We start from the raw sequence: 121,896 nt of genomic DNA on the forward strand, positions 1-121,896 counted from the left end.
ATATTTTTATGGAAGTGCAATATAATGTGGTGATTGTGTTTTGGGGGTTAGGTCAGCTATTTCCCTCACTCTAAAGGAGGAAATCATGAGGAAATGAAATCTTTCCAGTGGTTACGACCTTGTTGCTGCACACAGGGTCAAACCACAAACATGCAATAGTTTATGGGTTTTATAATTTACAAGAATCATACAGGAAATTCTGAGGCTGTTGTCCAGTGTATAAAGCCACACTTCAGGTTTTAAAATCGCAAGTCAGCAGTCAGGAATACTGCCTTCACCACCCTGCAAGGTCTCAGAGTTCAATTCATGTTGTCGTACTTCATCATTTCCTCTGTATTTTATGCCCTTTGCTCCTCGAAAATGTGTCCATGTTTAATTATCCGTCACGTCGAAAGTGCCACTTATTAGATGCACTAAACACCCTAAAAATTGTACATATGGAAACTACGTCATCCCTTGAACATCACCGTCTATGATCAGATCTATAAATACATTTGATTTCAGAAGCTTGGACAGAATGTTTGTTAAAGAAAATGTATTATTTGATTTGGTTCGTTGGTTACACCACTGTAATGTCAAATGTTACACTTTTGAGACATACAGATTCATCCTCTAAGTGTGCTCAAAATAAATCAGTTATTAGCTAATAATTCTCTCATTTACAAAGTCGACGGTTTCAGTGCTAACCAAGATGTCCCTTATCTTATCAGAGGCTAGTATAAGGTGTGTTTAAGTGTGCATAACGCAATGCGTAATACACACCCACACAAACCGTGGTCATTCACGGTCAAGTCAAGGTCTTTAGACCAGCACAGATTCATGATTCTCTTTTTACTTCAGTAAAATGTACCTCAAATTAATTTTTGAAAGGGATACTGTACACAGGCCTTGGGAAAGAATGTAAACTTCACATAAAGTAGCATTGTAAACCACATAACAGATTTTTGTAGAAAATATTTTCTGAAGGGCATACTTTCTTCAAGTTTGTGTGACAGTTTCACTGCAAAAAATGTTTTTCTTACTTAGTATGTTTGTCTTGTTTCCAGTCCAAATATATATATAAAAAAAAATAAAACTTAAATCAAGAAGCATTTACTAGAGAAGTAAAATGACATAAGAAATCTTGTTTTCTGATCATTTTTATTTTAATTGAGTTTTTGCTTAAACCAAGCAAAATTATCTACCAATAAGTTAAGAAAAAAAAATCTTTATTCAAATGGAAAACAAGATTATTTTTCTTACCCCATTGGCAAAAAATAAAAAAACCTTTAAAAAAAGATAAGAAAACAAGAGAGGATTTCTTATGTCATTTTACTTCTCTAGTAAATGCTTCTTGATATAAGAATTTTTAGATATTTGGACTGGAAACAAGACAGAAATCCTACGTAAGAAAAGCATTTTTTGCAGTGTTGGTGTTACATTTCATATACACTACCGTTCAAAAGTTTGGGGTCAGTAAGATTTTTAATGTTTTTAAAAGAAGTATCTTCTGCTCACCAAGGCTGCATTTATTTGATTAAAAATACAAACAAAAACAGTAATATTGTGTAAATCAGCTGTTTTCTATGTGAATATACAGTAAAGTGTAATTTATTCCTGTGATCAAAGCTGAATTTTCAGCATCATTACTCCAGTCTTCAGTGTCACATGATCCTTCAGAAATCATTCTAATATGATTTGATACTCAAGAAAAATGTATGATTATTATCAATGTTGAAAACAGAACAGCATTTATCTGAAATCTAAAGCTTTTGTAACATTAACCCCTTAACGCCTACTGTCGCGAATTTGCAACAAACCCCTTCCATTCAGACTGCAGGCGAGATAGCGTGTGTTTTCCCCCAATGCCTGTTTGTGCACATTCGATACATACCTAGGAACATTTTGCACGCACTAGTTTATCGTAGGAGCGGTCGGAGTGGGAACTACATCCGGTTCACCGAAGCTAATATTTTGTTTTGCAAAATCCGCATATCAAGTGCGCAAATGTGGAGAAATTTCCCAAAATGAGTTAAGTTGTGCTAAGATAAAAATATGTACCAGCTTATTGATTGCTTCTATAGCTATGTTATTCATATAGACTTCATGTGACGAATATTTTTTACGTACTTTGTAGATTTCTGTTTGTAGCAAATTTGCGACATTGGGCCATAACGGCTGGATTGGGCTAATGGCTACATATTATAATAATGCTGTATTTAGATGGTTTCAGCCAAAAAAAATTATTTTATTTTTTTCACAAAAAATAGCATGTTAGGATATAACACTATAAGAATATATAATGTATGCACTGGAGAAACAAGGAAAGAGTTAAACAGAGTGTAACATGGAATGTATAAAAACTACTGTCAATGTTAGGGAGTAGGAGAGTGTTTTGTTTCTTGCTGTTGTCAAGATTCATTAATTTGTCAAAGTTTATAAGTATAAAGTTTATAAGTTCTAACAACTTTGTGCCATGAATAAAATCTACATTCCTGAGATGGGAAAATGTGTTTTATTAATTTTTCCATTTTGTAAAAAAATACCCTAAATGCCCACTGTCGCAAATTTGCAACATACCAAAATTACCCTAAATGCCTGTTGTCGCAAATTTGCAACATACCAAAATTTCTATTTATTTGTTGTGCAAAAGTGAAATTGATAATCTCAACATTATTTACCATCTACCTAAAGTCAAAAACACACAGAATTTTTTTTTTATATACAGCTTTATAAATTCAGGCGTTAAGGGGTTAAACACTACCCTTCAAAAGTTTGGGGTCAGTAAGAATTTTAATTTTATTTTTGGGGGAAAGAAATAAAATAAATCAATACTTTTATTCATCAAGGATGAGTTAAACTGATCAAAAGTTACAGTAAAGACATTTATAATGTTAGGAAATATTCTATTTTAAATAAATGCTGTTCTTTTGAACTTTCTATTCATCAAAGAATTTTGAAAAACATTTGTACACAACTGTTTTCACCATTGATAATAATAATAATGAATGTTTCTTGAGCATCAAATCATATTAGAATGATTTCTGAAGGATCATGTGACACTGAAGACTGGAGTAATGATGCTGAAAATTCAGCTTTGATCACAGGAATAAATTACACTTTCAAATATATTAAAATAGAAAACAGTCATTTTAAATTGTCATATTTCACAATATTACTTTTTTTTTATTGTTTTTTATCAAATAAATGCAGCCTTGGTGAGCAGAAGATACTTCTTTTAAAAACATTAGAAATCTTACTGACGCCAAACTTTTGAACGGTAGTGTATATTTGAGTCAATTGAACACAATTGAAACTTAATTATTGAAAATACAGACAAAGCTCTGCTACAGACTTTTCCTTCAATTATGTTTAATTCAGAATTACAGTCATAGAAGGGACAAGTTGTTTTTGTTTGTACATCATAGGTCCATTTGTTCCAGTTCAATAGAATTGTAACATTTTCACGTATTAAAAAGATAATCTGAATATCAAATTTCAGATCATTTAATGTTCAAATCCACTTCAAAATGATGACCTGTACACTATATATATATATACACACACACACGTATGTAATAAAGGGATTGTTCACCCAAAAATGGAAATTCTGTCACCTGTATGAATTTCTTTCTTCTGCTGAACACAAAGGAAGATATTTTGAAGAATGCCAAACTGTTGACAGGCCCCATTGACTTCCTTAATATGGAGGGGGGAAAAAAGTCAATGGGGTCCATGAACTGTTTGGTTACCGACATTCTTCAAAATATATATATTTTTTTATGTTCAGCAGAACAAAGAAATGCATACAGGTTTGGAACAACTTGACAGAATTTTCATTTTTGGGTGAACTATCCTCTATCAGGTTTAAGTTTCTTTCTGGCCACTTCTGAAACAGTTTTAGTCATGACATGACATCAACAGTGTATAAAATGATAAAAATGTCCTTTATAAATCACTTTACATTCGTTTTTACTAGTTTTCTTTTCTTTTTTCCATCTACCCCATTAACAGCTGTTTCGCCTTTTTGGGCAGCCCTCTTTTTTGTCTTCTCCGTCACCGTTTCCATGGTATCCCAAACCTCATCCTCCTCTGCTTTCACCTCCTCTACATCTCCAGAAACATCAGGACTTGATGACTGAAAGAGAAGAGCACATACAGAGTCATACGATTAACAAAAGCTGTGTCTGAAACCGCTCACTCGTTCACTCATTCACTAATCCCTACATAGTGAATGGCAGTTGAGTGCACTACATCAGCAAGGAGTGAACAAAAAATGAGTGAGCGAATTCAGACGCTGACATAATTATCAGGCGCCAGAGAGCTCGGACAATTTCGTCATAAACATTACCTACCCATCTTTAATATTTCCTTTTTTGGCTGTATGAATTGTATGTATGTATTTTTCACGTTTATTGCGTTATTTGATAAAATAAAAAAAGATAATAAAAACACTTGCTTGTCATATTTATTTACTTTTTACATTTATATGTGAAAATAAAAGAGAACAAAACACTACACAACACATTTGTTTATTCAAATATAGATATAACGGTATATATATAAATAAATAACCAGGCGTCTGGTCTTATAAATGATTGTTTTCTATATCGCGTGCGCCGTTGCCATGGTGACATTGTTGTTTATTTTTCATTCGCGCTCTATCGCCTTATCGTGTTGGATTGTGGGAAATAGTGTCTCAGCAAGTGTACATCGGATGTACACTCGAATTCAGAGAGGATTGTGGGTAAAAGTAGTGAACGAATATAGGGAATGATGTCGTTCACTCAGAATTCGGACACCACTACAAAATGGCCGACACCCTAAATAGTGCACTATATAGTGGATAGGGAGCGATTTCAGACACAGCTAAAGTCATTAGGATGCAGTATAAAGTCATCAGTGAGAAAGCAACTTCCATTGTTGCTACTGTTGATAGGCAGTTACATAAAGTGAATTATCAAAATGATGCACCGCTTACCTCCAGTTCTCTGCTAGAAAGTAGCACACAATTGAGTCGTGACTTCAGATATACCTGCAAAGAGAAAATATGTTCATAAAATTACCATTTACACAAACATAACACTGAGTGGGAGGCACTTATGATTATATGGTGTATGCAACCAGATGGAAATAAAGAGTGGGGCTATGCAGAAATCAAAGGATATGGAAACAACAGCAGAGAAAAAAAGAACAGATGAAGTGCAGAGAAAATGGATAAAGAAACCTGGTTTCTTGTGTATTCATACCTTGTGTTGTAAGGAACGGTCCTCCAGGCTGTGTACTCTCAGAAAACGATCTAAACCACAAGAGGCCACCAATGGGAGGGAAGGATGGCACTGCAACCCCCGCACTGCCCCCGCCAGACCCTTAAGACACCCACGCACAAGCCCTGCAGGCAGATAGAGAAGAAAATAGGGTCAGACAACACAACACTCTCAGGAGTTCAATAATATAACAGTGCATATACAGAGAACGGCCGGCCAAATACATCTTTTATACTTGGAACACACACAGATCCAGGACAAGAAACAAAGCAATGGACTTTCAGTTCAAAACAACTGCTTTTGTGCTTTTGATCCAAGCCTGCCTAAGAGAAAAAATAAACAGAGCATCCACCTACTGCTTACCTTTTCTGAGGTCAAGAATGCCGATCTCCCCGTGAGTGTTGCCCACGACCACTGTGTCCTGGCTGGCAGGAAGAGAGAGCGCTGTGAGCGGGTACTCTCCAAACTGAGCCTCCATCACCGGCCTCCTCTGAGACGTCGAGGGGTCGTACACACGCACCTGTCGGAGGAGTAGCAGAAAGAACAGGGCAAGATATTTTGAGTCATGTTTGATCACAGATATTTACCTTAAGACACAAAGGAAGACATGCATAAAGCAAAGGGTACAGGACAGGAAGAAAAACATGGTTGGCCCACAATACTTATGGAAAATTGTCAAATACATTCTGAAAAAGCTGTTACAAGATAAACATTTTTGGTAACACCTATAATGCATGTTGAAGTGGCGACCAATCAGTTACAAGCTGAAGGTTGAGGCTGTGACACCAAACAAATGGTCAGCTATCTGCGGCTATAGTCAGCTCAGTTTTTGCGGAGTGATCCGCACCGTCGGCACAAGTCGGACACCATTGGTGGCTTTAAGGCTGATTGAGCATGTTGAATTGGCATCAGTCGCCATCAGTGATCAATGAGAGAACTCTGATTGGCTGTTCAGCTTTATAGCGCACGAGACTGAAAACAAATGCGATTTTTTTCTTTGGCATAGACACACGCGACAAGCCGTAAACACAGTGAGCTTTCATTGCTGCTAGTTCTTTGATGTCGTTTTGGTGTCACGGCCTCTACACTTTACACAAGCAAAACAAAGTAACAAATTCATTGGTCAGTTTTTGATGAAACAGCCTGAATTCATTTAATTAATTTATATACACTACCATTCAAAAATTTGGGGTCAATAAGATTTTGTAATTAATACTTTTAGTAAGCAAGGATGAAGTCACATCAAAAGTGACTGTAAAAACAATGTTTCAAATGATAAGATTTCAGATAAATACTGTTCATTTGAACTTTCCATTCATCAAATAATCCAGCAAAAATGTATCATTTATGTGTATATATATATACAGCGCTTTCCTTAGGGTGGTGCAACCGCACCGGGCCCTGCAACAAACGCGAACGGACCGAGGGGGACCACCCGGAAGACGATCGTGAACGGCCCAAACAAAAATGAACACATGACCTTTCTAAGTAAATAATTTTACAGTGTAAGAAACAACGGTAGAAAAGCATGAATGGATAAAGCCAGAGAAAAAGGGCTTAACAAACCTGATGGTGTCCAGTGCATGTGACTATTTTATCTGAATCTGGAATAAAGCCGATGTCTTTCACCCACACGGGCACTCGCATATCCAACCAGTCATGGGCTACCTGATGGAAAAACAAACAAAAAAAAGAACAGTTTGTAACAGTACTCACAAACTACTGGGTGCTGAAAAGTTCATAGTTATTTTTTCTCTTCTGCCTTACATTTTTGGCTGTGAAAATTGGCTTATCTGGTCTCTCCAGATCCCAGACTTTCAGCGGGTTCTCTTTACCCCCTGTAGCCACACGATGGCGCTGTGACGGGTTCTGTTGCATTCTACAAATTCCATTTCCAACATTTACCTCAACCTAAGAACAAAGATGGATGAGGTTGGTTGAGGATCCGATTTACTAAGTCCACATCTTAAGAGTCAACAAAATTATCATAGAGATGAAATGATCATCATACATTATTCAAACCTAATCTACAATTCAAACAACAGAAGCAGGGCCCACGTGTTCCAAAAGTTTAATCTGGATAAGAATGGTCCGATTTGGAAAGCCTAGGTTTTGCTATCCATGGTGAGGTAATTCATTTTACTTTTGTGCTGGTTTTTCAGAGCAACACTGGATTGAAGTTAGAATAGTCAGTCAATGTGACCCACAACAAATAAATAAAAATTAACAAATTTACATGCAATAAGGACTTTTGACTGGTTAATCTCTGAAGATTGCGACATCATAATTAACAAATGCCTCTAAAAATTTTATATATTGTTTTTGTTTGATAGTGACAAAAGTTTGGGGTAATAATATGGGGACATTTTTTAGCTTAAAGCCTTAATAGCCAACCTAATGTCTGCTTTACCACTGTAACAGTTATAACAAATCAAAAGCAAAACATGTAAACTACATGATACAAATGGTGCATTATTGTACCAATTTTTAAGTTATTACATTTAGTTTCTGAATGAGCCGGCATAGAACCTGGAAGCGAGGCACTGTTTACTACGTGATCAGCATGGCAGACTGACATGGAGGAGAAGAGATTGTTAAATAAAGTCGTTAATTTTGGGGGGTTTTGCACACAAAAAGTATTCTCGTCGCTTCATAACATTAAGGTTAAACCACTGTAGTCAAATGGACTATTTTAACGATGTACAACACAAGGGTGAGTAGGTAATGACAGAATTTTTGGGTGAACTAACCATTTAATGTATAAGGGAATATTCATATTTGTAGATGCTGATGATTGGTGTCCATTTCATTTGATTTTTTCCACAATTTTTAACATTTAATTTTGAGTAAATACTCATGCAGTCCAAATGACCTAGTCCAGCTCCACCTCTGTGTATCTATTGGTTGGATGAATAGAGTTATGGGTAGGGTTAGGGAGTGGTCAGACCTTCTAGCTCCACCCATTATGCCCAGAGAGGGGGAGCTGGACTTCACGCTCCACCCATGGCTCTGCAGTGAGCAGCCACTCAAAGAATTTGATTTTTTTTATAGCTTTAATTGGAATATAGAAGACACTGCAGGACATTGAAATCACACTGACTTACTGTGTCTGTACAGCCTTCCTTCCACACCTTCAACAGTCCTGACTCCACACACGTGATCAAAGAACTGGAAAAGGGGGAAGAAAGTACATCATTTCTACAGTACAATGCAAACCAACAAAACATCCAGTAATTCATCAGCCACTGCAGAGACAATCATAACATGATATTGGCAACAACCTGTCAGTGACAGACAGTCCTGTGAATCTGCCCTGTGAAGGATCTCCACACTCTCTGGTCGCAGTAAAGATCCCCTTATCCGTGCTGAAAGTTTTCACAGTGCCGTTCACACTGCCCACTAACACCTGCAAAAACACACACACACACACACATAGACAACGTCTGTCAGACACTAAATCATGATGATGAGTTACTCCGGTTTTCTCTCTTTCTCACCTCTGATTCGTGTGAGTCTCCCCATGCCATCACGCAAACCTCCTGATCCCGACTCAAGCAGCTCATCTCACAGAAGTTAAACGCCTGCTTTTTGCTGAGACTCACCCCTTGAGATGAAATATGGATACGACGTCATTAGTTAAGTGGTCCTCAAGAAAATTAAATGGCAGGTCTGTGGTGTCAACTCACGTGTCCCATACATGGCTAACTAGATAGTCAGAAAAGTGGACAATGTGTCGACAAAGAGACGAGAAACCGCCAACAACACCTTACCTTTTAATATTCCAGTTTCGGATCCAAGCCATATTGAGCATATTTGGCTTTTAGCAGCCATTTAAAAGGAAATGGGTGATTTTGGATTTACTGATAAAAATACAGACGTCCACGCTACTGTCGCACACAACTCCGTCCGGGTGTAACGCGCAAGCCAAGTACTTTTAGTTCCGCTCCTCCTCACTGAAAGTAGAGACGAAGACGATACAAATCTGTGCGAGTTTCATCATGTTGTCAAGCGATTATATTTAATACCGTTGGATAAAAGCATTATAAACTATATCTCTATGGATTTTCCCTCATATAATTTTCAATTTTTTCACTAACACACACAAAAGAAGATATTAGGTAGAATGTTAGGGACTGACAGTATCAGTCACTTTGCATCTTTTCGTGCAATGCAAAGAGAATGTAATAATTCAACCGAACATCTCCGCCGATTTGCACGGCACAACATGAGAGTGAGTAAACCTTGAACCTTCACCTTGGGTGAAGTCTTCATTTAATGTAGTGGTTCTCAACCTTTTTGACTCCAAGGTATTTCTGATACTTCTGCTATAATTACATAGCTGCTCATTTTCACACCTTTTATTTACAAAAACTAAGTGGCTATATATTAAAAGAATGTATAATAGGTACTTTACTTCGATAGTCCACTTTAGACATTCTACTAACTATGGAACTACGTGTCATCTACTAGTCATTATAATATTGGTAGGCTTAATATCTGCTTAATGTCTGATAAATATCTGCTAACACTTTATTCACACCTCAACAGACATTCTACTGACTATTAGTAACTTTGCAAGTACATGTCAAATTATTCTAGCCTAACAGTCTACTAATAGCCAACTCTAATTAGAGTTAGTTGATATGTAGGCTAGTTGCAAATCGAGTTAGTTGACAAGTTAGTTGCAAAGTTAGTTAGTAGAATGTAGTTAATAGAATGCCTATAGTGGAATGTCGAAATAAAGTGTAAGTAAAGAATGAAATCAAATAATATAGACAAAATAATTTAAATAATTACATTCGATAATCCCAATAACTGAATGTTCTTCAAGGTTTACACTTTTTATTATGAATTCATTTACATGACTTTTATAGTTTGTGCTTGCAGGGTTTTTATATGCTAATTTCCATTAGTTTTTTAGGTCTAGAAATCACACTTTATAAAATTCCCTCTTACATTATATCTATTTTGTCTAAAATCATGAGAACCCTGATTCTTAAATAAAAATGGAAGCTGTTAAAGGAAGGAATTAATCTAAATTGAGTTGCGGTAGCCTTGAAATGGATTAAAATGGCATTTCCTCAGGATAGAGGAGAGAGTGAAAGGAGAGAGTGCAGAATAATCCACCAGATGGTACTATTGGACTCCATTAGAAGAGCAAACACATGGCATACTGGAAATATCTGTCAAATGTGACATATGAGCTTCAGGATATTTCCAAACACCCCTAAATTTTTCTCTTAATCCTTGAGTCAAACCCTACAAAATTCATGCCATTCTTGTCTATAAAATTTTCAATATTCAGTTTCCGAAAAAACAACTTTTTCAAACTCCTAGGCTGTTTATCCAATATTCACCAAACTTTGTATAAAGCTGCTATGGGCTATGCTGGCAAAAAGTTGTCAAAAGAATTGTGATACATACTGTAGAAGTGTTGCGAAGATATTAGCAATAGAACATTCTGAGGACACAAGCCAAGTTGCATCAAATTCTACCCATAGGGGGCACAACAACAACAACAAAAACGCTTCAAATTGCATATTATTCCGATAAATAAACAAACATGGCCGCCAGCCATCAATACAACTTCAGCAGCTTATAATGTCAAATTTGAATGGCCAATCTTTACGAAATATAGCAGACACTTAGAAGGTGTTTCAATTAAGCTGTGTATTAAATTTGGTGGGAATCAGCCTCAAGGTGATGATATAACACATTGTTGCCTATAACTCTAAAGTCATCATATAGTTAAGATAAAAATTTTTTTATTCCTTCAGTATTAGTTGATCATATGCATATCCACTTTTTGAAAAACCTACTTTTTCGGACTTATTCTATCCCATTTTTTTCAATTCGCACAGAATTGGGTATCCACCGTCTCGAAACACTCCTGACAAAAAGCTGTCAAAAGAATTTTGATTTGTTTTATTGTTGGGGATATAGGCTGACATTTTTGTGGGTGTAGCCCATAATGACTAATTGGCCTATATCTTGTGAACGCAATGCCCACAGTTCACTAAACTTGACATAAAAAAGAGACACTTAGAGCCATTGTATCATCATATCGTCTATAACGTTGATACTTGGACCCCAATAATTGCCACTTGCGGCTATATTTGTCAGTGTTCCTGGAAAACAGAGAACGCCGTATATATTGCTGTGGTAATGTAAGCAATAAAAGCAAATCAGAAGCCTTAATACTGGAATGATTCAGTCTCATCTCCCTGGGGAGTATATGTAAATGAGGTGGCAGGGAACCGTTCAAAGGGGTACATTACTATGAACCTTTTTTTATATGTATGTTTTCTACAATTATATAAATGCTGGAAATAATATTAATATTATTATTTCATGGAACATAAAGTGGAATTTTTTTAATGGTTTTAAAATGTCCAAGCCTGGAAAAGTTATGCAAGTTAATAAAATAAACCTTAAAAATCAAAGCAATTTTTAAAGTAATGAATACATTTTTTAAGTTACATTCTACTCAAGCTGTTACATTTGTCTTACTGGAGATATTTGTACAAAAGTAGTTTTTTATCATTTAATATAATAATAATACTACTAATAATGGGCCTAATCTATTTATTCCCATTACTGTATGTGATGTATAACAAAAAACACACCATAACTCTATAAAATAATTTTAAAAACCATAATGTTTGCCATGAATGACTGGAAATAGAAAAAAATCATGGAATTTGTGCAAACCCTGTGAAAAGGGAAAAAAGATTGTGAGTGAAATAAAATAACTCTCTTCTACTCTTGATCTCTGAAAATATGACTGCATATTTGACAAAAAAGAACCAAACCTTTCTTCATCTCTCTTGCAGTGACAGAGACTCACTTTCATGAAGAAAGTACTAGTAACATCGTGTGAAAGAGAGACGGTAAGAGAATAAAAGAGGGAGGGAGAGAGAGAGTGAGAGACAAACAAGGGAAGCCAAAAAAGCTCCGGAGCTCCCTCTGCCCCCTCATATCTCTCCAGGGATTGAGAGAGTAGGGCAGAAAATACAAGGACGGAGGAAGAGAAGACTGTTGAATGTAGTTGAGCAGCGCATTCAGAGGTAATAACATCACATTTTTATTATAATCAAATAGATGGGGGCGAGAGAGAAGGGCTGTTCCATTGCTTCTGCTTTTGAGATTAAATACCAGCGGGGAATGCTTGAATTCATAAAAAAACGGAGAGAGGCAGAGACGGAATGAGAGCGAGAGAAAGCGAAAGGGAAATGGGTAAGGCAGATGGATGGGGGGGGGGAAGAAAACGCTTAATTAAGTGTCAGACTTCAGAAAGCTGTGCGGGATCAAAAGCATAAGATAAAACAGAAAAATACGGCCAGCACATTCATACATGTTTCGCTTCTTTCTGCTGTTTCATACCTGGTCGCAGCAGCCAATGAAAGACTGTGATGGGACCGACAATGACATACAGAGCAAAGCAGACCAGAGATTTCTGACATGGTGTCGACCCAGATTGATGGGAGGAAAATGAGGGGAGAGAGGACAGATGTAGACAGACTTGCGCCGCTGCTTCAGAAAACACAGGTAAATGCTCATGTTCTTACATCCTGGCATGCAACTTAGTTAACCATTCTTCACCGTCATGTTGAATGCTTTGTTTATTCATGTTTACACTGTTTAGAAGGACTGAACACCATTATGGCTTTGTTATGGATTCATGCACAAAAATTGGCAATGAATCAAAGGATTCATTGCATCAGCCAAATCCAGTAGTAAATATTTTAAAGAAATGCAGTGGTATCTTGGAAATGCATATGTCTACAAAGCCTTGTTTAGATTACTTAGGATAATAAGTTCAATATATAACTGTAAAAACATGTTTTTGTTGCAAATCCACATTAAGCGAGCCACTCAAATTATCTAACAAAGATTTATTTGTAAAAACTCATTTTAAAGTCATATGTTGCACTAATTTTGTCTATAAAAGTATGTCATTTTTGGCTTTGCTTTTGTCATTAATTTGTTTATATATTCATATTAAATCCACAATAAATCCACCTTTCATTCTAAGAGAGGATATGAATCATTGTAAAACCTGTCGATTAGATGCTTATATGTGTCCTGTTTGATTGAAATGACAACACGATAGCAGTTAAAATACGTCTAATTGTAATTACTGCTCAGCAGTTCATCAAGCTGGGGTGAACACATTCATCCATTCTTTACTTTGTAACTCGAATCAATGTCTCTTTTTCAGATCGTATACCGAGGACATTCATCTTCCGATGTGCCCACAAGTTATTTTTTAAGGTGTTCTGCTGTAAATATGGTGTGTGGACCCCGTGTACAGCACTAATCTTAGAGACGGGGGAGGGGAGCGATTCTCCACATACATACAAACACCCCTCTGCCAATCAGAGAAAAAGACAGAGAGGGAAAAGGAGAGCAAGTGGAGGAGCAGAGGATACAGCAGAGAGAGTGAAAAGAGGAAACAGCTCTAGCAGTTATCTTAGGTGAACAGAGAGGAAGAATTACACACAAACACACACGGTCCAAGCCACAAGTTACAAGGCGCTTCAGCCAGCGGAGGCGGATAACCAGCCAGACACCTCATATCTGCGGCTCCAGACCAAGAAGATTCCTCTCTAATTCTCATCCTAAGCTGGACCGCAAGCTTATAGACGAGGGATAGAGAGAGACAGAAGAAGAGGAAAGTGCTTTGCAACTTCCTTGACGAGGGCGAGAGTAAGGGCAACGTGGTGAAGAGAGAGTCAAGAGTGAGAGAGAGAGCAGGGGAAGATTCCCCCTCGCCCTCTCTCGACCCGGATCACCGTCAGGCTGGCTGGAACAGACATGGCCTTCACCTTTGCGGCCTTTTGCTACATGTTAACACTCGTGTTATGCGCTGCCCTCATCTTCTTCGTCATCTGGCAGGTACGTTTCGAGCCGTCTGTAGTTTTACATCTTACTGTGTAAATGTGTACGAATTCCTTTTACCTGTTACACTGTGACACTTCCATTCCAATTGGCATCGGAATCCATGTCAGCATGTCTCTGACTGCGTGAGTGTGAATATGTGTGTCTCCGTGCCAGTTTTTTGAGTGCAGAGACAGGTTTGTGTCTGTCCAAGCTGTCTCCCCTGCCCTTAACAAGAGGCCTTATCCATGAGGTGAATACAAATCGCGGCAGTTATTATTAGAGCAGACATTATGAGTCATGGATGATTAATGATTTACAGAACAAGTAGACGGATACAAAAGAAAAAAAAACGGAGGAAGGTGGGAGTCTACCTGTGCGTATATGGACTCAAACATACATTCAAGAATGTAAACGTAAATCTCACAAAACCTTAAGAAAAAACTAAAGAAATAAACAAGAAATTATATTTTGCCTAAAGAAATTGCAATGTACTTTTAGGACTATTAAGACATTTTATTTGAGTTATCCCCCTAATTCTCCACACTGTAGTAAAAATAGTGAAATAAAAAGAAAATTTCGTTCTCATAACTGCAATGCAAAAAAATATATAAATAAATATCTGCATACGCACACACACACATGATAGATGTGCAAATACCCTACAGGGTAATTACAAAATAATTATATATTATTAACATTATTATGGGAATTACAAAATAATAGCAACGTCTGGATGCCTTTCGGCAATTAATATTTTAGGGGAAAATGTCATGATATGTTACAATAATATTGATATATTGTATAAAATAATGTATATTTAAAAAATATATATATAAAAATTCATTCTCCAATGTATGAAGTAGGGTTGTGGATTCAAAAATAATGTTAATATTATCAACATTTTCATTTTCAAAATAGGTGACCATTTTAACCAAAATGTAATTTCTTACTCTTTTGATATTGGGGTGTAATGTGACTTAGACGTGTTTTGGTGAGATTTACCGCTGCCACATATAAACACACAGAAGAGGAAGAGGTCAACAGCCCATTTGAACTCCGGCTGTTCTGTTCCAGCCCACTGTCTGCAGAATCACAAATGAAATTTGCACAGTCGCCACCAGAGACCTCAACATCATTTGTATTCTTCATATTAGATGCAGCTTTCTCACCAAAGGCAACAGCAGACAAACACAATGGCCCTGAACTGTTAAAATCTGTCTGAAACACTAAAACACCAGAGATCTGCTGGAGCAGAGGTTTCAACACCTAAAACACAAGCCCTGAATGCCAAACGAGAAGTCAAGGATATTTTCAGATTGGCATTAAACTGCAGACCTTACGTGTAATACGTTCAAAGGTCCATTAAGAAGCAGACTTGAAATGACTGAGAATTGACTAATGACAGGAGTGGGAGAGATTCTAAACATGAGTCATTTGGTGTGAGTGTGTGTGTAAATGTATGTGAGAGAAGGAGACAGAGAGTGGGGGAGGCTGAGAGTCTGTGTATGAGTGCATGACGGCGAGAAACCATGTTATTGAGAATGCTTATCAAACCGTAATTTCGTTCTGACACCCTATCCTCCTTTCCTCTCCTTCTCCCCCCATCTTTGTATGGCTCTCAGCCAATAAGAATGTGAACTCACTTCTATAGTAACCATGACGCCCGCTTAGGGGCTCATTCGGTCACCATGGCAACTGCATCTGTTTACGGAGAACGAAGTGAGGGGATGGCAGGAGATATGGATCTATAAGGGGGAAAAGAAGGAGGGGAGAGCATGGCTTGAAGATGTAGGAATGGCTTGAGAAATGTGGAAAGTTAAAGATAAAAAGGGACTCCTATATCCTCCCTAACCTCCAAAATGTCCAGTGGTTTTGTGGAAAATGCTCATGTAACACAAATTCTGTTTGTCTCTCCTCAAGATTATTGCGTTTGATGAGCTGCGCACAGACTTCAAAAACCCCATCGATCAGAGCAACCCCACAAGAGCGGTAAGGCTTTTCTTAGATCACGATTCCTTTCACACAGCATCAACCACTCAGCATCCCAACTGTGAACTGTGGGTTTCAGAGAAACTCTCTGGCATACATGCATATATGTGAACACACACAGCAACATGCATCCATGCTGCACAGTTACAAAACAGTTGGAGCGTGCTGCTAGAAATATTATTGCGTTCTTCTGTATTTCCTCAGAGGGAAAGAATATTGAACATCGAGAGAATCTGCAACCTCCTCCGAAGGGTGAGTGAAACTGTGGCGGAAGTGTAAACTAAAGTGTAGATTTTGAGATTTTATAAAGAATACATTTACCGTGTTATTAAATTATAAAGTGCTATTAAAGATTAACTATAAGTGAGCAGATAACAGCATGAACAATTAAATATCCAATACTGGTTGGTAATGATAAATGATACAATCGCCAATATTGACCAATAATTAATATAGTAGCCTACTGATGCAATTTCATAAATTTTTTCTTCTTTAAAAAAAAAAAATACATGCATAATATTATTCAGCAAGTATGCATTAAATTGATCAAAAAGTGACAGTAAAGAGATTGATAATGTTACAAAAGATTTCAATTTCAAATAAATACTGTGCTTTTGAACTTTCTATTCATCAGAGAATCCTGAAAAGTACATCACAGTTTCCACAAAAATGTTAAGCTACTGTTTTCAATATTGATAATAATAAATGTTTCTATTCGATATCAGCATATTAGAATGATTTCTGAAGGATCATGTGACACTGAAGACTGGAGGAATGATGCTGAAAATTCAGCTTTGTCATCACAGGAATAAATTACATTTTAAAATATATCAAAAATAGAATATTTAAATTCAATGTATTTTTGGTCAAACAAATGCAATCTTGGTGAGCATAAGCATATATTTCAAAAAATATACAAAAATCTTACCAACACCACACTTTTGAACAGTATTGTTTCATGCATCCATACTTTAATATTTAGAAATGCCATGAAAATGCAGTTTTAAATCCCTTCTCATAAACCCCCACCTAGAGTATCTTCAGAGCCTAGAGTATATTCTACCTCTTTTCTTTTTTCTTCTCCAATGGTACTTGGAGGCACACTCATTTGTTTCTTTATGTCACTTTTTTTTGCATGCACATAAAGAATCAGAACTGAATGTGTGCACAATGAGACAGTTATTATGAACATTTATGCTTACAGTTATTACGAGTACTTGAAACTATCCTCTGTCTTCCAGCTGGTGGTACCAGAGTATTCCATCCACGGGCTGTTCTGTCTGATGTTCATGTGTGCAGGGGAATGGGTAACTCTGGGCCTTAACATCCCCTTGCTTCTCTATCACCTCTGGAGGTACAAACTGTTCCTCACTTAACTGAAATTCCAAAATGGTTCCCCTGTAGTAATTCCCTCTCTCATTTTCTCCCTCAGGTTTTTTCACCGTCCTGCAGATGGGTCTGAGGTTATGTATGATCCAGTGAGTGTGATGAATGCGGACATTCTGAATTATTGCCAAAAAGAGTCCTGGTGCAAACTAGGCTTCTACCTTCTCTCCTTTTTCTACTATCTGTACAGGTAAACCCTCCTCATTTATTCACCTTTTACCCATTTAAATATGATTTTATGTTTGGATTTTATTAACGGCATTGCTATTATTAGGGCTCATACGTAGGGTTATGTATCTCAATTTGTACTTCACATGACATCATTTGAAATTAATGATCCCTCAAAATCGTGAGTTTTTGTGAAAAGGTATGTTTTCTAAGAGTCTAAGTTTTTCTAAGACTTATAATATTCGCTTGATAATAAAAAGGGTAAAAAAAAAAACACTTAAGAAGAAAACCAAGCAGTGTCTACAGAACAGAACATCATAGAATTGGGGGATTTTGGATTGTATCACTATGGAACCACCCAGAACACCCTAATAATAACCACCTAGAATACCCTACCAAATAACAATCACTCAAAACACCTTAGAAATTGCACAATAACACCCTAGTGACCCAAGGAAAAAGAAGTGCGTTTACACAACAATGGTGTGCTAAAAACGGAAAAGTGTTTTCTTTGTACAGATGACAACGTCATCAAACCGATCCCCGTTCACACGGACCTGTGAAAGCGACTAATAACATACACAAATTACATAATCTATAATTTGTATGTCCGATTTTCATTCTAAGGATGTTAATCTTGATAATACTGTATTATTACTGTATCTTCTGGGTAAATTTCATCTTCACAAAGCCAGAACCATTCACTGTAATCCCAATTTTAAAATCATCTCCTCTGATATAAAGTCCCTTTTTAATTCCTTTAAGAAAATGTCAAAACCTTTGAACACAAAGGCTTCGAAAACACAATCATCCTTGAGTGTGTTGGAATTTTTCATAATGATAAAATGTTATATTGTGTTTATTTGTGTAATTCTTATGACACTGTTAATATCTGTATCCTTTCATTTGCACACAAAAAAGAAGCTCATGTGCATGATCCGTTTTCACAGATTTGTGTTTTTGTAGTTTACGTGGAGATTATAAGGGTGTCGTTTTCAAAAACTTGCACTTTGGAACTCGTTTTCAAAACGTAGCATTTGTCAGGCCAACAAAACGCTGTTGTCGTGTAAATGAACGGCCAAAAGACATATAAAGTCTTCCGTTTTGTCGGCGCCAATGGCCTCGTGGTCAGTGCGCCGACATGTTGTGCCTTTGCGCTCGGGCGGCCCGAGTTCGAGTCCCGGCTCGTGGACCTTTCCCGATCCCATCCCTCGTTTCCTGTCATCTCTCTACTGTCCTGTCACAATAAAAGGAAAATCACCAAAAAAACAATATACAAAAAAAAAAAAGTCTCCAGTTTTTAGTAGAAAATGGTGTTGTGTAAACAGCCCGATACACAGGCTAAATGAAGACACAGACACCCAAACAAGACAGAACATAACCATTACATATAGAATCATGGCTATTATAATATAAATACAATAATTTACAAACCTATACATCTACTGTTGAAAAGTTTGGGGTCAGTAAGATTTTTCACCAAGCATGCATTCAATTAAAGTCTTATAAATATCTTGGTGTCCATTAAACTGGAAGAAGAACAGTGAGGTTGTGCTCAAGAAGGCAAAATCAAGATTGATTATTCTTTTTAAGATAGCTAAGTTCTTTTGGTATTAGTGGGAAGCTTCTTTATGACTTCTATCTGGGAATCCTGGCCAGTGTCTTGTTTTATGCAGTGCATTGTTCGGGAGGTAGTATAACTGTGGATGACAAAAATAGGATTATTAAAATGATTAGGAAGGCTGGTTCGGTTGTTGGTTTCACTCCAGATTCACTTGAGGTCATGTTGGAAAAGAGAACAAGGGCAAAATTAAGAATGATTTTGACTTATGAAGGTCATCCACTATAGTATTTTTAGTGTACTTAAAAGTTCATTATTGAGAAATTAGTGATGCCTCAGTGTTCTACTGTGAGATTTAGAAGTTATTTTATCCCTGTTTTTTTTAATGAAGCTGTGTAATTATTGTATAGATTGACTGTGCTGTAATGTTTAATTGTTTGTGTTGGTTGTGATGTGTATATAATGGTGGCAAATGAGTTTCCCCTCAAGGGGATTAATAAAGATTTCGAATCGAATCTAATCGGCAATATTAAGACATTTAATGTTACAAAACATTTCTACTTCAAATAAATACATTCAGAATTTTCTTAATCAAAGAATCATAAAAAATGTATCAGTTTCCACAGCTGTTTTCAACATTGATAATAATAAGTCATGTTTCTTCAGCACCAAATCAGCATATTAGAATGATTTCTGAAGGATCATGTGACACTGAAGACTCGAGTAATGATGCTGAAAATTCCGCTTTGTCGTCATTAGAATAAACTAAATTAAATATATATTTCATAATATTATTGTTTTTAATGTATTTTGATCAAATAAATGCAGACTTGGTGAGCTTTGGTTTAAAAACATAAAAAAATCTTACTAACCCCAAACTTTTGAACAGGAATGTAAATACATATACATATCTGATTAAATAATTTGAGGAATAAACCATTTTTAAATCATTCTCTACATACTGTATTCTTTGTAATGGATATAAATATTAGAGATATCACTAGCAAATGTTTGCCACAGAATGTCTTTCTTAATTCAAAGTGCTTAATTAAAGTTTTTTTTTATTAAATCTCTCTTAAATTTTCTCTGTGTCTCTTTTGTAGTATGGTGTATGCTTTGGTCAGCTTCTAAGTGATCAAATGAAGGAAAGAGGACTATGAAAGGAAGGAGAGAAACGACAAAGCAAAGGCCGACTGTGTCGTGCTCACCTCTCCCTCATCCACAGACCTTGTTCAGCTCCTCCTCAGATCTCCTGGGTGGGGATGGACGATGGACAGATGTAGAAAAAGCTCAAGACAAGGAGGCATTTAAAGCCGTCAATGTAAAGCTGCCTCAATCACTGCAATTAAAAAGAAGAGAAAAAAAACGAGTGCAATAGAGAGAGAGATATGTGGTGAACAAAAGACTCAGGCAGTGTAGATGTTTTGTAACACCATTTAATTTCTCAAGGGCTGCTGAAAATTTCCACTGCTCATAGCAACAACTTATCGGTTCTTAATGTCTACAAAGAGACACATAATGTGCTACCAAGACCATTACAGAATGTGTTACCTTGACTTTTAAATCAATAGACCGTGGACTTTATGTTGCGACGTCTTTTTCTTCAGATAACAACCGCATTTTTTTTGTGGAAAAACTTGTTATGTCAAAGTATTTCATAACTGCTAAGTATTTGCTATTTCAGTATTTGTGGTAGATACCTATAAATGTACCCTGTATGTAGAGGTACAATATAATAAATTATGAATATATGGCTCAGTTGTTGCAGGGTAGTTCTATTAGTGTCCTTAAACCGCACAAGAAGTATTTTTTACGCAAAATCAGATGGTGAAGTTTACACAAACATTTCAAAGCAAATCAACCAATGAGATAAATATCACAAGCCGGAGAAACTGTTTGAGCAACATCACATCTGAGGACTGACACCCGATGTTTTGGGATCATTCATCATCATGGGCTGCGGTGAGGACGAGCGGCCGAGGAGAACGGCAGACTCTTAATTGAGACGGGCATGCGGGACGGGCCGTACCGGAGGGAAGAGAGATCTGACCCCAACCTCTGCCGGAGTTCAAATACTCGATAGACTGTGACAAATCATAAAAGCACTTTTGGAATGCCAACAGATGAACTGTAGCAAACAACAGAGGAAGACTCATTTGCGTCGAGTGGGCTGATGTGCACGAGACAGACGAACACAGCAGGCCGTGATGTAGATGATGGAGACACTGGTGTCGGTAACGTTCGCTCGTGATGCTTTTGACAACAGACTGATAGTGTTGTCATGACCACGATGATGATGAATACAAACTTTTCAGGCAATCTTCTGTGTTGTTAGACTACACACAACATTTAACGCCACTTTGTTCTGTGTATTATAGGGCCTCTCGATTCGCCTCACCTGGAGTTCCAGTGTTGTGCTGTGTCCATCAGTCTGCTAAACAAGTAGAATAATGATTATTTAACTAAGCTGTGTGTAGTTCTGGCTTTGTAGATGAATAGACTGGCCGAGCGTATCACTCCTGAGCCACTGCACTAGATAGAATGGCTTCATTATTACACCTACACACTCACACACCTCAAATTTCAGTACAATAAGCGAGTACTTTTTAGCAACATTGCCTATCTGGTTCAAACTCCTGGGTCCTCTTTCCATCTTGGCTTTGACTTGATGTACCATGTACCCTCAAAAATGTGAAAATATACCCTAGACAATCGCTATTAGAACAGGAATGTGGGCCGAGAGACAACTGACTAGGGTCTTCATTATAGACTTCATCACTGAATGTTTTTTTGTGATTAATATAGTTCACATGCAGTATCTACATTTAAGAATACCTGCATGATAATGTCTTTTATACATGATTCATTAATGTACGCTACAGCACCTTTGGTAACTTTACGGTCTGTATTCAGTTGAATACAACCGAATATCTTATATACTACAAAAGCAATTCCAGATGTTCTAATAAAACAATGTTTCCGACAGAAAAAAAAAAAAAAGTGTTGTTGATTTGCATCTTGGGGTGGGAAGTAAATATACGCTACCGTTCAAAAGTTTAGGGTCAGGAAAACATTTTTTTTTTTTTTTTTATTAAACTTTCTATTCATCAACGCTGATAATAACTAGAGATCTTTCTTGAGCATCAAATCACCATATTAATGATTTCTGAAGGATCATGTGACACTGAAGACTAATAAATTATTATTATTTGCTATCATAGGAATAAATTATATTCTAAAATAGATATTTTAAATTGTAATAATATTTCACAATATTGCAGCCTTGGTGAGCATTAGAGACTTTCAAAAACATAAAAATAAAATCTTAACAATTCCAAACCTTTGAACAGTAGTGTGTATCTGATCAATATTTTCACTGGAACTGAATCAGCCCTAAAGTTGGTTTACAAATCACAAAAAAATTACTTTAGCATTACGTTAAGCCACAACGATATTTAATAATAATATATTTTATATCCAGTAAAATAAAATTTCACATTATTAATGTTTTTACTGTATTTTGATCAAATGAATGCAGTCTTGGTGAGCATAATAGACATCTTTCAAAAACATAAAAAATCTAACCAACACCAAACTTTTGAACAGTAGTGTAACTTGGTCGATTGTCTGTAAATTCACACGTTGAAATCGTTTAAAATGGGGAGGGAAATGAGAAATGAGAGTTTTTATTTAAATTAAAAATAAGATGGTCTGCAAAAGGAGGAAATTGAATTCAACAAAAAGAAGAAAGAAAGAAAGAATAAAAACAATAAATTGTTGATAAGTAAAGAACTGTGATAAGAGAAAAAAGATCAAGGTAAACGATAAAGGCCAAGAGATAACGTTTTTTTGCAACTCTCAAGCAAATGGAAATGTGAAAGAGTGATAATGAAAGGGAGAGAAGCAGAGAAAGTGCGAGTGCATTGGAGTCAATAAGAGGCTAACACAGTTTGGTTGCCATGGAGACACAAAAGGAATGAAATGCATTTTATGTTAGGTTCTCTTTCTCTCTCTCTCTCTCTCTCTCTCTCTCTCTGGCTCTCTCTCTCGCATGCTGAAAATCAAAACCAAAAAGTCTGTCCAAAATAGGTTTTCTGTGCATGGCCACACAGCTGAAACATTTGCCAAAGCTTTGAAAAGCAATTTGATATGAAAATGGAGCAGGGAAATGGAACAGAGTATAGATAAATAAATAACATAATAATGTCAGGGAAAAAAAAAAACCCAAATTGCTGTTTTTTTTTAACATGCAGTTTTATCACAGAGCACCAGAGTGCTGTTTATCTGCAGCGCATGCAGAATACACGCATGTAATCACATACACTCCATTGCCAAAGTCTGTCTCTCTGTCCGCTATTTCTCTCCATCTCTCTTCAACTCTTGAGAGATGTTGCTATGGAAACTGGTTACAATTGATAAGTTTGAAACATGAGTGAGCCACAGACAAGCTGCTGGTACATACAGACACACACGCACACACACACACACACACACACACACACACATAGACAGACTGAGACAGCTACACTTGTATGGAAATGGTTCTCCTTTTGAAGAGCTGCTTTTTAAATCACCAAGATTTTCCATCCAAAGGAAATGAAATGTAGTAGAATCAGCAATTTAACCCTTTCTTTATACAGCTTAAGATGCCTTTTGTCAATGATGAATCAACAGCAAACGATATAATTCGGTCTGATGTCTAGAAAACCTCTCGGTGCTGTTGAATGCATGAGAACATCTCCCTAAAATTGGAAGAGTCATTTCAACAATATGATGAAAAGACTGACAGAACATTAAGAAGGACAGAGGGAGACATGAATTATGCATCGGTGCAAATCTCAGTACAGTGAACCTTATCAGAATTAAGATGAAGTTTAAAGTTAGGGGAGAAGAACATTAAATTAGAACAGTGGAGTGAGAACTAAATTAGAATGATAGATGAGTTGAGAGAACAAAGGTTGGCCTTTGGACATCAGACAAAACGTCACCTGAGATTTTACCAGCACAAATAAGACTGGGTGAACTGGTAGAAAACCTTCTATCTAATAAATGCAAAGGTTTAATTAATGGGATTAATAACATTAATGAGTACATAAAAACATATATGTTCATAACCCAGATTTTTCTAATTGAATTATTATGTGAAAAAGGGGAAGTGCAGAATGATATGAGAGACATGAAACGTTTATGTTATTAATGTAACCCCTCGTTCCCTGAAGGAGGGAATGGAGATGTTACGTCTGTGGCTGACATATTGGGATCTCGCCTGAGAGTCCAATCACCTTCAAGTGGTAACAGAACAAGCCAGTGGACATTGGCGAGTGAGATTTGCATCGCGAACCACTCATGGGTATATAAGGAAGTTTTCACTGAAGAGTGCCAGTGCCAGGTCGCTCAGCAGTGGACATAGGGATTGTGGTGACAGGACGTAACGTCTCCATTCCCTCCTTTAGGGAACGGGGATTACATTAGTAACCTAGACATTCCCTATCAGTCAGTCATGTTCGACGTTACGCTCTGCCAAGGGAAAGACACAGGCTCACCGAAAGGGAAGCCGTACTGTGAAAGAATACACATATGATCAAAGGCTCAAAGGAAGCTCTCTGTAAAGACCAGAGAGAGGTCTTTAAGTGGTGATGAGGCGAAGTCGAGGAGGAACCTGATGACCAGGTCATGCTTTCCCACAGACTTACCTTCTACTGCATCGGGATGTCCGGCATACACTTTTAGGATGGAGGGAGACAGCCTTCGCTCCAGCCCTTCTTGCAGGAAGGAAAGGACGACTCTAATCAGGCATTTACAGGGGTCTTCTCTGTGTGAAGGACACCAATCAACGAACAGACTCCACTTCAATGCGTAAGCATGCCTTGTTGAGGGGGCTCTAGCTGAAGTGATCATGTCAACTACCAGTGGGGGTAGGCCACTTAAGTCTTCCGTGTCCCGTCCAGAGACCACACATGGAGGTTCCAGAGGTCTGGATGCGGGTGCCATCTGGTGCCCCGTCCCTGAAAAAGCAGGTCCTTCCTTAGGGGAATCCGCCATGGAGGGGCTGTCGTGAGTAGCATCAGTTCTGGGAAACAGGTACGGGTGGGCCAGTAAGGCGCAAACGACAAGATCAGCTCCTTGTCCTCCCTGACCTTGCAAAGTGTCTGTGTGAGCAGATTCACTGAGGGAAACGCATATTCGTGCAGGCCCCGGGACCAGCTGTGTGCCAGTGCATCTGTGCAGAGGGTCCCCTCGGTCAGGGAGTAAAACAACTGGCTGTGAGATGTGTCAGGAGAGGCAAACAGGTCTACCTATGCGGCTCCAAAGTGCCTCCAAATCAGATGTATCGCTTGAGGATGGAGTCTCCACTCTCCTGGGAATGTGAGGTGTCATGAGAGTGCATCGGCTGCACAATTCAGCTCGCCTGGAATGTGGCTGGCACGAAGCGACCTTAGTCACTCCAGAGGAGATGGCGGGCGAGTTGCAGCATGTGACGGGAGCATAGACCACCATGATGGTTGATGTATGCAGCGAGCGACATGTTGTCCGTCTGGACTGGCAAGGAATACTGCTAGCAACTCGAGGCAATTGATATGCCACTGCAGTTGAGATCCTGTCCAGGAGCCTGAGGCAGCATGCCAGTTGCACATGGCACCCCAGGCAGTGGTGGAGGTATCTGCTGAGACAACAACATGCCTGGACACTTGTTCTAATCTAGGGGAACTACTGCCCGGAAGTTTGTAAAGGGCCCGATTCAAACCATGCAGATCCAAGATCGGACGTAACCCATTGCATTTCTTGGGTACAATGAAGTTGGGGCTGTAAAACCCTGACCTCATGACAGCTGGAGGGACTGGCTCTATTGCATCCTTCACCAGTAGAACTGCGATCTCTGCACGCAGGACAGGAACATCCTTGTCCGCCACTGAGGTGAACCGAATTAACCTGGGGAGACACGGGGCGAACTGAATCGCATAGCCGAGTCTGATCGTCCGAATGAGCCAGTGTGACGGACTGGAAAGCGCTAGCAAGGCTCCTAGACACTGAGCAAGCGGGACCATTGGGACCACAGGTGTAACCGCAGGGAGGTAGAGGACAGGGACCCGACCCGGAAGGCATAGCGTCCTGGAGTGGGGTCTGAGTGTACGATGCAACACTTACCTGGCTCCACAGTTCCCGTGAGGGAATGGCAGGAGACACATGAGAAGGCGTAACGTCCTGGAAGCGCAGACTCCTGTCTACTGGCGATAGAAGAGGGGGCTGAGAGTGGCATAGTGTCGCTCACTGTCAACCGTGCCCATTTGGGACCCAGAGATTGTGGAATCTGCTCTTTTGTTGAAATTGTGCGGAACAAAAAACAAACTCAACAAAGGATTCTCCACCCTACCCTCCTCTGGGAGAAGAGCAGCTCCCTCCATCTCTGGGTTGCCCGTTTTAGGAACGCCGCTTTGCCTGGCGCTTGGAGGATCTGGCAGGGACTGAAACGGGCTGGATCGCCTCCCTGTGACCAGCTCCATGTTGCGGCCTGGGTGAACACTGCTGCTAGCCCAGCTGGAGAGCCCCCACTGTGACCCTCAGATCACCCTGTGAATAAATCAAAGCAGCCCTCTGCTGGGCAGAGGAACTATAGGTGGATAGCAGAGGGGACCCCACCTCTTTCAAGTCACGTCGAACATGAAAGGCTGATAAGGACCTAGCACTTTCCTTGGCAATTATACAAAATTATTTTGACGGGAGATCTGTGATTGACCAACCACAATTAAGTATTCCAGAACTCAGTTTAAAGGAGCATTCATGCCATCATAATTACCGTAATGATTCAGAACTGTAAAAATCATTCATGTACTTGTAGAACTTGTAATTACAACGAGAGCTACGACTTGTACCACATCGCTGTACCACCTGACCACTGCAGATTTAAGGTGTGTTTGATTTGAAGCGGCGCTGTGCAGACCGATCTTTGTATGACATTAAAATACCGCCCGATTCAAAAGCATACAGAGGTTAATTTACGGTAATTACGACATGGCGTGAACGCACTATGCAGCGTAACCCCCATTAAACCATTACAAAATTACTTTTTTACCTGCAACACTTTTAATTTATTGTCTGAATATTTATGTGTTGATGTACTCAGGATATAAATACCACTCAATGTTCCTCTAATGTTTGCTCAAGACAGAAAGGTCAGTTTTGCACAGAGCAGAAGCTTGAGCACATATTTACTTGTTTTGATATGTTTTACTATTGTGAAAAAAGATGAACTTCTTTGTATTTGGGAAGGACTTTTAGGTATCCATTTCCAAACACGCACTCACACATACCACGTTTCCTCTTTCCACAGATGATTTATGTACAACAACACATACGCAAACTGTAAGTGTGAAATAGTGTTTGAAATTCCGCCGAGAACTGTAAGTGGGCTTTGCTTCCCAACGCCATCCCAGCCATGATTAGCATTCATACTGGATGTGCTGCTGTGAAATACCACACAGGACCTCACCACACAGGTGTTGAACTGTGTTAAACGCTGTTGAGAACATTATGAAAGCATCGTGCATGTGTTCTGTATACATAAACCAATACTGCATAGACAAGGGCAAACTATTACAGCTTAAAAATGCAAAGCACACCTATAATCATCGAAGGTAAACCACACACAGTCTACATACACAGACACGCACATGAATATTTCCTTCAATGATCAGTGGTGCACCTTCGGGAAGAAACGGGAGTCATGGCAACAAGAGCAGGCATCTGCAAGCGTTACTGTAGCAATCAGAGAGGAAAGGCAGCCAGGGGGTTGGCGTGAGAGGTGTCATTATAGACTGAGTGATTTGGAGGGGGTGTGGGGGGCGCGAGAAGCAGGAAACGATTAAATATTCAAGCAATAACGCAGCCAGTATAGAAATTACCTCGCTTTCTGCTTCAGAACATCAGAAGTTTAAACCTCTAGCACGGATGGAATTCAGAACAGGAAAGGTGAAGGAATTGCTGTGGTTACAACATGTAGGCTGTCTGAAAGTTCTAAATGCTGGAAGTTTTAGAACAAAAAAAATGCTTTGTATAGAAAATACACACACGCTGGACAGCCAAAAAGTCACTGTTTGGATTTAAACGGGCAAATGCTTGAGAGTCTATGATTGGATCATTATTGTAGTGATAATTATGTTTCTAGCATGTTATATGTTTGGCAACAGTTCTTCTTCAGATTTTTATTTCTTAAACAACCATTTAGGAAGACACATCATTGCCATATTCCAGGATGACAATGTAGAGATTCATCAGGTTCAAATTGAAAATGAAGAATCATTTTCACACATGAATTGGCTCCTCTGAGTCTATACCTTAAATTCATTGAAAGTCTTTGGGTTGTGCTAGAGTACACTTTACAGAGTGCTTGACTCTTGCATTCTCAATACAAGATCTTGAAATTGATGCACCTCTTGATGGTAACAACATTTATTTCCATCAAGAGGTGCAGCAATTTTTGGTAAAGATTTTGTATTGACAATGCAAGAGTCAAGCACTCTGTAAAGTCTAAACATAAGCATGCACATTTAACTTAACAGCAAAAATAGTTTCTGATAGGATTCCTTTAGACTGCTCTGACTATATCGGATGTAATCCATTTCCAGTAAAATGCAGGCTGTTATTACTGTAGAACCGTAATATATGAATATGACATCTTCTTTAAATGGTGCAAGTAACATCTTGTTTTTTTCTGCTTTCATTGTTAAGCCATTGATGGATAATAGCAAGTTATCTTAGTTGTGTTGTAGCTGCATCTATGGTGTTTGTGCAGAAACTATGGTTGCCACAGCAATGTTTCGTAAGGGATGAACAAAGCTCAACATGTGCTCAAGCAGGGAAAATGTCGCTTAAAGGGACACTAATGTATACCTTCCTTTCTAGCTATCTATTTTGCACCTTGACTCTGATGGACACACATTATCAGCACTTATGTGCTTTCTCTACACCCACACAGCCTGCAGTGGCTGTGCCACACACACACACACACACACACACACACACACACACACACACACACACACTTAGACCAGATAGTATGTTAGAGCCATCTGGTGGAAAGTATAATTAACAACTGGTCTGTTTTCTGCGTTTTTTTTTTTTTTTTTACTTATTCAGCCAGTGCTGCTTTGAATTATGCAGAATGCATTAATTTGACCCTTGAAAGATGACTAATATTTTAAAAAGCAATATTTTAAACTGAAGTAATGTTCTGTTATATAGTCAATGATGAATACCTGACTCATTACCTCATCATAACACATTCCACAAATAGTGTAGTGTTTGTGTCCTATAGTGAAAACCATTAGATAACTATTATCTAACAAACAATTCACCTAGCATGAAAAGTAGATAGCTAAATGTCTGAATCCACTGTCCATAAAATGTTGATTTTGGCCTGTCCTGCGTCAGAGGTCTTGACCTTCTTGACCATATCCAACAGTTAATGTCATTTTCACATAATCTATTAAACTGATATTCAATTGATTGTTAATTCAGATTTTAGTTTTTTTATTATTAGCTGCTTTATTACCAAAACTCTTATGCTGTGTCCCACATTTTGTGTGCAATCCTGTTAGATAATATTCCATTACAATTTTTTTTAACAACTCCTAGAAATATGAAACCCAAGAAATAACATTATCTGGAATCTTTCCACATGAAAGTTAATAATATAATTCAAGGTTTCTACACAAACTGTATTTTAAATTGTATTAAAAAAAAAAAAGTTATAATTACTATATTATATTTAAGTATTATATTATATTATATTATTTTATATTATATGTTTGTTGTCGATTTGATTGTTATGTTAATTTAGTGTTTATTTATTATTACAGTGATGTGAGAGTTAAAAGACTTAAAAGCACGTGTGCCTGTTCATTTACACAATAATTATTGACCAATCTGCCAGTAACAGGTTAAAAAAGTTGTATAATGATGTAGGCTACTCCCACAATGCACCGCATCGTGTCAACTGACAGTGTTGTATACTGACACTGAACTGGCTTTTCCCACGATCTGGGGAAGCTTGATAATTTATATCAAGCGTATAATTAAAGAGTTTTGTCGTGCTCGCGGAGAGCTCGTGCACACCATGAGTGCCATGAGGACTATGTTGGTCTCGTTCGGGCTGGTCGGGGTTGTCGGTGTCGGTTACGGAATGTGGGCCATAATTTCACCAGGAGAGGAGAGGAAAAGGGAAATGTTGAAGGTACTGAAACATTGCAGTTTTTTAAATGAGAAACACAAACCTATAGAAAAATGCGGGGGTGATGCGACTAGGCAGGTGCCTCATGTAGCCTAATTGTTTGTCAACAAGAATGTGGTCGTACAGGGTTTTACACGAACTCTTAACGAATTAATTTAAGCAGGTTCATGTTTTATTACACTCTGATAATGATATTTACTCTCTGGTCCCTTTTTACGCCTCCGGGTTAATGACACAACAATGAGTAAGCTGCAATTAGTTGTTGTTATTCCATTGCATTGGATAACATAATAGTCATGGTCATGGATGAATAACACCTTGTTCATGAGAATGATTAAAAAATATATGGGGTCTTTAAATTGCATCTGATAGTTCAGATTCCTGATAAGATTTGTAACCTTGATCCATCTCTCCCTCTATTTTCCCAGAATCTGCCCGAGGCCAACCCCGTCCGAATGGAGGAGAGCAGGAAGAGAAATGCCCTCATGCTCCAGGTGCTGAAAGAGGCTGCAGAGACAAATGAAAACATTGCACGTGGAATTGGGAGCCAGAAATGATGGAATGAGTTTTCACATATCAGACTTTAACATGCTACCGGGATTCTGTACATATGCATGGGAGGAAAAGTATGAAGGCTGTGACTTATTGAAATAAATTCTCTGCAAATGCTACATGTCATAGGCTATATGATGTTGATTATTATTGGATGGACATGGCCATGAATGGCACTGGCAGATTCTCCTTCCTGGAGAAATAATATTGAAATAGTTGCTGTTTTGGACCATATTAAGTTGGCATGACCTGCTGTTTGCTGGTTTTATGGCTGGTCCAAACGCCTGGATTATCCAACAGGGTTAGTGTTTTACAAGTAAAATTGTTTTTATATATTTATTTAAATTGTAAATAAAACAAAGTGGGGGTTTTTTTTGTGTGTGTTAAGTATATTTGTACAAATATTTGGCCGTACCCTTTATATTGTACATCTCAATCGTGAACAAGCGTTTTATTACGCTCTGTAGTCGAATGGTAATTGTGTCTGCGCAATGCCTGCACAGCAATGACTTGCACGAGTGCATAACACAGCGCTAACACTAAATGCTTCCGGTTTCAAGGTCATTGTAACACAATATTTTTCACAATGCGTCCAAATTCTTTATAAGAGTTGGTGCTGGTGGATAGTTCTCTGTATCAAGATTAATAATGTTACCAAATTTGGAAAGTAGACCGTGCCCTTGTTTATAAACAGCAAAGACCAGTACAAAAGGAGCTTGGACACTTTCTCCTGAATATGTCAAATTCATCGCCACTACCGGAGAAGTCGAGTCCGAGTCCGGTCACAAAACCGCTCTCTGAGAACTGCTGGAGCTGTCGAATCCTCTCGGGCGGTGGGCTGCTGGCTGCAGGCGGATATGTGTACATGCAAGCGCAGAAATTCAAACATTTACGTGGACCCACATCTATGGGCACAGTGGCTCAGATCATATTTGCAGCAGGTGAGATCATTAGTGCACTCTCTGTTATGAGTTATGAAATCAGATCTGACTTTGAGACATTCTCTCTCCAGGTTTGGCTTCTTGGGGCGTCGTGGTGATCGTTGATCCAGTGGGAAAGAAAACAAGAAAACAATAGCATTGCACTCCTATATTGACATGGACTTTTAGAATGAATCACCAAAGCCACGGTGCATGATGCTGCTAAGTTCAAATTATGTTTCGATGTATATTCAAACCGTGCAAATGAAATGAATCAATCATATTGCATTAAATGTTTTTTTATTTGCAACTTACAAACCATCTTTCTTTTACTATACTGTGCTTGTACAAAACATCATTATAGCATATAAAGTGCACAAATTAGATTTATGAATCAGCTGGCTTTTACATTACAATTTACCTATCCAAAAATCTATTATTGATAAGGCAAGTAAACTGGCCCAGGAATGCAGTGAACTCTGAAAATTATGAGTTGGCATTTGGTCCTTTCTTTTTGCCAAATGTTGGGACAACATTGACAAAGCGCCGGTTGTACTGAATTCTTCTCTTTGCCCTGCCGGTCTTTTTCTTTTTCTTTTCCTGTTTGTCCACCTGAAAGGATCAATATCAGTGCAATAAGTCAATAAACAAGTAAATGCTCACAATTAGGATTCTCACAATATTATGCAATATGAATATTGTTGAAAATTGCTGCATCCCAAATTGCATTCTATTCATCCTGATAAATTCTCAAAATTAGAATAAGTGTGTCCAAAATAATAGTATGATGAAATTAAGCGTGCAGGGTAAGGTTTTAAGTGAACGAAATGATTGGAGAAATCCTTCATCAAATCTGCAACAACATTGTGAACTTTTAAAAAGGTATGCTGGGCCATGAACTTTTAAATACAGCATTATGCAAAAAGGGAAGGAGTTTCTCCACATGAAAGACCCTCGACTTGCATATCAACATGCTACTTCTTTTCTCTCCAGTACAGTAGGAAGACTTGTTGAGTAGAGCAAATTAAATGAACTGAAATGTGTGTAAAGATGTTAAAGGGATAGTTCACCCAAAAACGAAAATTCTGTCATCATTTACTCCCCCTCAAGTTGTTGACAGATCCCTTTGACTTCCACAGTAGGAAAAATAAATACTATGGAAGTCAATGGGGTCCATCAGCTGTTTGGTTACTGACAATGACTTTTTTTGTGTGTTCAGCAGAAGAAAGAAATTCATACAGGTTTGGGATAACTTAAGGGTGAGTAAATGATGACAGAATTGTCATTTTTGGGTGAACTATCCCTTTAACTATGACAATATGACTGACAGGACAGTTTACGGTGACAGGATTCACATGATTCGCGGTCCATGGAAGACATCATTGTGACATGGTAGTATGTCCTAAAAGTTGCCTACTCATCTGCTACACACAACATTTTGTGCTTTTTCTTCACAGAAAGAGTACATTCTTATAGGGAATAGTATAAGTAGGGATGCAAATACATGTAGACTTACCTTGGGAGTTTGTCCTCTGACCTTTCCTGCTCTAGCCAGGGAACCGTGGACTTTGCCTTTGGGTGGGGAGATGTTATATTTATGAAAACATGCAAACCAAGATAACGCATCATAAAGAGGCAAATACCAATTACTCATCATAAAGGAATATTTATAATTTCTTTGATCTATTTTCAGCACAAATGAAGTTTAAAATAATACGATTCATCAGACCTTCCATCTACAACATTACCATGGTACATGGTAACAGGTAGAGGGTAATAAAGACATAGGGAGTCGATCCTTACCTCCTAACAGCCTCGAAGAGACCTCAAGAGTGTTGAACTCCTCAATACCAGACTGACAAACCAGTGTCTCATCCTGAAGGGGAATCCCGCAGTGTGAAATGATCTGATCATCACAGGTCAGACCCTCCAAAGCTTCAATCTGAGCCTGAGAAAACAAGTACAGTTCGTGAAATGCAATTTCCGATTCTTATTCAAGTTTGTCTAAATAAACTATGTATAAAATGAGTAATATAAGACAAAGTACCTTGATATGGGCAACAGTCTCTGACCCATTCAGATGAACAGAGTGTAAAGTCTGGGCACGAACAAACAACTGCATGGTGTCAAGTCTTAATACAACAGAGAATTAAAATGTCATTAGCTTGACAGAATTGTTAAAACGGCACAATATAATTAATTAAATATTGACAGTAAAGAAGAGTAGGCTACTGACTACGAGCGCCAAACACAACATCAACAAGTCCGAAGTGTTAACGCGATTCTAGAAAATGCTATGCGCATGCGCATTTTATTAAAGCGACTTAAAAGTCCCATGGACAGCATTTTATTATAATGTTGCGTTTTAATTTCTTGGTACAAAGAAGTTAAAATAACATGTTATAAATATAGATTTTAGTCAAGTTCTTAAAAAATAAATATTCTGCATTTTTTTCTGTTGTAAATAAAGCTTTTCATTCAGACTCATGACGTAAGATGTTGCTGTCCTTCCTCTCTCTCAGAAAATAGAAATGTCCGCCTCCGTCAGAAGCATGTCTTTGACAGTCTGTCGAGTTGCTTACAGAGCCTTTATTCCAGCCACGCGTTCATTGTGTTCTGGATCTTGCTTAAGAGTTAGTATTACAATCAGTTTTACCTTATAATTTATCCTTGTAGTTTAATAATCGGGTGCACTGAATGTCACAATATATGTAAATTTGCATCGGGATGATTTGTTCTTGAAATGTTGCGAGTGGTTTTATGCAATAACAAGCAATCATTTTGGCTTGGGCATAGCTGAGTGCTTTAACAAGACGGTTTTGTTTGATTTTAGACACAAAACAGCCCTGCTGAAGGATCAGTGGGCATCATTGAATCCACAGAAGAGTTCAGGTTTGTGGAGAGACTTATTCCTTCTTCACGCATCCCAACTCCTCCTAGACATGATGGTCCTGCACCGTCAGGATGGATCCCACCACCAGGTAGACGCACTTTTATTGTTACCCTAGATGGGAAAATATATATGATAGGCTATATTAGCTATAACAAGGGGTAGAGGTTTTGCATCATATTGCATTTTTAATGAGTTGTAGGAAAAGTATTTTGTGATATTTCCATTGATGGAGTTTTATTTGTTTTTTATTATGTACACAGATACTCCACCTTCACTGCCCTACATGATCCGTCGCTCCAGAATGCACAATGTTCCTGTTTACTCTGACATCAAGCATGGGAGTCAGCACAGCACTCTGCTCAGAAAGGTTGAGGGAGACATATGGGTGAGTGTAATGAACAGATGTGTTTAGAAGAACTATGTGTAATAATATTATGGTCCATGATTATTTTTATTAACTTTACATCAATCATTTTCAGGCCCTGAATAAGGATGTTAAGGAATTCCTGCTGGGGCTTACGGGCAAAGAGCCTCCAACACAGGTCAATGAAGTAACCGGGACTATTAGAATTAAAGGGCAGTTTGATAAAGAGCTGAAGGACTGGCTTCTGAAGAAGGGATTTTAAATGCTGATGTGGTGAACAGTTACTGGAGTCTCAAAAGCCACCGCTAATGAACTGAACTGCAATACAGAAAAGGCTGAGTGATAACTTGTTAACATTTTTTCATGTTATCCCTGATGTTTAGGATTAAAACAAATAAATGCAAGGTATTCTCACAAAATCCGATTTGTAATACTTGTGTCTGGAATATCTTTCTAATAAAACATACATATTATTGAATGTACAATAACAATTCAATTTATTTTGGTCCTCATAGACAATTTTTCATGATAATTTATAAAATATACATGAAAAAGGTGTAGGCTTAAGCCTGTGCTTATTATGGCTACCCTTTTAACATAGTTATATCTAGTAAGTGTCACTTTTCTCACTGGAGTTGATTTATATAAAATAAACAAAAACAGTTACATAAGACATTTCCCAAAATGTGCATACTTAACTAAAAGTGTACATCTTTCAAACATTAATAAAATAATTTATATTCCACATACACAAATTATTCATTTCGAGTTATTTAATTGTTTACCATCTTATTTAAAAAATAAATAAAAATGGATTCACATTCCTAATTCCTGTCACAATTATTACATGGGTTAACCCCTTTGACAGATATATATATATATATATTTATTTTTTACATTAGTTCTTGCCATTATTTTTTTAAACACGTAGATTCCCCTTAGTTTATACTGACTTTCATTTCAAACCTCTGAATACAATTAGAAAGTAAATTATTATACACTTTGTACATCCTCTGTGCAGTGAAAAAATCAACCAAATCAACACATTTTAAAGCATATAATTTACTAAATAATATCTTGGTTCACATAGTAAACCTGATTTACAATCCTTATTGCTCTCTTCTGTAACATATTTCGGATTTATGTTGGTTATACATACTTTCGTTTAAATATTAAACATACAAGTATGAATACAGCAATAAAACAATACAAAAGAGAAAAAACGATCTGGCTGTCTGTCAATCTGCGCAAATATTGCGCAGCCTTGTCGTTTAGAGCAAAAGGAGGAATGCGTCATCATGTTGCGACGATCAACGTAGTTCTAACGTGACGCGTCAGTATGAAAGCATTATTGTAAACACGCGCTGACGAAAATATCCAATACTTTTAAAGTTTAATTGTGTGTGTGTGAGAAAACAAAGTGCGTATACACAGATTTTGGTCAGGTAAGATAAATACCAAAAAAACTTTATTAGTAGTGCTGTTGATGTGTAATTGAATTTAAAGATGATTTTACGTTTTAATTGCAGATCATAACTATCATACAAATGCATTCTGACTCAGGAAATTAGCTTCTCATGGATCCCGTTGTTAGACGTAAAATCCCTGCGTGTGTTCGTTCATTACTCACTGACATCGCACCAAAGGAGGAAGAACACTTAAGCGACTGGCCAGAAACAGACTCTGACTCAATTACCACCAAAGATGGGATCGCACTTCCCAAAAGAGGGACTTCTGAACCTCTCCTGACACCTGCTAATGGCACAAAGGACGGAACTACTGATGGAAATGCATCATTAGTCAAGCCATGTGGGCTTTGCTTATCCAAACCGTCCTGTTACACATGCCCAAGGTGTAACGTCCTGTATTGCGGACTGGCTTGTTACAGGAGTCAGAATCACTCCTCGTGCTCAGAGGAGTTTTACAGAGAGTCTGTGCTTCAGGAGCTCAGATCACAAGGTGCCACGGATGAAGAGGGGAAAAGGAAAATGCATGAAATTCTGTCACGGCTCAGACAGAGTGCAGAGAGTGAGGGAGGGATGGAGAATTTATTAAGGAACTTGGGAGAAGATGAAAATAGTGTGACTGAACAAGACGCACATGCTTTGGAGCTGCTTTCTAGGTTAGCAGAGATTCAATCTGGCGGGGATGAAAAACCTCACGAGGTGCAAGAAATACTGGCGAAACTCGGAGATATTGAACACGGGTGTGATGAAGAGGAAGCTGATTTAGCTGAAAAGTTAACCGGGCTGGATATCGACTTTCTTTCAGAGGAAGAACTTTGGTCGTTGTTGTCAGCCCAGGAAAAGGAGAAATTTGAGAGTCTGGTGAAAGAAGGTGGCATCGGTGGGCTGGTTGTCCTGTGGAGCCCCTGGTGGGAACGGCATGAGAAGGACACTAAAGCACTTATAGAAGAACTTCAGTCTGAGAATCAGGAAGAAATGCACGATGTGAATGAGGAAAAAGACGAAAAAATCAAGGAAGTCAGTCGCAGTAAAGTACAATCAGACAAAACACTAAGACGCTCAATCCCTCCAATAAGTGCCAAAATTCCCCCTCTTCACACGCTATCGTCAAAGCCATCTCCTCTAGTGCGGTTCAACCTCATCAATGCTCTTTACGGTTACACCTTCTCCCTGTGCCTCTACAATGGAGACTTCTCAGAGATTCTGCTAGAGTTTTGTCAGGCTGTGCTTGCCATCTCAGAGGGTCTGGGTGGCGGACGGGTCTTCAACTCTGTCCCAGAGGCGCTTGACGCCGGGATAAGGGCAGTATCTGCAGGGGGATACTTTGATTCCGAGGACCCTTTAGCTTCCCTTCGAGCTGTGGAAGCGGTGGCTCATATTCTGACTGGAGAGAGCAGAGAGGACACTGAGGGATATGCGCTGTCCGCTCTGTCCCAGCTGCGCGCAGCTTTGAGCGAGGCAAAGGCTTCTGTTCCGAAGGAAGACGAGCGGACGAGGCGGATGTTTTTTCAAGCTGGAAAGAAGTGTCAGTTTTTTCAGTCTTGGGTGAAAGAGAATCCCGGAGCTTTGAGGAGTCTGGCAGGATGCGTGTGGACGGACTATGAGGGAAGGGAAGAGGAGAGGACGACATTAGAGGGAGAGAAGAAACGCTTGGAAGAGGGACGGGAAAAAAGTAGAGGTCAAGGTGCGTTGATAGAAGAAATTGAGTGAGATTGTGGCGATTACTATATATTAGTAATAATAAGGCAATTGTTTTTTAAAAGCATTTGTGTGTAATGTAATTTAAAGAATTAAAAAATTGTGGTTGAGTATCCCTAAATGTCATTTATGCAAGTCCACACTTGATTCAAAAAGCACTGATGATATTAAAATTCTTTTTAATAATATAATACAACATATTTTTCATACTTAAAAAAAAAACATTTGAATGAATGGATAGACATGTTATGATGCAAAAAAAACAAAACAATGTATGAAATATATTTTATCTTGGCTCAATGGATATCTGGTTCTCTGCACCGATGATGACATCCACTTTTGCACCTAAATAGTTGCACGCAACAATCTTTTGGTCGTTCAGAACACATCAGTCCGCATTAATAAATGAACGGGATTATTCTGTAGGGCACTCGTCTGCAGTAGGTGTCCCAGGCCAGTCCGTACTTGGCTCTGCATTGCTTCTCATCTCTGGCCTCTCGGTGGATGAGCAGAATGGTGAAATATATGACATAGAAGTAAGGCAGGATATGTGACATTCCTAGGGAATAAACAATTCATTATATTGGAAGGATGATTTGTCTTTCATTTCTTACATTTGTCTTACAATTTGTATTTAAAGTGATAGTTCACCAAAAGAAAGAAAAAATAAAATTATCATTATTTACTCATCACATTCCAAACCCGTAAGACCCAAATTAAGATATTTTGGTAAATATTGTGTTGTGCTCTGTGTGTATGTGTGATGATCATTGTTGTATGTAAATAAAAGCCTAAATAAATCTATTCATCATGTAGCGATATTATTTCTCGCAAGATATTTCTTTTATGACCTGTTTGATTCTAAGTTTTGGTTACCTGGACTTTCAATCGAGGGACAAAAACCTCTCAGGTATCATTAGAAAGTCTTATTGGTTTAGAATGACATGATGGTGAGTAAATGATGACAATTTGTAACTGAAATGAAGGACATCAGTTATTAATAATTTGCCCATCACTTACCGCAAGGCAGGGACCAGGCCAGAGCCATGAGAAGGTCCCCCAGGTAGTTCGGATGCCTGACAAACCCCCACCACCCTGACACCAGTAGCCGCTTTCCTGTTGCTGTGGCAATAGTTTCCAGGTCTACAAGTGAAAAGGGTGGATGAGAAAATGTATTTATATTCATCTGGAGGCCCTAATTGTCTCTCCAGTAAGAAATTCATCCTGTTTCATGTGTTAGATACTGATAATATACAATGTGTTCACTGGATACAAACTCAAAAGTATGTAGTAATGTGATTACTGACGTTCTACACTTTTATGTGTGGGGTCTCTTCTGAACTGGTTTTTCTGAGAGTTGGACTTCCGGAAAATGAAATAACCCATTCCTGCGAACGATTGAAAAGAGGAAAGTTAGAAACTGTTAAACGCTCAGATTGCTGCAAAACAGGCTGTAGATTACCATTTAGAAGAATAATCCCTGCTGCTCCAAGAGTACTGAGTGACTGTGGGTGCACAACCAGAAACATGGCCTGAAGGCCATATGTGAAGGGAACCCAGGCCAGATCGCCAAACGCCAACATGAACCCAAATCCATCATGCACAATGTCCATAGTAGTAAGCACAGCTTCCTGCAGATACAAGGACAAGTATAATGTTATGTATGTGGGACTTTGTCTACATATTCCAAACTGTTCCTTCCACCATTATAAATGCATTTCAGAAGTTTTCAGACTAGACTAGTTTTGTCATACTTCATTCCACAGTGCATCTGTTACATAGAGGAGCTGGAAGCCGTTGACAAGCAGCATGGCAAGAGATGGAGAGTCCCTCAACTCCACTTCTTTCATTAGCATCCCCAGGTTTATTACCACCTGAAAAACAATGGCACAAAATAAAAAGAGAAATAGGTAAAGGTGTTCATTTTAAAGTTGCATAACCTGAACCTGCATGTATACTTTCATTCAGCAAGGATGCATTCAATTGATCAAAAGTGACGGTAAAGGCAATTGTTATAAAATATTTAGATTTCAAATAAATGCTGTTCTTTTGAATTTTCTATTCATCAAAGAATCCTGATCAAAAATGTAATACAGTTTCCACAAAAATATTAAACAAGCAACACAATTGTGTTCAGCATTGATAATAATAAGAAATGTTTCTTGGGCACCAAATCAGCATATTAGAATGATTTCTGAAAGATCATGTGACACTGAAGAGGTGCTGAAAATTCAGCTTTGCCATCAGAGACAAAAATGACATCTTAAAATATATTAAATTAGTAAACAGTTATCTTAAATTGTAATAATATTTCACAATTTTACTGTATTTTTGTTACTATGTGCTGCATTTTTGGTCAAATAAATCTAGCCTAGTTGAGAATAGACTCAACTATTTTTTAACTAATTTTCAAAAAGATTAAAACTCGTACCCAGCCTATTAATCCAGGTCTTAGTTCACAGAAATATTTCAAGTCAAAGTTTCCAATGCGAGGGTTGAGCTCTCGACCCATGAAGAAGTCATACAGAGGATTTCCTGCAAATGACAAAGAAACTGAATTGACAAACAGTAGCAGCATCTGGAATATCTGATGAAAGGACTCAAAGAGGTCAAGTGACTGCATGCATAGTGAAACATTACTTATAGATAATATAAAAAATAAGTATCAGAACTGATTATCTCACCTGTGTTACCTCCAAGTGATAAAGCATGTTGAGGTGCCCAGAAAGAGCGGATATACAGGTACATGGACAGCAGGTAGGACAGCCCAATGGCACATACAGCCAGAGGCAAAATGAGCTCAAACAGATACCCGAGTGGCATTCCCAGCAATACACATACTATCAACAGGGCAGCAGTAATGCTCAAGGCATGGAAACCTAAGAAAAAAAGAAAAAAATACTACAGGTCACATTCATATCCACACATATACATATACACTACATTTCAAAAGTTTGGGGTTAGCCAGTTTTTTGGTTTCCATAAAATTTAAAGTTCAAAGTTTCACATTGATGATAATAAGAAATGTTTCTTCTTCACCAAATCAGCACTAATATAATGAAGCATATTATATTAAAATAACATTTCTTATTTTGAAGCAGTCCAGATATAGGGGGAAATCGGAGATTACTGGCAAATGGAATTTGAACTTTACTTTGTGTATCATAGGTGGTAAAAAGAGAAAAGAAAACCAAGGACAAAGGGTTAAAGGCTATCCTGTTCAATTCATGTCAAAGACATGACAAGTTTAAAGACAATTACAAATGTAAAGCAGCCATTATTAGCATTATTTCTATAACATTTCAGACGGACAGCCAGCCTATATTACCATTTATGGGATATTTCAGTCTGGATCCGTCTCTGAGGACCAATCCTTCAGAAACCTGTAAACAAATAAATTAGTGTAAAATCTGACATTCTTTCCTCAGAAAATAATCCAATGACTTTAAAAGAAATTAATGATACAGTAAATCACCTTCCCAATGGGCAGCAGGTAGAGAAAACTCTGCAGGGTGATCCAACCTACAACCAGAACCGCAGCCAAAGGGTCCCATAAATGTGCTGCGGGGGTCAAAGGAGGGGGCCACTGCAGGACACTGGCTTCTGGAGACCGACACACACTCAGGAGGTACAGAACAGTCAGAGGCAGGAACACAGGGATGCAGGTGGCACCTGGACAGGTGAGGAGAACAAATTCTCTCAAATATTGCACAGAAGCCATATGTAATCACACAGTAGATCCATTATTATTATACATACACAAACATGTGGAGATAACAAATAACGGCTCACCAAGAGTACCGCCAAATTCCCTTTCAGCTGAATGTAATGCTTTGCGCTTGGTCGGCTTCATTTTTGCCTGTTTGGGACAAAAATGAGAGAAGAGGAGAGCTCTTAGCATGGCTGACAACACATTCAGTATAACGTTACATGAATAGTGAGTTATTTAAATTACATTGCGTTTAATATAAGTTTTGTAAAAAGACGCATTCGTAATATCATGATTATTCTCAGACTTAAGCGAATCAACCAAACAAAACATTAATATATACATAAAATAAAGTGTATTTTTCTCTTACCTCGGTTTTCCACGAACTAACTGTTATATTGAATGGTAGCCGCTCATCATCACAGTTAATGACTGAGAAGGTGACGCCTGCGTAGTTCCGCCCAGAACACGCTGTTTGCATGTACTGTCTCTGACCAATCAGTGCGTACCGCTGCTATCAGAAGAGTGGGGAGAGACAACCAGCGGACCAATCCGAATCAGAGTAATGCGGAAAAACCCGCCCCTACTGCTTTCCTGACCAATGGGGAGAACGTTTGATCTGGCTTCATATTACAGTGCATTAAATAACAGCAGTTTCTCATCCCAAAACACGGTTAGACCAGACGCAAAGTTATTTTTGTGCATTACGTTTATTAAATACATACTATCCAGTTATGCAGATTGAACAGCCTTCAAAGTTAATGGATACAGCAATCAACAATAAAATAAAAATTTCAAACATACTGATTTGTTTTAAAAACAAATCATCTTACCCTTAATATATAGTGAGTTTAGTTAAATAAACGGCTTAATTTACTTTTACAGTTGAGTTGTGTTCATTTTGTGACACTTAAAAAAGATCTTCATAATTGACCTTATAGCACCCAATGTTCACACATCCAAAGCTTCAATCAAATGACACCCCAAAAAAGTGCAATCTCAATCCAGCTGTTATTGGGTTCAATTGGAGGTCACAGACTTTATATTCAGTGTTCAAGCGACCAGATACAAGAAAACTTAAAATATAAGTATTAATATTGTCCACCCATTGAGTTCAGTTTCACCTATGTGCAAACTAGACTGCAGATTTAAGGAAAAGCACCCACTCTACCCCCTCTCACAGATGACCTCAATGACACTTTGCTCCATTGGAGACGGGTCTAAGCAACGGTGGGCGGCACTACCCACAATCTCATCCAACAGGAAGTGCACCAAGTTCTCATCAGACACAAACCGCCACAGGTACATCTGTAAGTAGTGGCAGTCCACCTGGATTTGCTGCAGTCCGTATCTGCCAAACGTACGGAGACGGACACATTCAAGGAATGTCTTCAGACTTATCTTAATGATGCCAGTTAGCACTGAGACCTAGGAAAGAAAACTGATTATACAGACTGAAAACACTCAAAAACGAATATCTGCACTGGTCAGTTAGATAAATTACAGTAACAATAGTTGGCTTTTGTTTTCTACCTTGTTGAACTCCACTGGGCTAAATATATCGATCCTCTCAGAAAATAGTTTGTGAATGTTACTGAGCAAGTTTGTGTCCATTGGAGCACTGGAACAAAAAACAAAACAAAACATAAACAATATCCTTTATCAATGTGTGACTAAATATTCCATTATACCTTTACAGAACACAGGCATGTGATCATCTAAAGACAAAAAAGAAGGGGAAGACCTGACCCACCCCATACAATAATAATAATAATAATAATATTCAAAATATTATTCAAACTGTACAAATTAAACAATCATTCCAATAATACTGCAATAATATAATGCAATAATAATCTAAGTATTATTGCAATAATACCGTAAAATAAGAACCATGCATTTAATAATAATAAATAATAAGTAAATGTACAATATTAATAATATTCATGGCTGCCTTAATTTCTTTTTAAAACGTTAAAACATATTTTACTGGAAAAATGCAGGGAGGCCCTAAAGCTTCTATTTGTTTGACAACAGATTTATAAAAGCTTTTTATTACAAATTTGGGAAGATGGTTGACGCAGGTTGCATTTTCAAATGCGCGTCATAACTTAGTAAAATTAGTGCAGTGATTGTGCACCTGGGTGTGTAGCTTGGTGCGTAGCGGATCTGCTGTCTTGAGCTGCTGTACACAGAGAATGTGCGTTTGCTGGAATCACTGCTGTGCGCTTTCCTTACTCCTTCTTCATAAAGCAGTCCCACCTAGACATATGCAAGAAAGAGAAACATTACAATTGGCTTATGCAAATGACTGTAAATGACATTTGGAACAAATGTTCGATGCATCACCTGCACATCAATAGAGGTAGTATCTTCCACCACCCTCTTCATTACAGCTCGAACATTTCTAGGTTCAATGGTGTTCACCCAGTCTCTTGTTTCCACGCTCTTCCTCAGCATTTGACTGATGATTAACCCCTGAACCTGTATCAAAACAAAACCAGCTCAACAAATGTTGTCCAGCAACAATCCTCAGAACAGCTAAATATTTTCTATGAATTACCTTCACATAGTGGTTCAGTAATTTCTGAGCTGCTTCTCTGGCCTCTGCACAAAGTGCTGTAACAGGAGTGACTGGAGTGTGGTGCTGTTTAGAGAGGAAAGTCAGCATGAGTAGTGTATTTAGAGTTTGTTTTTATCAGAATATAATGGATATGGAATACCTGTACAAGAAACTGTTCATCTGTGAGTGTGAGAATGTAGGATATGGTGGAGGTCTCGTAGTCCAGACAGAGACGAGAGAGCAACAGAAGGAGGGCAGGAGGGGTGGATCCTCCTCTGTCACCTGCACTCTCACAGTACTGCCGAGACGACTGGCAGATAAACTTAATAAAGCTCACCACCAGACCCTCACGCACACCCTGACTGCAAAACTCACCCTGTGAGAAACATACGAGACAGGTATTAGACAAACGACATGGGAACAGTAATACTTTTAAGAAGGGTTACTACTTACTACTCACCTTCGTGTCATTCTAAACCCGTAAGCATTTCGTTCATCTTCGAAACACAAATTAAGATATTTTATCTCCATACCTCCATAGACAGCTACGCAACTACCACATTGATGCTTCAAAAAGTTCATAAAGAGATCGTAAAACGAATCCATATAAATAGAGCGGTTTAGTCATAATTTTCTGAAGAGACACGATCAATTTGTGTGACGAACAGATTGAATTTTATTCACATTTAAACATTAGCAACATAAACAGAAGCTCAATAGTACCTGCTTGACGCGCGAGAACAAACCTCATTGGTTCTTGCTGAAGCTCAAAAGTGCAGCGTAACAGACAAGAATGAACCTCATTGATTCTCGCACATCAAGCGAACATGCTTAATCTTACGTTTACCACAACTGATGTGTAAGTTGATGAATGTTTATATGAGAATAAAAGCCTAAATTAAAACTGTTCATCTGTTCAAATCTGTCTCATCAGAAAATTTGGACTAAACCACTCAATTCATATGGATTAGTTTTACGATCTCTTTATGTACTTTTTGAAGCGTCAAAGTGATAGTTGTGTAGCTGTCAACAGAGGAACGTAAATCTCTCCGATTTTATTAAAAATAATCCTAATTTGTCTTCCGAAGATGGATGAAAGTCTTACAGGTTTGGAACGACATGAGGGGGGAGTAAATTATGAATGGGTGAACTAACCTTTTAACCCTCTGGTGGTCTTCAGCTATTTTAGACCGTAAAATGTATGTTCTGAGTTTGGATTGGAATAGTATAAAACTTAATGACTTTTGTGGCACTTGTTATATGAACATGAAAAATTGTAGGCAGGATTAGAAAAGCCTAAATGATCTTTAAAAAAATAGTCACACTTGAACATCATTGTGCTCTTTGACAATGTCTATATAGTTCTATACAGTCATTTAGTGGTAGTAATACCATTGTATTTTCTCCTACCAGATAGCACAAATCTACCCTCCATTTATTGAATGTTAAATACCTTATTGTACGCTTAATGTCTTCAGTCTGATTTGACCGCAGAGGATCACAAGTGTGACAAGTGTGTGAAAGGTCCGATACTAAAATGTAAGTATTTTATATACACAGTTTTAAGTTACATATATACACTTCATTCTTTACCTTGAAATAAGGCTTGTTGGAGAATGTGATGTCCTTTGCTGTGAAGAGATGCACTGATGCTAATACAGACTTTAACTGATTCAGAATAAAGTTTGATAAGGACATCAGCAGTTCTGGCAGACTGGGCGGGGCATCCTTGCTTGTAGTCCCTCCTACGAGAGCCCCACCTCCCGATGCACTGGCCCCACCCACTGATAGACGAGGGGCAGCCAATGCCTGTCTTACATCAGTAAGGCTGTCATGGTAGAAGGTCTGTAAGGCAGACAGGTACTGTTTGATTCTCTCTCTTGCTGCTCGCACCACTATCTCAGTTCCTTGGCTGGGCACTGCTGACCCCGGAAGTAGTTTGGATATGGCCTGTAATCTGCGATGAAAGCGATCCAGAGCTCTCACTAACAGAGAGTTATCTCCCACCCCCTTCTCTTCCTGTATCCTCCGCTCCACTAGAGAGAAATACCTAGCAGCTAGATTGTCGACAAACACATGTAGCTTGCCATTAGCCATCTCTGGGATGTTCTTCGAAGCTAATTCACCTTCTTGGGGACGGTTGATGAACAATTCTTGATAGGAGGCAATAACCAAACAGAGACTGCTGACAAACTCATTACACCCTCGATCTATGAACTCTAGAATGTCTGTTCCGGCCGTAGGGGAGAGGAATGGATTGAACACAGAGGAACTAGGAGATACGGGATTTGATCCAGGACTTGTTTTTTGGGCCGAGCCTCCACCAGTATCAGTAACCGCAGAGTCTTTAAGCCCCGCAGAGTCTTTAAGCTCCGCCTCCAGTCCCTGGAGATCCGCCTCCAACCGAGACTGGGCGTGGCTGAGGAATTTGTCACAGAGCTCCTCCGCGGGCTCGTCCAACTGCAGAAGCAGCTCAACACATTCAGAGAGATCTTTAGCACTCGAACCTCCATCCCTGCAAGCAAATATTACCTTTACATTAATAAAGAACATGACATTAGATTTGAGGGGAGGCATGTACTGTAAAAAAAAAAAAAAAAAAACTTATAAAAGTATTAGTTATATACTATTAATTTTTAGAATTAGCTTTTCATTTTATATTTTCAGTTTTTTAATAATTATAACAATTTGTTACATTTATATAGCGCTTTTCTGGGTACTTAAAGCGCTCTACATATGGTTTTGTTTTTTATTTTTATTTATATATATATATATATATTTTTTTTTTTATATATATATATATATATATTTCTATTTAAAAACAAATTACTGTATTTTTAAGCTTTATTTCTAATTTTCATTATACTAATATTATCATTATGAAAATTATGAATATGCTGGTAACACTTTACAGTAAGGTCTCATTTGCTAACATTAGTTAACGTGTTAACGAATTAACAAACGTTAACTTACAATGAGACATATATCTGTTACAGTATTTATTAGTATAATAATTAATATTAATGTGTGATATTAATGTATATAAATACTTATTAATTCATTTTTAAGTTAAATTTATTCATCGAATATTTATATTTTATTTCAGATTTATTTCAAATACTGAAAATGATTTATAATAGTTTTATTTACCAATAACAACACTGCTTCCCCCATTTCATCTTGGTCATTGTATAATGTATGGTAGAAGCATCTCAACTTTGATTTGGGACCACATTTTTTATGCTTCTTTATACTAAATATAGAATCTACATTTTTTTCAAAACTAAGACAAATATGCAATGACATCCGAGAGAGCACAGACCTGAATTTCTGCCGCAGCTGTTGAGCGAGCTGCTCCATAATGACATGGCAGTCGTCTTGGATGCCCCTGAAAGAGGGCATATGACTATACTGCTGCAGGACACACCGTGCCCTCCGGTGGGCACTCACTGCCTGGGCATAGGCCTGCAGCTCCAGACACTTATTAAGCCTTGCTGGCAGCTCAAACAGAAACTGCAGCTTACGGAGGAGAGTGTGAACACCTATACAGAAAGGTGAAAGATTCTTGAATTGAGCAGAATTCTTTTAGAGCCTTTAGATCAATTGTATATGAGAGTATCTAAGGTGGTTTGAAGACATAATGGTTGTTATACTAGCAATACAAGGCTGTAAAGTGAACCAGTCATGGATCGTACATTTATTATTCATACCTGATAGTTTAGTGATCTGTGCATGCTGGCCCTGCAGCGTCCCACTAATGCAGGCACTAAACTCTGTGATAGCAGCCATGTTGGCTGACAAGCAGTCCATTTCATCTTCCATCTTCTTGAAGTCATTCTTCATTTTTCTGATTGTGTCTGTGGAGAGACAAAAACACTTTTAACATCATCAGAGAATGGTTATGAATGATAAAATGCTGTGATTAATGTCCAAACAAAATAATCAACGGAACTAGAAGACCAGCCATGCTGGAGAAATGTCTTTTTTCCCTATTGAGACGTACATCCAAGTAAAATGGCTTCTCGAGCAAGAAAAGATGTAGGGCAGGACTTGATTTTGTCAATCAGGAACTGATTGGATTGTTAGATACACCTTACAGACTTTATACAGGTGAACAGATGCATTCGGAAAACCCTTATAAAGAAAACGCTTAATGTGCAAATTAGCACACTGCGTTTATATTATGGGCTCATCTGCTTGCCTGTAGGTGTATATTGAATTTGATCTTTTAATATTGCCGTTTTAGTACATATGGGTACGTTAAGCATTATTAATGTCGGCATGAAACGCAAGTTTTGATAGTCTTTTCTTCCCTATTGGGACATATATCCAAGTGAAACGGCTTCTCGAACAAGAAAATATATGGGGCGGGACCGGGACTTTTTGTGACAGGAGATTGTATATGAATTGTATATGAGACAGCACATGAATTACAAAATAATAATAATGATTTGCAATGATAAATAATTTATAAGGCACACTGCAATATTCCATAAAAAAAACAAGAAATGTACATTTTGAATTCATGGTGACTTTAACAGTAAATCTGAACAACATTCCATTCCGATATTTATCATTTCATCCATTTGCTAACCTGTGGCTGAGATGAACTTATTGTAGTTTTCATAAACCAGGGTTTGCATGTCACTGTCCAGAGATCTAATCTGCTTCACCATACAGCTTTCATGATCCATCAGCTCAGCCAGAGAACACTCCTGCCTCAACTGAGACAAACAACACATTTCAAAGCCAAACCACAGTACATTTGAACCTTCTATTATAAAATACAGAGCATGTATTGGAGAATAATGTATATGTGGCATATAAACTATAAAGTGACAGCATACTTCCACGCCACATTGCTGATATGTACACATCTCTACATAACAAACAATAAGCACTCACTATTTATCATTATTCATCTCAATACCTTATTTAAATAAATCTCTGGGTCGAAATGCGGTCCGTTGATATCACACGGACCCAGAGACTCGGCTTGTTCTCCGGCTTTTCCTTCCTCATTCAGGCCGTAGTAGAGCTTCAGCATATTGTGAACCCGTCGACGCTGGGCCGGGTCCGAATCCGGTGGGGTTGTAGCTGAACTCATTTCCACCACAGCTCAAGTATAGCCTAATGTCAGGAGTAGGACTTTAATTCATGAATGAATGACAGATGTCAACAAAACATCTGTTGCAAGTGCTCTGGTTGCTACCTGCCAACTCGGTTTGTGTATACGGAGATACTGCTCTGGTCCAAAATGGCACCACTGTAGACTATTTCAAAATAGAGGTCCCGGACGCGAATTTTTATATAATAAAATAAAAATACTATTTGGCCCAATTTAATTTGGACCAAATAATAGTGTTCTTAATATTAATTCAATTAAATTTTAATACAAAATGCCTTTTAAAAATGTTTTAATGTTAATTAAATAGTAATACAAAATACCTTTTTAACAGATACATTTCTTTTTCTCCTGAAGATATAATTCTGTTAATCACATCAAATACCTCATTGCAGGGATATTTCGTTTAAATAAAAAAAAAACAATATAAAATCCATTATACATAAAGTTATTTACTGATCAGTATGCCAGAAGTTAGTACAAAGCGGGAATAAAAAGGGTTTAATGTTGCATATAAATGGTTTCAGTTAATTTTACAGTCACAAATCTTGGTAGAGAATTTTGTGTATAAAAACTTCACAAACAACAAAAGGTAGTGGAGATACAATTTCAAGGGACAGATGACAGCAAAACTACAACAACAGATAAAATGTATGTAAAAAAAAAAAAAAAAAGGCACTTTAAATTAGTATTGACAGACTAGATGTGACTATCTACAGTACAGTTATTATGTGCATGACAGATGTTCAGATTGAAATACAAATATTGGATTAGTTTTAGAATGGAAAATATAATAAGGTACAGAAGATCTGGGATTAAGCATTTTAGGATTAACATCTTGACGTCAATGTAAGCATTTAGCATAAATACAGAAATGCAAGATTTTCTGATTTCAGTGTGTACTGATCATTTTACACCATTCAGCTGGCCGTTTTCTTTTCACAATTCAGCTTGTGATGCAAAACAAATTTTTTTTTAAAAATTTTACTCACTTTTAAATGTCCGAGTCCCATGTGTAAGCAGGTAAAAACAATGATTACAGACACATGCACACCACAAAATCTATTTAAGACAACAGATGTCATGCATGGATAAATACAGAATTGTGTTTGGTAACTGAAGACCTGTTAATGCAAGGCTTGACATTAAGCTTTTACAGGTAACCTCAACGTTTAAGTCGCTTGTAAAACAGCAGTGCATATTAATACCAAAACAGGATGCATAATGAACATAAATTGGTAAAATCTTGAATTGTTTGATGATGATGCCACAGGGAGAATAACTGGACACTGAGGACCAGCTGTTACGATCAGATAAACTATGACACCTGACAATTAGCATGACACTTTAGTTACCAGATCAAACAACTTCCTGTGACATTTTTAGCAATTCTCCTGAACAAACATTAATGTCAGGCCCTGCATTGCCAATAATTTAGTAAAAAAAATCAGGTACATTTCATTTAGTTAGATACATTCAAGCTCTGAAAGCCTGGACATACAGTACAATGCTTAGGGTTTCATACACTGTTTGAAAAGCATTACTAAATAGAAACACATCACTGATTGATCATCAAGCACCTACACAACTGGTGATTTGATGTATTAATTAAAGTTCTCTCTGCTTGAAAAATGCAGACCTGGATTGTTTTCAGCAGAGCATTACATTGCACCCCATCAGAAAGGCATGATTCTTCAGAGCAACAAGGTAGATAACAACACTAAACATGTTGTTTCATGATTTAACTTTGGTCACCAGTGAAAAAAAATAAAAAAAATAATTCAGTTTGACCTTGTTGCTCAGTAGAAGTCGGCATATGCAAACAAGCCCAATAATAAACAGACAGCCAAACCAACAAACACATTCAGTAGACAAGTAACACAGAAGTGACTATGCCATCTTTGCAATGCTTTGCCACAGACTGCAGCCCTGGTTTAGTGTATAAGAGAGGTCGTCCTATACTAGAGGCATTGACTGTTCGCTTTGGTGCGGAAGGTCTAGTTTTAGCTGTATTAGTGGCGTGGATCAAAGTGCTGAACTGCTGTAGTCTTGATTTACAGCCACTGGGATGTAGTTTGGTTTGATGTTTGCATAGTAGAATCTACATTCAGAACAGTGACCTAAACAGAGCTTTCAGATCGTCTCAAAGCCTTAAATTTGCACCATAATGTCCATAAATTAGTTTGACAGAAAAGCATAAGTGAAGCAAATTTCACAATCGTTTTTTAACAGCCAACGAAGTTAACTTAAACCTGTGACATAATGTTCAAATCCTCTATAAATAGTGGTTTAGCTCTTCGGTCTGTGATCTTGGTCCGATCTGTCCATTCAGGTGGTTTTGCACTGCGTCTCTAAGGAACTCAATGGACAGATGTAGTTTTGGTCACCGGGGAGAAGAGGGCAGTGTTGAAGCCGGGGCTCACCCTTGCTCTAAACTTTCAGTCACCTGAACAGCCGAGTAAGTGGGAGGCTGCGCCTGTCGCGTGAAGAAAGAAGCAGCTCTTTTGGGCTTTAGACGTTTAATCTCCTTGCCTGAAACAAGAGATGTAAATTAAATGGAGCTTATTTATTGCAGAATGGGCATTAACAAATAAACACTGAGTCCATCTATGCATGGACACAATTTTAGTCCCTCACCGTCATCAACATAGCTGATGGTGTTGAGTGAATGGACTCGACTACAGACCACGCTGCTCTGTCTGCGCAGTTTCCCCTGTCGACGCTCTCGAGTTTTCTCATTGGTTTCCTGACCTGTAGGTTCTTGGGAAGGCGTGACCTCACCGTCAGTACCCGCGGCTGCTGACTCACCAACAGAGCGTAACTCCACACAAAACTCAATGAGTCCACTCATAAGTTCGGCCTAGAAAACAAAAAGTATATTGGTAAATAATGCACCGGTATATCATGGAGACATTTTATAAAATGTATAATAATAATAAGAATTAATTTTACATAAAAAAAAAAACAATTTTATTGCATTTTAATATTTTATTGCTATAATCCAAAACATTTTAAATATATGCTTGCTTACACTGTCAAATATGTAAGGGTTAATGCCCAACGAGATGTCCATTGTCAGGTATTAATGGACGACGGCGAGGCCTCCGACCGAAGTCCATTAATACCTGACAATGGACACCTCGAAGGGCATTAACCCGCTTATACCATGGTCACTTGCCAAACAACACATTTTTAAAACATTAGTTTATATTTTAATTAGTTTTACAATTGAAATCTAAAGTTTTTACAAACAATAACTTGGTTTCCCTGGTTACGCCTGACGGTTTATTTAGCAACCGGAGATATTTATAGTCTGCTCAGCTCGTAGAACCTCTCAGCCAGAAAGTTAATTTAGGCTTAGGCTTAAGTTAGGCTTGTCTAGCCATGGGCGTTTTTTTAACCTATAATTAAAACACACAGGTAGTCACATGTATAACGGCTAACTAGATGTTTGTTTTCATACAATAAATTGTAAACGGATACTTTGACTGCCTGTTGCTATGGTTACAGCTGATGTAGCCAGCACATTTATTTATTAATTTCGAACGGTAAACAGTCAGTTTCACCAGAACTCCTTTATTAGGTGTCCTCTATCACTTTTTAATGGACACCCTGCAGCCAATCAGAATCGAGTATTCACCCAGACCATGGTATAAAACATTATTAGTTATTCATTTATTGTGTGCTCACCTGTTTTGAATAAATTTTTAATAACTTATTGACATGCACGCCAGCCTCCTCTCCATCAAACTCCAGCCAGAGTATATGCGAGTCTCCCTCTGTCTCTGGATAGCTGTGATCCCAGGACAGCTCGCTGAACTTGAGACCCAGGAGGACATGCTTCTCTTTCACATCCATGACATACACTCCTTCCAGACTGATGCCCACACTCACAGCCTTACGGCCACCTCTGTGAAGGAGGCCCTGGGCTGGCTTGTCTATCTCACCCATGAAGAAAGCACATCTGCCAATGCAAAAATAAACAAATGTAAGCGTCCGTCACTTCATGACCGAACAACTTTACGCTTGCGTCATTCGTACCCGTAGTAAGGCAGTGTGTGGCAGCTCTTGAGGTACTGGTGCAGCAAAGCAACAGGCTCCTGGCTGGGTCCGGTGGCAGCAGAGGAGCAGACCGTGCGATACTCCTTTATGAGATTATGCTCCATCTCTGCATTCCGCCCTCCTCTCCCCCTCAGTGTGGACAGAAAACCTCCTCCTCCTAATGCAGCGTGGGCTGGAAGGAATGAGGACAGCTTCTTCTCTCTGGAATAACATTAAGGGGAGAAACTGAAATTAATTACAGCAATTCAGGATCAATTTTCAACACAAAATTATAGCTGAACACCTTTACATTATCCTCATTTAATCACTGATATGATTTAATCACCTGATTGCTGCTGTTAGAGCCTGGTCATCCAGCCCAAGCCCCAGCTCGACAGCACAGGACAACGCTCCCAACGTCAGCCAGTGTTCAGGGTCACAGGGGTATCGACCCTCCAAGATATTCGTCTTTGCCTCGTCATAAAGCAACCTTAACACTCCTCCATCTTCAATCTGACATTACAAAATAAAAATGTTACACAACATGAAATTGAAATCATCTTATAGCAGTGGTTCTCATCCAAGGGGGCCTCAAGATGACTAATCAAAAAATTAATGTTTTTATTGAAGACCATACAGTTCACAAATCATGGTTAATTTAATATATCAATACTCCCATTTCTGTAAATAAATACAATTTTGAAAACAAGCAGCTGCAAGATTTTGCGTGTCTATGATTGATATGCAGCATAAATCTCTTTAGGTCCCTTCGTGTTATGATCGCTCTGAAGAATAAGCAGTCCATGTCATGACCTCCACTGCCAAAGCCAAATGACTCCAGACACAAATGCTGTCCAAGGAATCAAGTCCAAAGTCTTAGATAAGATGTACTGTCTGACATGAGAGACATTTGATGTTCGCCTTGGATTTTACGCAAGATCTCTCTGGGGTCATATATTGCACAATCTGATAAGCAACAATCGTAATAGACAGAGAAAAACACAAAGTGTGCACTGGGCTTAAAGGGATAGATCACCATAAAAAAACACCATATACTCAACCTTATGTCATTCCAAACCTGTATGACACACTAACTTCTGTAAAACAGAAAAGAAGATATCTGATGGATTTCTCAGTATCCATATAGTTAATATGGGTTAATGGGGTGCAATACTGTTTTGGACCCCACTGACTTTCAGTGTGTGGATAAAACAGTTGATGTATTCTTTTTTTCAGTTTCTGCATAAAAAAATAAATAAAGTCATACAAATTTGGAACGACATAATCTTAATTTTTGGGTGAACTATCTCTTTAAAGACACAAACATCTAAAAACATGTTCATTACCTGAAGTTCTTTTGACCTGGGACAAAAAACATTTCTTTTGTACATTAGAATTGGCTCATCTGAAAAACACAGAGATGTTTTTTGTTAGTCACTTAAACTTTCAGGTGAAGTGAAGTAGTACGCAAAAGCCAAAACACACAAAAAACACACACCTTGAGAAATGTCTTCTGCAGGGGCCTCAGTAAAGCGGTACAGCAGGTCCTGCCACTGACGACACAACTTGTAGGGAAGATGTTTCGGCTTCAACTGCAGGTCTGTTCAAACATATCACAGCAGAATGAGGCAAAAGGCGGGAATCAACAAGAAGGACCTCAGAAAAAAATTATGATGATCAAACACTGACTAGGGCATATTTCCTTTGTTAATCATCAAACACAAATGTTTTTATTGTATTGTTTTTCATTATTATAACACAAATAATGTTATTCTTAGAATATAGGTCTAAATAATGGCTGGAATACTGATATTTTTGCCCCGATTTGCAGTCAGGACAACTAAATGCCAATTGGTAAAAGTCAGAGACAGCCTGCAGATTTTGGACAGTCAGTGTTAACAGATTTCACAGAAAAAACTGTAGTGTATGATGGGCACAGACTCAATTTTTTTTAGCTTCTGACTATGATGCCTTTCATTTGGCGGATATCGAAACATGTCTGATATTTTGAGCCAATTTTAGAACACATAAGATTGTGTTGTTACTTGAAAGTTAAAGGTGCAGTAAGCGGTTTCTGAGAAACGCTGTTGATATTTTAAATCACCAAAACATGCCCCTCAACAAATGGATCACACCACCATCTTGATGGCTCCGCTCCCAAATTCACAAACACACTATGCAGCACAGGCTCCTCCCCCCTCGTGAGTGCGTACACCCCTTACTGCTGATTGGCTGCAAGTGTGTTTTGGTGCTCTGTCCAATCCATGTTCAACAGTGTTTCTCAGAAATCACTTACTACACCTTTAAGCCTCGTCCACACCAAGAATGATAACTATAAAGATTAGCCTACTATAACAATAACTATGTTAGCGTCCACACAAATGAACAATACTGTTCTGTTTATTATGTTACGCTGCAGTTTTGCATGCTCGAGCTCTTTAAAGCCGGGTTGATTCCGGATTGATTCTGATTGATTTTATCATTCATCAGCAGGAAAAAAAATTCTGAAAGTGATTCAACTGATATTGTTCCTCTTTGTCATTATCGTTATAGTTATGGTGTGGTCACTATTCTCAAAGAATTAGAACAATAATTAAAAATGTATAGTTGTCCTCCTTGGTGTGAACAGGCCTTTAGTGTATGATGCCCAGTTTTTTCCTCTGTAGCCATTACAAAGTTAGCAAGTGTATGATGCCTAATATTTAAAAATCTGTTAAGATTTTAAAAGTTGTGTGGTTTATTCCAGCCTTTAATAGATAATAAGTAAAATTATGCCTTTGTTTAAAGAGACATCAAATCATTCATAAATGCCAGTTGGTGGCATTAACACCCAGAGGACTTCCTGAAGTCCCCTCCCTTCACTTGCAAATCAGCCATAGAGGCTGTAAATGGCATCATTGTGTCTTGCCTTTCTTCATAGCCAAAATACGAATAGGTCATACGTTCTTCTATCAGACTGACATTTGGCCCGGGCACAAAAGAGCATTAATTACCAAGCAAAGGAGAGCAGAACCAGAAAGCAAACACATCTACGGCAGAGTTGGGAATGTTGAGAGCCTCCCGGACATTGCGGCCGAGCTCCTGTGCATTCATGCAGCCAAGACCCTCCAAAGTCAAGTGCACTGCACTGTCGCTCACCAAGTACACCAACAAATCCTGAGCTGCAGAAACACAAGAGTGACACTGGTCATTTCAGGTCAACAATGATCAGCTTGGGATCTCCGGTCAGATCCAGAGAGGAACCAAAAAAAAACCAAAACATTAAGGAACAGAGAACAAACCTCTGGTGACGGAGGAAGCCACACTTCCTCGCTGGGACTGAGAGTCCTCTGATGGCTCAGGGAGGAAGTCGCCATCATCTCTCTCCATCTAATCCAAAAACAAACACAAGTACTGAATAGGAAACACAAGACGTTGTTATATAAGATACTTCTGCTTCATGTTATTGGCATATTCTTAACAAACTAAGGAAAAACGAAGTCATCATTTCAGATAGTAGTTTTCATAGCAAAATGATCAGTCATATCTAAGCATTAACAAGTTGAAGTTAATTATTAAAGGCTAACCCAACAACTTTTAAATTCCTGAAGTATTCTTTGCATATTTTACAGTTAGTTTTTGCTAAGTTGTAGCATAAATAGCATTTATAATCGATTAAAATACAATAATATTATAAAAAAGTAGAGAAATGAAAGAAAATAAAAGGAAACACAGCTGACGTCCCTATTCTGACCAGCTAACGTTAGCTAGCTAACATTACTCCAGTAACTGCCTGGCAACCAAACTTCAGACAGCAACATACCGAGACACTGTCCTTCGTTTCAGAAGCTTCTTTCTCGATCAAAACAGACAGAAATCATCGATATTTGAATGGATTAAGTTACATAAAAGAGCTGAAAGTGTGACGGCAGCAGAAGCGCATCTGGATAATGTTCTCAAAACAGCGCCCACCAGTGAAATCAACAAAAACCTGGAACAATCTTCATGAATGAAGAAGCGTCGTACTATTAATCGCCCACAGAGGGCGCACCACCACAGTGAACACTAGTAAATGTATCCTAACAAATATATAATTTTATAAAACTATAAACTTTATAAACTTTTATAATTATTATTTTTTTCATTTAATAAATACAAAAATGTATATATATTTATATCTTGCGCATAAAACTACTGGATATAGATTTTTAAAACCCTATGCTAAATTATGGCGCAGAATAAATTACTGGTAATACATTCATATAGCTATGTCAAATAAAATATTTAGTTAGAGCGGGACTTAGCCTATTGCACCATATTCTACCATTCATAAGTAATGACTGCATCGTCTGAAGTCTTTGACTTGGCTTCATGGGAGAATCTCATCTCCTCTCTAGGTTTTAATCATTTCTGTGCGGCGCCAAAGTGGTCCACGTGATTTCATCATTGACATGAGTTAGTGCCATCCGCTGCTGCTTTGAATTGCCTAAACTAGATAATAAATATATTTTTGAGGATAGTTTTAATAGCCACAGCATTAATTTTATATTCCATTCAACTGCGAATTAGTTTTTGCTTTTGTAGGCTACTGTGGTATTTTGGGCAAAGTATACATTCGAATCTACTTTTTGTTGTTGTTATTATATGAAGAGTTCAGATGCAAAAGCCTCTAAGTGCCATCTGAAATTTTCTTCTAGAATGATCATTTTTATCAAGCTCGTATATTTAAGTTCAGTAATTTCACTTAAATGGCAATGAAAATTACCTATGAATTGTCATTTAAAGGTATAGTGGAGGATCTTTCCGAATTTTAGATAAGACTGGATATAGATCCTCTCCACTTTTTGAATAAGTTTGATTGATTCACCAGAATGATTGACAATTAGGAGGACCAATAGTATAGGTGATCCACCCGGAAGTAAAAAATCCTCCGCTATACCTTTAAGTGAAATTACTGAACTTAAATATACAAGCTTGATAAAAATGATCATTCTAGAAGAAATTTTCAGATGGCACTTAGAGGCTTTTGCATCTGAAATCTTCATATATATAGGATATATATAGGAATATTGTAAGGAGTAAATTCAGTCTCTAATCTTGGACTGTGATCTGGGGCTTTATTACAGAAACTTCCTATATAAATTCTTGATTTAAGATTGGGAAAAGTTCTATTTCCTAAATGAAATGACCACAGATTCTAAACGGATATGTATAGGATTATATTAGTATATAAAGCATGCGGGATAGATCACCCCAAAAAAATTAAATAATAATAGTGTGGGGAAAACATGAATATTATCACCCAGAAGAACAAATGAAATTTCAAAACATGAATAGATTAGTTAAAGTCAGTATTTTTTTATTTAAGAGTGCAATACAGTCCAATGCATAATTAATTAGCACTTAAGACTGGCGCAAAAATAATCAACAACAAAAAAAACATTCCTCTAGAAAATTATGGTATTTCACGTCAATGTTTGAATGAATTCTTTGACCTCCCCAATTTACTTTTTTGTCAAAAAATTACCCTCCGAAATGACATTCTTTCTTTAAACTGGCATTTTGCATTATTTTTGCATCATTTTCTCACTGTGGCAACTTAGGGCAATGCTTTTTAATATGATTCAGTAGACCACTTGACTGGCAGAAGGCCCTCCCACATGAAGGGCAGATGTATGGCTTCTCTCCTGTATGAACTCTCTCATGTTTTTTCATAGATCCTGACTGCGTGAAACTCTTTCCACAGTGTGAGCACTTGTGCGGTTTCTCTCCAGTGTGAATTTTTTGGTGGTCTTTCAAGTGACTGGCTAAATTAAAGGCACTCCCACATTCAAAGCACACATAAGCTCTCACATTGGCATGCAATTTCTGGTGCTCTTTAAAATGGTCCATGTGTGAATAACTCCGTCCACAAACGGAGCACAAGTAAGGCTTATCATTTGTATGGATTGTCATGTGTCTTTTCAAGTGTGCTGCAAACATAAATGTTTTGCCGCACTGATCACATTCGAACGCTCTTACTCCAGAGTGGGAGAGCTGGTGATCTCTGAGATTCCTTGGATCTGAGAAACTCTTGCCACACAGATGACATTCGAAAGGCTTCTCTCCAGTGTGAATCCTCATGTGAATCTTAAGGTTTCCTTTTTGTGTGAAGCTCTTTCCACACAGAGGGCAGGGGATTTTTTGTTTGGATCCTGCTTTGTTTTCAGTCTGTGAGAAACTGGAAGATTTTTGTCCTGTTATCAAATTATTCTCCTCCACTTTGCTCAGTTCTTCTTGGGTTTCAACCAGGTCTAAAATGAGCACATCATTTATCAATTGTCAAAAAAATGCATTAAAATGTGAAATAAACGCTTTTATGAGATCTATGCCATTCTCATGTTAATAACTCACTTTTTAGTGGATTTATTACACCACTCTGCTTATATTAAGATCTATGACCACCAGATCAGATGAACTGACCTTGATTTCTTAATGTCAAGAAAATCAAGAATACCAACCTTGTTCTTCAGTATCTTTATTTTTCCCTTTGCGTGGTCCGGAATCACTCGTGCACACACTTTCCATTCTTGCACGTATACAGTTGCCTCTGCTGATTTGTTATGAGGTAGAATGGTGGTAGGCCTACTGATCAATGTAGCCTATTTATTACTGAATTGTTGTGGGAGTGTCTTGAATCTCTGAATTGCGACCGCAAGGTGTGAATGGACGATGTTTGTGAGTTTTTGTGTAAATCGCTCTTTAGACCATTGTTATTTCACAATCGATTCAACGCGACCATTTAAGTTGCTTCAGAGAACGGATGTTTGCAGGTCAATAGGAATGATCCTGAATGCGTTTTGGGGGCGGGGAGTATTTCGATTCAAAACAGCAGTTTCAGTTTACTTTTAAATGTAAAATGTCAATTAATTTTAAATGTTTAAAAAGTAGGCCTACTTATTCCGAATACCGTTTTGACTAAATAATAATTACAAAAATTACAAGTTTCATTTACTCACCCTCATTTTGTTCACAACCTGTATAACTTCTTCTGTAGAACACAAAATCTGATATTTAGATTTTCCCCCGTACAATGAAACTCAATGAGTGTCGTTTTTGGGACTTGAGATGAAAACAGTTTTTATTATTATTATTGTTTTGCGTTCGATGAAAGAATGTCATAGCCCACCACCAGTTTGGAGAGACATGAAAGTTACATCAATTATGACTTTCATTTTTAAGTAAGATCCCTTTAAGATCCTTTTATATAAGAGAATTAAAATAGTCACAGGCACACACAAATAAAAGGAGAAACTAATTAATACACACAAAACAACATAGTTTAGTTTATTATCACAGAACCACAGTAAAACTCCACATGGGAATGCTAGAGAGTCACTGCTTTACCATGCTGATGTACAATGACCAACAACCACTTGATCTCCTTCAAAGCATGAACAAGAAAAGGCACCACTTCAGAGTTGCGAATCCCAGTTCATAGGTTATGAATATTCACACTATTGGATCAATTAATTGGATCAACTATTAACACAGTGATCTGGACATGTTTCACCTTCATTTGAATCAGAGTGTGTCTGTGCTTTAATCTTATTTTCAAACACAACGAAAATGTGGGAAGAGCCATGAATGCTTCTTTGTTAAACAACAGTAATGATTTCTGACTTTATTGAGCACCATGTAGGAGAAAGTCTGTCATTAATATCCAAATTGGTCATCTCTACACAATACTCATCAGTGTCCAGTCATGCTCATCACTCTCCCTGAGAAAATATGCTTTAGCAGCATCCGCCGCCTGACTGTTTCACTGGGGTGCTTTCGATTTTAAGATCAGGTTTCTCTGAACCCCCTGAAGTCCCTGGTCTCATGCGCTTCTTTATTTCCTCTGCCATGGTCATGAAGGCCTGCTCCACGTTTGTGGCATTTTTGGCACTCGTCTCAAGGAAAGGGATGCCAAGAGAGTCAGCGAACTCCTGTGGAGAAAAGGTTTTTTAAGAAAAGTTAATATACAAAGGTCTGGTTCCACAGAACGGGTTTAGATTAAGCCAGGATTAGGCCTTAGTTCAATTAGAACATTTAAGTAACTTTTATTAACATGCATTAGAAAAAAAAACACATTACTGGTGTGCATCCTGAGACAAAACAACGGCACTGACATATTTTAAGTTTCAGTTGAATTAGCTCAAACATGCATTTTAGTCTGGGACTAGGCTTAAGCCTTTTCTGTGAAACCGGGGAATGTGATTGGCGTAGAAATGACACATTTCACATTTAACTAGTCTAAAGAGAAAGTTCATTATACTGCCCTATCAACCAACCTTAGCTGTAGTGTAGTCGACAACTTTTTTTGTAGTGAGGTCACACTTATTTCCTACAAGTAGTTTGTTGACATTTTCACTCGCATAGCGATCGATTTCCTTCAGCCACTGTTTCACGTTGTTGTAGGATTCCTGAAAAGGCACCAGCATAAACTTTTTTAGTGTCATTTAGATTTCAGTTTAGCTCTAAATCTTTAAGCAAGCAATAAAAATGGGTCTCATTTTCTCATTTTTAGAAAGGGGTCTCACAAACCTGATCCGTAACATCATACACAACAATGATCCCGTGAGCTCCTCTGTAGTAGCTGGATGTAATCGTGCGGAATCTCTCCTGCCCAGCGGTGTCCCACTGTAAACATGGACGGGACTCAGTTTATCTGTGGTTTCACATTAAATGACACTCTTAATTTGAATTTTAAAGTCTACAAACTCACTATCTGCAATTTAATAGTTTTTCCATCCAACTCAATAGTTCGGATCTTGAAATCCACTCCAATCGTGCTGATGAAACTCTCTGTGTAGGTGTCGTCCTGGAAGAGAATTGTCAAGAACACAAGATCAGATATTGTTCATATCCAAAAATATCCCAAAATGCTGTTAAGAAAACACTTACTGCAAAACGCAAGAGAATGCAGGATTTTCCAACTCCAGAATCTCCAATCAGAAGAAGCTTGAATAAGTAGTCACTGGAGAAATATGCAAAGATAAATACAGTTTATATACATATGAGTATATATATATATATATATATATATCAAACAGGACTATATAAACTATATATATAGTCCTGTTTGATGAATACCTATCGCACTTTTATTTACAGAGCAACTATGTTGCAGTCTGACAATTGTTATGTCACTCGTATCACAATTCATACAATTTATTATTTAATTATTATAGAAATTGGTCAACGATTGCAAAGAAAATTTGATTGACCCGTCAACGAAAGGTTTAAAATATTATTAGGTCATCATAAATGTTCATATATGATAGGGTAAGACGACTTACTATTCAGGGTTCATGATGTGACAGCAAAGGGATTGTTATTGTTTGTCCAGCTGGTAGAAGCGCTCTGGGTCGCTTACTGTTCACCGGCTGACCGCAGACTCTGAGCCAGTATTTAGCCTGGAATAGTAGCAACAAAATGATTATCTTTGAGTTTTGATAAGCCTTTGTGCGCCGTTTCCAGATTTCCTTGCCAAATTATCCCAGCCTGACTTTCCGCCACCTCTCTTCTTTCAGGTTTTTCCAAGCCGCGCAGGTGCGGCAGTGACGGATGAGGATGCGCCGCTTTTCTTATCCGCTTTCGCCGCCTAGTGGTAGGATCTATTCATATGTAATGTTGTGTATATGTAGCCGGAATTCACATTACAGAAACGTAAAGTTTACTTGTTCTTGTGGTTATAAAATATGTTCACGCCGAATCAAACGTCTGTCTGCGTGTTGTTTTTGCCCCATACAACAAACCGCCACGATGCTTAGATGTTGTAACTTAGGTGGTTCCCAAGGCGTTTCAGTGCGGTTGCTTAGAGGTTTCTGTGTAACGTTAGCTTTCTTTCACTTCAAGTCAAAAGAGCTCCAGTCTCAGGATGATTTGTGATCCTAACTAAAGAGACTCAAGCTGCTAAGGTAAAACGTTTGAGTTTGTTGTAAAAAACAACAAAAAAACACTCCATGTTTTATCCAGAAAAGAAGTACTTCACTTTATACAACACTAATTCAAACAGCATCAAACTTTATTGAATAAAACACTAATAAATCTTAAAATAGGAATGAATAACACATTTATCAAAAAGAGTACAGTCAGACAAAATACTTTTTGTATATATATAAACAATCCATAAATATTTTTTTATTTTGTGTTATCTTTCAAGGTTTAAAACTGGAAAATACAGGCTTCGGTATATATAAAAAGCCCCTTTTCAAAAAGTATTAAATATCTAAAGGCACTGCAATGCATTACAATTGTATGAATACATTCATTTGGAGACACATTGTCTGATAAACGATCAGAGAATACAATTTGCAGCTAGCCTAATACAAGACAACAGCCCAACAGAGACATTTTGGCATACCAGGAAACAACACGCTTAAATAAATAATGTAAAAACAGCAAACTTTGGCACAAATCTCTTTGCCTGTTCGATACATCTTAAAGACAAAGTCAAATCATCCTAATCATCTGGAGCAAAGTAAAAAAAAATTGCCAAGAAAAATGACATTTCCAATAAAACTTAACAAAGGAGAAAAACAATCCTACTCCCTGCTGTAGCTTGTAGCTTGAGCAATGTTTTGTTCACTTGAAAAATGTAAAAAATCCTGACGAAGGTCACATGACAGAAGTCTCAAATAATTTTTATTTTGCAATCTACAGCAGTATGTAGGATTTTTCTCTTTACTCCCTTTTATGTCTTGCGTTCAGTTCATTTGTCTGTAACCATTCAGTAATGAGAAGGGTGTTTGTTTATTGTCCAAGAAAACAATAAAGACCTTTTCAGATTTAAAGTAATATTGCTTATAATATCAAGCTCTTTACCAGTGCAACCTGGAAGAACCTTCAAATCACTGTGTAAACTTTCAGGGTATAACCAGTACATGCTATACATCCCACATATGTCACTGAAATCTTGAAGATGATGTGAGGAAGGGCTTAAAGTTGAAGCCAAATGTCTTTGAAAGTTAAAACAAGGCACACTAATGTCCTGGTGTAGTCAAAATCATCTAGATTGTCTCTTGTGCAGTGAGCCTCAGTTTTCATATGAAGTCTTTACTGAAGAACACACTTTTCCTTGTTGCTGAATTTTCTACGTCTTGCCTCCAGACCTTTTTGCAGTCTTTCATCCTCCTCCAAAGCTCTGCACATACAAAATACATACAGAGCATGTGTATTTGAAAAATCACATAACCCATTTATAATTTTCAGTCACTGCGTCCGAAATCGGATACTTCCTTACTATACAGTATGCGAAAAACAGTACGCCAGCAGAGTAGTATTCGAAAAACAGTAGGCAAAAAGTCCCCGGATGACCTACTACTTCGGTAAGATTCTGAAGTGTGCATTCGATGGACACTTTACTATCCCATGAGGCCATGGGAGAGGATTTATAAATAGCAGTGAAGAGACGTAACTGACGCTGGAAGGTCACATGATAATGACAACATGGCGGATGTAGTACGTCCGGATTACATTTATAATACACAGTCATACTATATAGAACATACTTTTTTAACGGTCGCAAAGTAAGTTCAAATTCAAATGTAGTACCTACTCAGAGAGTACGCAATTTCAAACTTGACTCACCCTCTCTCTTTTGCATCCATGTCTCTGACCAGCTCATCCCGCTTGTTGACAAGCGACACCAGCTCCTGCAGCAGTAGCTGTTCTCTGTGCTGCTGGGCCTGAGTCTTCTGCCAGTCTGAGTGATGGAATATGAATGTGAGTGATGAAATACTGACTACTGAAGCTATGGGCCAAGCAGGGGATTATTTGTGTGTGTGTTAACGGACACCCCCCTTTATATATACACTGCTCAAAAAAATTAAGGGAACACTTAAACAACACAATGTAACTCCAAGTCAATCACACTTCTGTGAAATTAAACTGTCCACTTAGGAAGCAACACTGATTGACAATCAATTTCACATGCTGTTGTGCGAATGGAATAGACGACCGGTGGAAATTATAGGCAATTAGCAAGACACCCCCAATAAAGGAGTGGTTCTGCAGGTGGTGACCACAGACCACTTCTCAGTTCCTATGCTTTCTGGCTGATGTTTTGGTCACTTTTGAATGCTGGCGGTGCTTTCACTCTAGTGGTAGCATGAGATGGAGTCTACAACCCACACAAGTGGCTCAGGTAGTGCAGCTCATCCAGAATGGCACATCAATGCGAGCTGTGGCAAGAAGGTTTGCTATGTCTGTCAGGATAGTGTCCAGAGCATGGAGGCGCTACCAGGAGACAGGCCAGTACATCAGGAGACGTGGAGGAAGCCGTAGGAGGGCAACAACCCAGCAGCAGGACCGCTACCTCCGCCTTTGTGCAAGGAGGAGCAGGAGGAACACTGCCAGAGCCCTGCAAAATGACCTCCAGTAGGCCACAAATGTGCATGTGTCTGCTCAAACGGTCAGAAACAGACTCCATGAGGGTGGTATGAGGGCCCGACGTCCACAGGTGGGGGTTGTGCTTACAGCCCAACACCGTGCAGGACGTTTGGCATTTGCCAGAGAACACCAAGATTGGCAAATTCGCCACTGGCGCCCTGTGCTCTTCACAGATGAAAGCAGGTTCACACTGAGCACATGTGACAGACGTGACAGAGTCTGGAGACGCCATGGACAACGTTCTGCTGCCTGCTTTCATCTGTGAAGAGCACAGGGCGCCAGTGGCGAATTTGCCAATCTTGGTGTTCTCTGGCAAATGCCAAACGTCCTGCACGGTATTGGGCTGTAAGCACAACCCCCACCTGTGGACGTTGGGCCCTCATACCACCCTCATGGAGTCTGTTTCTGACCGTTTGAGCAGACACATGCACATTTGTGGCCTACTGGAGGTCATTTTGCAGGGCTCTGGCAGTGTTCCTCCTGCTCCTCCTTGCAAAAAGGCGGAGGTAGCGGTCCTGCTGCTGGGTTGTTGCCCTCCTACGGCTTCCTCCACGTCTCCTGATGTACTGGCCTGTCTCCTGGTAGCGCCTCCATGCTCTGGACACTATCCTGACAGACACAGCAAACCTTCTTGCCACAGCTCGCATTGATGTGCCATTCTGGATGAGCTGCACTACCTGAGCCATTTGTGTGGGTTGTAGACTCCGTCTCATGCTACCACTAGAGTGAAAGCACCGCCAGCATTCAAAAGTGACCAAAACATCAGCCAGAAAGCATAGGAACTGAGAAGTGGTCTGTGGTCACCACCTGCAGAACCACTCCTTTATTGGGGGTGTCTTGCTAATTGCCTATAATTTCCACCGGTCGTCTATTCCATTCGCACAACAGCATGTGAAATTGATTGTCAATCAGTGTTGCTTCCTAAGTGGACAGTTTAATTTCACAGAAGTGTGATTGACTTGGAGTTACATTGTGTTGTTTAAGTGTTCCCTTAATTTTTTTGAGCAGTGTATATATATATATATATGTATGTGTGTGTGTGTGTGTGTGTGTGTATGTATGTATATGTACATATACAGACACGCACATACATATATAAAAATTGAATAATACACATATATTATGTAAACACACTTTTATGTTAGATGTGATTAATCGATTTGACAGCACAAATTTAAATGGACTGATTTCATTTTTGTAATGCCAGCCATTTATTGATTATCAGTCAGGATTGTTATTATTAAATTAATCTTATATATTAGATTTATCAACATCAGGCAAAATATTAATGTATTGTTAAGCTGTGACTGACCAGCGTTTCCATTAAATAACTCATATCAGTTACATGTCTTACCTTCAATAGCCATCATGGCTCTGAGCTCTCGGTTTAGCAGCTCAAACCTTCTTTCTAAATCCTGCTCTTCTTGCCTGCAAGGATAACATCATTAATGTTTATCGGTGTGGACTGAGTGACTGTGTCTTATATATCACTTGTGAATGCGAGTAATATTATCAGGACATACAGCAGCTCCAGATGGTCTTGTCTCCTGATCAAAGCATTCTTCTTGTTGACCAGAGTGAACCACTCCTGAATCAGCTTCTCTTCTTCATCTTTATCACTTCCTGTTAAACAGATAATAATGAAGTATCATGCTGCATTCCAAGAGTTAACTTAAAATCAGCTTAACTCTTTCTTTCTATGTGAGTTTTTTTCTTACCTGTCTCCATGAGCTTTCTGAGCCTTTTCTCCACGACATCAGCTCTTCTGTCTATGTGCTTCTGTTCGGTTTCCAGGGCCTGGAGTTCACTCAACACATACTGATTGGTGTCCTGTAGACACTGGCCAGGAAGTACCACAGGGAGAACCACAGGGAGACATACATAAAACCAGACAAGAGAGTATCACAGACAGAGAGAGAGAGAAAAAGAAAGCGAAAATGGTTGGAAATGGGGAAGAAGAGAGATGATGCACAAAGATAATGGAGAGGAAAGGACAGGCTTGATTTTCCTGGAAACAAGGAAATTAAAGGTGCGGTATGTAAGAATGACAACTAGTGGTCAAAATAGGTACTGCAGTCCAATTAAAAATGTCGGAGATCGTTGTTTCTCCCGCCACCTGCTCCTCAGACTGGACGGCGCTCACACGGGTTGCCAGTTTGAGGACACGCAACAGGAACAAGCGCAATGGACAATGAAAATTGCCAAATTGTCACTGTGCAGTATCACAGACCAAAACAATAACAAACATTCCAGCCTGGAAACGCACATTTCAAAGTAAAATGACTGGCTGTAGAAGTGTTTTTCAGAGAAACGAGTGAACTTAGCATATTTCCTCAATATATGCAAATATATTATGGTATTTTTATGCTTTAGTAGAGTGAAAAAGTTACATACAGCACCTTTAAATATGGGATGGTAAAAGCTTGTGAATCAGGGGCCGGATTCACTAAAAGGAAATTTCTTAAGATACATTCTAACACTGTGTCTACACCAGACGTGAGTGGGTCTTAAGAAAAAAACAAACAAACTGAGCCTTCCTAAAAAATCTTTTTGGGAATGCAAAATATTCTTACCTTTATTTTTAAGTTAGAAAATAAGAGGAAACCGCAATTAAGAGGACTTTTATTTTTAAGAATGTTTTGTGAATCCAGCCCCAGAATTTGAATTCTATGATGGTTATTGTAAATTTAGATAGTAGGGCTGCACAATATTGATGAAAAATGTGATGCGCGATAACTTGTTAAACAATGCGATATGCTTTATGATAATCCTATATTTAAATTATATATATATATATATATATATATATATATATAACCAAAATACATGTTTCACGATTCTCTAAATCTTCTGCAGCAACTGCAGGTGACTCTTCTCAGTTTGCTATGAGATCATTGTTGACATGCGAGATGATCACGAGTAACAGTCTATTCTCTGCCATCTGCATCAACCTAAAACTTTTACACTTTTTTGTAATTTTTTTAAGTAATAAAATCATTTAGTTATCTCAAGTCATTGCGATATGCATATCACGATTTGTACATTTTAATATTTCATTCATTTAATTAATATATTGTGCAACCCTATTAAAAAAAGACATTGTCTATGTATTTGACATGCAAATTGGCAAATTTTATATTTTAAAATCACAAGCTTTGAGGTTATCCAAGAATTTCATTTTTTTTTAAAGATGTAATTTTCTCAAAGACAGAGGGCATACTGACCATTGTCTCATTATCTGCTGATTTAACATCATGGTTTTCTTCGTGAGGTTCTGCAAACACATATCAAATGGCAAAAAGAGGTAAATTAGAGTGTGTAATATCAAATCTTTCCAAATTCAATAATTTTTTAGGAAGATGTTTAGGTAGGTTACCTATTTCAGCACTTTTTCTTGCAGCTGTTGAGCCATTTGTTCCTTGAACTGTTGGTTCATGTTTTTCTGACTGTCAGAGGTTAGTAGAAAAGATACTATTAGATTAAATATTGAAACATAAATGCGAGGAAAGGGAACATTTAATGTCCTTTACCTCCTTTGGTGGCTCCTTTGAATCAGGCTCATCCATGGATTCACTCTTCAGCCGTGACCGCTGTTTCTTCACCAGATCCGCATCTCGTATGTGCCCGAATCCTGATCTGGAAGCAGCTGCGTTCGGTCGTGGCGGGGCCACAGGTGTCTGCGCACCTTCTTGTGTATCCTTACTGCCCTTCTCATCCTTTCCCGCACGTTTAGTCCGAGGTGGAGGAACAAGACCTCCGTTGGGCTTCGCCACAGAGTCACTTCCCTCCTCTCCCAGTGAGTCCTTGCTGTTATTGTCTCCTGACACAGATCCAGCCTGGAGCCTCTCCGCACAGAATTTGGCAGCTGCTTGTACATCCGCCTGCTGGTTTGGCCCGGCTACTGCGTAGCTGGACTGACTGTTGTTCTGCTCAATCTGTAACACGCTCAACTCCTGCCCGGTGAAGTGAGCACGGATTTGGCACAAGTACGTCATGACGATCAAACGATCTGGCACAGAGAGAAGGACCATGTCTGAGGGCTCCAGCAGACGAGAGATTCCCTGTGATGCAAAACCATCAAAAGCCTGAAAAAGAAGAAAAATAGGTAGCAAGAATGGGTTTGTTTTGTGTTTATAGTTAAAAATTGTCCATATGGAACATCTGCTTGAAACAAACTTACATTTTTGTTGTTTTGCTTTATGTTGTGAGGCTCTAATGCATCAAAGTCACTGGAAAACAACAACTAGGTCAGTACATAATAACAAATTCATTCAATCAGATATGTTTTACAGTGTTTAATGAATGTTTTAATTGTACAGTTAACAGTTAAATGGCGACAAAGAATATATAAATTAAAATAAAGCCTTTGAAAGAATTTTTGAACCCTAGCAGTTAGTTTTGTTTTAACATCTGTATTTGGGAGAGTCATTCAAGTAATTATTTTATAATTCATTTTAATTAATTCTGTAATTGTTGTCATATATGAACAATAAGCTATGAGTTTCCAATATTAATATTCTACATTACTTTGTATAAATAAAATTTATAAAAATTAACAATAAAATAAATTATTTTAAATTCTGCAAGTTAATTTAGGCATCACAACATTATATTGCACAATATAAACAATGGATATTCATTTTGAATTTGCCAAAAATGTAAAAATTAAAGTGTTATGATGGCAAAGATAAATAAAAAAATAGAGAAAATTAACATGCAGAATTAGGTATTAAATTTAAAGCTATCAACCGATATGCTACAAATACATCGCTATATTTTTTTTTACAAAATGGCTGTTAATTGAACCAAGTAATCTATAAAATAGGTTTTTAGGCTTTTGAATAAATTGAATCATACTAAGAAAGAATAAGTTTGTTTTGAGCTGGGTACGAAAGACATGAAACTCACATTATCTCAGGGTGGAAGTGATGTAAGATGGCACAGAACGCCAAGCCATTACGCCAAGAGGTGCTGAAGTTTGTGATTTTTACTCCCTTATAGTTCTTAGTGATCTCTTGACACCACTTCAGCAAGGACTGACTGGAGGTCACCAGACCAGGACTGGGCAGTGGACTGGCAAACTGTAAAAAAAGAAAAAGACCTGATTAGAAAAAACTAAAAACAGTCTACATTTAACATGCACTTTAAACAGCAAATGCCACTCACATCCCATGCAGGCACTGCTGAACCCTCTTTATTTGATTCATCTATTGTATTTCCTATTGTGAGGTCCATAGGTGGTGGAATAATTTTCTTTTTACTGCGTATTGGGGGCACAATCACATGACATGCGTCTACAGTGGTCTGGCCATTAACCTGCACACTGCCTGGGCTCCCAGATGGTGTCTCGTTCCCTTTAGCCTCTGGGGTTACATTAGAGGAATCCTTTTCTTGAGGATGACCAGACCTGTCAAAAGGACAGTAAATATGTAAGACATTCTGACATGACTTCTTTGCCCCGTGCTACAATAAATACACAATTCCTCATCATTGTTCTATCTTCACCTAGTTAAAGTAAAAATGAAATTGTTCTGCTATGCAAAATGGGTCTTCCTCTGCAATGCTTAGAAAATTTTGGGTGTTGTTTTAAAGGTTGATGAAAAGACATGCAAATATTAATAAACAGTGTTCAACAATATATTATGGTACTCAAACAACATAATATGGTAAAATAAGGCTGAATTTTAGTGTTTACACGCCACTCAAACTTACAATTCATCAGGCACTGATGGTGGTCTATCCTGCTCTATTTGAGCCTCTTCACTTCTATCAATACTTAAATCTGGTTGTTCCTTGTTCTTAGTTTCAGCTTCTGTTTCTGTGTTCTCTGTCTGGTTTGTGGGCTTAACAGCTGGCGTATCTTGGCACTCCCTTTCAGCTGCCATACATTCCAGCTGGACATTTTGTTCTTGCTTGTTTAACCGGACATTATCATCTAAAACAGCATTTCTAGCATTGGCTTCTCTATCATCTAACTTCAAATTCTCCAGTGGCACAGAGGAAGTCTGAGACTGACTGATGCCAATTTTCTCATCTATCTCATCATGAGAAATCACTGATGGTTGAGGTCCAATAGTATTTGTGATCTCAGTCTGATCTAAATTTGTCTGTATCACTTCCATGGGCAGTTTCATGCTAGACTTGAGTTGCAGGGGAGGAGTTGGAGGAAGTTCGAAATCAGACTTGCAGGGGATCAAGCGTTTCTTAGTGCGTGGAGCAGGAGCTGGAGGCTGTGTCGTCTCCTCTTCTACCATTTGACAAATCTTTGCTAACAGAACATTCTCCTCTGAGAGGTCGTCATCCTTTAGACAGGAACTTTCTGTACCTTTTGTTGGCTCACTGTGTCTTTCAAGTTTAGGAGAGGGGAATGGCCACGGGACCACAGAGCTTCTCGGAGAAATGTCCTGCCCGGAAATAACATTCTCATCAATGTTTATATCTGTTGGCTTCACTGTGGCTGCTACAGTAATGCGTTCTGATGCCTTAGTGATGACTGGGCTGCTCTCTTTTTCCATCTCAACTTTTGAAGTGTCGCCCTCTAGTGGTGATAAGTTATTCTCACTCATCTCTTTTGCAACATCATCGCACATCTGAGCAGTCTTTACAGTTGTTGCCTCTGTAGTTACATGTAAAGGAGTGGTTCCTTTTTCATCGTAATGTGGAACCACATGTTTGTTATCCGCTGCACCGCTACTGTTTTGATTGATGGCATCAGGGCCGACTTCCTGTAAAGGCACTGGGGGTGGTGACTGCATACACTCATCTTGACAAGGAGGGATAACTTTGTTAACCGGTTGGGAAATAGTTTCCGTTAGTGTAGTGTCTTTTAATATAGACACAGATTCTGATGGAAAGGCAGTCTGAGGTGCTTCAAGTGTCTGTATGGCAGTGAAATCTCTTGGTTGTGGTATTGGCTGTTTTGAGGATTCCTCTGGTCTGTGAGAAATGGGACACCAGAACAAAATATCAAAATGTTGCACCTTACCAATTTGGTTATTATAGCGTCCAAATGTTTTTCAGTAAAAATGCAATTAAGTGAAAATGGCACAATCAGTTCCAGCAAGGGGCTACAAACAGCAGCGTTAGCCCACAGTCGCTGTGTAACGTTTTCTGCTAACAATGTTTTGCAAGCTTGCAGCAGCAGTTGCAAAATAGACAAACAAGCTGTGAAATTTCTGTTTATTCCTTTCTGATAAACCACAGAGAGCCCAAAATCAAAGCCTGCACTTTAAAAAAAAGGAACCAACACAATATGTTTCATGCTCATAATGCACTACCACTCAAATTTTTGTGTCGGAAAGATTTTTTTTAAAGAAACTTCTTAAGGCTGCCTTTATTTGATCAAAAATACAGTAAATTTTTTTAAAATTTGAAATAGTATTACAGTTTAAAAACTGAATTTATTCCTGTGCTGGTAAAGCTGAATTTTCAGCAGTGATTACTCCAGTCTTCAGTGTCACATGGTCCTTCAGAAATCAATCTAATATGCTAATTTTGTGCTCAGGAAACATTTTTTATTATTATCAATGTTAAAAACAATTGTGCTACTTAATATTTTTGTGAAAAATAGTGATATATTTTTTTTCCAGGATTTTTCAGGATAAATAGAAAGTTCAAAAGAACAGCATTTATTTGAAACAGAAACATTTTGTAACTATAAATGTCTTTTGATTGTGTCCTTGCTGAATAAAGTATTAATAAAAAAATCTTTGACCCAAAGTTTTTAATGGTAGTGCATCCCAACCCATCTCTTAGACATAAGATACATTAAATGCACTGCTTTATGTCACACACAGACACCACCAGCCCATGTCACAGACAAATACGAATAACGATTAGAACGCTTGACTGTCAGCCAGACGGAACATTGCCAAAATCGTGCCGATCATATAAGGAGGGTCATAAAAATGAGAGGCAGTGCATGCAGAGGTCATGCACTTACCCTCCATCCATATATAGCTCAGCAGACCACACTGTCCCTAAGTCTTCCTGACCCAGTTCAAATTCCAGCTCCTCTGCCATAGGCCTTAAATCTGCTGTCTTTATCTTTATCTTTCCAGGAGTCATCTTGCCAAGCAGAAGTTCTCCATGTCCATTTCTTTTTGGGCTTTCGTGTTTTTTTATTTCCTCATAGTCTACCACCAGACTACCACCAGCACTGATGTTTTGCACCCCTTTCTTTGCAGGTATGTCTTCTTTTGTGGTTTCCAGAGGCAAGCATGTCTCCTTGTTTATCTTTTCATTTGATATTACACTCTCAGACTTTAATTCCATCTTCATGCTTTTGTCATTTCTTTTTGATGTACGCTGGGTTTTCTGTTTAGAAGGACTTCCTTCATCCTGGGCTTTGAAATTAATGGATCCGCTTTGAGTTTCTCTGGCAGCCAGTTTCAAGCACTCCACCAAGCTCATGGCCACCGGCTCGGCAGTCTGAATATCTATCTGTAACTCGCTAGACGGTAACAAATCCTTGATTAGGTGTTCCTGGGGCTCATCATCAGTTGGATGCTCCATTTTGGTGTCACAGAAGGCCTCGGGAGGGAGAATTTCAACCACAGATCCATCTTGATTGTCCAAGATCGTGTCATCTTGAACATCAGTTTCTTCAGCACTTGGCTGCTGTAGTATAGATGTCATGGTCTCATAACTAAAGGACGAGGACATTTAAATGACACAATTACATTACACCATGACAAAACAAATGGTTTCCATTCACAAAAAGGCTGTTTTTGATTTAGACGCGAAAATCACCAGCCAGTATTTAATCAATCAAACAAGCAAGCTATGCTTCTCATCACTACAGGACACCCTAACTGTGGATGCCAAAGCTTCCTTGCAAATGCACAATCACACCTAATAACAACCTTTCAGTGTTTCGGGGAAATGAAATTATAGCCATGCAGATGCCGAGGCCAAAGAAGCTCTGTGCAAGTCTCAGAATTGTCCCACACTTACCCTTTGTACAGAACACCGAAAATCCCCCTTATGAAGCCTACAGATACCTCTTCCTGATCAGAAACAGAGTCAAGTTCCTGTTTGCATGTGTCCATTGTCCTATCTGTTCCTACATCAATCTCACGGCCAAGTTCAGTCCCTGAACAGACACCTACAGTCCTGAGATCTTCTTTAGGTCCAGCTTGAGTTGTCCAAATTCTCTCACTGCCAGTTTGCAGCAGCATCTTATCATCTGAATCTTCCACTTCAGGGGTCTTCTCTTTGTTTTTTTCTCTCTGGCTCTCTCTGATAGCATTTTTATTCAGATTGTGGTGGAAAGGGGACAAATCGAAGGAATCCTTTTGCTCCTCTGGCTTGGTTTCTGATGTTTCCTGTCCACGTTGGCTGCCATGGACCAAAAAGTGTAAGTGACAAGAATATTCTTTGAATTTTAATATTTTCTCGCTAACATCTCAACTCCCAGCAAGTAAAACTAATGCTTACTCTTTAAGAGATCCATTAGAAACACAGGCAGAATAAATAAATAGTCAATGTTGTTAATATAATGTTAATATATTAACTGTCACTTTTGATTAATTTAATGCATCTTTGCAGAATAAAAGCATTAACTGTTTTAAAACAAAAAAATCTTACTGACTCCAAACTACAGTATGGACGAATCTATGCAAGCCCAGTTTGCAGTCCGCACAAAACTCCATGCAGTGAGGTTAACAAACCTCACGCACTTACCCCCTATCCAGGACCTCTTTTTCTGGTATCGACTTGGCCATGCTAACAACCTCATCACTTTTTTCTTTTGTCTTCTCCTCTACTGTGGCCCACAACACACTCTCTGTTTCAAACGTGACCTCTTTCTTTAAACCATTTTCGTCAGACTCGGTATCCAGAGACACGTTGGGCGTCAGAGGGCAAAGTTCCTCCAGATGCAGTGATGTCCTGGTTTCCTTTGCAGCAACAGCAGGGGAGATCACAGGAAGTGAAGGCTTCATACGGACCTGTATACTGACTTTGAAAGGTTCTTTACTCTTCTCCTTAATTGTCTCAGCTGGTTGTGGTTTTAGGACATTGGAGGGCTGCTGGGACACTGGTTCAGTTAAAACGAGATTCTCAGCACCCTCAATTTGGTTTACAGCTTTTTCTTCACTGTGAGGTAAGGAATAGGGTTTATGACACATTTTACTTACCTTGTTTTGATCAAACATGCATTAATGAAACTTTATCCACATTCATTTGCCTGCTATAACACTCAGTAGTACCAATATCAATATCAGCACATTTATATCCAATTCATCAAATATGGCTTTCCGAAACTCACTCTTATTGACGCATGAGAGTGCACAAAAGCCCCCAAATACCATTTTAACACACTTAATCGTATGAGACATGTGACAAAGCTCAAGCATGCAAGCACTCGGCCATGGATGAACATTAGAGACCATGTTGGGCACTGTCAAAATGTCTCTTACCCTCCATCTAAAGATTTTTTTGAGGACACTTCAGCTTTATTTTCTTCTTTTGGCATCTTGTGAGGCGTTTTGTGCTTATTTATTTCCTCATCTCTTGTTTCCTCCTCCTGATCTTTTACATTCTCTTCCAGAGAACTCCAGATTGGCACTTCTGCTTGGGTGAACGGAAGTGAATGGACCTCCATGCTCTTCTGCGTTAACACTGTGCTGTCTGACTCCTTTACAATCGGCTCACTGACTGCTGGAGTTTCTTCTGAGATGCATTTAAGGACTTTGGGCTCCAGGGATTGGGGATGAATAGGAGGAAGCTCTTTGGGCAGAGCTGTTATCTGAGGGGCAGCTGCTTTGAGGCTAATGCTAGGCCTGTCATCTGGAGTGAAGGCCATTTCATTTTGACTGAGAGAATAACAGGGAACAGAAGAATGAGACAGGAAGAAAATAGTTACAGATAGAGAAAAATAAGAAAATTAGCATTTAGTAAAGAGTTTAGTAAGTTCAAATACACATTTCTGGAGAATTGATGATGCAATTCTACAGAAGTGTCATTTTGTGGTTGGCGAAGAAGATATAACAAACCTATCTGTTCATACTGAGGTCAGTTAGTATATTTAAAATGTGTTATCTATAAAAACAGAATTTTATGTGCCTAACTATTCAAATGAACGTCATTAAAGGACAGATAAGGGTTTATAGAAACAGGAAGTAGCACAAAAGAGGAAAGTTTAAATTTGCAGCAGTTTGGGAGTGTAATAGTACCATGCGAGCAACACACTCACCTTTCCACAATAGTTAAAATCTTGTCCAGCTGATCCTTCTGGGACTTTAGCTCTCTCAAACTACTGTCGACCTTAGATGCAAGGACTTCTTCCACCCACACTTGACTTTTTTCCCTGGGAAGATCCGTAGGTTCTTGCTGTGGAGGTGATGAGCTGGATAAAACATTGCGGATATTTTGTTCTGTAGGGGTAACCACAGTTGAAGCAAATTTCTTGATTATCTTGTCCTCGTCTGACTTGTTGAGGTCGGCACAAAGCAGAGCGCCCTTCGCTTTCTGCTCATTCGGTTCCTCTTTTGGAGGAACTTCCCCTGCTGATTCAATTATTGTGTTTTCTGGTTGCTGTAGTAAGTCATCATCGGTTATTGAAAAGGTTTGAACCAGACTGGACTGCATTGGCTGTTCAGTGTCAATTTTGAGTGGTTCTTTCTCAGGGCGACTGCTAATAGTAACATCTTTAATGGGTTGAGAGGTAATGATCACTTTATCAAAATCGGCCACTTTAAAATCAGGCTCTTCCTCAGCCAAAGGTGGTTTCTCTGCAATAAAAACTTGTTGATTTTTCTTTGTAAGAGTGGAAACCACTGATGAGTGAGGTATTGTTGCTGGAGCAGAGAATGGGTGTGGAGGAGGGACAGTCCCAATGTCCAATTGCTCAGATCTGGGAGCTTCCACAGGCGGTACTCCAGATGTGTCTAAAGATGACTTGCCAACAGGCCCAAGACTGGGGGACAAAGATACTTGGTGTCAAAGGTGGCAAATATGGGGTGAGAAGCCACAAAGCATGGCAGTGTTTGGTAAGATTAGATGCAGCTTTTCCTTAGACAGCACTTTGTGTGGCAGCAATGTTAGTGGCGAAAGAGAGATGCAGGATTGGAGTGGTGAGGGAAAGCAATGGAGAGTTCAAACATTTACACAGCTGGTGTAGGCAAATGTCATGGTCTGTTTATGATAGGCTCATCACAAGGTCATGCATTTCCCCATTGGTATTAAGGAACAGTTTTTCTCATTTAAAGAGTTAAATGCATATTCATGCAGAAACGCTTTATAAACAGAGCAAAATACTAAATTCTAATTACACCTCTGCCAATCAGACTGTGTCTGCAAAGTTGATATGTTATTAGTGAATTATAAAAATGTTTTTTAATTGCCCACCTTTTTACAGCTGTGGCAGGTCTGAGCTCTTTTCTTTCAGTGCTGCTGGTTTCAGGTTGACGGAGGGAGGAAGGAGATTGTTGATTCGCTATACTAATGCTGCAGACTGTCCGATGTTGCTCTTGTTTGGGCTCGGAGGTCTTCAGATCTTCAGCGAGTAAATCTGTGGAACATAACAGCAAATTGAATCAGAATAATTATTAAAATAAATAAAAGCTAATCAATCTTAATCTATTTGGGTTTCAATCATTTTTAGGCCTTTTACATCATTAATGACAAGAGTGAAGAATACTTATTCACCTTGTAAAAATGGATTTGTTTGATCCTCCTCTGTAAGTGTGTTAAGCTCCCTGGATATTTCTGGAAAACAATTGACATACAATAAAAGCAAAATTTTTAAATAATTGTAATAATGTATTGTGAGTTTTATTAAGTTTTAATTTTTGAATTCATTTGAGATAGGTCTCACTGCAGAACCGCAGAACCATACGTCATAGCAGAGTGAGGACGACAGCGCCAGCCTAACAGTCTGATGCCGGAACCGCATACCATACATATCCACCTTACCTACCCATAAACCTACCCATCTCCACCCCCTGATCCCTAAACCCACCCCTAAACCTACCCATCTCCACCCCTTAGATGCTTTTACCCCGCCCACTTCCGGCATCAGACTGTTAGGCTGGCGCTGTCATCCTCACACTGCTATGACGTATGGTTCTGCGGTTCTGCAGTTGGTTAATATTGATTCATTTTCAAAGACAACTGCTGATTTGAGATGACATGAGTGGAAACGTCATTGCAGAGTTTTATGCAAATAAGCAATCTCTAAAGTGGGATTTTGGACCAATGAGAGTTCCCTGTAGGCGGAACTATCTAGCATGACATGGCAAACATAAATAATCTAGTCGCGTGTGGTGGTTGTAGCTAGTTACAACAAAAACCTTATATTAATGATAGATGTAATTTAGGGGCCGTTTACATGACACGACAACTAAAAACAAAACTTTTTATACATTTTTGCCGTTCATTTACATGACAATAGCGTTTTGGGGGCCTGAAATGCAAACTTTTGAAAACTGGTTTCAAAGTGCAAGTTTTTGAAAATGATACTGTTATGGTCTCTGTGTAAACTACAAAGGCGCAAATTTGTGGAAACGGTGACGTCATGTGCATGCGCATTATGTGTTCAAAAATAACAACACTGTGGTCTGTAAGCGAACTTTTCAAAAGCGCAAAGGAAAAACTTTTCCGTTTTTAGTTCATCATTGTTGTGTAAATGTACCCTTAAATCGCAAAATAAATCTTCTAGTACATTATAACCATTAGACCTATCACCAGTTACACTAGTTCCTATTACGGTCTCTTTTAAAGCAAATGATAGGCAGTTTAGTACCTGACCGTGCAGAAGAAGATTGAGGTGAACAGCAGGGGGCATTTGTGAGAGCTTCACTGGTTGACAGTGCAAGAGCAGAGATAGAGGAGGAGACAGTTGCTGGGGTAAAAGAGACAGGTAGAGGTTTGCTAATGGGGTAAGAAAGGGAGACAGAGGGAGGTGGAGGTGGCTTGGGGAGTTGACTAGAAGGGCAAGATGTTTCACAAAGAGCTTCAAGATCTGGTTTGCTCAGCAAAGGAATAGCAGGTTCATTTAGAGGGACACTGAAGAAAGGAGATGTAGAAACCGCCATCGTCCGCTCATTTAGCTCTGCAAAAGCTGTGAGAAAAAGATGGAAAATATATACAAAAAGAAGTAAAACAGGCGAAGGAAGATTTTAGATAGATCAACCTAAATAACAGGCATTCCTTGATCAAGTGTTAGAGGCTCAGTTTGAATCAATATATATTTATCTGAAGCAAATATTGATCTAAACATCAGAGTAGGGGCTTTCAAACTTTTTAAGAGACAATCACATATGATGAAGATGGAACCTTTCCTAAAGTATAAAGGCAGCTATATATTTGTATGTATAAAAAAGCATTTATACTGTTTAAGAAAAATAATATATGATACAGTGCGTGCTTAATTATTAAGTCGTTATTCTGATCATATTTTCACAACACTTCCGCTTGTGATTCTTATTAAGTCGGGGTCATATTTTAGGATTGTTTACCTTAGCAATGTCTCTGAGAACCTGACACTTTACACTACTGGAGACTCCAAGTAGGTTCTGGAAAATGGTGGCACTGGAGACTAAAGGGTTCCTGATGGTTTCACACCTAATTCTTCACCTTAAGTCTTAAAGTATTTTGCAGTTAACCTGCTTTTTTGTGACCCTGCTGACCCAATGAGCATTTCGCTGTCTAATGGTCATGCCTTGCTTTTGCAATTTCTAGTATTGGTTCCTTCTCTTGGGCATTTCATAATTTTGACACTTCAGTGTGAGTAAAATTTTGGGTAAAACTTCCAGCCCTTGTTAACAATAAGTCACTTATAGATTATATACTAAATTAATACTAGTTACTAATATTGATGTGGTTTGGAATTGGAAAAATGCGCTTGGAAAAAATATGAACAGAATATCGACTTGCATAACAATTATGCACACAGTTTGAAGACAAACTTAAATGATTTTTAATTTTTTCAATAAAGTAAATTTAAATATCTTTAAAAATGTGTTTAGTTTTGTTTGTTTTTTTACAATTGCAATTTTTACCATTTCTGACCAATCTTTAGAAAGCAGAATTAAATATATTCCTTGTAGTAATATTAAATTTAAAAGGAAATTTAAATGAAGTGATTGTGAACAAATGTTCAACATATTTAATTAATACCTTAAGTGCACTTGTTAACTGTACTTTAGTATTGCTGCCTCTACTGTTTACATGCAGTCTGGAAGATTTCTCAATACCTGGCACACTGCCAGCAGATGGATGGTTAAGCGTTTCAGAAAGAGAGAGGGAAGAAGTTTTGGGTTCGAGGAGAGGGACGGGAGTGGGGGATACAGGGCGAGCACCAGGGACAATCTTGGGCTTAAAAACATTGGTGCGAGGTGCTCCAAAAGAATCTGAGACAGAAGTGCAATGACACAAAGAGAACGCAGACCACGTGAAAGAAGAAAATTAGTCAGAGATGCAGAAAAAGTGAGAACAAGAGACAGTGGCTAAGAGGAAATGAATCTTACTTCTCCAAAAGCTTAAAGTTTCCTTCAGAGTCAGGCTAAGATTTACTATTCCTATTAGAATTACAGTAAATGTACTCTGACTTGCATTTAGTCTGTGAATGTTTAGAATTCATGAGTCTTTACCTTTCGGGAGCACAGTGGGAAGATAGGGAGAGTGAGAAAGGAAGGGATCGGAAGGGGAAGAAAGAGAAGCCCGAGGGAGTTTGAGCAGAGGATAGTCAGAGGTCACCGGACCCTCCGGAGGGGCCTCGGAGCCTGACAGTCTTCTTGGAAAAGGCACAGGAGCTATAATTATAGAGGGAAAAATAGATAGATAAACAATATGTAGTCCAGGCTTTGTCGAGAAATACACAGATGCATAAGCGCTATTAGAATTGTTTCTCTGGGTGATGACTGTAAAAGAGCATTTGCATGGGTCCATTTGCAACACATGGATGTGGATGTCAATGAATTCACGCATGCACACTGCAGCTAAATACGGCTCTCACACTTCTTTTTTCTTTTTAATTTTAATCACTATTCAAAATTTGCAATGCGTATGTGGCCATAGTGAATTTCAGTTCTCAGAAACTGCACCACATACCCAAATTTCGCAGCCCTACACATTTTTTTACACATTTTTTCTAAAACTTTTGGCCAAATCCTCCATGTAAAGTCAAAGATGACAATGACAATGAAATGATACCACATGACCCTAGTGTTTGTCAAAAACAGTCCGCAAATCAGCCAGGAATTGGAAGAGTGGAAGAAAACTACCAAAATGTTCAAAATGTAGATGGCAATAAAATTACCGACTACCAGTAAATGCTGAAATGACTTCACTTCCTCAAGTGAAACAATTACCATTTGTGCAGTGCTTTAGACACATTTTTATGAAGAAATATAAGACTAGCAACACGAAAAGGTCAATAAATATTCACTTCCGTTGAAAAGTTTGGGGTTGGTAAGTTTTTTTGTAATAAGTCTCTTATGCTCACCAAGGCTGCATTTATTTAATCACAATACAGTAAAAACTTAAATATTATTACAATTAAAAATAACTGTTTTCTATTTTAATATATTTTAAAATGATTTTTTTTTTTCCTGTAATGGCAAAAAAAATTCAGCATCATTACTCCAGTCTTCATTGTCACATGATCCTTCAGAAGTCATTCTAATATGCTGATTTGTTGCTTAAGAAACATTTCTTATTATTATCAATGTTGAAAACAGTTGTGCTGCTTAATATTTTTGAGGAAATCATGATCATTTTTTCTCAGGATTCTTTGACAAAAGAACAGCATTTGAAATAGATATTTTTGTCTTTGCTGTCACATTTGAACAATCTAATTTGGTATTGTACCTGAGATGGCGATTTTATCAGAAGAGAAGACCTTCAATTCCAATTGAAGTACACGTTGTTACCATAGAAGCTATATAACCATACATACAAATAACTGTAATCAAGCAGGAACGTCAACTAGCAACTAACAGTATAGCAGGCCACTCGCTGACCTACAGTGGTTTAATTTAAGTCGAGCTATGGTACCTGAGCCAGGGGATGGCTGGAAGACTTTGGGCAATGCTGGGGGGAGCAAACCAGTAGTATTTTGCTCTGTGGGGGAGTCAGGTGGGGCCTGTAGCTGGGCAATGGGTGGTGGACGTGGTGGTCTGGAGCGGGCGGGTGAGGGCATGGTGCGAGGGGTTGGACTGGGTGGGGTGGGTAAAGGTGGACGTGCTGGCAGGTCAGGGTTACGGATAGTGCCAGACGCTGGGCGTGAGAGGACACCATCAGCAGGCCTCTCCTTACCACTGACTGAGGTTAGCATGAAAAATGGAGGGAGAAAGACAGCAATAGAGTGAAAGAGAAAGTAAAAGAGCAGTATTGAGGAAAAGCAATGAGGCAAAAGAGAAATATAGAGGTGAGAGAGAGAGAAAGGTCATGAATGTATCATTAAGGATGGTGGTGCATCGTCATAAAAGACATTTAAAGGGTTAATTCACCCTAAAGATAATATTATTTTCTCACCCTCATGTTATTCCAAACTTGTACGCTGTTATTTTTCTGTTATTTATTTTTATTTTAACACTAAAGGAGAATTTAATGCTATTTTCCAACAACAGTTCACAGTAGCCGTGTCTGTCCCAAAAAAGTAATTTTGTAAAAAGTAAATTCCCAGGCCCTGCTTGATTTTAAGATGGTCATTATTTCCCATATATTACATATGACAGATTTCAGTTATTTTTTAATTACTAGTTAAGTAAATTTTCCGTCACGTGATCTCAGGGCAAATCTATTTCATCGGCATACAAAAATAAATGTATACTACAGTTCAAACTTTGGGGTTGGTAAAAATTTGAACGTTGAAGAAGTTGAAATATTATTACAACATTATAATATTAAAACAACCTTGCTTAATACAATTATTTTTGTTTATTTTTTTTATATTAACTGACTCCAAACCTTTGAACAGTAGTGTACATTAATTTTGTAGCCAAGATTTTGCTTTGAGACTGCCTGATGTATATTTTTTTCAGTATTTGACAAATGCAAGTTGTCTTTCCAGTTACATTTATGTCATTTGACATAATTGACATAATAAAAACAATAATTATGCACCATTCTAAAATAATCTAAACTAATCAAATCAGACACAATTTCATATTTCACAATGCATCTCAATAATGATATGAAGAATCATAAACTTTTGTTAAGAAAGAGAGTTGCATGAATATGTTTCAAAATTCCTTTTGTGTTCCAGTAAAAAGACATGAGGGTCCTGACAACAACATGAGGATGAGTAAATGATGATTTTTTTCATTGAGAGGTAAACTACACCCTTTAAATTAGATTTAAATATTTTCATGAAATGAATGATGAAATGCAAGTCAAAGCAATGGAGGACAAAGAATGAATGTGATAATCATGTGCAACAAAACCACATCAGTGAAGAATCATATTCCTGAAACATTCTAGGAATATTTCAATGGAAATAATTATTTGAATGTGGTTTTATATGAACTTCATTTTTATAAAGAAAGAAAATTATATCAGTATGATCAGACACGTGATTTGACTGAAAAGAGTGTATAGAGAGAATATGCAAAGAGCATGTAAATATTAGTACCTATTGCTGAAGGGCTCTTTATAGATGCAGGTCTCTTTTCTTGGGAGCGTGTTGGTCGAAGAGGAAGGTGGGGTGCTGACAGAGAGAGAAAGACAGAAGGAGAAGTTCTAGCATGTGAGGAAGTAAGGGTTACTATGGTAAGAGAAAATATGCATGCACCAGTAGTGATTCATGCAAGATGGCAGATGAATAAGGATATAAGATAAAGAATACAAGACATGAGTATGCAAGTGTTTAATAAATACATTGGGGCCACAAGTGAAAATGCATCTATTGTGTATCTGTTCAACTTAATGCTTTAACTTTTCATTACAAATCATATTATCAGCAAAACAATGTATATTTCTTCTGCATTTTACATCATAATGTTACTTTGTTTCACATTTTCCAGAATCCAAAAAGTTATTTCCAAGTTTAAAATGTACTTTGAATCCTAGATTTTCAATGTGGTTTCAGACGTTTGGTCCCCATTGTATATGTTCATTGTTTTTTATAATACCTGTAGCTGCAGTACTGAGATTAAGCCCACTACTGGATCTCTTATCCTCCTCTTCATCACTCTCATTAAAGTCGTCCAGGTTCCCAATGTCTGTTGGTTTTACACTCATCAGACTGGCGAGACTCTGCATGTCCTCGTCCCTACAGAGGAAACCCATAACTGGTCAAGAACTGTAAAGTTATTTGATCTAATGGAGATTAGGCATGGAATTCTTTTGCATTACATCCTAATACAGCATCTCTACAAGGCTGTATTGTTTTGGAAATTCTGCTCTGCATGCTTCTTGACATGTACATGTCAGGAAAGAAACTAACGCCAGTGTTCAACAGCAAACCATTTCTCTTGTTGGATTCAAACACACTCCAAATATTTTGAACCGAAATGAATGCCTTTTGTTTTTGCAACAATTTTCATGCATTCGGTTTTGGTGCAATCACATAAAAAGATTTGCTGTGGTCACATTCCCACATGATTGAATCTAAATAATTAAACACCATATGCAAGTGTTATAACTTCCTGAGCAAGAACTCCATGTGGATGAGGTCAACAGGGAGAACTCACGTAGCTTTCCCCTCCTTGAGGAACACACAGGATAAGGAGAGCTTCAGCGTGGCCTCCACCACCTTCACCGACAGAGGCTTCATTTTGAGCATCAGGTCCGTCTGTGAGTGTGTTGCACTGGCAAACTTCTTCACGTTCAAGTCCACAGAAGCCAGAACTTTCCGACTGCCCTTAGCTGTCTCCTATAGAACATCAGAAAAGGTAACTTTGAGAATAATTAAAGCATATTTTTCACATTTTGTTATTTTTGCATTTTGAATTACCTATATATATATATATATACACACACACACACTAACACACATTTACACATCACTGGCCACTTTATTAGGTACACCTGTTCAACTGCTCGTTAACGCAAATATCTAATCAGCCAGTTACATGTCAGCAACTCAATGCATTTAGGCATGTAGACATGGTCAAAATGAGCTTCAGAAACATGAAATTTAAAGAAATTAAATGTGATTTAAGTGATTTTGAATGTAGCATGGATATTAGTGCCAGACGGGCTGGTCTGAGTATTTCAGAAAAAGCTGATCTACTAGGATACAACCATCTCTAGGGTTTACAGAGAATGGTTCGAAAAAGAGAAAATGCTTTGTTGATGCCAGAGGTCAGAGGAGAATGGCCACACTGCTTCGAGCTGATAGAAATATAACCGTAACTCAAATAACCACTGGTTTCAACTGAGGTCTGCAGAAAAGCATCTCTGAACACATAACATGTCAAACCTTGAAGCAGATGGGCTACCGCAACAGCAGCAGAAGACCACCCTGGGTGCCACTTCTGTCAGCTAAAAACAGGAAACTGAGGCTACAATATGCACAGGCTCACCAAATTTGGACAATAGAAGATTGGGAGATTTCTGTTGAGACATTCAGATGGTAGGGTCAGGATTTGTTGTAAACAACATGAAAGCACGGATCCATCCTGCCGTGTATCAATGGTTCAGGCTGGTGGTTGTTTATTGGTGTGAGGGATATTTTCTTGGCACATTTTGGGCCCCTTAGTACCAATTGAGCATTGTTTAGATGCCAGAGTCTACCTGAGTATTGTTACTGACCATGTCCATCCCTTTATGACCACAGTGTACCCATCTTCTGATGGCTACTTCCAGCTGGATATTGTGCCATGTCACAAACCTCAAATCATCTCAAACTGGTTTCTTGAACATGACAATGAGTTCACTATACTCAAATAGCCTTCATAGTCACCAGATCTCTGTCCAATAGAGCACATTTGAGATGTAGTAGAATTGGGGATTCGTATCATGAATGTGCAGCCGACAAATCTGTGTGATGCTTTCATGTCAATAAGGACCAAAATCTCTGAGGAATGTTTCCAGACCCTTGTTGAATCTATGAATCAAACTTCATCTTTATTAAAAAAAACTCACATTCTCAATGAAAAATGTCCATTCTTTGTCTTCAAACTCATCTGCATGTGGGTCCTGTGAAACAAAAGCATATTCAAAAAGTCAACAAATTTACTGATGCAAATTATAGTATAGTTCAGCAGTTGTCAGTATCTTTAACAAGTTGTGTATGAGTTCATGCAATATATTTATTTATTTATATATATCGTATAGCTAATAATAAGATGCGATAGGTGTCATACCCTGTAGAGTGTGACGGTAATATCCACGTTCTCGGGTACGGGCCACACCACCATTCCCCTGTAGGGATTTTTGATGCCTGGCTGCCATGCATGAAGCTGATGAGAAAATAACAACACTGTCAGTCATAATAATCCACATTGTACAGCAGTTGTAATCATTGTAAATAAAGCATTGTTAAACATAATAATTTAAGTGTCAGTACACTGTTCTGACTGAAAGCTTGGGAAGAAAATCAACTTGAAATGGTGGATTCCTGGACATGCATAGTCATAAACTAAATTACCTTCGCTTTCATGAATAATTTTGTATCTAGACTTATATTTTATAATATTTTGTATATTATTTATTATGTGTTTCAATAAAAACATTGATTAATATTAAATAATATTACTTAAAATATCTTATTTATATAGGCAAGGCAAGTTTATTTATATAGCACATTTCATACACAATAGTAATTAAAGATTAAGATTCTTAAAATTCCTGATCAACTGCCTGATCACTAAGTTTTGGTGTGCCCCTGGAAGAAACGGAAGAAATCGAGAGTAAGGTTTGTGATTTTATAGACAATTAAAGATTGTTTATCTTTGTACCTTGGAGCAAATGCGTCTGTTCCTCCTTGTCCACACCACTCTCAGTTTGTCTGGTTGCCTATAAAACAAAAATAAAAGAGTGCTGAGTGGGAGTTTACAAGTTGAATAATGAGTCTTTTACTATTGATAAGGACTTTTACAATAAGACTTTTCAGTGCTTGCTTAAAGTAGCAGGAAGTACATATAAAGCCTATACGAAATGATCTTGAAAAAGCCACTGTGGCGTTGCTTGTTTGTGTATGTGTCTACAAAAAGCTACAGGCAGTGAAACAGATCTTGCGATCTGGTCTCCCAGTGTTACCCAGAGGCAGAAAGGAATCAATAAATGCTGCCAAATGTTTCAAACCCAAAACAAAACAAGAGCACATGATGCAAGGCCTTGCATACAAGACGAATCCAAACTGGGTGAACCTTTTACTCACAAACAAGCACCAAGAACAAATAATTGAGTGAGGCTGATGCATGAAACGTTGTCTTACTAAATAACCAAATGTCAATTTGGTGTCATTTGGGACATGTGGTATCTATTACATTCACTCCCCTACATTGCTACCAATACGGCCAGATGAAAATGTAAACAAGTCAAAGAAAAAAAGCTTTTAAAAAGTTCCTGTGCTGTTTAAGTCTGTTTATTGAGGTCACACAGCACCCTGTAGTCCCATATAAGCCTTATATCTGATATCCAGAACATTATGATCATATATTGCCAGAAAAAATGCAAATCAGTAAGTGTGGAGCTTTAAACACAAATTAATGGAAATCATATTTATCAAGTGTACAGTGTACATGTACACATCTGCTCTGGCACGTTTCCTAAATAAACTTGGCCTTTTGTAGTGAATTGTTCAGATGTGAGCCCATTGTACACCTCTGAGCTGTTCATTGCCATGCTCGCTGCATTAAGAATTGGAGGAAACTCGGCAAGGTCACATGACCGAGCTGACTTTGGCTCACAGCACAAGGGGTGTTGGTCTCTGATCTCACTGTGTTTACAAACAGCTGTTCGCATGTAATAATGGCGACTTATATTTTTGGGTATAAGGGTTGTCATTAAGCATACTGAAGGGGAAAAAAAGATTTGTTGTATACGCCACTGTTCAAAAGTTTTAGATTTTTTTGTCTCTTGTGCTCACCATGGCTGCATTTATTTGATCAAAAATACAGCAAAAACAGTCATATTGTGAAATATTATATTATATAAATAATATATTTTAAAATGCAAATCATTCTTGTGATGTCAAAGTGTCAGTGTCACATAGAAATCATTCTAATATGCTGATTTGTTGCTCATGGAAAATAGTTTTGTGGAAACAGCTTGTTAAAAAACAGCATTTATTTGAAATATATCTTTTTTGTAACTTTATAAATGTCTTTACTGTCACTTTTGATCAATTTAATGCATCATTGAAGAATAAACTACTATTGACCCCAAACTTTTGAACGGTATAGTATTTGCTCTTATGATGTTCCAACACAAAATGAGGATTTGCCCTGTTCATCACACAAAGCTATTACACGGCTTCAAAACATGTTTCCATCCAAAGTTGCAAATTTAACTTATGCGCAAAATTGGAATATGGGTTTAAACCATTTGTGAATAAAGCAGCGTTTCCATCCCATGTGTTCAAGAGAACAAAATTGTCACTTCCTGGGAAAATGGCGCAAAATATATGTAATAAAAATGGAAGTTGCTGCATTACTTGACTTGCATAAATGACGAAACGCAATAAATGCTGTCATGTTATCTTGCATTTGGATGCCTGATGTAATGCAATCATGTGAGACAGTTCTGGTAAGTCATTATACAAAATTTTGGTTGAGGTATTTCAGAAAGATCAAACAGATGCTGTGCAATGAAATTGGTCCACTGGTTAGTCCAGTTATCCAATCACATCCTCTGTTGAGGCAAAGTCATATGAGTTTTTTGTTGCGCATCGAGGGATTTATTCGGTAAATGTGTTTTAATCGCAGTTTATGTGCATGTCTTCTTATCGGATAATTTTTTTTTATCTGACTCAATTGAGCGCATACGTTTTTTATGCGCATTTTTTTAATTTCTGCGCATATTGCCGTTTCCATACATTGTTTTTTTTTAATGCGATATTCCTAAATGCGCATAAAAATAAGTGGATGGAAACATAGCTATTGTAGCGTATGAGTCACATGGACCAGATATTTTTATGGTGCTTTAATGAAGTCCCTATTCATTCTATTTGCATGGAAAACCATGACCAGAATATGAATAGAAATTGCTACTTTTGCATTCCACAGAAGAAGGTCAAACAGGTTTGAAATGGCATGAGTTTCAACGAAGGGAAAATTAATAACATCCCTTTAAAATTCCCGAGAATATGATTCTTAATGAACGTGGTCCAGATGTAAATGTCACAGTACAGCTGGATCATCTATTGTTGTTCACATTGATGTTTGCAAAGGTAATGTGTGTCAGTAGCAGCACGAACCGCTACACAAAAAGAAGCGAGACCCAACTCTTACTCAGGTTACAGCTAGTAATAGCAACAGGGCAGAACGGTCTAAAAGGATAAATTAGGAGGAGAAGAGGGGGAACGTGGGTAGAGTGCGGATGGACGTAAAAATAGACTGCCAGCCTGGTTGGAAAAATGAGTTCTCTTTCTTTCATTTTCTTCCTATAATTCAGTCCTTCTTTTTTCATCACTTTGACATGTAAAGTAACTGTCAGATAAACACACACGTGCTCACATACACACACCCCGTTCAAGTTATATTACCCCATCAGAAGCAACCGCTGTGTCATTTTCAGCTGTCTGATATCTCCAGCTCACACCCTCCTCAGCTGTGGCGTAACATCTACAGACTTTGGCCCACTGTCAGTATATGAAAATCACCCACAAGATCAGACGTGCTCACAGAAATACACATTCTGTAGTTTCTTTTCACCTTTAGAAAAGGTGCTCTACAAAAGAGATTTTAAGAAAGCTGTACTGCGATACACGTTTAGGTCAGCAAAAGAAAGCTCTGGAATTTCTTTCCTCTGTGTTGCAAGAGGATCTAGGACATTGCACATCAGCTGTAAGCTCATTAGGTGATAACAACAATTACGACTGCTCAAGTTTACTATTAACCCAACCTATTTTTTCCAATAACAAAGTTGAAAGTTTGAATATGAGGCCATATTAAATAAGAAAGAATAACTCATTTCTAGAATATAGAATTGGTGAAACTGAGATCATTTAGATCACCAATAAGATGATTCGGGCATTCTATGACAGAGTCGTCATAGTGCTAATCTCAGATAGTGCTTAACTTTAATAGGCAGAAATTACAGAGTGATTCAGCTCTCCTAAAGGCAGATGACAAACCAATGAATAAGGAGGGTTGCTTCATTTGCCAGGCCAAGACTTGTTCATAGAATATTGTCAATAGTTAATATCAGCAAAATAATTAAAACAAATTCTCCAGTCCAACAGAAGCATCAAACATCTTAGCGTATTATGTGTATTGTGCATATAGTCTTGTATATTGTCTTGTACTGTCATTATTACATGACTGCAATGTTGGTGGATGATGCACTCAATATTTCAACTCACTGTTGCACTTGTGTATGGTGTAGTGATGATAAAGTCATTTGATTTGATTGCTTTGATTTAAAGACATCTTTTTGTCTTTGCTATGTACTTGTGATTGAAAAACAGTAACGTTATCATTTTCAAATCCAATCAGACTGAATTCTTTCTGATAATGCTGTCTTTAATCATAGATGAGAACAGATACCTATGCTGTGAGGACCGAAACACTCCCTGTCTGTGTCGACAGCTGTCTCCTGATCAAGACACATGATAGACAGCAGAAATAGAATTGTTTAATTCTCTCACCTCAACACTGTTTATATGAAAAACTTTTTTCAAGAAAAAAAAGAAAAGCAAAATATTGCACAAAACTTAATATTTGAGTTTTGTGTTGGAAAACAGCAATAAAGTAGTTCCCTATTTAAGGGTGAAGTCAAGAGGAATTCAGTGCTCTTTTAAGCTCTCATAATATTATAACCGAAAAATGAAAAGGACAACACCTAAAAAGAAAGGAAAAGCAACACCACTCAATTTGAAACAATGAAACAATTATAACTCCCGCTTATGTGAGTGAGGTAAATTAAAATTAAAAGAAGCAGCAGCAGTTTATTCTGCTTAGATTATCTTGATGGATGTTCATATGATGTTCAGTGTTGACAGCCCGAGTGATGGAGGCGGAAGTAGAGGTGTGTGTGGCTGTCAACGTTCTCCAATGCATTTCAAATACAGTCTTAATATCAAGAGCTGTATTAATTGTTCTATTCACAATCATTTAGATTAGCCTACCGACGTTAAATTAAAATAAGATACAGTGTGTGCGCATTGTACTGTTTCAGTCAGAAGAACCGCCCTTCAGCACTGCGTATTTAGGAAGCACACGCGCTATAACGGAAAAGAAATCATAACTTACCATTTCTTTGTACATTCCAGAACAAGTTCTTGATACGAAGCCACGAACTGAAATTTAGTAGCCTTTTTGCCAACTCTTTGTAATCTTTTCCACACTGAAGTCATTCTTCTGTAGAAAATGCAGTGTCCGCGAATGAAGTCAGGAACATGGAAATTATGTTTTTACCGTCCCGTCACTGAACAAAAAGTAAAAAGCCTGCTGAAATATACGGCTGTCAAATGGCTCGTAAAGTGAAATGTTCCTGCTGAGGAGCACGAGCTGCACCTCATGCGGCTCAGTACCACCGAACTGTCGCCATCGAGTAAAGACCATTTACGGAAACTACTGCATCACGTTACACACCAGAGCGAGAGATTGTCAGTGTATTGCAATTAGTTGCCTTGGAGCAAAAACATTTGTGCGTATAGAATCTTGAGGAATCTTGAGGAACCTTATCGTTTTTGAGTCGTGGAAACTCACGCGATACGAAATTATTCTAAAAAAAGCAGCTGTCTGACCATGAACTGATGAAAGTGGATGAAGAAGTGCAGGAGTTGGTGGGAAGGGTTATGCAAACACGCATATGATGCAGCCTCTATGCAAAAATCTCCCTCATTGTATTCCGTACAGTAGGAAAGGTAATGATGGATCAGGGGTTACATCCAGTCAGCTAGGGGTCAGAAGAGGACGCACTTTATGAATAAGTTTGAATAATTATAAAATCTTAGTTGCAAAATTACAGATAAAGTCCAAAGTGATGTTTTTATGAAAAACAGCTAAAAAAAAACAAACATCTAATTGAATTTATAGTTGCTAAAACTGTACTGCAAATAGGGTGGCGCTACAAAATGAACGCTGTTTGTGGGGTTTGAGAAAGGAATTTTTTAAAAAGAAAATAGAATTGTGGACTTGCAGTATGGCTAATAAAAATAAATAAAATTGGTCTGTGATTTTAGGGCAAAATAATTCAAAGGTAGACATACATGCATTTTTATGATTGTTCATTTATGTTGTCTCCAAACATTTGGGTAGCTTTTACTACATTTTACCAAGTTATGTTGCAATTTGACAATACTTTAGATAGATAGATAGATAGATAGATAGATAGATAGATAGATAGATAGATAGATAGATAGATAGATAGATAGATAGACAGACAGACTGACTGACTGACTGACTGACTGACCGACTGACATTTATTCATTCATATGGGAGTATTTGGCAGCCCATAGAACCATTTGGTAAAATAGGTCTGTGTTCATCGTTCATTGTATTGTCACTTAATTTGGGTCAAATCATCTTCAGATCATATAAATGTACCATATGGGCTGCCATAGACTCCGCTATGGGCTGCTATAGACTCCGTGAGGCTGTCCAGTCCTTGATCACGATGGGTATTTTTAGTGGACATTGACAAGGGGATTTTTCAAGTTACACAGGATCTATTTTAGAAGCCTGGGAGCGAGGGATAAATGGACAGAAGCAGCTGGAGGGATGGAAGGAGTGGTGCCGCTTGCTTGGGTTATGAGGGGGAGCACAAACGTTTGGCTCAGTTGATGACCTAGAATCCAAATCGGTGACCCCCTTAGTCATATTCCTGTGTGACACTAACCTCTTCCTGTCTGGTGTTTCCACTCACTGGCTGCTAACCCCATTATATTTCTGTATTTAAAACAAAAATGAATTTGACATTCCAATTTCAAAATTGTAATGTCAAGGCTATTCAAGGCTATGTGCATTTCAGTAAAGCTCATTAACAATAACTGATCAGCACAGGTGATTACTGACGCGTGAAACTAACTACCAGTGGTTTGTTTTTGAGAGTTGTTGAATATAGTTTGCAGTCTAATTTCAGGAACGCAAATATGAGCCAGCTCATGTAAAACTTAGCAAACAGACTTAAGTCTACTGGGAAACAGTGATTTGTGGCCATGACTATGAGTTTCCAAAATGGGCCCCTCCCTTCACTGGACATCACAAGCTGAGTTTGTATCTGGGTAAGACATGAGCTCACTCATAATACATGCTTACTCACTAGGTGGATCAAGAAATGCCTCATCCTTATAATGACGTGCCGGTGCCACACCACCTTATGGTATAAAAAAAAACAAGGGCCTCATTTATTTGCGAAGAACATGAAGATGACATACTGTTCTCCTTCGACCACATATGCTACTTTTGAAATGTTTGGGGTCAGTACGATTTTTTTTTTTTTTTTTTAAAGAAAGAAAGAAATTATTACTTTAATTCAGCAAGGATGCATTAAATTGATCAAAAGTGACAGGAAAGACATTTATAATGTTAAAGGGTTAGTTCACCCAAAAATGAAAATTCTGTCAGTAATTACTCACCCTCATGTTGTTCCAACCATGTAAGTCTTTCGTTCATCTTCGGAACACAAATTAAGATATTTTTGATGAAATCTGACAGAATTTTGACTCTTCCATAGGCTTCCAGTGTGACCGAAACTCACCGGCCCAGAATAGTTATTAAAACATCGTTAAAATAGTCCAAGTAACTACAGTGGCACTACATTAAGTTTATCATGCGACGAGAATACTTTTTGTGCGCAAAAACAAACAAAAATAACGACTTTATTCCACTTTTCATTTCCTTCTCTCTGGGCCTCGTAGTGTTTTTGCGCTGCGCGTCTGTGTTGCACGTCATCACGCAACACACACATGACCGGCGTCGGCCAATAGTGAGCCTACGTGGTGACGTGTAACACAGACGCGCTGCGCAAAAACACTACGCAAACCAACTAGACATCCAGAGAGAAGGAAATGAATAGTGGAATAATAAAGTCGTTATTTTTGTTTGTTTTTGCGCACAAAAAGTATTCTCGTCGCTTGATATACTTAAGATTGAGCCACTGGAGTCACTTGGACTATATTAACGATCTCTTTAATAACTTTTCTGGGCCAGCAAGTTTCGGTCACACTGGAAGCCTATGGAGGAGTGAAACATGGCTCAGATTTCATCAAAAATATCTTAATTTGTGTTCCGAAGATGAACGAAGGTCTTACGCGGTTGGAACAACATGAGGGTGAGTAATTACTGACAGAATTTTAATTTTTGGGTGAACTAACCCTTTAAGATTTCTATTTCAAATAAATGCTGTTTCTATTTCAAATAAACTTTCTATTAATCAAAGAATCCTAAAGAAAATGTTTTACAGTTTCCACAAAAATATTAAGCAGCACAACTGTTTCTTGAGCATTAAATCAGCATATTAGAATGATTTCTAAAAGATCATATGACAATGAAGACTGTAATTATAGTAATTAATACACATAATACACTAGTAATTATGCTGAAAATTCAACTTTGCCATCACAAGAATAAATTACATTTTAAATTATATTAAAATAGAAAACAGTTATTTAAAATTTTAACAATATCTCACAATATTACTGTTTTTGCTAGTTTTGATTAAAAAGTAGCCTTGATGAGCATACGAAATGTCTTTAAAAAAAAACATTTTAAAAAATCTTACCAACCCCAAACTTTTGAATGGCAAAATGCAAATAAATCCACGTTAGAATGATGGGAATGGTTTTTAAAAACGCTTTCGATATGTCGAAAGTATGTGTAATCATTTCTGCCATAATATTTATGCCTTTAAGATTAATCAAAGGGCAGAAAGTGCATATTTTTCATATTAATGTGATTGAAAAGATAGCAATGTGACCTTTGGTTTGAGCTACTTTTAACAGACATTCCTTGTTGAGATATTGTATCCAACAATATCTTACATCTGTATTTTATTTATAGAGCTTCCTAGAGAAATGCCACATCCTTCACCACTTAATCACTCCATCATGCCAAATATGGGGAGTTTGAGATTGTCTCCTGAAGAAGTATGCAATGTGGAAAGCACAGTGTGTTTCAGCAAGATTTTGGCACATGAGTGGGGCTTGTGGGACAATGACAAATTCTCAGTGCTGTAAGACTGCCCAGAGCTTTGTTCTTGTCTACCTGCACAGACTCAAACATACGACCACTTAGCCTGGAGCACCAGACGGAAACCTTTAATAACTGTTTGCTATTCTTTGGAGGACAGACTCTGACAGCAGCTGTAGTGAGCATGGAGAACCATGACCTCCCCAGATAGCAGAGTTTAGACACTGTGGTTCATCCACCTGCTCAACCCAAATAAATGTCAGAGATTAAACCAATGGCTATTTATAAAATGTAAAATTCTATAGACACATAGACTTCATAAAACCTAAAGCTACTGTTTGCAGTTTAATTTTAGTTATGCAAATATCAGCAAAAAATTGTGGTCATGAGTCATGACTGAGTTTCCAAACATCCCCTCCATTTAAATTAATTTGAATAATAGAAAATGTTACAGTATATTGTTATATATTACATGAAACTTGCTATAGTATATTGCTATTTCTGTCATGACAACTCTCTGAGTGTTTGGCATGGTAATGAAAATGACAATGTTGATATGTTTGGTCTTGGCGGAATAGATCATATGCTGCTGCTGCTGCTGCAGAGAAAGTACAGGACTTGCTACTGCCAATATAAGACATATACGACTTGCTGCTGCTGTACAATATAGCACATGAATTACCTGTAGCAGATCTATACAGGTGGAGCTGGGGAAGGTGGAGGGTTTATAAAAGCGCGCTGCAACTGCTACAGCAAATGCTAACCTTGTCAAAATGCTAAGTCTTTGAAAGTTGAGCAGCGAGCTCATTGCTACTGATACAGGAGGAACCAATCAACTGTCAACCCTATAGTCTATAGCAGGGATAGGCAACTCCGGTCCTAGAGGGCCACTGTCCTGCAGAGTTTAGCTTCAGCCCTGATAAAAACTCAACTGCCTGTATCTATCTAGTAATCCTGAAAACATTGATTGCCTTGTTCAGGTGTGTTTAATTAGGGTTGGAGCTAAACTCTGCTGGACAGTGGCCCTTCAGGACCGGAGTTGCCTATCCCTGGTCTATAGTATAGAGAATCATAGAAGATTGAGTTAAAGGGATACTCCACTTTAAAATGAAAATTCTGTCATCACATACTCACCCTCATGTTGTTTCAAACCTGTATGAATTTCTTTCTTCTGCTGAACAGAAAGGAAGATATTTAGAAGAATATCAGTAACCAGACAGTTTCTGGTCTCATTGACTTCCATAGTATATTTTTTTCCTACTATGGAAGTCAATGAGACCAGAAACTGTCTGGTTACTGACATTCTTCTAAATATCTTCCTTTCTGTTCAGCAGAAGAAAGAAATTCATACAGGTTTGAAACAACATGAGGGTGAGTATATGATGACAGAATTGTCATTTTAAAGTGGAGTATCCCTTTAAGGACCTATCAGCCTGCGCCATCTGGAGTTTTATGACAGAACTTTGTATTTATTAAACTGCTATAGACTTACATATAGACTTGATAAAACCTAAAGCTTAATTTTGATGGAAATTACAAGACATGCCACTGTGTTACTGTAATAATATGAATAATAGTGATGGAACAGTTTTTTTTTTTTTTTTTGTACTGCCTGGCCTGTGTCTGAACTTGTTCCTCCCTTCTCTCCCTAATGCAAAAAAAGCTAGCAGGATTACCTAATAAGCACAAGAGTAGCTGGAACCATTTGTTTATACTTTCTGCGTAATGAGTGAGTGGTTCAGAAAGATCTGAGCGAGTCTCAATCCAAACATTCAAATTTAGTATAATTGTTTTAATCGGATGGCATGTATCTGGTCTGACTCAAAGATAAACATTACAGGAAACGAATCTAGCAATCTTCTTTTGCGCTAAACGGTACCAAGGCAATGGAAAGAAGAGAGGTTTCCCCAAAGAGTTATTTTGTTTACTCTGATGTTGTTTTGAGTCATGATGTAAAGAATATTAATTTACAAACTTTAAGGAAGGAAATGAGTGCCACCTAATGGCTGATGTGTTCATATCTGCACTGGACAGCTGATTTGAACATGTTGAGCATGTATTTTGAGACAATGGTGGATAAAGTATCAGACAACAAAAATATTAGCTAAACTATAAAGGAAACAAACCACTTTTACTGTAGTGCATTCTTGAGACCATCAGCGAAAAGGAAAAGTTTGACATGTTTTATTACTTTTTCATTTAGTACAAAATGCAAGTTTAACTTACTAATGGAAAACAGAGGTGGCAAATAATATTGTATAATAAAATAAACAGTATCTCAAATGCTGGTAAGTAAGAAAATAGACAAGTGATAATACACATCTATATAATATAATGAAATTGTGACTTGATATATCAAAAGAGAGAATAGTAAGGCATGTCTTTAATTAAATTTTTGATGTATACTTCAAAATTTTTGAAGTAGAAAAACATCCTAGACTACACTGTTTCTGGCCATAACATCCTCTTCCTGTCAGTCCACATCCGGTCTTTATGACTTTACAGGAAGTAAAAAGGCAGTTTTCCATGGTTCCCCTGAAAGAAGCTTACAATCACCATTGTAACAGTATCCTACAAAAACAAAAGCCTTGATCATTTTGATGCCTATAGAATCCTTCAAACAATGGAGTCATGTCTGTCACGGTTTATATCGATGAGGATCATGGGAGATCAGATCTATAACTAAGAGAGCGCATGCTTCATTTAAATGGGGATGTGGAAAGAGTCTTTGATCCACTGGTCTCGGGAGTTCTGAGTGGGCTGAGGAAGGGATAACAGCGTCTCCCCGCTCTCCCCTTCATTTTCATCTTCATCTTCCTCCTCTTCATCTTCAGAATAGCCATTTTCGGTGTTGAAGGAGCTCTCGCACAAAGAAGAGGAGATGTCCTGGAAAGCTCCTTTGTATTCCTGTATGGACTCATATAGAGACCACAACTGGCACAGCAAGGACATGTCTAACTGTCGAAGACCAACCTGCAAAAGACACAAGTACATATGGGCTATGCGGAATTACCATACATATTGTAATTACATATTTTATTTACCTCTAATGTACAATTTTTACATTAGAGTGAACACATATTTTACATTACACATATTTTAATTACTTCTAATGTACAAACAATATATGTTCAAACAGCTGTTATGAGTTTGCATTGTAAAAATTTAACATTTTGTGGGGAGAAGACATGTTTTTACATTGCCGTAACTAATCAAAATAAGCTAAGCAATTTTCAACTTTTTTTTTAAGTATTCAAGATTTAACTCATTTTTAATGTCAGTTTAATGCAATATAAGTTGAAATGACTTAAACACCCAAGTTAGTTGTACTTAAAAATGTAAGGCAGCAAATTTTTTGTGTAACGTTGCTTTCAATAAAACTGTCAATGAAAATGTTAAACTTTTATTAAAATACATTTCAAACTAAAATGACTGTCATACAAAAATATTATTGAACATGTTTTTAATTTCTGAATTAAAAGTTGTTTTGAATTTTTTTTTTTTTTTAGCTCAAATCAAACATGTCTAGGTAGGGTAACTGTCCAGAGATTGTATCAAATAATAAATACAAATTCTTGAAAAAAGCTGACAATCTTTTATTAGCCTATGATTTTATATTACTTTCTAATTAGGAATTTTTCTTTAGAAAAATAAAATAAATTAAAACTACAATGAATACGATTATAAATGTACCCTACATTTCTTTTACATTTTCAAAAAAACTTAGCACATATTTTAAACGAGACTTTTAAAATAATCTCTCACATTTGTCTTTGACCCATAAATAGCTGCCAATTTAGCAGATATCCAGTGAAGGTCACACTGGCACATTCAGGCGTTGTCTCGTACCATCTCTTTGCGCAACACGGCCAGCGCTGCGTCAAGGCTCGCTGGTTTACTGCGGCCAAGACAGTCGCTCACTCTGGACTTGCTGATGTCCGCTTGGATGCGTGTCCTCTTGCTGTAGACCTTCTCAATGTCCCTCCACGATCCCCCGCTCGAGTTTAGGATGCCACTCAGTCCTTTGGGTAACGGAGGCAAACCTTCAATGGAACAGACGCTTCCAGCCGGACAATCCGCTGGACTGGACTGAAACCCGTTCATTTCCGATTTCACTGGTTTTGCTTTTAAAATAAAATCCTGGTTTGAAACTTTTCTAGGCCTGGTGTTGTTATTTTTCTAATTTATTTTTTAACACCATTAAAAATATGCAATTGAGATTAGCCTAAATGTACAACCTTTCTATAAAAAGACAAGCTAAAGGTGAGCGCATGACCTTAACTGCAACCAACTGTCACGTCTAAAAACTAACTTCCGGAAAATATAAAGAAAAGTCATATGCGATATTCCTCATATGTAACCGCTGGTCTAAACTAAATTATAACTATAACAGCTCATTTACACCGTATCTCTTCAGGAGGCATTTGATTTTCCGCTCTTCCTTACTTGCATTTCGTCGTAAAGCAGCGCATTTATTCTACTGCTCGAGATGAAAACAAATCCCTACCCTTAGATATAAGCAAAACTGGTCAGGGAACCCTGTTCGGGAGATCAAGGAGCCCCGCTTTGTTTTCGTTTAACGTTTTCTTTTGTCTTGTGCAGCTAAACCTCGCCCACTGAATCTCTCCGCCCAGTGCGCCGTTTGGCCACAGTGAGGCGCTGTTTCTCACTTCCAGCAGTAAACTCAATAAAACCATGGCTGCATCCGACATCGCATCCTTCCCTATATAGTAAGCAAAAAACAGTAGGCTATGTGACACAAGAAATATGTCCGAATTCATAGTACTCATGAAAGAGTAGGCAAAAAGTACCAGGATTACCTACTACTTCGGCAGAGATTCTGAAGTGTGCATATGATGGCCACGGGAGTATTTGGGAATGGCAGTGATGTGATAATGACAGCATAGCGAATGCAGTATCCGGAATACATTTAAGCCACCTTTCCACTGCACATAGTATGACATTACTTCACGACCGCTAAAAATGTATGTTATGCATAGTATGAGTGTCACTGTGTGTAGTAGCCTATACATTTTAAAATAAACACACTCATACTATACAGAACATAATTTTTTTTTAGCGGTCGTGGAGTAATTACTTAGGCTACTCAAAAAAAGTACCTACTCAAGAGAGAATGCAATTTCGGACGCAGCTTATCTGATGTCAATCATGTTATCTCTTTCCCTGTGTAGGCTATATTCTCAATTAATTTTTAAAGACCCCTGTGGTGAAAATCAAGTTTTAATGTTATTTATTTATGAGCCTATGTGGTGTTTTTAATATGCTTTAAGTGCAAATGTGCAAATTCTTAAGTCAACACCATTGCTGAGTATTTTCTCTTTAAAACTGCAGTGAACCAAAGACGGTCTCAAAAACGCGGTTTGAAATCGCTGTTGTTATCTACGTCACAAATATGTTGTAACCAATCACATCAATAATTTAATTTGCATACTCATGATTCCGCCTATACTAAATGAAGCAAGCGTGCAGTTACATTATTTTAAGGCATGGAAAAATGTCATTTTGGTGATCAAAGATGAGTTTTAAGGGTTGCAATTATTGACAACAGGGGGACTTTAAAGGCTTCAGCTGAGCTTTGGTGGCCACAGGGAGGCGCTGTTTCTCAAGTTCAGCAGTAATCGTAATTAAACCATAGCATATCATGTTCTTTCTTTCCTTAAGTATTTTCTTGAATCTAAAATACTTTTTTTTTTAAAGGCTTCATCTGAGATTTGTGTGGGAAAAATTAATATCTAACGGGTCATTGTTACAGACCGTGTTTTTTTGCTTAAAACGCAAAACAGAATAGAGGAATGGAAAAAAAAAAACGTCTGGAGACGTGGAAACTTAGCACCACGTTTTTAGAGTATTGTGTCAGACGCAAGATACAGCAAAAACGCAACCACAAGTGTTTACGCAGAAAACTGATGAAATAGTCGTGCAGTAGAATCAAAAAGGCAATGCCTAGAAACACCCTTTTTTTAAAGTTGAACTTTATTAACGCTAGCACAATGGTCACTTCTGTCTATTGCTTTACAAAGAAGAATGATAGAAAAGCGCCGTAGTGGAAGGCAAAAACAGGTTTTCCCCATTCCATTGCCTGCATCTCACTTTTTCAATGCAAAAACGTGTTTTATGTGACTGGCCCCTTAAGGACCCGTCAGTTTTCTTTCTTTTTTTGCGTTTGAAAACGACAAACGCGGGGCAGCGAAAAAACAACTAAACGTCTGTATAAGTCATTGAGGCTGCTTCATTTCAGTAAACTGAGATCACTACATTCCAAAGTCTTTAAGACATTACAATTTATGCTTCACTAGGAATAACAGTCATTTTTATAATAGTTAATATTCTGAAATAAGACATCCTTAATGACTTGAGACGAAAGCGACCACCGGAGGACGCAGTCTTCGAAATAAGATACAGCTATTATCAAACTTAAGATGCTGCTATTCCTTACGATGGCAAAGCTCATAGCACCAAAATGGTGCCACTGTAGTAACATTGTCACAACGGTCAATTCAGTGCTTTCAGAAAATATGGATTTCATAAAGAAATGGGGAAAAAATCATGAAAAAGAAAAACAGCTTTTGCAGCTAAAGCAATGTATTTCAACACACAACAGTCACATGCTGCTTTGGAACAAACACAACTAAAACATTCCATTGAGTATGTTACTAATATATATATATATATATATATATATATATATATATATATATATATATATATATATATGTATATATACACATATATAAGTGCTGTTCATATTTCATATTATATGTGTGTGTGCTATTACAGCCCTGATTGTAGTTCAGTCTTATGAGAGCTGCAGCTCTTTCAAGCTACGCAGGGATTCGGCACAGCCTCGGATGAGATTGCAGAGCTGGATACTGGCCTCCACTGACGCAGAGTGCTGGAGCTCCTGTGTGGCCCATCTGAGTTTGTGTAGCACTGCCTCCTCTGCGCTCGACAAGGCTGCGTGTTGGAGGGTGTTACCCAAGGACCCTGAAGGAGGTGTAGTCTGGACAGGAGGGTTGGCAGGTGGCAGGAAGTTTGCGCTGGCAGGGGGAGCAGAAACAGGAGTGGACTGTGTGGTGGGAAGGGGACCTCTCAGTCCAGACGCGGCCCCCTCGCAGTGCTCCGGCCGGGGCTGGCCAGTGATGGAGAGAGGGGGTTCGCTGGAGGAGGCTCCGTTAGATTCAGGGAGAGACTGACTCGCAAGCTGACGCTCTCGTACCTGTGACAAGGCTGCCTGGGCATTCAAAGCTGAAAATGAAAGTGAACAAGTTAACAGAGATACACAAGAGTCTAGACTGTACATTCATAAACAATTCAAGAGGCTGCATTCAAACGTACCTGGGTTGTCCTTGTCAACATCGGAGTCCAGCTCTTGACAAGCAACACAGTAATATTTCTTCTGCTTATCTTGCAGCAGAATTGTCTGAAAATATATAGGACAATTCATTGCATTCCTTAATTCATACATATTGTAATAAAAAATAAATAAATATTTTTTATTATAATTTCAGTGGTCTAATCACCTGAGAATGCTAGTACAATGCTTATGTTTCATATATGTATATATATACAATGCTTATGTTGTATATATGTATGTATGTGTATATGTGTATGTATATATATATGTATATATATATATGAAGAGTTCAGATGCAAAAGCCTCTAAATGCCATCTGAAATTTTCTTATAGAATGATCATTTTTATCAAGCTCGTATATTTAAATTCAATAATTTCACTTAAATGGCAATGAAGATTACCTATTAATTATCATTTAAGTGAAATTACTGAACTTAAATATACAAGCTTGATAAAAATGATCATTCTATAAGAAAATTTTAAATGGCATTTAGAGGCTTTTGCATCTGAACTCTTCATATATATATATACATATGTATATATACACACATATATATATATATATATATATATATATATATATATATATATGTATGTATGTGTGTGTGTGTGTGTGTGTGTGTATATATATATATATGTGTGTGTGTGTATGTATGTATGTGTATATATATATATATATATATTTTATACACACAGTCACACACATGTATATAGTGTTTATACATTATGATTATATATATTAACAATAATGACAATAATGTTATGAAGTCACTGATGAGTGAAGGAAAGGTGTTTTACTCTCACCCCACACAGCTCACAGCAATCCCCCAGCATCTTATATCCCTTCAGCAGATAGTCTCCCATCAGCTTGCTGATCTTGTCCTGCCGCTCCCGTCGAGCCTGAATCACCTTCATCTCCGCCTCGGAGGGAGGTTCCCATTCAAAGTCTTCATCTAGATTCATCAAAGCACATGGATTCCTCATGTCTGTACGTGTGTGTGTGTGTGTCATTAATGTACAGATGACAAACAGTCTGCCAGCTAACATCCATGTGTCTGGAGATTTCAGACAGTTACACGACTTTACGTTCGGTTGTCCATAGACTGTATAAAATAAGGTTGTCACTAATAATCATTTATGATAAAGGCATTGTAAAGACCTAGATATTTCGAATAAATTAAAGCTACACACCCATACCGACAGACATTGAAGCGCTAACCTGCTAGCGTGAGATGTTATTTTAGCGCGGCTGCACGTGCACTATTTTAGCACGACGGAAGTAAGTAAAGTGACTGAAGATTATTGAGAGATATAAATAGGGAAGTCAACAACCGAATAAGCAAAATATGACTTTATTCACATTTTACCTGCGTTAAGGGCCATGCTTTCCTCATCAGCCGCCTCACAACACAGATAACGTTTCCTGCTGCTCGAAACATCAGCGGTGAAATGTGTGTGTAAAGTGAAGAGAAAACGGACTGACGCCATCTAGCGAGCTGAATGTAGGTCCTGACTCATGCAGTTTTGTTCTCACTTTTATTGAATATGATTCTTTTACTGTCTATGAATATGACCACATTGAAAATAAAACTAAAACTGGAAATAAAGAAAGTTTTAGGATTTTGATATAGCTTACATAGACACGCATTTTGACAACAGAGAAAAGTTATGATGGAAAGCAAAGAATGATTATCCAATTAAATATTCTGGCATTCATGTTAATTTTTAAACTTTAATATAATTTTTGAATTATTAGAGAATTTTTTAAAATGTAATATATATATATATATATATAAACCTATACACAATTTATTATTATCTTTCTTTACATAAATAAATAAATAAAATGTACAATTTGTATTGGCTTGAGTTGCTAACACTTTACAATAAGGTTCCATTTGTTAACATTATTAACAACATGAACAAAAAAAGTACTTCTAAAGATTTAAGTTGTATCTGTTAATATTATTTCATGAACCTGAGCTGACACGAAATCACAATGAGCAGTTGTATTTTTTTTTATTAATATTAACAAAGATGAATAAATAGTGTAACAAATGTTACATGCTCATTGTTACAATATCTATATAGAACATAAACATCATTTAACTTGTTTTTCTAAGAGTGTGATGTTAACTAATTGAACATTATTGTAAAGTTTAAACTTTTTTTTATTATAATCTTTCTTATTATCTTACTATCATTATTGAATCTGGTGTGTCAGCAGCAGCTAATAAAGACATTTTGAATTTCAAACAACATGAACACAGAATTACAATGTGAATAGTTGCATTTACACATCAGACACACAAAACGTTTTATGATGTCATCAGACCAACACTCAATTGTTCTAATAATAGTCTCTCAGCTGAGTGCCACTATGGCTGGTTTGGGTTTTGCTCGTGCAATCCCAGCGGGGTCCCCTACAGTCTCCTCTCCAAGGACACTGTCCTCTCGCCAGTTTCCACGCCACAGTGTGCTGAGCCAGCGCAAAGTGCTCTCATCCCAGTTTTCTGGAAGCTGCAGCATGAGATACCCTGCTGATATGATGCTGGCTGCTGCTGTCCGCACATGGCTAATGTGCAGAGTTACGGTCACAAATGTATCTACAGCTTGAGAAAGAGAGAGAGGGCAATAGACTTGACCATGGAAAAATATGCAAGATGCAAAAACTGAAATTAAATGCTTTACATGTCCGATCGCTTTGATACAACTAGGCCTCTAGAGTGCAGGAATTATGTATTTTTGTAGGCAAAAACCTGGACAAGAGTTAGGATTTTAGCACTTTCTGTCAAAAGTCAATGGGGTTTTTGAATGGGTTTTTGGTTAAATGCCTGAAATAAGGTTTACACAAGCTCAAGATACTTTCACATTTTATTCTACAACATAAACTATATCATGATGAACAAAACGTATGAGAATCATAAACTTTTGGTGGTCGCAGAGCTTATTTCTGCAATAATCCAAAAGCCAATGGAAAAATCCTATTGGGTCTTTAGTTGAGGGAACCAGGGTGATGCTAACTTCTACAAAAATCACTGCAGCACTCTATTTCACATGTGAGGCTTCAGAAGGTCTATTTTTATGTTTATGCATGTACAAATACATACCTGCACTCGCTGGGATGGTCAAGAGAATTCCCAGAGAAATTAAACAGGGGTACGTAAACATTCCTCCCAGATTTACCAGCACATTGAAAACTTAGGAGAAAACAGGACAAAAATTAGTTAAAAGTTATATGTCAAATAAAAAATCTGACCTATTTTGTTTTGAATATTGAATCATATTATTAATAATATCAGCAATAAATTATGAAATTATAACAGCTTTAATTATTAATAATTAATAATAACAATAATATCATTTAAAATATCATTAAATACAATTAAAATTTTCTAACATCAGAATTTTCTAACTTCAAAACATTAAATGTGTGCAATCATTAATACATAATGGATAGTGGAAAACAAAAGCATAAGTTACCAAGCAGTAGAGAAGCCATGACACAGAGTTTATCCCAGGGGATGTGCTGAGAGGAAGGCCAGTATTCCACATGTGTGAAATAAAGCAATACACACACCCAGGAGTGGAGGACGAAACTACACAGACCCACGCAGGATAGTAACACACTGGCAGGGCCTGGATGGACATTCCCTACACGCTTTCTGAAAAGCACCTGAGACATGAAGCCATCAGTTGATAAAGTAAAACTGCAGAAAAAACAACTACATTTTCAGTCGGTTACGCACTTTTAGGTTTAGATGAATTTCTTAAACTCACACAGTCTTCTATAGTTTTGTTGTGATTAGTAATTTTAAAGGAGTAGTTCACTTTCAGATAAAATTTACTGATAATTTACTCACCCCCATGTCCATGTCTTTCTTTCTTCAGTCGAAAAGAAATTAAGGTTTTTGAGGAAAACATTCCAGGATTTTTTTTTTTTTTTTTTTACATTCTCTTTATAAAATTTTCTACATTGGCACATACACACACACAAAAAAAAAACCTCCAACAAAATTCACTTTGGGAATACAGTGTGCAGACATAACATTCCAGGATTTTTCTCCATATAATGGACTTCAATGGCAACCAACGGTTTGAAGGTCCAAATGTCAGTCTCAATGCAGCTTCAAAGGCTCGACACGATCTCAGCCGAGAAATAAGGGTCTTATCTAGCGAAACGATCGGTCATTTTCTAAAAATAAAATACAAATGATATACTTTTTAACCACAAATGCCCATCTTGTACTACCTCTGAGACGCGCCACGCATTACGTCATCACGTTGGAAAGGTCACGCGTGACGTAGTCGGAAGTACCGACCAAGTGTTTGCAAGTTTGGAATAGTAGGACCGTTCAAAGTTATTGTATGTTGAATGACACATATTTTTATATATTTGTGTCAGTTTATTGTTTAAAATAGTCCTTACGTGTGCATATCCTGGATGTTTAACGATGTGACACGTGACCTTTCCAATGTGATGATGTAATGTGTGGCGCATCTCAGAGATTTTACAAGACCATTTATTTTTTAGAAAATGACCGATCGTTTCGCTAGATAAGACCCTTATTTATCGGCTGGGATCGTGTCGAACCTTTGAAGCTGCATTGAGACTGACATTTGGACCTTCAAACCGTTGGTTGCCATTGAAGTCCATTATATGGAGAAAAATCCTGGAATGTTTTCCTCAAAAACCTTAATTTCTTTTCGACTGAAGAAAGAAAGACATGGACATCTTGGATGATATGGTTGTGAGTAAATTATCAGGAAATTTTCATTTGAAAGTGAACTAATTCTTTAAGAACGTATAATTGTTTCGGTTGTGAATGACTTAACAAATGGGCTAAATAAATGATTCAATGACTCATTCATAACACAAAATTTGTCGCCACCTACTGACACAACTGTATAGTAACTGAATAATGTCACATGGTCAGTCACTAAACGAAAGTGAACGATTCTTAAAGAATCTTTCTGATGAACAAATCTTTTTCGGATTCAAAAGAGTCACATGGGATGAATTAAAATCCCCACCACTATACTGACCTTGAATAAAGCAGAAGTTGAAGCTGAGCCAACTCCCAATGCCACTCCTGTGATTGAGTCGCTGTGAAAACCGTCCCCATAGACCAACATAACAATGCCAGTGATGGACAGGACGGCAGCTACTACCTAAATAGAAATGAAAATAAATAAATATATTGCCTCAATGAATTGCCTTTCACACACACACACACACACACACACACACACGCTATCCTGTTTGATTGCTCACCCTGACACCCATGAAGCGGTCCTTGAGTCCGATCCATGAAAGGAGGAAAGTAAAAGCTTGGCTGCAGCAGAGAACGGCACTTACGTCCACTTTGGATATGCGGCAAAGCGCCAATAAGTACAAATAACCAGATAAACTCCATAGCACGGAGAATGGAGCTGCTCCTTTCAGAACAATCCTTACGGTCAGTTCTTCACCCAGGAACTGACTACATTTTCTGTATGTCAAAAGAGAATAGAAAGATAGGCCTATAAGGCTAGCAGCACGTCACATCAAAATGATCGCACAACACTCTCTATAACTTATTCTTTCAGTAGTGAAATAGGGTAGACTGGGGCAAATATATAGTCACAAGAGCTTTATCTCAGTCATTAATCCAAAACTCCAATAATACAACAAAGCAATAAGCCCCAAGAAGCCGTGGTTTACAGTGAATTTAAAGGCCGTTGTTAGGCACGATGTATTGCTTTTATAAAAAGGTTAATCCATAAAAATACTTATTTTAATATTTATTTTGGTGTATGTTTGTAGAGTAATTTACAACGCAGCTCAACCAATCAGAATCAAGGACTGGAATGATCAGTTTTAAAAATATGTGTTTTCTCTAGCAGAGGGTTTGTAAAACTTAATTCAAAAATTAGGGTTAGGGTTGGAAGTAAATGATCCAAAATGTAAACAATGTACAAAATGCATTACTTTAAATTTGCATGGGTCAAAACAATGTCTCACTATTGGGGCATGTTGTCATAAAAGGTCAGTAAGTCTGAAAAGAACTTTGAGAAATATTAATTGGAGTAAAAACTTGCCCCTGTCCCCCTGTCAATTAATTCAAAGAATGATTTATTTGCATGTAAATTTTCTGCAACAAAAACCAATATCCACAATTTTTTCACTACTAAAGATGAATGTATGCAGTTTTATTAATAGAACGACCTAAACCCCATGTGTAAAAATACAGCTTAGTCAGGACTCTGTGCATGCACAGTACAATTTATAATAAAGCTTTAACCTATCCCCAAATGATAACGCTGAAGGTTTTGCTGTTATACCAACAACTGCCAGCCAGTTTCAGTGATGACTTTGCACTCATTATGGGTTGTTGACCAGGCATAGATTCATTAATAAAGTGGCAATTTGTTTAGCTGTACTAGAAGCTGGGAGGATTAGGGACTGAAAGCAGCTTGCACTAAACAGCTTTCAAAACATTAAGTCAAAATAAGAATGATATACAGTACAATAATGTTTATTATACTTGATTGAATTGCTTTAGCACTCTAAGCAAATTAATACTGCCACACATCCTAACATGAGCAAGTCATGAAGATCATTTAAAACAATCCAGAGTTCATTTGACATGTTTTCTTCTGACCTGAACTCGGTGGTTGGCAACTGCTTCTGTTTCTCCGTGAGAAGATGACACAGATAGTAGAAGGGAAAAAAGAGAATGTTCCAGATGCTACAGAACCAAATGATAAAGAAAGGGGTGGGATGTTTTATCAGAGTTTCTTTAGCGCTGTGAGTACCCCAGGCCCAGGAAACAGCCACACAAGCCCCTAAAATGAGGCCACAGGTCACCCTCCATACAGCTCGGAATGGCCATCGAGTGCAGCAACGTTTAGATGGTCTTTCTTCATCAGATTCATCCTCAACTAAGTTCTGTTCCTGAGGATCCTTCTCACTTGCTAAGAAAAACAAAGACAAGTCATTCAGAGAATTACAATTGTCACCTTTTCCTACTTCTACATTTGATAGATTTCCATACACACTTAAAAATATAGGTTCCAAAAAAGAGTGATGCCATAGAATTAATAACCATTAATTTGGAAATAAAAACAAAATGGAAATAACCATTTTTGGTTCCCCATAGAACCTTTCAGTGAACAGTTCTTAGTGTGAAAAACATTTCCTTGATATTTAGATAAAAACTTTCGCTATAAAGATCCTTTTATGCAATGGAAGTCAGGAGTTATTAAACAATAAAGCACACTAGACAGGACTAGCAAACTTCATCCATCTTGTTTACTCGTTCACTTTCGTTCTCACACACATTACCTCAGAACTCAACACTTCAAAATAGTAGTTACAATATAATTAACTTATGAACACAACAGAGGTTCCATGGATGAGAAAGGTTCCTTATGGACCTTTATGTTTTAGATTGTCCCAATAACTAAATAATATCAAAACTCCAGTAAACTACGGCAGAGCTATAAAAAAAAAAAAACATTACCTGGTGTAGGCAGGTGAAGTGTGATGGGTAGGGGTCCGGAGGAAGGAGATATCTTGGCTGTGAGTTTGTTCATTGTTTGTTGTGCTCTCCTTAAAAAAACCCTAACCCTTAGGTCAGGGTTCTGAGCCCCTCTCTATGAGCTCGGGCTCTCATACCAGTAATATGCTTTAAGTAAACCCACATGCTTAGTGCAGATTACTACAGATCCACCTGTGATTAAAAATCTATGGTTTAACAGCTTACACTTGCTAAATGCTGTTAAATAACAGTCAGTAATGATGGGTACTACAAAGAAAACTGTAAAAAGAGTAAGAGAGAAGTTTTGCATTGACAGTTTTAGTATAATAAAATAGATTTATAGATAGATATTGTAAATGTTATAGTATTAAGTCTCTCAACCCTCATTAACATTACATTGACATCTGATCAATAATCCAGATTTTGGATCATCATTGGACTATAAAAACACTGATGAGATGGTTGTAATTATTAAGAGCAAGATTAGGGCAAGACAATTTGGTTATGTATCTCCAGTCTCTAAACTAGTTCTAGGTGCATAATAATGTTTTTCTGTAGGTGAAAGTGTATTTTCTGACTTGTCCTATTCATGTGTCATGCCATTAAGAAGAGATTTTCAGATCCAGAAAAAGGTAGGCTATAGCTTATTTTGGACACGATAACCTTTTGTGACAACATGCCCCAGTAGCTGTGCATTGATCTGACCAACAAATAATCTGTCTGTAAATCATCGAACAACAGCAGTTTGCTACTTCCCTATTTCATCAGTTGTCAGTTTATCAACTCTCTAAAGTTTAAATGGTAAAACTTTACAAGGTCTCATTTGTTGAAGCATTAACTATAAACTAATTATGAGCAATAAACAGCATTAATTAACCTTTGTTAATGTTAGTTAATATAAATGTTCACATGCATGATAGTTCACAGTGCATTAACTAATGTTATACATCTTTTGATCTTCAAAATGTATTAGTAAATGTTGAGATTGACATTAACTAAGATTGATAAATGAAGCAGAAGTATTGTTCAGTAATGTTAACGAATGAAACCCTTTAAACTATATTCACACGTTTACCATTTAGTGTTTTATAATTTATACCAATCCATATAAACACACATGTCAATGAAGGTTTTGGGGGTATTCTATTTGATTTAATGCATGAATTCCATACATGACAAAACAAACATTACACAAAGTCACATGAGCTGCTTAGATTTAAATGACTAGACTCTAGGCAAGACAAGTTAACACAAGCATACATACTGGATAGTGATCAAACTCCATACATTTTGAAATTCCTCACTCAGACACACTTTGTAACCTATGGGCTAATGTATAGGAAATATGATGACCATCAGGGAGCACTTTCACCAAGAAGAGGTTATTCCTGGACTGAGTACCTCAAAGCAACCATTCACCCCACACATTTGTCTTCAAGTTGGATTTATGCTTTAAACTGTCATTTTATTGCCATCAGTATGACCTAGCGACTTTGCTAAGTGATATTGATGTGCTTTCTTTGTTGCGAGATACTCCTTTCATTGTCTTAGATGCCTTCTTTGCTTAATGGGGAGACATGTGACTTTTTCCTGTGCTGTCTCGCTGTGAGGGAATGTACTCATGGGTAACGTCTGTCCTGTGGAATCTTACAGGGGCATTCAGTCTGTTATAATCAGAGAGGGAGACAAAGAAATTGGGTGAGATACTTCACGGCAAAAAACAGACCACATTTGGCCATGGCAAGAATGAAGAGAAAAGAGGGTGCTTGTTTACCTTTGGGTCTGGGGTGCATCAGGGTCAGAGGCAGCTCTACTGTCACATCACTGTAAGGAGAAAACAAAAGGTTAGATAACGGCCATTTCTGATTTCCCATAATGCATTTAAATTGTTTTCTAATTTTTGACTTACCTTGCTGTCAGTCCTCCAAGCAGACTGCAAAAAGTACAAATTATATATCATTTTAGTTAACATATTGTTACAATAATAATAATTATTGTGTGTGTGTGTGTGTGTGTGTGTGTGTGTGTGCATCTAAATATATGTATTATTATTAATGAAACAGTAATTTATTTATTATTGTGAGTTTAGCATAAACTGGAGAGATATCTCAAAGAAAGCAATCCTTACCCTCCACCTGATACCATGAGGTTAACTTTGATCTTGTAGGACACCAGAATTCCCAAAACTTCCTTATCCATTCCTGCCCTTATTCTGAAGAAAGGACGGAAAAGTAAATTAATAATTAGCAGAGTTCACAGTATAGTATCATAGCGAATGTGCTGTATTAGGAGCAATTCATTACAGCCCACAAATATTTTAGATTTCATTTTTTTATAACTGGATTATGCGTAAGTTTATTCATTTCTATTGGGCGTTCTGTAAAACTCTGTTTGAAGATGAAACAAACACTCACATAGTGGTTGAGGCCAAATTGGTGTCTTCATCTTTAAGCCTGCCATCCAGTGCCAGGCCACGCTTCTCCTTGTTTTCTGACAGCAAAGGAGTGATCGCAAGGGATTTTTCAAAATTCGCACTCCCTTCTATAGTTTCCCTGTAGAAAAAAAATGGAATCATATAGGTTAGATAACTTACAACTGATCATTGAAGAGAGACATGCATATCACAGTCAAAGAAAATGACACTCACCCAAACTCTTCACTCAGCACATTCTTGGTGTATTTGTCGGCTGAGTAGAGAACGACGTCTGTGGTTTGGTCAACTATGAAAGTAATGGATACAACATCAGTTCATTCAAATATACTGCTATATTTATTATACCCGCCAATGGAATGCTTGACTATATATATGTGATTGATTTAAGTTTTATATATATATATATAAAACTTAAATCAATCATCCTAAAATAACTTAAATCAATATTTGATGTCCATTTATTGATTTATTTGGAAGTAGTCATGTAATACGATAATATACAGTCAACTGGTCATTATAGCAAAAGAAGTATGGTACAATAACCCTGTCAGGGGTTATACTTTGTAATATCGACAGGATTACTCTACATTACACATACAACTTGTGAATCACTTGAAATTGCTTTTGATCAATCTCACCTGTAATCTTTATTTTTTTCACAACTTTGTTTGTCTCGTTCTTGACCTTAATGTTGATGGGGATGGGATCACCATGGTAGTAGATCTGTCATCAATGGGGAAAAAAACACATGAATTTCTTCTTGATTTGGTAAATATCAAAGCATACAGTGCATCATAGTTTACGCACATCCTTGGCCAGAGAAGCTTCCAGATGAACAGGCTTATCAGACATCATAAAGCTCTTGCAGATCTCAGATTTCTGTCCAGATCCTGTGTTATCAGGAGCGAACTGGATTTTACGAATGATAAGGCGGCAAGTGTCCCTAGGAGAGGCGACAGAAAAAAAATATTTGTAAAAATTGTTAACAGAGGTAAAATGTGCGAAAAAACCTATAACACACTCACTTCTTGTCGATTTTCTCATCGGGGTCATCAGCTGATTTGGCCACGTAGGCCTTGACCTCAAAGTCAACACCGCAAGCCTGCAAAAACAGAGCCATGAGCAAGTCCATTCAGCGCATTTCCATTTGATGATAATATATTGAATTCGCTCTCATTTCATTTCACCTTTCCACTGTCATCTGGGCCAGGCTGAAGCGTAACAGAGCAGGGGAGGTTGGTAGGGATCTGAAAGAAAAAGACAGTTCATTTTAATTTGTCACATCATGAGGAAATGTTCTGTGACAAATGGTGTACAAATGATATTTCTTATTTATAAGGAGTGTGTAAAATGATTACTCCTAATCATTGTCTGTATTATTTTGCTGAGTTATTCACAGCGTAAATGAATTATTCTGTTGTTGGTGCTGGCTGATGACTTACATTAAAAGTGAAGGGATGGCCCTGCTCTCCAGCTTTCTTTAGGAGAGTGTTGTGCATCTCTGTCAGGGTGGGTTTGTGTCCTGCATCAGGATATAGCTGTATGTGCTGAATCCAGATGTCTTTTCTGAAGGAAAGCCCAATCACATCCAGGTCTTCACGACCATAACGGAAAGCGCAGGCCAGCTGGATCCAAACTGCATGAAGCATCATTAAGCATTGTTTTTTATTTGTTCTATTGTCTTAAATTCATTTTCATCCTTTTTTAGAAAAAATAACATAATCATATAATTTTAAGTATGAATATATATATATATATATATTTTTTTTTTATTAAAAAAACCTTAATGACAATACCTTTTCTGTCCTCAAGGTCTGCAGGGTCGATTTTCACTACACCCTCTGTTTAGAATAAGAAACAATTCATATTTAGTTGTTGGATATTACCTGTTGTCTGTGTTTCAAAAATAAATGCAAGCAGTTTCTTACCAACAGTGTCAACTGAGTCAATATGGTCAACATAGTCTCTCTTCCCCAGGTAGAGAGTGAGCTAAAACATAAACAGTGCATTACACTAATTTATTTCCATGTAATGAAATATGAAAATTCAAGCATGAATCTGTAACAATAAATTGAGGAATTCAATTCAGAATCAACTGAAAAATCTTAAGTTCAGTTAAGTCGTACCTGGCCATTTCCACTGGTCTTTTTGTAAACTCTGAAAGCACAAAAAAGAAAAATGTGAAAAAGGAACAGTAAGATGCATGGTTGATGGTGTAGTAAACACTGATAAAACAAGATGAAATTAGTAAGTGTTACAAAAATGTAACTCTGTATTGCCTGTAATTGCAGATGGTGTCAAAGAGGAGTGAGCAGGGATAACTTGTCCTATTAAGTCTACCTCATACCTCAGCAGCAATATATTTGAGTTTGCAGGTTTGACCTTTTTGCCCTAAGCGTTCATCACGTTGTTAAAGCTTAGTATTTTAAGACACTTTAAGGCCATGGCCTGAATTACCCTTTGCTAGTAATCCAGGCTTCATGAATGGAGGCAGCTTGTTTACTCCAAAGAGGATGCCTGGTAATTGATTGTGACTGCCGGCTTATGACACGTTCATGCTGGACTCAAATCAATGTTCCAAATTGATGAGATCTATTCTAAACTTTCAAGAACTCCTCATTGTGGCAAGTAAAGTAATTGTTTTTTTCTCTCTTACTATGTGATGCTTCTGTAATTTTTGCCATCCTGCCCTGCCCTGCCCTGCCCTATCCTATCCTACTTAGACATGACATATAGTGGTTTGTTAATTTTTGATTTCTCAAATGATTTAAAATATATATATATATATATTTTTGTGATTTGAACTTTGGATTGACCCTTTGCCATTTCTTAGACATAACCCGACGGGCCAATATCTAATAAGTAGCCTACATAAAATTGGAAAGTGACAACAACAAAAAAAAGCATGCAATATTAATAGAAAATATAAAAAGAATATAAAAATGAGCTACTCCAAACTAAGCACTTGGTACATACTATGGTGAAAAATCCAGAAATGTTAGAGTTCAGCAGGTTGCTATACATAATTTGCTTTTTCGGCTTTCTCCAAATCTTTAATAAATTGGTTTGGTATTGAAAACACGACAAGTCTAATGCTAAATAAACCAGTAAAATGTATTTAGAACTTTTTTTTGTTTGTGAGCAGTGTGACAAATCTCAAAGGTGAAAGCAAAAATGAAAGAATACTTACTTGTCTGCCATTGTACAAAGATTTTCCTGAAATAAATGAAATAGGAAGGTGAATTTCATGAAGAGTGTTTTTTTTTTTTGACAAATTGCTCTCACTGCATGAGTGTTTATGTGTGTGTGTCTCCCCATTCTTTATTGCAAGACATGATGTGTGTTTGTGGATGTAGTGATAAAAGCAGAGCAGATGTTACTCTTATTTTTCTCTCAAACAAATCTTGGCACAGAGATAAGCTGTACGGCATTGCTCATCCAGTGAACTCAGATGTAACCCTCTCTAGATATGCAAACGTATGGGCTTTAAGCTTATTTCTAAATGCAAATTGCATGGACAGGATACATATTTGACTAAAACTAACATGAAGATAAATCATACAGGTTGTGAGCACAGGTGAGCACCTTGTATAGGCCTACGTTTCAAATAAAAATCATCAAAATAAAAAAGAGCTACTAAGAAGCTGTCAAAGACTGTGCATATGGCCTTTATAAATGCAAAAGAACCATGTGGAGACTTTTTTTGCACAAATCTAATGCGTCTAATGTCTCTCAGCTGTAAAGCTCCAATGCACATTATGAGGTTCTTAATGCTCGTCATTGTCCAATATCAATTTAGCTGATTGAGTGACACGTCACAGGAAGACAGTCCGAATGCAATCAAATATTGGTTGTACACATAGTCTAAATGAATATTCATTCACAAGGCCCTGCTGATAATCTAAAGAGGGCTAAATTAACTCAAAGAAGTAAATTTAATATAATAAAGACAATAATGTCCTGCTTTCTTTTGTTGGATGATAGGAAGAATTGTTACCAGAATACCTGTTACTGAAATCTTTGATGTAAAGTCATTGAGTTCTTACCTGTTGATTGTTAGGGCGATCTGCTCCCTCTCTCTGGTAATCCGCAGCCCGTCTGGTGTAGTCAGAGAGTGCGGATGAGAGTCAGAGGCGCAGGGTTTTATACTCGGACCTTTGCTCTGATGGCTTGTGCTCCTCTGATTTAGATGCCGTTGTCTTTCTGTCAATCCAATTAAACACTTAAAATGCTATTTAGGGCTACGCAATGTTTATAAATAGAAATAAAAATGGGGAATTACATCAAAGAAATACTGGAAGCTTGCAATGGTTTAGTCTGAAATGTATGTAGTTTGTGAAAATGAAAACAAGAGAAGATAATTATGAAAACAAGAGAATTATGACAGAGTACTGTGACTGGATTGGGACAAGATTATGCATCTCAATTAGTCAGATTTACAATTGACTTGAAGCAATAATATATATATATTTTTACTCTGCTTTACTCACCTTTCAAATTCTAAACAAGAAAAAAAAAAAGAAAAAAAAAAGTGGACAATTTAGCATGAGGAGAGAGCCAATAAAATATGGTCTAACCAGACGTGAATGTTAGATTGTACAGTAGCATCTAAATAAATTATGGTATAATATAATATAATATAATATAATATAATATAATATAATATAATATAATATAATATAATATAATATAATATAATATAATATAATATAATATAATATAATATAATATAATATAATATAATATAATATAATATTCATGTCAGGACCTCCTCTGAGTATTTTAGATGCCCAGTAATACGATTTGGTAGACAAAACAAAGTGGAAGGCCTAAACATAGACCATTCACCCTGTACCTTAATATAGAACTGCACATATTTTTGTACACAATTTTAGATAGAAAACAGTGTGTATATATTGTAGGATAATCATTTATTTGTTCTTTTTCAAGGACACAACATGAATGTTGGCTGCTTCATCATCAACATCATCATTCCTTGAAAAATCAAGGAAACCCAAAAAGAAAGACAATAGTATAGGGATAAAACATTAGTCTTGCTGCTCCAGATGGCCAACAGGCTTGTAAAACCAGTGACCACATGGGCACATAAGCCTTTCCTTATATGAAAGCTTTTTGTGTTGAATGATGTTCCTTAAATAGTTTTCTGTATTATTTTAATTATATACTTTTAATCTCCACACATTAAAGGTGCTTCCTTGCACAAAATGTGTATGTAAGCTTATTAAGAAATCCCAATTTGCACAACCCCAGGTAAATCTCTTAACGTCACTGTTCACTGAGATGGCTTTTCCTTCCATCTGTTCCCTCCTATCAGGTACTGGCAGTCCAATGACATTGTGTTTATGAAAAAGCTCTTTACCAATCCCAGGAGTTCAGAAAGAGGAATCAGATGGCGTGTGTTTCGCCAGTGCAAGAATTGGCACCATAAGGACATTGAGCGTAATCCACTTATTGCTAAGAATTTACTTAAATAGCTACAGTCGAGTCAAAACATTAAGTTAAGAATCTTTATTTTTAAAACATATTGAACAGCATCAAATTATCAAAGCATTCTTTAATAAAAGGTGTGATAGGTTAATTGATTCACTTAAACCTTAATTATATTAGGGACATTTTGATTGCAATGATGTAACTAAAGAAAACTGCATAAGCATTACATAATTAACAAGTCAGTAACACCTTAGTCCCTAACTTATAATATCTAAGGTCCATTTTTAGTTCAAAGTGTGAAGACTTAGGATTTAATCCAAAGGTAATTACAGAAGAGCTCAGGGGCGTCTGTAATTACACTTTAGGGAGGGAGTGGGCAGGCTTGTTGAGAAAGAGGTAAAGCCCAGGTAACAAAGTGTCAAAGACTGTAGTGCACACATAAATAATTACTTATTTCTAAATGAGAGAATAATCACAGAAAATATATTAGAATCCTTCTGAAAAATAATTCAAGTCATTTTTCACGGCTTGTATCCTTCATAAACTATTTTTTTTTATTCTAAACTTATCTGACTTTTCTAACCAGCTACAGACCCTTTTCAAACGTGCTTGAAATAATAGAGCAGATTTGTCTTCGAATTTAATTAACTTTGAGTAATGATCCAAAGCTATGTTAATGAATGACTTAAAGTGGATCTACAAATATATACAACGTTATACACACAAGACGGCATCTGGATGATCACTGTTCTATAACAGATATAACACTAACACCATACCATACTGGTTAATGTACAGTTTGGTTCTGGTGCTGTTTACCCACAGTTGGCACAGATTGTTTCAAAGTTTAATCTCTCTTAATCTGTCTACACTCCCACTTTGTCCATAATGGGATTGTGTTGACTGAACACACAGGATGGATTCCTTCTTTATTAGAAAGTGCTCGCAGTTCTCTGTGACAAAACCAATGTCACTCAAATGAAGTAAAGACCTATGAACTCCTGACCTTTTGTAAATGCCCAAAGATCCCAAAAATCTGGATGGCGCTCAGCTCTTTCCTGGCATGTTTTCAGCATGGCTTCCATTGTGATTAAGCTTTTTAATCTTTGTTGGACATTCAGTGAACAACCTGTTCCCTTTTGAGAACGTCCACTTTGTATTGCGTAGCTATACGCAGTGGGAAAACTCCTTTTTCTCCAAAAAACTAAAGCCAATATTTAAAAAAGCAGTGCAGCTGCACAGCGAGCACAGAGCAGGGCATCTAGCTCGCTTATTGGCTGTGCTGCAGCAACTGCACGAACCTATGGCGAGGCGGCTGAGACACGCGAACCAATTGGGTCGCTTTTGCGCCCAGGGTTAGAACCCACCAGAATGGGCGTGGTTAATGCCTATATAAGCGGATCATTTCGCCATAGAATCAGATTTAATCTCCTTCAGCATACACCTTCTTCGCTGATCTTCGAGCCTTCACCGTCGACGAGCCCCTGCAGCGGAACGAGCGACCTCATCAGCGGACGCAGCACCTTCAACTCAACGCCGCCTTCCCCTGAATCGCTGTTAACCTGCGGCCTCCCGGCGAAAATAAGCCATATCCTATTTCTAAAACTCTGTGTGTTCACCGCAGCGACACTTTGAGAAAAAGAGCAAATTTCACAGCGTTGTTACAAATGTTACAAACTCTGATTGCGCTTTGTGCAGAGCCCCTCTGCATGAAACCGACAGACACAACGAGTGCGCCCCATGCCTGGGACTCGCCCCACGCAGAGACTGCACTCAACAAGGATGGCTGCCCGCACTGCGAGAGCTTGCCCATTTCCATCCTGCGCTAGCAGTTAGCTCTACTTTTGGACGGCGACCTGCCCCTCGCGCTCACCCACTTCCAGCCCCCCTCGAGCCACGACGGAAGAAGCGACTGGGTCAAAGGATACCTGAACCGAGCGAGCCCACGCCGGCCTAGTCCCTGCGTGCCTCGCTCTCTCCTTGCAAAACTCCCTCACCGGTGCTGTTTTCGCAGACGCATCTATGCCCCTCCTCTCAAGCGGCAGGACTCATCTTGTTCGGCGCATCTGAGGAAGAAGGTGATGACAGCCTTTCCCTGGCTGTATCTGAGGGAGACAACTGGCCGGTCTTGACGGTTGACACTATCCACTATCGACGGCGCTGAAGAGAAGGGGTACAACGGGTTGCCCCCCCTAGAGGAAGCTGTGGCAGCACATCTCTGCCCACCCACCTCTAGCGGATGGAGAACCAAGACAGCCCACCCATCCAAGCCCTGCCGAACGACATCAGCCCTGGCCGGTCGAGCTTAGACCGCCGCCAGCCAGGCTGCATCGGCTTTGTAAACCATGGCAATCCTCCAGGTGTTTCAGGCCAAGCTCCTCCACTCTATGAACGAGGCTGGCCCGGACCCTGAGGCCTTTGGGGACTTGCGAAGCGCCACTGACTTAGCCCTGCGTGCCACCAAAGCCACCGCCCAGGCGATCGGAAGAGGTATGGCCAGTTTGGTTGTGCTGGAGCGCCACCTCTAGCTGAACTTGACGGAGATTAAGGATGCGAACTGAAGCGCTTTTCTCGACGCCCCAGTCTCCAACACCGGCCTCTTCGGTCCTGCGGTGAAGGGATTCTCAGAGCGCTTCACGGAGGCGCAGAAATCGTCGCAGGCCATGCAACATTTTTTGCCAAAATGTTCGAGCTCGGCTTTGTTTTAAACAACAACAAAAAACTGTATTATTCTA

General features: G+C 37.9%; 15 protein-coding genes across 23 annotated transcripts; 4 read left to right on the forward strand and 11 right to left on the reverse strand.

Annotated features, from left to right (window-relative positions):
• Positions 1–3,331: 3,331 nt before the first annotated feature.
• Positions 3,332–9,236, reverse strand: wdr74 (WD repeat domain 74). Its single transcript, XM_084400492.1, has 10 exons — positions 9,017–9,236; positions 8,744–8,850; positions 8,528–8,652; positions 8,351–8,414; positions 7,014–7,157; positions 6,813–6,914; positions 5,610–5,766; positions 5,229–5,371; positions 4,961–5,014; positions 3,332–4,117 (listed from the first exon to the last, which is right to left on the reverse strand). The coding sequence occupies exons 1-10, from the start codon at positions 9,075–9,077 to the stop codon at positions 3,935–3,937; spliced, it is 1,140 nt and encodes a 379-aa protein (XP_084256618.1). The 5' UTR covers positions 9,078–9,236; the 3' UTR covers positions 3,332–3,934.
• A 2,843-nt stretch (positions 9,237–12,079) lies between these two features.
• cnih2 (cornichon family AMPA receptor auxiliary protein 2) lies at positions 12,080–22,219 on the forward strand. Of its 2 annotated transcripts, none has more exons than XM_084400493.1 (8): positions 12,080–12,313; positions 12,640–12,794; positions 13,468–14,144; positions 16,050–16,118; positions 16,323–16,370; positions 17,360–17,472; positions 17,551–17,694; positions 20,337–22,219. In XM_084400493.1, exons 3-8 carry the CDS (start codon positions 14,064–14,066, stop codon positions 20,362–20,364), a joined length of 483 nt encoding a protein of 160 aa, XP_084256619.1. In that variant the 5' UTR covers positions 12,080–12,313; positions 12,640–12,794; positions 13,468–14,063; the 3' UTR covers positions 20,365–22,219. The 2 variants fall into 2 exon arrangements, with proteins under 2 accessions (XP_084256619.1, XP_084256620.1); XM_084400494.1 differs by having other exon boundaries at positions 12,245–12,313; positions 12,643–12,794.
• Positions 22,220–30,206: 7,987 nt separating this feature from the next.
• uqcc3 (ubiquinol-cytochrome c reductase complex assembly factor 3) lies at positions 30,207–31,131 on the forward strand. Its single transcript, XM_084401184.1, has 2 exons — positions 30,207–30,463; positions 30,889–31,131. The coding sequence occupies exons 1-2, from the start codon at positions 30,347–30,349 to the stop codon at positions 31,015–31,017; spliced, it is 246 nt and encodes an 81-aa protein (XP_084257310.1). The 5' UTR covers positions 30,207–30,346; the 3' UTR covers positions 31,018–31,131.
• A 1,084-nt stretch (positions 31,132–32,215) lies between these two features.
• On the reverse strand, positions 32,216–67,341 carry faub (FAU ubiquitin like and ribosomal protein S30 fusion b). 2 transcript variants are annotated; one of them, XM_084401183.1, is made up of 5 exons: positions 67,338–67,341; positions 33,980–34,064; positions 33,736–33,880; positions 33,449–33,504; positions 32,216–32,544 (listed from the first exon to the last, which is right to left on the reverse strand). In XM_084401183.1, the coding sequence occupies exons 2-5, from the start codon at positions 34,052–34,054 to the stop codon at positions 32,419–32,421; spliced, it is 402 nt and encodes a 133-aa protein (XP_084257309.1). In that variant the 5' UTR covers positions 34,055–34,064; positions 67,338–67,341; the 3' UTR covers positions 32,216–32,418. The 2 variants fall into 2 exon arrangements, with proteins under 2 accessions (XP_084257309.1, XP_084257308.1); XM_084401182.1 differs by lacking the exon at positions 67,338–67,341 and adding an exon at positions 34,169–34,234.
• On the forward strand, positions 34,445–35,668 carry mrpl49 (mitochondrial ribosomal protein L49). The gene is made up of 4 exons (XM_084399683.1): positions 34,445–34,565; positions 34,766–34,913; positions 35,086–35,210; positions 35,305–35,668. The coding sequence occupies exons 1-4, from the start codon at positions 34,464–34,466 to the stop codon at positions 35,449–35,451; spliced, it is 522 nt and encodes a 173-aa protein (XP_084255809.1). The 5' UTR covers positions 34,445–34,463; the 3' UTR covers positions 35,452–35,668.
• znhit2 (zinc finger, HIT-type containing 2) lies at positions 36,479–38,466 on the forward strand. The gene is made up of 2 exons (XM_084400921.1): positions 36,479–36,634; positions 36,719–38,466. Exon 2 carries the CDS (start codon positions 36,767–36,769, stop codon positions 38,363–38,365), a length of 1,599 nt encoding a protein of 532 aa, XP_084257047.1. The 5' UTR covers positions 36,479–36,634; positions 36,719–36,766; the 3' UTR covers positions 38,366–38,466.
• Positions 38,516–42,571, reverse strand: tm7sf2 (transmembrane 7 superfamily member 2). The gene is made up of 11 exons (XM_084400922.1): positions 42,433–42,571; positions 42,146–42,212; positions 41,829–42,025; positions 41,682–41,736; positions 41,038–41,232; positions 40,785–40,888; positions 40,108–40,227; positions 39,816–39,984; positions 39,661–39,741; positions 39,374–39,496; positions 38,516–38,912 (listed from the first exon to the last, which is right to left on the reverse strand). Exons 1-11 carry the CDS (start codon positions 42,541–42,543, stop codon positions 38,752–38,754), a joined length of 1,383 nt encoding a protein of 460 aa, XP_084257048.1. The 5' UTR covers positions 42,544–42,571; the 3' UTR covers positions 38,516–38,751.
• vps51 (VPS51 subunit of GARP complex) lies at positions 42,757–49,895 on the reverse strand. Its single transcript, XM_084400920.1, has 11 exons — positions 49,556–49,895; positions 49,220–49,349; positions 48,336–48,482; positions 47,948–48,167; positions 46,219–47,140; positions 44,786–45,001; positions 44,626–44,709; positions 44,412–44,546; positions 44,203–44,324; positions 43,596–43,683; positions 42,757–43,490 (listed from the first exon to the last, which is right to left on the reverse strand). Exons 1-11 carry the CDS (start codon positions 49,730–49,732, stop codon positions 43,230–43,232), a joined length of 2,502 nt encoding a protein of 833 aa, XP_084257046.1. The 5' UTR covers positions 49,733–49,895; the 3' UTR covers positions 42,757–43,229.
• frmd8 (FERM domain containing 8) lies at positions 50,408–57,752 on the reverse strand. The gene is made up of 10 exons (XM_084400973.1): positions 57,594–57,752; positions 57,073–57,160; positions 56,785–56,952; positions 55,290–55,391; positions 55,138–55,196; positions 54,138–54,304; positions 53,792–54,013; positions 53,441–53,714; positions 52,388–52,610; positions 50,408–52,282 (listed from the first exon to the last, which is right to left on the reverse strand). Exons 2-10 carry the CDS (start codon positions 57,158–57,160, stop codon positions 52,170–52,172), a joined length of 1,416 nt encoding a protein of 471 aa, XP_084257099.1. The 5' UTR covers positions 57,594–57,752; the 3' UTR covers positions 50,408–52,169.
• Positions 60,868–63,409, reverse strand: rab1bb (RAB1B, member RAS oncogene family b). The gene is made up of 6 exons (XM_084401053.1): positions 63,094–63,409; positions 62,699–62,771; positions 62,520–62,615; positions 62,339–62,434; positions 62,086–62,217; positions 60,868–61,740 (listed from the first exon to the last, which is right to left on the reverse strand). Exons 1-6 carry the CDS (start codon positions 63,105–63,107, stop codon positions 61,546–61,548), a joined length of 606 nt encoding a protein of 201 aa, XP_084257179.1. The 5' UTR covers positions 63,108–63,409; the 3' UTR covers positions 60,868–61,545.
• Positions 63,804–92,973, reverse strand: ehbp1l1b (EH domain binding protein 1-like 1b). Of its 7 annotated transcripts, none has more exons than XM_084401174.1 (30): positions 92,497–92,802; positions 88,039–88,096; positions 87,445–87,540; positions 87,224–87,277; positions 85,828–86,009; positions 85,267–85,406; positions 84,768–84,842; positions 83,189–83,455; positions 81,784–81,945; positions 81,388–81,543; positions 79,935–80,252; positions 78,839–78,898; positions 78,539–78,701; positions 77,385–78,107; positions 76,609–77,004; positions 75,872–76,285; positions 75,143–75,526; positions 74,130–74,834; positions 71,900–73,123; positions 71,504–71,594; positions 71,096–71,268; positions 70,368–70,416; positions 69,718–70,272; positions 69,564–69,633; positions 69,412–69,461; positions 67,906–68,026; positions 67,711–67,810; positions 67,542–67,615; positions 65,387–65,501; positions 63,804–64,940 (listed from the first exon to the last, which is right to left on the reverse strand). In XM_084401174.1, exons 1-30 carry the CDS (start codon positions 92,598–92,600, stop codon positions 64,853–64,855), a joined length of 7,167 nt encoding a protein of 2,388 aa, XP_084257300.1. In that variant the 5' UTR covers positions 92,601–92,802; the 3' UTR covers positions 63,804–64,852. The 7 variants fall into 7 exon arrangements, with proteins under 7 accessions (XP_084257300.1, XP_084257299.1, XP_084257298.1 ...); XM_084401173.1 differs by having other exon boundaries at positions 67,906–68,017; positions 71,354–71,594; XM_084401172.1 differs by having other exon boundaries at positions 71,354–71,594.
• A 5,573-nt stretch (positions 92,974–98,546) lies between these two features.
• fam89b (family with sequence similarity 89 member B) lies at positions 98,547–101,003 on the reverse strand. The gene is made up of 2 exons (XM_084399764.1): positions 100,228–101,003; positions 98,547–99,351 (listed from the first exon to the last, which is right to left on the reverse strand). The coding sequence occupies exons 1-2, from the start codon at positions 100,480–100,482 to the stop codon at positions 99,082–99,084; spliced, it is 525 nt and encodes a 174-aa protein (XP_084255890.1). The 5' UTR covers positions 100,483–101,003; the 3' UTR covers positions 98,547–99,081.
• Positions 101,004–102,354: 1,351 nt separating this feature from the next.
• znrd2 (zinc ribbon domain containing 2) lies at positions 102,355–105,258 on the reverse strand. Its single transcript, XM_084399942.1, has 4 exons — positions 105,121–105,258; positions 104,558–104,706; positions 103,735–103,819; positions 102,355–103,644 (listed from the first exon to the last, which is right to left on the reverse strand). Exons 1-4 carry the CDS (start codon positions 105,239–105,241, stop codon positions 103,196–103,198), a joined length of 804 nt encoding a protein of 267 aa, XP_084256068.1. The 5' UTR covers positions 105,242–105,258; the 3' UTR covers positions 102,355–103,195.
• An 859-nt stretch (positions 105,259–106,117) lies between these two features.
• LOC311284804 (solute carrier family 35 member F4) lies at positions 106,118–111,331 on the reverse strand (the record flags this gene model as incomplete). Its single annotated transcript, XM_084400017.1, has 7 exons — positions 106,118–106,365; positions 106,864–106,953; positions 107,237–107,429; positions 108,800–108,925; positions 109,029–109,245; positions 110,398–110,710; positions 111,259–111,331. 7 exons carry the CDS (start codon positions 111,329–111,331, stop codon positions 106,118–106,120), a joined length of 1,260 nt encoding a protein of 419 aa, XP_084256143.1.
• A 1,075-nt stretch (positions 111,332–112,406) lies between these two features.
• arr3a (arrestin 3a, retinal (X-arrestin)) lies at positions 112,407–117,901 on the reverse strand. Its single transcript, XM_084400274.1, has 16 exons — positions 117,757–117,901; positions 116,901–116,926; positions 115,837–115,867; positions 115,639–115,699; positions 115,507–115,551; positions 115,153–115,346; positions 114,898–114,957; positions 114,736–114,812; positions 114,518–114,653; positions 114,349–114,433; positions 113,924–113,996; positions 113,691–113,828; positions 113,405–113,488; positions 113,186–113,209; positions 113,051–113,100; positions 112,407–112,940 (listed from the first exon to the last, which is right to left on the reverse strand). The coding sequence occupies exons 2-16, from the start codon at positions 116,909–116,911 to the stop codon at positions 112,936–112,938; spliced, it is 1,074 nt and encodes a 357-aa protein (XP_084256400.1). The 5' UTR covers positions 116,912–116,926; positions 117,757–117,901; the 3' UTR covers positions 112,407–112,935.
• Positions 117,902–121,896: the final 3,995 nt, after the last annotated feature.

This window comes from Rutilus rutilus, assembly GCF_951802725.1.
Source record: "Rutilus rutilus genome assembly, chromosome: 25".
Lineage (NCBI taxonomy): Eukaryota > Metazoa > Chordata > Actinopteri > Cypriniformes > Leuciscidae > Rutilus > Rutilus rutilus.

Excerpts from the sequence above, each read along its gene's own strand:
- fam89b (XM_084399764.1), bottom strand. The coding sequence starts at position 100,482 with ATGAACGGGTTTCAGTCCAGTCCAGCGGATTGTCCGGCTGGAAGCGTC. Across the intron at positions 99,352-100,227 it reads CCGTGTTGCGCAAAGAGATG|GTTGGTCTTCGACAGTTAGA; the intron begins GTACGAGACAAC and ends TGTCTTTTGCAG.
- znrd2 (XM_084399942.1), bottom strand. The coding sequence starts at position 105,241 with ATGGCGTCAGTCCGTTTTCTCTTCACTTTACACACACATTTCACCGCT. Across the intron at positions 104,707-105,120 it reads AAGCATGGCCCTTAACGCAG|ATGAAGACTTTGAATGGGAA; the intron begins GTAAAATGTGAA and ends TGATGAATCTAG. Across the intron at positions 103,645-103,734 it reads TGTTGACAAGGACAACCCAG|CTTTGAATGCCCAGGCAGCC; the intron begins GTACGTTTGAAT and ends TTTCATTTTCAG.
- ehbp1l1b (XM_084401172.1), bottom strand. The coding sequence starts at position 92,600 with ATGACTTCAGTGTGGAAAAGATTACAAAGAGTTGGCAAAAAGGCTACT. Across the intron at positions 78,108-78,538 it reads CCTGCCACAGCTGTAAAAAG|TCTTGGGCCTGTTGGCAAGT; the intron begins GTGGGCAATTAA and ends TTTGTCCCCCAG. Across the intron at positions 69,634-69,717 it reads CAAAGGAGCCACCAAAGGAG|TCAGAAAAACATGAACCAAC; the intron begins GTAAAGGACATT and ends AACCTCTGACAG.
- cnih2 (XM_084400493.1), top strand. The coding sequence starts at position 14,064 with ATGGCCTTCACCTTTGCGGCCTTTTGCTACATGTTAACACTCGTGTTA. Across the intron at positions 16,119-16,322 it reads AGAGCAACCCCACAAGAGCG|AGGGAAAGAATATTGAACAT; the intron begins GTAAGGCTTTTC and ends GTATTTCCTCAG. Across the intron at positions 17,695-20,336 it reads TTTTTCTACTATCTGTACAG|TATGGTGTATGCTTTGGTCA; the intron begins GTAAACCCTCCT and ends TCTCTTTTGTAG.
- arr3a (XM_084400274.1), bottom strand. Across the intron at positions 114,958-115,152 it reads GCCATCCCTTCACTTTTAAT|ATCCCTACCAACCTCCCCTG; the intron begins GTAAGTCATCAG and ends TTTTTCTTTCAG. Across the intron at positions 114,434-114,517 it reads AAGCTTCTCTGGCCAAGGAT|ATCTACTACCATGGTGATCC; the intron begins GTGCGTAAACTA and ends CATTGATGACAG.
- rab1bb (XM_084401053.1), bottom strand. Across the intron at positions 62,616-62,698 it reads GCATTCTCTTGCGTTTTGCA|GACGACACCTACACAGAGAG; the intron begins GTAAGTGTTTTC and ends ATTCTCTTCCAG. Across the intron at positions 62,218-62,338 it reads TGTATGATGTTACGGATCAG|GAATCCTACAACAACGTGAA; the intron begins GTTTGTGAGACC and ends GTGCCTTTTCAG.
- frmd8 (XM_084400973.1), bottom strand. The coding sequence starts at position 57,160 with ATGGAGAGAGATGATGGCGACTTCCTCCCTGAGCCATCAGAGGACTCT. Across the intron at positions 55,392-56,784 it reads GTTCTGCTCTCCTTTGCTTG|ACCTGCAGTTGAAGCCGAAA; the intron begins GTAATTAATGCT and ends ATGTTTGAACAG. Across the intron at positions 55,197-55,289 it reads TGCAGAAGACATTTCTCAAG|ATGAGCCAATTCTAATGTAC; the intron begins GTGTGTGTTTTT and ends TGTGTTTTTCAG.
- tm7sf2 (XM_084400922.1), bottom strand. The coding sequence starts at position 42,543 with ATGCAAACAGCGTGTTCTGGGCGGAACTACGCAGGCGTCACCTTCTCA. Across the intron at positions 39,985-40,107 it reads CAGATGCACTGTGGAATGAA|GAAGCTGTGCTTACTACTAT; the intron begins GTATGACAAAAC and ends TTGTATCTGCAG. Across the intron at positions 39,742-39,815 it reads AGGGATTATTCTTCTAAATG|GAATGGGTTATTTCATTTTC; the intron begins GTAATCTACAGC and ends AATCGTTCGCAG.
- znhit2 (XM_084400921.1), top strand. The coding sequence starts at position 36,767 with ATGGATCCCGTTGTTAGACGTAAAATCCCTGCGTGTGTTCGTTCATTA.
- uqcc3 (XM_084401184.1), top strand. The coding sequence starts at position 30,347 with ATGAGTGCCATGAGGACTATGTTGGTCTCGTTCGGGCTGGTCGGGGTT. Across the intron at positions 30,464-30,888 it reads GGAAAAGGGAAATGTTGAAG|AATCTGCCCGAGGCCAACCC; the intron begins GTACTGAAACAT and ends CTATTTTCCCAG.
- faub (XM_084401183.1), bottom strand. The coding sequence starts at position 34,054 with ATGCAGTTGTTTGTTCGTGCCCAGACTTTACACTCTGTTCATCTGAAT. Across the intron at positions 33,881-33,979 it reads AGACTGTTGCCCATATCAAG|GCTCAGATTGAAGCTTTGGA; the intron begins GTACTTTGTCTT and ends TTGTTTTCTCAG. Across the intron at positions 33,505-33,735 it reads CTCTTCGAGGCTGTTAGGAG|GCAAAGTCCACGGTTCCCTG; the intron begins GTAAGGATCGAC and ends CCCCACCCAAAG.
- vps51 (XM_084400920.1), bottom strand. The coding sequence starts at position 49,732 with ATGAGTTCAGCTACAACCCCACCGGATTCGGACCCGGCCCAGCGTCGA. Across the intron at positions 49,350-49,555 it reads CAGAGATTTATTTAAATAAG|TTGAGGCAGGAGTGTTCTCT; the intron begins GTATTGAGATGA and ends TGTTTGTCTCAG. Across the intron at positions 48,483-49,219 it reads TAAGTTCATCTCAGCCACAG|ACACAATCAGAAAAATGAAG; the intron begins GTTAGCAAATGG and ends GTCTCTCCACAG.
- mrpl49 (XM_084399683.1), top strand. The coding sequence starts at position 34,464 with ATGTCCGCCTCCGTCAGAAGCATGTCTTTGACAGTCTGTCGAGTTGCT. Across the intron at positions 34,914-35,085 it reads AGGATGGATCCCACCACCAG|ATACTCCACCTTCACTGCCC; the intron begins GTAGACGCACTT and ends TTATGTACACAG. Across the intron at positions 35,211-35,304 it reads AGGTTGAGGGAGACATATGG|GCCCTGAATAAGGATGTTAA; the intron begins GTGAGTGTAATG and ends AATCATTTTCAG.
- wdr74 (XM_084400492.1), bottom strand. The coding sequence starts at position 9,077 with ATGGCTGCTAAAAGCCAAATATGCTCAATATGGCTTGGATCCGAAACT. Across the intron at positions 8,653-8,743 it reads GAGACTCACACGAATCAGAG|GTGTTAGTGGGCAGTGTGAA; the intron begins GTGAGAAAGAGA and ends GTGTTTTTGCAG. Across the intron at positions 5,372-5,609 it reads CATTCTTGACCTCAGAAAAG|GGCTTGTGCGTGGGTGTCTT; the intron begins GTAAGCAGTAGG and ends ATCTGCCTGCAG.